Consider the following 144179-nt stretch of genomic DNA (forward strand, 5'->3'; position numbering starts at 1 on the left):
TCTGGAAGAAGTCCAGAATGGAGTTAGCTTGGCTGTCTTGTTCAGCAATGTAATTCAGACTGTGAAGGACAAATGTGTTAACCATTTTAAAAGTTTGGAAGTTTAGTCACCACAACAGATGCCCTTAATCTGTATTGAGCGTAGGGTTTTACTGCACTTTTAGTTTCAGTCTTTATCTGGCTGCCCTGTGGAAATCTCAGCAATATGATGACTAAATAATGAGAAAATTGCGAGCAGGTTTAGAGCTTTACATCAGTCTCCATGTCTGTATTTACAACTCCCGCAGGTGCTGTCACTCTGACCACACAGCCACTAGAGTACTTGATGTCATTTTAATGCAACGCAATCCAAATAAAATCTGGCCTCTTCCCAGACAATTTGGTACCCTGGCGATGGATCCCTATTACATGCACGCAGGTTGTTCTAGGTCTTCATTTTGGGATAACCTGCTTCAATGTGCGCTCACTGTCGTTTAAGGTGACACTTTCAAATGATCCGAATGGAGGCCACTATTTGTGGATGTGCAGTATTCGCTTGCCCGTTGCATCTATTTCAGAGACGCAAACTTGAAATATTCAAGTCATTTTAGGCCTAGCTCGCTTGATGAAGCCCTCTTTCAGCAACAAGATGACAAAACAATATGTTGCTGGTAGGAAGTGAGTGAGTGCTGTGTAGCCGGGGAGTATTGCATGTCATCTATAATGGTAACATTCCTTAAGTAGGTCAAGTAGAGAAGAGGTTCCCAGCCTTTTCTATAAAACTGCTGATGTAACGTCAACCCACAAAACAGCAGCAGCTGCTAGCATCAAGAGGCCCGGACCCTATAATGTCCCTGCCTTCCTCCTCTTGCTCCCCTCTCTTTGTATTCTCCTTTCCCACCCTTGTTCCTGGTCTCACTGTTATTCACCTCACAGTTAACCACTTGAATACGTAATTTCCTCCCAGTACACAAGTATCTGCACGATCACTCAATAAACCTTGATGTTTGACCTTTTCAGTTCTGCCTTTCCACTTTGTATTGTGTTTGTTTACTGAAGCTCTTCACTTTGTTTACATTTGGATTCCATTTCAGTGCCCTACAGAGGAGGTTTCCACCCTTCCGTGGGATTAATCGTTGAGTCACTGGTGTACCTGGTAACATCAATTTCTGAAATGAATTCATTCACAGAGAACAGCTTGGCAAAAGAAAATCACACTCCATTTCTCTTTTACACATCTTTAACTTGGATGTAACTCATAATTCAGGCTTTTCTTAACTCATTCACTGCTTGCCATTTCACGTTATCAGTTCCCTGTCCTGCCAGCTGTTTTTTGAATAATCTTTACAGACCCACAGAATATTGTGTTCGGAGACATTGGAAGCACCAAACCTGCAAACCCACGCAAGAAGCAATAGTTTTTCTCTTCTTTCATGAGAAAGAAACAGCCGTTCTTTTGGAATTGGGTTCAGGTTAGGTTAACCCCTAACCCTTTAGAAAGCTCAATTTCACAGAAAAGCTGAGTCGGACCTTCCTCCTCACCTACCCTATAAAAATTCTCGTGGCATTTAAATGGGTGGATTTCCATTTACGGATATAAATCTCCACAGCAGAGGATGAATTAATAGCTGAAAATTATATTTCACATTTTCCATTTTTGTTGGAAGAAAGCAGTGGACCACTCACTTTACAAAGTTAGAGACCCCAACAGAACTTGAGCTGAACCAGACTCTAAGTGGGCGGCCATCTGCCTTTAATGGTCAGAAAAAAAGGAAATAGGGATGGGTGATGGTTGCATTAGGGAAAGATGAGCATAAGAAGATTTAGTTTAAAGAATGTTGAAACGTCAATAAATGTAGCCGTGATTGAGTTGATTCTTGCTATCATTATACTTTCATAGCAATAACAATATGACGAAGGACATCATGTTCCACAAAAGCTGACAAAAAACACTTGTTTTTGATCTAAAGGTTTTCAACCAACATGAACATCGATCCATAAGTTCTCGAAGAAAACCTTGTGCAGCAAGAGAATATGCATTCAGATCATATAAAAGCACAGAATACGCTTTTACTAGTCCCAGTTTAGAGATTTCATGAATTTTATTCCAGTCTTTTCAGGGTAAACGTCAAGTACTAAATCTACAGTGCTGTACAGAACAGTACTGTATATTGTGTATAGACAACCACTCAATTGAATGTAGACTTCATAAAAGGCTAAAACAAATTGAGTAATTTTGCATTTGTCTATTTTTCCCTGCTTGTCCGTTCTCATTGCTCAGCCAGTTTGCTTGTCTGATAGTTACAGTGAGTCCATCGTGAACGAAACGGAAACAGTCACACCTTTTAACAGACCCTCACCCAAATTTAGTAGCTTCTTCCATTTTCCATGCGACAGGCTTATTTCTTCTTTGAATTTGACTGTCGCCATCCTGCTAACTGTTTCTGTTTTATTATTTTCTCAAGAGTGAAAAAGGTCAATAAAAAAAGATAATGGTGGATTTTTTTACATTGAACTATTTTTTTCAACACTTTCCTTAACAAACCTCCCACTGTCACGTCCCATCGTAACGGGAGTAGGACTCAAATGCAGGACTCGGACGATGCAAGGTAGTTCAGGGAGAAACGTTTATTATTTCGTGGTTGGGGATCGGGCAGGCAGTCAGGTGCAGCAGCGGTAGTTGGGACGTCGGGCAAAGAGAGCAGGTGAGCGGGCAGGCAGGACTCGGTACACAGGAGAACGATCAAAGCAGACAGAAGTGTCAAAGGAGTCAGGCTTACGGGGTTGGTCGGAGAACAGGCGAAGATCGGTACACACGGGTTGTCGATCAGGGATACGGGAGTACTCGAACGGGACATGAAGCTCAACGAACTGGCGGGGACCAGTCGTCATCGGGGTCATATAAATACACAGAATAATCAGCCCGCATGAGGCGCAGGTGTGCGCCTCCCAATCAGCGCAACCGCGCGGCCACCTGCACAGCCCGGCCTGGAGCGCCAGGATCATGACACCCACTTTATCGTGGTTGAGGGGTTTGTGTGTCCAGGTGATCCTCGGAGCTAAGTTATCTTGGGCTTTATGTCCCTGGCGGGGTCGCTTATGCCAAAGAGGTCCTAGGTGAGGGACCAGACAAAGCAGGGCTAAAACACTCCTAAGGTGGATAAAATAAATGGATATAGGTTTCCCTTCTACGGATGCAGGTCACTGGCCTTGAATATGAATGCCAGTTGGCCGGTCTGCACCCATGTGGCCCGGCTGGGCATAGCCCAAAAGGGTTACGTGAGGGTCAGGTGCAGTGTGAGCTGGGCGGTGGTTTACATTCACCCCGGTGGATGTAAAGGTAGCTTTCCTCCATCTTCAGGTGAGCAGATGGGTCCCAACTTTTGTTTCTGCCTGTGCACCAAACAGCAGTTCAGAGTATCCACCCTTCTTGGAGTCCATGGTTCTACTGGGGGACCTCAATGGTCATGTGGACAATGACAGCGAGACCTTGAAAGGCATGATTGGGAGAAACTTCCAGGAAACGAGTGGTGTTCTGTTATTGAACATCTGTGCTCATCATGGATTGTCCATTACGTAGACCATGTTCAGGCATAAGGGTCTCCATATGTGCATTGGCACCAGGGCACACAGTATTTTTTTCTAAATTTTACAAAATTCTACCAAACAGTTAGAACAAAATCAATGAGGAATACCTCATGGATTTTAAGTAATTACCATGTTAACACTTTACCAAAAATCAAAACATTATTTATGAAAAACCTATGAAGGGTGAATGCACCAGTCTGTCTCATGGCTGAACGATTGTTCAGTATTGTTGGGAGTGAATCATTAGGGCTAGATGTTTAGGTCTCCATGTTTTCCTTGCAGCAGGCCTGATTAGTGAAACTGAACAGATGAGCCTAGTAACCAAAACAAAGGAGGAGACGTGGAATCACACAACAAATCATACACACACACTAATCATGTGTACAAGCACGACATCTTTTCGTGTGTGTCAATGAGAGACAGTAAGTGTGAGCGGGAGTTCACTCAAAGTCCGTGACAAAAAAACACAACATAACAAAAAAACAAAAACAACGGGTGATGGTTTAAGTGCATGTTGTTCTGACTGCATGAATTCTTTTACAAACTGGAAGTTAACTCACTGAAAAGAGATCTGGATTGCATGTGGGTATGTCTTCATTGTTATATTTTGCAACAATGAGACTCAGATGCACAAAACACATCTGATAAACCTTATGACAGAGAACCAATGGGGAAGTGCACAGATCTGACGTTTTGCTCAGAATTAAAGCAACGGGAGTATATGGTAATACTGCAGCCTGGGCATCCAAATGAGAATCTGGTGTGCTGCAGTGTGAGACCCACCCATTATGACATATTGCTCGCCTGTGTTCTCATGGGATGTGCCAGATGCAGGCCTGCAAACTATTCAAAAGTTCTCATGACATTGTTGAACCAACAACATACTTGGATTTTATTATCATCACACAATACCTAAGTGGCGCTGCATTCTCCAGCTCCATCCCATATTCTGGTGACTTTTCCTACTTATGCATAATTGTGATTGGATAATTTGCATGTCTCCACAAGCACAGCAAAATGGGAGGCAGGGGGGTCAGCCATGAGTAAGTGTGGTCATAATATATCATGATTTTGGGTATTTGAGAATTGTGTCAACCATAAGGAATTTGAATCTAATTTTCATGTCAATGAGGCTATGCGGTGCATGTGCAGCTACTCCATCCAATAAAGGCTGAAAAGATTTCAATACTCACCAAGGGTGAAATAAATTAAGACCCATCTAGTTTGTTGCTTTAGCTCTTGCCATATAAATACACCACAAATGAGTGATAAGGGAAAGATTTAGAAAGACAAATATACAGTAGAGGTACAATCTTATGTCAAGTCATCAAAGTATGCGGTTCAGCAGAGTTGACAATGTATTTACTCCTCTGCGTTATTTTACATTCAAATCAGCTTGGTGTCAGTTGGTATCAGTCCAATGTAACTTATTGTAAATCATCAGATCTCAGGGTGTCAGCCCTTCTAGGAAATCAGATTTCTTGTCCTCTGTAACAGAAGTTTGACAGATAAGACAAGGATGATAATATATTCCTTTATCATGTACACATTGACAGGTAGGAAGTACATGGAGTCAGATTCCTCAACCTAAAATAGTGAGAACATACATAAACAGTTTTACTTCTGAATTGTTCAGACAAGGGGTTTGCCTCAAGTCAGCCGGAATAAGCTTATATAGGATAATCAGTAGAACAGAACAAGAGGTGCCCATTAAGTCGGCACACAAATACACACTAACAAACACTCTAAGGTTGACCCAGAGGGGAGGAAATTGAGTTAGTAGGGTGTAATACAGCTCCTTGTGTGTGTAATCAGAGCAGGCTTACAATATTCGATCATTGTGAGGTGGATCCCAGGGCACTAGGGACCTCTCGGGGAAGCTGCTACTATCACTAGATATGATTACTACTGGGGGGAATGTGTGTCTTCGCGGGTGGTGGCGAGTCTTGCGTGGGAGTTGTGGCTGACTGGTTGTGCCGGGAATGTATGTGCAAGTGAGCATGACAGCAATTTCTTATAAGTTTTAAAAAAGTTGTATTCACCTTCCACAATTATCGAAAGAGTCACTTGGATCAAATAGAGAGATGTCCCAGTTTTACAGTCATAATAACTTCCAAACTTCTGGGACATTGTACAAGATTTTGGAGTATCCAGGATTTTCTGCAAATTCACCAAGAACAACATTTGTGATATCTGAGGAACAAATATGATTCCCCCCACCCTCGCATTTGCGTGTGTGAGTGAATATGTGTGCGAGAGAGAAAGAGAGAGAGAGAGAGAGAGAGAGAGAGAGAGAGAGAGAGAGAGAGAGAGAGAGAGAGAGTTCACAAATCCTCTCTGAGGAGTTAATCTCATTCTCTCTTTCTCTCGCTCTACCTCAATTTCTCCCTCCCTCTATTTGGCTTTTGTTGCAGCCCCTCACTTTCTCAACATTTGGACAGGGAGAACTGATGCTGTGCATGTGTGTGCATAAATTGGGTTTGGGTGTCCCTTCCCACCACTGTGGAGCTGCCTGGACCAAACTGTACCAGAATATGAACAGATGGGACCATCATGTTGAATGACTGCACCGCACACTGGTAAGGCAACTGGATACTTGAGTCCGTTTAGGCAGTAGAACATTTAAATGTAACAGGTCATTTAGTGCAAAATACGTAGTGGCTTCCACTTGGCAGAGCTCAATTGACATCTTTGTTTTTGGTGAAAGGCGCCTGTGTACACGTTTGCCATCTTCCACCCATCTTCTGCCCCCCTGTTCCTGTCTTGCCTCTCACCCACAACCCCACCACTTCTTTCTCCCTCTCGTTCCCCACTCAAAGTTACTCAGGTTACCAGCTTCCTCCTGTTGTTTTGAGCCCTGTGGTTTCTCCTCGGCGCTCTGAGGACGCTCCCACGCTCTCCAAAAGAGAAAGAAAGGAAGGAAAAACAGTAACTATTTGAGAGCCTCAAAAGTAGTGGGAGAAAAATGCTAGGTTTCCTCCCGGGTCACCACATGCTCACGTTTCCCATTTAAAACTGCACGCCTGGTTTATCGTTTTTTTTTTTTTTATACACACTTCTTTTTTCTGATGCAGAGGTATTAAGCTGGCTGAGGTGGTGAGAAAATTGGAAACAGAGCCACCCACAGTGGAAGTGAGTCAGGTCGATATTTAGTGGTGTGTTTACTTTGGAAATAGCAGAAATTAGACGGGCAACGTTGGGGGAGGGGCGATGAGGTTAAAGGGGTCCTGAAAATTGTCAGAAGCAACGAGGCAAACAATTTGAATTTTGTTGGAAGCAATGAAAAAAAAATTGGGTTTTTTTTTTCGCTAGAAGTGTTGTTTACAGATGGTAATTAAAAACTGGGAAATTGTGGAAAAATGACAAGAAGCCAGAGGCTGTTTAAAAAGGGAGGGAGTGGATTGTGTCCATCTGGGACTATCCCAGCTGAAAGCTTCCCCACCCTGAGCCCAAAAATCCCCCCCAACCCCCACTTTCTCCCTCCATCCAACCCATTCTCTCTTCACCAGGTGCAGCAGGACACATTTGGATTCTAACCTGCAAACCTTCACGTCTCCCCCCAAATATCACTTCCTGAATCTTTCATTGCCTGCAGCTGTTGTCTGTTAGCCAACAAACAACATTAAGTTTTACAGTCACCAACAAACTGACTCTGTGTTTAGTTCATCCAAGCCCCTTTTCCGCTGCACAAAACTTAGTAGTAAGTAGGCTTCTCGTGGATTTGTTTAGTGTCGATATGTTTCCATTTACTAAAGCATGATCTAGCGGGTTCTGCATCATACAGGAACCTGGACCAGTAGTGGGCCATGGATTTGGTACTTGGGCCTTCAGTGGGGAGGAACCCAACTTCTTCAATCAGAAGACGGAAAAATGCTGACCTTATTGTGGGCCAGTATAGTATCGTTCAAAACTGATTGATTAAAGAAACCATTTCATTGGTAACATAGTTAAAGTCACATTGGCCAGCTCTACTGGTACAGCAGACCGTGCCAAATTAGAGTGACATGGCATCTTACGGAGGCTGAAATCTGATTGGACAAAAAAAAAAAAAAAAAAAAAATCCAACATCCATGTACATGCATGCAGTCAGATAAAAATTAATTGGGTGGCGGTCTAACAAATATGTCACGCACTGTATCTCTCAGATTTGTTAGGTTTATGCGAGATGACAAACTGCTTTTATTGCTGTCAAGCAGCGCAGCAAAGCAAAGCACGACAAAATGAAAGGAATCAACTCTTGTGGGGGGTGGGGACATGGTAAAATTATCCAAATTTATTTTGTAAACACCAGTGACCTCTATAAAGCAAACAACAAAATGAACACAAATGTTGCTGGCATACGTACCCTGCGCCTTATCTTTGGAGATTGAGTTATCAAAAACTGGAGTGCCCACTTGACTGAACTTGTATCAGTTTCTTGCTGTCCTCGGTCTCCTTACTGTGGCCAACATGTAGCTTTAGTAACCCTTGTCGTTGTTTTTGTCATATCTTACTCCAACTGATGCATTCAGTGCTGCGCGGTTTTCTTAGTTTCCCACTGTACTGTTTAGATGGGGAAAACTGACTGCCTCACAAGGTACATTTTTTTGGAAGTATATTCTTCATCCATTAAAATACTTGCCATAGTAAATGATTAGGGTTAGGGCGTATTATGTACATGATAATTTCTAAATCTTTTGGAAGTAATATGGTTTCTTACAGGCCAATAATGGCATATTTCCAAGTACCAAGCAAATATACAAGTGATATTGTTTGGATGTATGTTTCTTAATTGGTTTATTTGTAACAGAAATGACATAACTGATTGGAACTCTGTGGTTGGGTGATTTATCTGGAAAATAACGAGATTAAAGATTTTTTTCTTTTCGTCACTCAAGTCACAATGGAACTGTCCCCCGAGTTTGGATTGTAATTGCCAGAAACACATCTGTAATGTCTTCAACAACAAAGCAATGGACCAACTTTGGTGAGCAGCTCAATTTTGGCAGAGGTCTGTGCTCTGAGGGGCACTGTCATTTTCACATTGCCCCTGCACCACAACAACAACAACCCTTAGATTATCAGTTGGCATCTTATCATCCAGTAGTGGAGCGCCATGTGATCTCACTATTTGGCTAATTTTGCTTTATCTAGGCTGCTGGATTGACCTCCCTTCTCTTCTTCCTCCGTCCCTGTGTGTTGGCTCTGTACCCAGTGATAAGAGGACAGTAGTGGTAGCACTTCCTTTCGCTACAGGAAGCAGGAAGTGTAGATTTCAACCGCAGCCTATCTGAGCAAACTCTACGCCGGGTCCGCTGGGATCATTATCACTTGCACATATGTGTGGGCACTTAAATACCTACATCCACACGAACTGGGATACAGATGCGTGTGTTCTGGGGGTGTTTGTGTCACCTGTCTCCAGACAAGAACCCCACTGTATCACTTACTTTGCTAAGCTGCCGGATGGTAAGCCACTTGGGAAACGGTGAACCCCGTGTCCCTTTGACCTGGAGGTTGGCTATCAGGTCAGAGGACGATTGGCTAATTATTCCCTTAATCACGACAAACGTTTGGTTATCTACCGCTATAACCACGCAGGTCAGGCTTGGCGCTGTTGAGCTTAAAAAAAAAAAACACAAACAACCATTCATCACTTAATGAATTCCAGTAACACCCCATGGTCGGAGTGCTGGGTGGGAGAGCGGGACAGAGGCTGACAAGATGACGATGTGAGGGGAGACAAAGGGTGTCTGGGGCTTTTCTTTTATACAGTTCTTGCTCTGGACAGTTTTGAATATCGGGTGAGTCAAAAAGATCATTACTTTTGTTTCTGTTTCTGGGAAAATTCTACAAGTTGGACTAGATTTAAATGTAAAATTAAAAAAAAAAATTTAAAAGTCTGTTTATAATGGTCGTCACTTTAAACAGGGGGTTCCTCAAATGTAGATACATTGGTAAATTTTTTGTTGGTCGCCATTAACTGCTTCATTGATCATCAAGGAAACAGTTTCTTGGCAAAGAATATTTCGATTTGTTTTCGTAATCATGTGGTCTGTGGTGTTTATCATTATATTATATGCACTATGCAATGGTGATGTTATGATGATACATTTGAACAAATTTAGGTTTTGGGGAGGAACCACTGATCTAATTTGGCTCTTGAGCTGATAAGATTGAGGGGGAAACAAAACCCAGTTTTAAAACATTTATTTCTCAGCAAACTGTGCAATGCTTGACAAATGTAGTACACGACCTGATATGAAGAGACCATCCAGCATCATGAAATCCTCTTACATAGACTTTCCATTTCAGTGAGCTCTGAATGTTTCCCCATTTTGAACAGGAATTGGGTATTTCAACCAGAATTTACATTTAAAAAAAAAAAAAAGTGTGGCCTTGACTAAATTTTTTCTTGAACTGATGAATCTTGCAAAATGTCGTCTCCAATACCCAGAACAGTACAGTTGCAATCGATTCGATGCCCTGAGAAATAAACGAATGAATGAAAATTGAGATAGCAGACACATAAAAATTCATTGGGTGGCAGTCAAACAAATGTGTCACGCACTGTATCTCACAGATTTTTTCAGTTTGTGCGGGGTGAAAAACAGTTTTTATTGCTGTCAGATCTGAGCACAAACTTGCATTTTGTTGCTTGGGCTCCAGAAAAAAAATCCTGCATCTTTTTTACCTGTTCAGAGTTGTTCGTTTTTGGATTTCACAATTGACAGCAAGTCTCTGAGTGCTGTTTTTGTAGCCTTTGTATTTACACCCAATTGTGGGAAAAAGTGAAATAATAAATGCCGGTGTGAGTTTTAGATTACATGTTGCAGTAGATGTATTAAGACTCATGTATGTACTGTAACGTAATGAAATTACAAATTTGATTAACGAGCACGGTTTTCTGGACTTCCATTAACAAGTGAGTGTGGCTCATAACTTCATCTTATGAGCTATAATAGTAGCTTTGTTTAGAGTGAGCCGGAAATGGAAAAAAAAATAGTACTGGGGATCCAAGGAGATGGAACACTTGGACAAAGGCAAAGCGGAGAAACAAACTATGGAGTAAAATAAACTAAAATTATGGACTGGGTGAAACCACAAAGGGTTATTGCTGCATCTCAAGAAAATGAAGAGATTAGGAATGGTTAAAGATGCGAGCGTAAACTATGAGCAGGTCACGGGTCAAGAGGGGTGAGGAGGTCAGAGTGGGCCCAGCAGCTCTACTTAGAACAGGATATCCTGCAAGGAAAACCCATCTGTCTCCCTCTTACCCACTCTCTTTCTGCTTCTTAATGTCGCACAGAGGGCATGGCAGAGAGACGAGGTGTAACCTTTCACTGCCAACACCACAGAAAACACAAGCTGAGAAACTGCACTGTCATCAATCATCAGTGACACAGAGAGTGAGAGATGTGATGTGCGTTCCGTGTCCCTTTTATGCAGCGGGCTTAGATGGTCGTGCCATACGTCTATTGTGTCCTGCGCAGCAAATTGTTGTGGCAAATCGCTTCAGCGGCCAAGATAAATTTCCTTTCCGAGACAACAAAGTAACCCTATCTTATCTGAGGCAGGCAGACAGTGTGTGCTCAGTCTGCAACATCCCACTAGTGATGGAAAAATACAGTCATTCGATTGTGCGTTACAAATTCTCCAAAAAAAGTGTCCACTGTGTTACATAACAATATCAAACATATTCCTGTTTGAATTCGTTTTCTCATCATTTCATAATTTGGAACTATAAACTTTATCTGCTTTAAAATGCAATTTAGAGTAATGATTCAATGGTGTAAATGTGTAAAATTAAATATATATATATATATATATATATATCCGCTTGTTTTTGGTCTCTGCAGGGGCTCACCGTAAGCCCTGGGTTAATTATCCCTACAGTCTAGTGGGTTGTGGCTGATATACAATTTCTATACACTCATTCTTCTCATTGGTGTATGAGGCAGCAAGGACTAGGCCTGATGAATTCTGCCTTGCAACAAGTGGAAAGAGAAGTGAGATGAAAAAAGAATCTGAGTAATTTGGTCCGTTTATTTCTGTCTGCTAGATAGCAACATTTTACAGTTGATTTATAATGGATGCCAAATTAGTTGACTGCATGATTGAAAAAAAAAAAAAAAAAAAAAAAAATATATATATATATATATATATGTACCGATCCGGTATGGGATTCTTTAGATGAACGCTCATATTTGTTTGGCACAGTTTTTACGCCGAATGCCCTTCCTGATACAACCCTCTGCATTTATCCGGGCTTGGGACCGGCCTACAGATTGCACTGATTTGTGCCCCCATAGGGCTGCATTATATAACAAAACCATGTGAAGCAATAATATCTGTACTTGAGACACAAAAGCGTCTCGGTTGTTCTCCCATCCTAGTAAAAATACATGCAAAGCAAAGAGAACAATACATCGTAGCTTGTTCAATTTCCTTATAGTTAACCAAGAAATGAATTAGCACTTTCTGTACATGGACACATTAACGTCATTTTGAAAGTGGAATCTCCTTGTTCATGTGTAAAATAACAAATTAAATTAAAAAACCCTGGCAACCAATTCCGTAATCATGGTGGACATGGAGCATACACAAAGCGCCATTAACGTTATTTTCGCTATCATTCAATTCTATATTTCAACTTCTTGATTCCTTTTTGGGTGTTTGTTAATAAACAAATAAAAATCATTAACAATACAAATGCATCTCAATAAATTGTTTTAGAAGTTATGATGTGGTATTTTATATTACAAATGTAAGCGATTTCATTTTCTGAACTTTCCTCTGCTATGAACCATAAACATGAAATAAACAATCGAATTACTTGTTTGTCTTCCATAAGTAAGTCTCATGAGAACATATCTCTCATTTCCGGTGTGACTCGGTTTCATCAACCTTGTACATATGCTAGTTGCTATGCTATGATAGTTGCCGTATAGGAACGTTCCCTACTGTTTTTCTCCAGCCCCCCCCCCCCCCTGCCCCCAGCTGATTGTTTACAGCAATGCAGCGAGAGTGATGAACTGGCGCTGAGAGATGGCTAACGCGAGTATAGCGCTATATTTGGCCTGCAAGGGTTTTTCCTACACACAACGACAGATGGACTTTTAAGACTGAGGGTTGCTTTCTGAGACTTTGTTCTTTTGTATGTGTGTGTGTGTGTGTAATTGTGTGAGTGGTTAATATCCTTGGGGGTAGTCTTGTGGTTGATCTAGTTTGTGAACATTTCGCCACAACTCCAAACATCATGAGGTTGTTGTGGATGCTTTGCCCGTCATTACGCACTTCTTTTGCGTGCGGTGTCGCCGGGCTTGTCCTGATTTACTGTCAGATTAAAGTGTTATGTCCAGATGAGGTTGTAACGCATTGTCAATATCATCCTCGTATAGTTCTCCAGTACCCCTGTGTCCCCTGCTTCTTCTTCTGTGGAATCTGCATGTTCTGTCCAATGTTCTGTTCTGTATATGTTCACGTGTCCCCTTCCCACACCCCAATGTCTATTGTCTATGTCTGTGTGTGCAGCGGTTGTTGAATATTTAACACACTTAATCGACCTGAAACAGGAGCTGCTCCAGTATACTAGTCCTTTTCTGATTAGTTTTTCAAATGCACAGTTCTTCTGTTAATACCCGTTATTGTGATTGCTCCCCTCTTTGGAATATAAATCATGAAGAAAGAAGCAAATTATCTGTTAATACCCCCAAGATCTTGCAAAGTTAAACATATTTTTACCGAACTTTATGGTACAATTCCAAATTGTATGTCCGAAGGGGACTGTAATTTGAGCTGTTCCACTTTATTTCCTTAATATCTGTTTAAGGTTCATGAGAGATGACTAACAGAAGTATGGGCAACATGTTTTCGTTCATCTGCTCATCATGTGCATTCATGTGTCATCCAGCCATCTTCAGACTATCTTCTCAGTGTTTTCTCTGGAACGTTTCTCAAAGTACTGCATAATCATCAAATCAAGAGTATGAGAAGTTTTCCATGAAGAAGGGTGCATGTTAAGGTGTGGGGAGGAGATGAAGGAGTTTTTGTGGGGTATTGCAGGTGCATGTTTGTTTTCAGTGCACCAAAGAAGAAGCACGGTGAAAACTGTTGAGGCTGGTGCATGATTTTCTGACCACACCTTTGTACTCTCTCAGGCCTCACAAAAAGATACACAGATTTTCAGACATCTGATAGCCTTGTTATTTCTTATCTTCTCCATTAAAAAAAAAAAATCTTGGTCACGCCGCAAGTCCTCCTCATATAGCTTCCACCTTCCTCCTCTTTGTTTCTTTCATATCAACTTGCCTGTCCCCCCCCCCCCCTTTCCTCCATTCGGCCCACCACTTTTCTTCTCATGCAGCATTCTTTGAATTCCTGTTGGCTTCTTAAGGGGAAGGACCCCGCTGGCAGGCCAAGGCCAAACATTATTATAGCGCTCTCAACGTCCCTTTGTACCCACCCCCCTCTTCATTTCTTCCTTCGCAACGTACACCCCTCCACTCATCATTGCACGTCAAACGGTTTGACTGCCTTAGTCTCCGCTTTACAATCTTTCCATTATTCTTCTCATGCAACAGGCATTGTAATTTCATTTTGCAGAGAGAAAAAAATAGAGATAAGGGTCATTGACATATTTGGGGCTTAGAACTGTCATCTCATGTAATTCGACAATTGTAACATACATGTTTTTCATTTGCCTGCAGTTGTCGAAAGACGCTCTTCTTGTTCTATCAAATGGTTTATTGGAACAGGTGGGAGGCAACCACTTAGTGAACAGTTGTCCACATCCTGCCCCAAATCTGCTATTAGAATGACTATCACTCTTTACTGAGATCACATCATTTTAATTAAATGCACATGGATGACGAAGGAACAGCTTTTAGACTTCTGCTTATTTTGTGCGGTTTAGCCAGATTGTACCAAGTGAACTATTTAAAGTCTGTACAATAATATTTAGCTCACAGCACCATATGGAGACTGTACTTTTCTTGTTTCAATTTGCCAATAGCATGTGGATCAAACTTTTAATTAGGTGTTTCATCTGAAGGAAATTAATAAAACCAATGTTGTTTGTGGAAAATGAACTTACTTGCAGTGCACGTATGCGTCCATTTGTGTGTGTAAATCCCTTTCTCCCTATGGGCGGGTGCTTTCTGCGCTATTTTTCTGTCACCATGTAGTTTTGTTATTTTCAGCCTGAAACCGGATGTGATTCAGACTTCATGGCAGATTGTGTCATTGAATGAAGGGAGCATGTACACATGCACACATACGTGCATTACTGAGCACGTAGCTCCGCAAACCCACGCAGGAAAGTGTTTCGAGAAAGGTTTTTGGTTTCCCCCTCTGCAGAGACTTCTGACACTGAGGGAGCACACGGCAGGCCGCCATCGTGAGCTAGACAGACGCACACCGCTTGGTTTCAATATTGCTCGGATAGGATACATCACTCGGTGACCTGGCCTACGCTTATGTCGGAAAATAGGATGGAAAGCGTGCAAATGGTTGTGCTTTATGGAAACAAAGAAGAGTGGAGGTGAAACACTGAAAAGTGTGGATGAAAAAGAACGACAAATGATGACAGTACATCAAATTAATAAAATTAATAATTAATAAAGGCACATTTAAAATTTCTTTATATTTGGCTGTGAGAAGTACCACAATATATCACTAAAATTAGAATCGGGACACAATACTTGTGTATAGTGCTTATTGATATTAATGCAAATGGGATAGGAAGAACGCAAAAGGCGCCATTTTCCCAGACAAAACCTCTTCTTTTTGCAATAAACAGCCAAGAAGAAAGACCTCAGAATGTCTCCCATTGTTGTCATTTGTTTCCTCTGTGGCCTTCCTTTTCTTATTAAATATACTACCCGATTACATTGTGTCACGCTAATAGGATGTTACACCATTTACAAATGTAGCTGACACAGTTTTCAATAAGGGCCATTAAGAATGGGACTGAAAATATTGTAGACGCCAATTTACAACAATATTATAGCACATAGTGCATTCATTTAGGTTGTGGTGATAGTTCGACTCATTGATTGGAGACTCTAAATTGCCCCGATGTGTGATTGTGAGTGCGACTGTTGTCTGTCGCGATGTGCCCTGCGATAGGCTGGTAACGTCAGAATGTACCCCGCCTCCTGCTTGATGATATCTGAGATTGGCTCCAGCATTCCCCGCGACCCTTGTGAGGGTAAGCAGCTAAGAAAATGGATGGATGGATAGATTTAAAACATTTGAGTCAATGTAGAATCGAATCACAACCTAAAGAATCAAAATTGAATTGAACCGTGGATTTCTTAGCAATACCAAGCCCTAGCTTACAGTAAATGAATGCAGATGCTAATTTGGTAAGTAGTAAAGTAAATTTGATTCGCAAAACACATCTTGCAGTGATCTGCCACATCAATACATTGAATAATCAACATCTCTGGTGATGTGTGATGTTATCCAAATGTTTTGTTTTTGGCATTCATTCATTCATTTATCGAGCTGCTTAACTTCACGAGGGCAATTCCAGCCATCATTGGGCACACCCTGAACTGGTTGCCAGCCAATCGCATGGTACACGGAGATAGACAACAGCCTCTCTCACAATCACACTTAAGGGCAATTTAGAATCCCTAATTAATGCATCTTTTTGAGATGTGGGAGGAAACTGGAGTGCCTGGAGAAAATCCATGCAGGCACAGGGAGAACATGCAAACTCCACATATGCGTGGATGGGATTTGAACCCCAGTCCTCAGAAGTGTGAGGCCAATGCTTTAACCAGTTGCTCCACCGTCACCCCCGTTTTTGTCATGTTAACTGTTAATATATTACACACTTGCCTGCTGTTATATTGCGCTTTTGGTTTCTATGATTGCAAAGTGATGGCTGTGGCATCAAGAGGCTGATGAAGTTGGTAAACTGCACGGTACGACCCCTGATTCATACCTTGGGATTTGAGAGTTTGATGTTGTCAAGTGTCCCATCTAGATTGTTGTCTCGACCAGAGGCTCCGCTCTCAAGTTCAAATGTAAACCGGCCGGGTGGGGGGCCTTAGAGTCAAACGTAGCCTTGCCGCTCTAATCCGGCTCTGTTCCGAGTGCAGGACTGATGGGTGTGAATTTGACTGACAGTAGATGGAGCCACAGAGTAGGTTCCATGATTGAACTTTGACAGGGACTCACCTTGGCCTCAGTTCCGATCATTTTCTGCAAAGAGGGCACATGGAGATAGGCGCTGATTGGCTGTGGCCCGCATCCAATGGGAATGTGCCGTGAAGAAAACAATGAAACAGGTCGGTGTTAAAACGAGGCTATTTTTGGTGGGGCCCGCCTTGCTCGCTTGCTATTTCTGTCAGCAGGATAGCGGGGACGGCAGAGGGTAGGGTAGGGTGGGGTGGGGTGGGGGGGGTACTTGAGGGGGCCGGACTTTCTTTCTGCAACTTCCCCTCGACAACTCTTTTTCTTCTTCCTTCACCGTAAAGCCTGCTGACAACACCACCGCCATCTCCGGTTCAGGTTCTACGCGGCTCTCGGATGTACGAGCGATAGCTGGATAAATATATATATGTCTCCCGGAACGGGGTTTCGGCCTGAATGTTGTCTTTGAAGGTAAGGGGCCAATGTATGAACAGCTGGAAGTTAGTTGGCTTGCTTGGCGTCGTATTTTGGAGTTGCTCACAGTTTAAAAGCGAGGAAGTGCACAGGTGCTCGCAGTCACACCCGGTTCATTGACTTCGTGAGACGTTCACTGAAATATAAATGTGTAGGTCTTCATACAATAGTGCAGCGTTTTTCCAGTATAACCTACTTTACGTTGAAGTCACTCATCACTTATAAAAAATAGTCTTTTCTAAAATATAATAACGCTCAGAAGTGGCTCCGGTTGTTTTTGTTTTTAGCATCAGATTTCAGAGGCAACCTGAAATGTCCTCCACTTTTATTTCTTAATCAGTAGTGTTGTGTGTGCACGTAGTGCAGCTTTCCTTCTGTTGGCCTACACGGACATTGTGTAATTCATTCCCTCATATCCGCGGTTAAATATTAGACTTGCATATGCACCCACCAAGGTGCATAATGGGGAGTATTAACAACACCTCATAAAGATTAATTGCGTTTGCTGGATGACCGTCAGCATTGCAGCCACTTCTATTGAAACTTTTTACACCACAGGCGACAGGATTTCAGCGTTACTCACGTGCAACTCTGAAGAGAATACACAAATTTAATCTGACATTTCAACTGCAGCATTTGCATATGATTTGCGCTTCACCTTGCATTCTTTTTTTTTTTTGTCCCCACAGATGGAATCAGTGCCATTAAGGAGACCATAAAGAAATAAAAGGGGTCGGCCCAGCATTTTTTGTCCGGCGACAGGTAGGTTTATGACAGTAAAAGACCAATGACTTAGTCATGTTTCCCTGGATCTCATAAAAAGCGGGCCACAGCTGTCAATATTGAAACATTCATGTGGGAAAATGCCACCAGTCAACAGTAAACGCCCTCAGGATGACATCTTATCCTCTTTAGTTTTTTTTTCTTTTTCTTTTTTTCTTTCTTTTTTTTTTAAACGCGCACACATTGCTAACAGAGTCTGTACACGCCTAGGGTGACAGCACTTTTTCCACCATGCACAATGATCTAAGCATTCGGATTGTGAGGGAACAGCAGTAAAAGCACAGAACAGGTGTTGGCCGATTTGGAAAGACGGATGTTGCTTTGCTTTTTTTTTTCCCCGTTTGTGTGTGCATTCAGTGATCTTGACAGCTGTTTATTATGTGTGCAATAACGTGTCCATCTTAACCTCAGGGGTAATTTTTTTTACATAATGCGGATAATAAACCTGTGATACTGTGCAATGCTTGTTAACTGCCATTTTTAAAAATCTTTTTGTAACTAAGTATATGCAATGTTTTAAGTAACCATTTAACATTCCTGTCATGCAAGCGTAAGAAGTTAACGATTGTGTGATAAAAATAACCATTTTCAAAAATTAAATGTGTATGTTTGTTTGCTACATTTTGCCGGTTTCTGATGGTGGTTTGAACATCAAGTTTAGTTTGGTGATTTAAGACTTACAGTTTGTGATGGAAATTTTTTGTTACAATCCACTTTTGGGATATTCAACTGTGGAGTTTCCACTTTAGTTTGTAAATATTTTTTAATGTTAACTTACCAAGTATAACTACATTCAGGACGTTGAGGCCAGAACCTTCATATGACTAACTCTTGTATCACCAATTTCCATTCAGGATTAGTTAAATAACTCTGTTGACGACATCTTGCTGACTCGAGATCCCGCTGCATGTCTCAAATAAAAATATTTGTCCCCACCCATCGCAAACCATTTAGCTTGCTGTTTCTTTGTGTGTTCTGCTCCGAGAGGCACACGCATGCCGATGTGTAAGATTACAATAGACGTCTGCTTCAATAGAGGTTGGTTAGTTCTGTGCCAGCCTACGATGAGTGTATGCTAACTCTGCACTGTCTGTGTGTGCGTGGGAGCGTGCATGTGAGCTCCTGTGGAAAAAAAGTTGAAGTCATCGCCATGGCTTACAGCATCTGGTTACATGTGTGCAATCCACACACTGCAATTGACACTGGCTCTTTCACTATTGTCTCCTACTTGAATTAATTTTCCTTCCACAGCCCATTGTTTGAATAGTAAAAGTCATCAACTAGCAACAATCTAGTCATATGCAACATCTGTGAAACCTGAACATCACAGATCTTTTGATTGTGGATGGGCATTTCCTGGATTTTGTTTTACCTTATTTAAAAAAAAAAAAATAAAGACAAAATATATTTTAAAAGATTTTTTATACTAATCATAATCCCACAAGGGGGAAAAAATCTACACACACTGATTTACATTCATGATAGAAACCACACAGAAACTCTGACTACACATAGGCAATCATGCAAAGAGAGTGAGAGAGGTATGCAAACTCTTTTGCACCTATTAAAGCGGATATAGAGCCGATGTCTTGCTCAAGGGCACCTTGACGTTAGTCAGGCAGAACATTATCATCTGTTAGATTATCCTCAATAATGCTTAATCACAAGCATGAGAAGAATTGTTTTTAACTTTTACTTAAAAACATTCACACTTGGAGTTGGCTTCCCTTCTAGTGACAATACCATGTGTGTGCAGGAAAACTGCTAAATTGCAGTCATAACCCCAAATCCTAAAACATGAGCTACTGCTGCCCAGAAAAGTTATATTGTTGACGTATAGTCTTTAAATTTGAATATGTTTGCAGTGCTATTATTCCAGTTCTGCAAAGGCCAGTGATGCATTAAGTGATTACATCTACCATTTGCATATGCAAGAAGGAGATAACGGTATGTGTGGCCTTTTCCATAGATCACAGTATTCAGAGCTACACTCGGGCTATTACAAAATGTTAATGAAAAAACAAAAGTCTATGTGAGGTATGTTGTAATATTGGATTTGCACTGAACATTGATGGGACAACCACTAAAATACATTTCTTGTTAACTGGCTTTTACATAAAACTGTCCATCCAACCAGCCAGTTTCCTATTCTGCTATTACTCATTAGGTGCAAATCACATCTTAATGTAACGAATCTTCTATTTGGAACACATTCAGATTAGCTAACTTCTTCGTTTGCCATGCCACACCCTCATGCATGATTTTGTTTAAATCCGACAAGCTGTTTTTGCTAAATGTTGGTAACAAACATACCCATCATGCTTTCTGCTTGAAAGATGTAGGAAAAAAAAAATCAAATACACCACACTTGTATAATCATGACTAAGATAAAAAATTAAATGCCCGAATCACTCAAAGTATGATAGTTTTCCTGTGCACTTCTTTGGTTCATGTCCTGTACAAATGTATACACGGGCACATACAGTGAGATTTATGTAAGAACCAGTTGGTCCTGTCCCTTTTAATGCCCTCACAGACTTAAAATTCTTGCAACAATCTTGTAACAAAGGAAAATATGACATGGGCAAATGCATACACTCTTTTCACATCAATCTCTCCACTTGTGGATGCTTGCATTTTATTCAGGGGAAACTTAGGGCACAGATAACAACAGACACAGTTGGTATAAAGTTGCAGTGGTGCTCAAATTTCTGTCTTCTCCAGTCTTGGGTTTTCAAGCACTCTGGGTCAGCTGACCAGAGTGTTGTTCATGTCTTTGTGGTCATCTGATAAAGACTGCCACTCTGCCAAGTAGAGTAGGTTTTGTTCTGTCTATTAGTTGTTTTAGCCTAGTTAGTTAATTTTGGGCCTTTGAAGTAATCTAATCTGAGGCAGACTAATTCAACTGTTGGGTAATCACAGGGGTTTGATAACTTTGCTGATCATTTGGTGCCACAAACTCCCTTGGATCTTGCGTGCAACATTTTTGTGCAGGATTAGGTCTGGTGATGGCTGTAACAGTAGAAGGCTATTTTTGACCTGCCGAACAAACAGCTCAATTGTGCGACCTCAAGGTGCATGAAATCACTTGATATGCCAGGATTAATGTGTATTATACTCCCCAACAGCCTACCAATTCTTTGTGTGTGCCAGTCTTGCTTTTAAGTAGCATTTAGAGCCTGCACAGAATTGTTAATACTGTATATAAACAGCATATTTGGTATGAAAATATAAATAAATCCATTTATCTCTTATTATACCCTTTTGAGCTAAACCCTTCATGCTCTGGTCAGATGGGTAACCTGTTTAGTAGTCCCGATCTACACCCAAAATTAATCTGGTTGAAATTTGATGGAACTGTTTTTCCAGGGATTAATTGGTGCGGTGTTTGTAGTAAAATAACCATCGTGACCTCAATCCCAGCCTGTACTCCAAGAAAGTGACCACTTTGGTCTAAAATTTGGTAATGACTGTCTGAAAAACAAACAACCCCATTTGTATTAAGGCTCACATAGCAGGAGAATACTTACAAGGTTTAGATGACTATTTCAATGACCATTTTTTTCCACATTTCTCAAGTTTTATACTGGTAAGAAACTTGGACTGGAAATTATTTATTTTTCCATGATTTCTTCTTTCTAAACGAATCTAATCGACCAGTGTACTTGTGCGTGTGTGTGCATGTGTGTGCGTGTGTGTGTAAGATGACTGGTGTCCAATGATTACACTTGGACGCTAGTTTCACACACTTCACTTTTTGTGAAAAATATAGTCGTACATAAGTATAGTAGAAACATTGCAAAATTACACAATTTCTTCATTAACACTGGGAGGTTTCCCAGTTAAAACAGATGTTTGACTTCTAAAACCGTCATTGGCATGGAATGTATTAAGACAATGATAATGATAAACCGGAGAGTCACTGATTGTGTAGTGGTACACACACCTGACTTAGGTGGAGGCAGCATGGGATTGTTTCCCGCTCAGTGATGGTGTTGATATTGATGATGCCCTGTGACTGACTAACTGCCAACCAGTTCAGGGTGTAGTCTGTCTCTCCCCTGAAGCTAGCTGGGTTAAGCCCTGGCTCTCCCGTGACCCTTGTGAGGATAATGGATAGATGGATAATGATTAACCCAGTGAGGCATGCCAATTTGGGTTTAAAATGAATTTTAAAGTTAGAAATTCTCATTCCTGGTAAGTGTACAACATTTAAGATTCCACATTAATAACTAAATAACTATGCTGTGTAATATATTTGTCAACCACCAAACTACTGTGGATTTTCCAAAGTTGAGCGCCATCTGTTTTGTGACCCTGCTTGACTTCCAACTTATTTAAAATAAATAAATAAATAAATAAATAAATAACAATCATCATTTTTAAACAAAGTACAGTAAATAAAATATTGTCAGATGCACTGGTAAAACACTCATTGACAATAAAAACATGTTTTAATTCACATTTTAGTATTCTTATCTGCCTAATAAAAGGATAATCAAGTAAAACTACTCACCTCTAGAATAAGCCAAACAGATATAGAATAGAGAAGGAGCAGGAATTGTATGAAATTAGACTGTCCCCTCATGGCATTTTTTGTGTTGCTCAAACTGTTGAAGCCAGGTTGCTCAACACTATCAAAAGCAAAACACAATTTCTCTCAACTGTTTAGATGCTCAGTGAGCTGGAGTTTCACAAGATTTCCTAGTGTCTTAAGTGACTCATGCATGATGAATTAATGAATAAATCCAAATCAAGATAGTGCAATTACATGCTAGGGACTAACAGGGGATCTCTTTCTTTTAGCAGGTCATGCGGTAATTGGTGTCTGACCATTTATGTATGAGGTAAGGTTTGTACAAGCATTGCACACAGCTATGCATATAAAGCAGTCACTTAAGCTAGAATTGACAACATGAGTGATGTTATGGCTCATCCGTCTGTATTCTAGATCCTTAAATGTCTACTGACACTCCTATATATATTTTAAAATAGATATTGTTATGAACACTACATATATTATCCACTTCAATGTCTAGACAAAAAAAAAAGGTAGCGGAGCATGTGACATTCATGGGCAAAGTTGCGGAAGATTCACTCGACATCCCAGTGGCAGCCATATTGCCTGCTACGTCATTTACAGATGTCACACTGGGACAGTCGCCATTGAGAAGACCTTGTGCCACCTGCTATGGGAGACAAACAACAGAGATTTTCGGATTGTTCTGACGCCCCTTCTGACACGGAAGCTCTTTTTGAAGAAGAGAACATCTCACAATTGAGTGAAGTGACCGGGGCAATATTACGCTATCACTTCGAGCCATATTTAGATGATATGCAGCTCACTTCTAGCTAACAACAGACTCCTCGACAGTATATATGACCGTATGTAGCGTACTCAGGAGGACCCATGCCGGGCGAAGTAAGTACTTCAGGGGTGCCCAGACACCGGTGGCCAGTGGAGGGGGAGCTCTTTTCCCCTCCCGCACGCAGCCAAACTACCTCCCCGCCCGACCTAAATCCGTGGCGGCGGCGATGGACAACGTCGGCCCGTGCACGTTGACACATTTAGCACCCCTGACTTACGTACTTTAAGTTATGACGTAGATCTTTTGTTACGTTCTCAGAGAAGGATTATGTCGTCCCCCACAACTGTTATTTTTTTATACACACCTACCTGTCATTTAGAACCCACAAAGCTCTCGTCCTTTGCACCTGTGCAATCCATTTTTTCACGACGAACCGGGTCTTTTGGAAAAGTGTGAAGAGTGAATCCATCCTCCCGAGTGTTCGGGCAAAATCCAGCAATACAACAAGACAGGGTTTTGGCTAACACGCAAGGGAAAACAGCTACTTTCCCACGGTAAAACTGGTATAAACACACAAACCCGCCAGTGTCGGCGTCTATAAAAAAACATCACTTCCTCCTTCTTCTCTATAACAAATGCCTCGAGAGGATTATCATGGCGGGAAATGCAAAAGTCCATATACGACAACATCATGACGTGTGGTGGAAAAAAAAGATGGGTTCATTTCGGCTGCCTTGTTTTTCTTTAAAAACATACTAAAAATCACCCTTTATGTGTTAATAGACCTTTAATGTATGTGGTTATGTCAAGAAACAAAATAAAATGGTAAAAGTGGAATCATCAGGAACATAGCTTTAGTGCTCTTATCTCTAAAAGTCTCTGGAAATCTTTTGAGCAACCCATCTTCCAAAATTTGCTTCCCCTTTAGTGTTTCTGAGTGGATGTTGCTGTCAAACATCAAACAATACATATGCTTCAAAGCCCTGAGAATAAAGAATTTAAGACCAAACAGCCCTGAAAGAGAGGATGCCACCATCACTGGTAGAAAACAAACTGTTGATGTGGCAGCCTTTCGTGTAGTCCAAACCAAGATAAAGCTCACGGTCCTTGGACAGAAAAATATAACACCATTGATATTTATTGCACATCCTTTTTGAAGGGATCTGTGTAATCAAGCCATGTCTGTTGCTCTCAATGCAGGTTTTGTACCTGTTGACAAGGATTTTAGCCCAGTCCCCTTTCTGTATACTGCTTAAGTTCTCTGAAATTTGAAGAGTGTCTTTAGCCGCATTAACATCAAGTTACATGGGCATAACCATATACGATAATGTGCTTGTCTTTCATTTTTTTTCTTTTTTTTAAGAGAGCTTGATCCTTTGCTTTGTGTGGTCAATGTTCAGTGCACTTTCACACCATTATACCAAACAGGACAGTACATGTACTGTTCAACCTTTAAATGGAGAAACTGGCTGATTACAAGTTTGAAGAAACCTGTTATGCTTTTTACAGGGCAAATGCTTTTATTGGGGTATCATAATATTTGCCCAGAGCAGTTGAATTTGTAGCATGTTTTCTACACATGTTGGACCATAAAAGTCAAGTGATACCTGATTTTCATCTTTTCATTATGTGTTTCGTGATGGGTTTTTATGTCTTTACCAGATGTGAACAGAATTGTTGGTACCTGTCTGTGTTTCCTTGCCCCATCTTATTTGTGCAGACGACCAAGTGTGAGGAAGCACATTCATAAAGCTCTGCCTAGGGAGCATGTTTTTGATTTTGAGGAAGCCAGATAAAAGACAAGCTTGAAACTAATCAAGAGAATAGTGAGAAATGCTGGTAGATACAATAGCTATAGATAAAGGACAATGTTATGATTGTCTAGGTGGCCTAGAGACATCTTTCAATCCATAACCACACCACTTCATCAAATCAGAACTAATGTGTTAAAAATAGGGATGTTTATTGTGGCCAATTTCAAACAATAGGGCAATTAACTACAAACATTTCCTTGGTTTCCACTGTTTATTTACATTTGCGGTCCAACCAACAAGTTCAAAGCTTGTTCTCATTGTCATTTTCATAGTTGTTTTTGTCTAGCAAAAAGTACTTTCTATTGCTGAGAAAATGGTTCACAAGAACCGACTACTGTCCTTCAGAAGTTGTTCGAAGGTCAAACTGACACGGGTTTTAAAAGAACAACCTGGAAGCAATTAAGGTTACCTGTAAGTAATGCAAATCTACCCAGAGCAAAATTTACAAGATGTAGGTGAACAACACTGAGTTTAGATTAGTTTAGACATTTAACACTTAGACACAACGTCTAAGATTTTTTGCACTGACTGAGGCAAATACTGGGATTATTTCTAAAATGCCCTCCCACAGAGAGAGAGATTTTAATATTCATTGTGGCTTGTTCCAGTCAAACCCTATTTTTAAACTCTCTGGAACTATAAACCAAACCTCGGTAATCAAATGTTTTTACATGATTTGGGATTTGAATAATGTTCTTTTACACCTATGGTCACTGATGGTGTAATGGTACACACGCCTAACTTTGCTGCAGGCAGCGTAGGATCGATTCCCACTCTGCGATGGTGTCTATATGTGCCCTGTGACTGACTAGCGACCAGTCCAGGGTGTAGTTTCCCTTTTGCTAAAAGTTAGCTAGGCAAGGCTCCACCACTCCCACAACCCTTGTGAGGATGACCAGCTTGGAAAATGGATGAGTGTTTTGGAAATATGGCACAGCACTAAACCTAGCAGTGTACATTATAGTTTTTGTTGTTGAGGATTTTACATCAGGAAATAATTTCACACATTGTTAATCAGCAGCTCAAAACAAATTGTACCGTCAGTCTAATTGATCATATATCAATTAAACCCAAAACAAGTACTGTAAATCTAATGCATGAATTTAATCGTCACAAAGTGGGGCTTTTACATTGGACAGCGATGTTATCCTTTTTATTTAGAGAATTAGTCTTATGCTATTTTGTGTTCTGTTCCACTATCCAGTATTTAGGTGTGGACTCAGTTAAATGTAATTGGGCCAGACCTGCAGGGTAGCTGAGTATTTACCCGGATAAGCCAATTCACACCATTTACGCTTATCGGCTGAGAAGCCTTCACTGCCGTTAGGAATTCTTTTTAGCTACCAATCTCTTCACCACCACAAACCGTCAAAGCATCTGTCACCATGTCATCACGTTTCCATGACTCATTCGTCCTAAAGCTGATGACCATATCAATCATCTGTCTACCAGCCATCATCTCAAGTCTTCATCCTGTGGTTGATTAAGGGGTGATTGGAATCTATGCAAGATAACATTGGACACAAGGTTTGGTTACACCAAGGACAGATGATTTGAAATGAATAATTTTTGCTTCAACATTCCAATGATAAGTCTTTTCTAGGTAAGCAATTGAACTACAGTTATTAAACACATTTGTGTTTTTGATGTGTGTATTTTGGGTTGGGCGTGATAAAGGTTGACCATCTGTGTGTCGTCTGTGTCAACAAATAAAATGGGGTTATCCCTTAGAGTGAGCTGCTGTGTTGAGTGCCTTTATCGGTGTTGTGTAATGTGGAGAATGTGTTTGATGTGAAGGGGATCACTGGAACAAGAGAGAGTGATGAAGTCCATGAGAAAGATTTGTGACAAGATTAAGGCTATTTAGTTATGATTTTTATGATGTAGGATCTGAGATTAACTAGTCCAACAGAAGATGCATTTAAGATATTGTTGTTGATACAATAATGATTTCAAGTTAGACATAAATGAACAGGATGTTGCAGATGAGTTGGGGGCTTTAATATTAACTCACCCCCCCCCCCCCCCCAACAATCCACAGAAAACTGGACTGCAGCAGCTGGGAGAAACGTTTTGGCCAAAGGGCAATTCCACAATTCTGTCAGCATTCAACATGCAGTGATAATTATGTATAAATGAGAACAATTATTTTCTCGGGTTTTACGGATCAATATTTTTGTTGTTGATTTCTGATCTGTGGTGGAGCATTGAGTCCATTTAAATGATCTGTTCATTTATTTTATATCCATCCATCCATCCATTTTTTTGAGCCGCTTATCCCCACAAGGGCTATGGTTTTGCTGAAGCCTATTCCAGCTATTTTCAGGCAGGAAGCGGGGTACACCCTGAACTGGTTGCCAGCCAATCGCAAGGCACATGGGGACAATCACAACTAGGGGCAATTTAAAGTCTCTAATTAAGGCATGTTTTTGGGATGTGGGAGGAAACTGGAGTTCCTGGAGAAAACCCACACAGGCACGGGGAGAACATGCAAACGCAGAACTGTGAGGCCAACGATCTAACCAATGCCGTCACTTGTGTACTGAATTGTTAAAAAAAAAAAAAAAGGACCTCCATAGTGCCGCAAAGCATGCTGGGAGCATGTAAATAGCGTTTAAAGTGCATGTTTTGTGACAATTATTTTGAGAGTATTTGCTAGATATGCTACTCTGTTTGCTGTGGTGTGATAATTTTACTTTCAATGTGACTCTGTGAATGTCAGTCAATTTGGAGGGCAATACAGGGAGTCCTCGGTCTACGACTGAGATCCGTTCCTACAGTAGCGACTTAACTTGAATTTCGACTTAAGTCGGATTCTACCATTAAAGTCAGAATTTACATCAAAATACTTTATATAAAAAAAACAAATACATTGAAATAAACAAGATGATGTACTTAGCATTACTGCTGAGAGGTGGATGGAGAAGAAGTAGGGGAGGCCATGCATAGCTTTTGCGAAGGAACCTGCTCCTTAATCCTCTCCATCTCGACAAGTATCCAACAAACTTGTTTTGTGATCATTGTATCCGACATAGGAACGAAACACTTCACGTACTAAAATACAGGCTTTGTCTTTAATAATTGTCACCACGGTCGACCAACTGAAGCCTCGGTGGTGTTGGTGTCTCTCCTTTCTCCAATCTTTTCATGATCATGAGCTTCGTTTCCATGGTAATGGACTTTCTTTTGGCTGCACAAGCATTGCTAAAAGACAAAGGGGTGATAATGTCTAAAAAGGAGGGCGAAAAAAGCAAAAATACTCCTACGACACAAACACTGACAAGCATTTGCCTGACAAAATAACGGACACGCGTTGTAAAGTCGAAACATCTTAGGTCGAGACCGTCTTAACCCAAAAACTTCCTGTGTAAGATTCTTTTGCTTACAGATGTGAAATGCAATCGTTCCTCACTGCCTCATGAGCACAATCATCTGGTGTCTTATATACATACACTTGCTGCCATGCATGCAAACAGTGTAATCAGCGTGTCCAAGTGAACAGTTCTTTGGTGAACAAGTCAGACAACAACATTTGCAATTGGTTGAACTTAGTGTGCATATGAGGTGGACCGCATTGTAAGGAGCCATGTCTATTCTGGCACCTTACCAATTTACAAGAGAATTTAAGACCTTTACAATCGTGAAAATAAGTACGGTAAATTTGGAAAAAAAAAAAAAAAAAATTGTGACCAAATGCGGACCATGAACGGTGAACCGTGAAAGGGAAAGGACTCACTGTATCATCCACTTTTTGTGACATTGTTGTTTGTTGGTGTGCAGTAAGATTTCAATTGTAAAATATGTGCCTTGGCTCCATTGAGGTTGGAAATCACTGGTCTATAGCTTTAAATAATTTTGCTGACAAATCATAGCAGTATAAATGTCAAATGTCTTTTCCACTCGCTGGCGTTTTAAATGGACATTGGGTCGTCTGTGCACTGCAAACAGAACTGAAAATGTGAACATTGCTGTGAGTGTACCTCTTCAATGTATGTGATACCTTAACAGAAACTAGTGTCATTTGTCAATCAACATTCCACACCTGGTTTCTCTGACAGAAGAATGCAGTGCGTCGTTTGTTTTTGTGCGTGGTTGTATCTAACTTTAGGCAAATTGCACCACAGAGTCAGGTGAAAGATGACTGGGACCCATGGAATGCTTACAGAATGATTTATGTCTGTATGTAAAACATTTTGTATTGTAAGCATGCGGAAGTTCTACGTTATATTAGCAGTCAGGACTTATTGCTCCAGAGTCTAATATTTTTTTATGCTACTGCGGTATATGTAGCTTTTTTTAATTCTAATTTTTCGGATTAAGGTATGAAAGTGATCACGAAATTATTTGCTTAGTTGTACAAGCATTGGGCATTTTTTTGAACAGTAATTTTTAGCCCCAATTCTAGTGCTAACACGACACGTCTTCTTTTTCTTTCGGCTTGTCCCATTAGGGGTCACCACAGCGTGTAATCTTTTTCCATCCAAGCCTATCTCGTACATCCTCCTCTCTAACACCCACTGTCCTCATGTCTTCCCTCACAACATCTATCAACCTTTTCTTTGTTCTTCCTCTCGCTCTTTTGCCTGGCAGCTCCATCCTCAGGACCCTTCTACCAATATACTCACTCTCTCGCCTTTTAACATGTCGAAACCATCGAAGTCTGCTCTCTCTAACCTTGTCTCTAAAACATCCAACTTTGGCTGTTCCTCTAATGAGCTAATTTGTAATCCTATCCAACCTGTTCACACCATGCGAGAACCTCAGCATCTTCATTTCTGCTTCCTGTTGTTTCTGTACTGCCACCGTCTCTAATCCGTACTTCATGGCCGGCCTCACCATTGTTTTATAAACTTTGCCCTTCATCCTGGCAGATACGCTTCTGTCACATAGAACACCAGACACCTTCCGCCAACTGTTCTCCCCCACTTGGACCCATTTCTTCACTTCCTTACCACACTCTCCATTGCTCTGTATTGTTGACCCCAAGTATTTGAAGTCATCCACCTTCGCTATCTCTTCTCCCTGGAGCTTCACTCTTCCTCCTCCGCCCCTCTCATTCACGTACATATATTCTGTTTTACTTCGGCTAATCTTCATTCCTCTCCTTTCCAGTGCATACCTCCATCTTTCTAACTCTGACTAGTGCTAACACAACACGAGCACCAAAATTGTGCAGACAACGAAAGGAAATAACATTGGCTATTCCCCTTTTTTTTACAAGGTAATATAGAGTCCAACTAAACGTAAGTTCAAACAGGCTAACCCTTCAGATTTATCTGAATTTTAAGACAACTGAGAACATATTTTTAACATAGTTAATAATAGAAATACAAATAGTTCCTCTGTCAAACTTGCCAAACTACACTGATGCAAATCAGATTTTTGGCAACACTTTATTTTGTTCTTGGAAATTAGCCTCCCAATGTAAAGAAGAGTGAACATTACTTCCACTACTAGACTATTTTTAGAGATCCTGTTTTGCTCAAGAGTCATTAAGCAACTGTGTGTGTATGTGCGCGTGCTTCTGTGTGTGAGCACTTCTGCACTTACTTTTTCAGTAATCTTTTATTTGTCTTTCATCTTGGTAGACACGTGATGAAACTTGAGAGAACTTTTATTTTGTCAACCTGAACTTGTGCTATGGTTCGCAGACATCTTTGCTTTTTGATCAACAGGTGGTCTCTGTGAAACAATCGCCTGCAAATTCTAAAATGTGTGCGTGTAGCATTGCAAAACCAACAGCAGTCAGCTGAAATAACCCACAATGGGTATCTTATTTTACATGCTTACACGGGCTATTAGGAATGCGGCCAAGTTAAATGTTGAATTTTATTTAAGCTCAATTACACACTCAGTTTTCCCACGTTCAAGGTTCCAATTGCTTTTGGAATTCATGAAAATCTTTGTTCAGTTTTTTCTTTTTTTACATACTTTATCTGTAAACTGTTCATGCAAGTTAATAAAATTCTTTCACTTGGGTCGTGGGTGGACTGCAGACTATCCCAGCTGATTCTGGGCAAAAGGCTTGGTATTACCTGAACTGGTCAGCAAACAATGATTCACACTCACATTCACACATACAGGCAATTTAAAGTCTTTGGTCAACCGATAATGTATGTTTTTGGGATGTGTGAGGAAACTGGAGGACCTGGGGAATATCTACTCAGTCATGGGAGGACAGACAGGCAAGGCCGTATTTGAACACATATCCTCAGAATTGTGAGGCAGACAATGCTGATCAGTTGGCCAGAAGAAGACTAATAACATTTATATCAGGTATGCAGCCTTTGTGGGTTTTCTCTGGGTACTACGGTTTTCTACCACATCCCAAAAACGTGCGGTAGTTTGATTTAAAGACTCAAAACTTCCTGGAGATGTGAATGTGAAACATCTGTTTATATTTGCCCTCCAATTGGCTGGCGACCACTTCTGGATGGACCCTGCCTCTCGCCTGAACATAGCTAGGATAAGCTCCAGCAAGTCCGCAACCCTAATGAATATGACTAGTACAGAAAATGGATGGATGGATGGATGTATAGTACTGTATATAACATCCACCCATCCATCCATCATATTTCTTAGCCACTTATCCTCACAAGGGTCAAGGGAGAACTGTCAACGGGCTGGAGGCAGGGTGCACCCTGAAGTGGTTGCCAGCCAATCGCATGGCACATAGACACAAATAACTGCACTCACAATCACACCTACGGCAACTTCGAGTGTCCGTTTAATGTTGCATGTTTTTGGGATGTGGGAGGAAACCGGAGTGCCCGGAGAAAACCCACACTAGCACGGGGAGAACATGCAAACTCCACACAGGGAGGGCCTGGGATTAAGCCCGGGTCCCCAGAACTATGAGGCTAACGCTTTCCAGCTAATTCACCGTGCTGCCTACTGTACATAATATATTTGAGTATTTTTTTCTTGGGGGGTGGGGGGTTTGCTGTGGTGCAACAAATGGAATTCTCTTCACAATAAGCATCAGTTTGGCACATATTGAAATATTATTCATAAAAGAGGCTGGAAGCTTCAGTTGAAATTTAACGTTGAACACTGGATAAAAAAGGAGAATTACACATTTGAAATTTGAAACACCCACATCAGTTTATAAATGTCAGTTGGCTTAATGCTAGACAATGCAAAATGCCATAGACAGGCTAACAAAAAGGCAATCTGTGTGGCAGTGTTATAACATTTAATGTAACACATTTAAACACAAAAACTGCAATACTACATGTAGACATATAATGTGGGCCCTCTCACAAACATATTCTTTATCCTTTGCAAAAAAATTAACCAACACCACAGTAGCTTACCAAGTTAATTAGTGGTGAAACTCTGTCTGTATGACTAGATCAGATGTATTAGGTAGGACTAGATGTTAATATCTCTCTATTCATGCATATTTCAGCTCCGATGAGGCTCTGTGGCATGTTCAAAAAAGTGATGGTACTTTACCGGTTATCAAGCAGTCTTCCTTCCATCATCAGGTGTTTCGCTGATAGGCCCCCGACACTCTTGGGAGGGTTCAATGGTGAATCCCACCGTCCCAGGTTCACCCCCTAGATGCCATCAATTCTCCTGAAGGCCCAATTGGCGTCTTTCCTCTTTATCCACAGCCACTAGCTTGGCTTTTCCAGCGCCTTGGAGAGATCGCTGACTCCCTGCTGGTGGGCCTTCCCTCGGACTCTCAATTCTCTGAAAACCCTTTGCAGCCAACTTCCACCGGGTGTACCTCTGCTCTCCAGCCTTGCTGTTGCACTTCGCCCACAAGTCCTGCATGCCTCAGCCGCTTCCGCTCATACGCATCCTCGACTGTGCCCTCCCAGGGCACTGTGAGCTCGATGATGTAGACGAGCTTGAGAGAGACAGACCAAAGCACTAGATCTGGTCGTAGGGTGGTAGTTTCAATCTCAAATGGAAAGCAGAGCTTCCAGTCTCTTGCACTGGCCAGCTGTCTGTTGTCTGGTGGCTTGTTCATGTGGCCGGTTTGACTCACCTCCTCCAGAACAAAGAGCCTTGGTTGCCAGTTGGCCGACAAGGGTGGAAGGGCGTTCACCCTCATCCACTGGTTCTCCAGAACAGAACGAGACACTTCAGCACTTGGTTGTGCCACCAGGTGTAACAGCCTTGAGTAAGGCTGGTCTTGCAACCAACCAGGATGTGCTTCAGTGTTGCAAGACTGGGCATAACAGGCACTTGGGATCTTTGGAATACCACTGGTTTAGGTTCAGTTAGATTTAAGTCGCTATAATATACTGCCTCCAGTAGCCGACGTGCACAAACCAAAGAAGCACAAGGACTGCAATAGATTAACGGCGTTTCCATTGATTTCAATGGTGAAAGATGGTTTTATAGATTCATATTTTGAGTTATGGATGTGGTCATGGAATGAATTAAGCTCATACATAAAGCGTTGTACAAGCAATTGTAAGAGATCGATAACATTTTAAGTATTTGGAGTGTCACTTGTTTTTTTTTTTTTTTTTTTTTTTTAAGTGTTCAGGAAAATAAGGTGCTGTCTTCATAGTCCCTCTTAGTCACTCCTTTTGCATGTTAGTGGATACCATATCACCCGTCCATTCCAGAGGGAGAGGGAACACTTATGTGGATGAATGGCTGACGCCATATAGCTCGTTTCTCAGGTAGGAAATTGAGTGGATGGGGTCCAATTTGTGGATTAAGTGATAAAAGCTCAAGGGCACTGTGGCAGCCACGTGACAACAGGGGCAGAGACTGGAGGAAATGTGCGTCTAAACACAGCTCTCAAACAGGAAGTAGCCCTGGTGCTCTCATTGTTGTGTTTTTATAGACTTGACTTCCTGCCCGGCTCACCCCCCCACCCCCGTTACCATGGGCACCATGCGTGTTGTTACTGCGGTGGATTGTAAAGATTATGGAGCGTGCATAGCCTGATCTGTGTTTAGTGACCAAAGTATGACACGAGATTTTTAGCAAATCAATGTCCTGCTTCTCTGGATATTTACGGTAGTACGCTAGTTTTAATGGTCAAATGAATCTCTCGACTTCACTATTGAATGGCATTTGAAGGCAATACAAGATATAGGTATAGGTATACAAGATAATGCCACTGTATTTTTGATGAAACAGTTTTTGAATAAGAAGGAACAAAACGCGTTAAAAAAAGGATGTGGCAGTCTGTAAAAGATGACTAAAGGGGAGTGGAGTCTAATTTTAGAGCCATTTGTGAGTGCAACAGCAGTACTGCTGGCTGTTTACTAGACAAACACTGTGTTACTTTATTACAGGGTTCTCACGAGTCCTTGGACCTCTAGAAAATGTATGGATTTTAATGTCTGAAAAATACGGTGGAATCTCAAAAGTAATCGTTCCAAAATTGGGAAAACAACCACATTCTTGGGGAAAATATGCCTCTGAAATTGCACAAAAATATGACTTCTTTCTGAAGTGTATGTTTCCATATTTTAATAGTTTGCATTGGACTTTAAACACATATTTTTTTAGATGCAATATCCATATTAAATATTTTAATTTTGAACTTGAAAAACAATGTCAATAAAAATGAAAAATGACAACTAGAGAACTAAAAATGAACCCAAAATCCAAATGGGCAATTGTACATTTTTATGATTTGACTACTCATTGGAATATGGCAGACAATATTGAACGAAATCCATACAAGACGCCAAAGTGACTAAAGCCTTTTGCACACCAAGCGAAATGATTGACTCTCACATCAGCCAACAACAGCCAGGATCTAGAACACTCTGCAGGGGGGAAAAAAGGGAATGCTGGTGTTGTAATTGGAAATGTTTTGAAGTTCCTGCTGTATTATTTAATTGAACCCCAAACAACTTCATCAAGAAAAAGCAGAAAACCAGACTGAGATTACTCCATCAACTTATCCTCTGTTTGTTCCATTCAGTTTGCCATTATTTTTGTTGTGAAATATAGCTCCATTGTTGGTAAGCTATAGTAGTTGCACAACCACACTACTGAATAGCTCAGTTACGTTGGATTGCGTCGCCCTGTGGTCAGCTGATACAAAGGAAAGACCCTAATTAATTATTAGGCTTGAAGTCTTTCAGTGCAGCGACTCACATTTATCTTGGGTATAAGACATTTGTCTTGTTGGCTTTATTATGTTTTAATATTGGGAGTGGTTTTCTCTGTTTTTACAATGCATGGTTGGTAAGTGGGAAAAATATTGCCTTTGGTGTATGTATAAAAGTAATCTTTCAAAACAACTGAACATTTAAAGCCCTCCCTTCTCAAATTCTGAGAATTTTACAGTTTCTTAAGTTTTTTTAAGATTATCAAACAAATGTAAATATTAGACAAATACAACACATGACCTTAAAATTGTCTTTTTAAATTAATTTATTCCAGTAAGACGAAAAAAAAAAAACCTTTTCAAAATTGCCTGGCCCAATGTGAAGAATGAATGCCTCCCTTCTTTGTTAAGTCATGTATTGTGGTTATTCACAATTTTGGGGTCATTTTCAGTAATCACACTCAAGTCTGATTATCTCCAGACATCTTCCAATAACATATCACTTAAACACAATCTGTGTTGACAAAATCAATACAGACAAAAGATCCCAAAAAGATGCAACAAAATGACACGGACCAAGGAAATTGAACACAAATAAAGTAGTAGACCATCTACCATTCTGGATAAGAGTTACAAAAGCCATTTAAAGCTTTAGCATTCCAGCATAACATAGGGAGAGTCATTCATAAAACATGGAAGCATGGTAAACCTTCCCTGCAGTAGTTGGCCTACAAAGATTACCTCAAAAGTACAGCAATGACTCATCCAGGAGTACACAAAGATACTCTGAAAAAATTCCAAAGAACTGCAGACCTCACTTGCCACAGATAAGATCAGTGTTCATGAAACAGCACTAAGTAAGAGACTGGGCAAAAATGGCATCTATACCAGAGTTACCTGCCACCCAAAAAAAACTTACAAGGCTCATCTTACCTTTTTTTTGGGTGTGGCATCTGGATGATTCCTAATACTTTTGTGAGACTATTATACTGATTAGATGAAAGTTTAGATTTTTGAAAGCTGTGTGTCTCGTTACATCTGGTGTAGCAAAGCATTTCAGAAAAAGAACATCATACAAACAGTCAAACATGGTGATAATAGTGTCATGGTCTTTGGCTCCTTTTCTCCTTCAGTACCTCAACAACCCGCTCTGCTCTAATTAATGGAACCATTTATTTTTCTCTATCTCTCATAAAACCGTGAAGGAGAGAGTGTTTAAATGACAAGCTGACGCCCACATCGATTTTGCAGCAGGATCATGATCCCAAAAAAGCTGACTTTTTGTACCCTGGGAAAAAAAAAAAAAAAAAAAAAAGTTTTTGCTTGGCCCAGTCAAAGTCCAGACTTGAATCTGGTTGAAATGGAGAAGCATGACCTTAAAAAGACCGTTCCTGCTCAAAAACATTTTTGCAAAGGAAGGTTGGTCTAAAATAGTTCCACAGAGATGCCATTTTTGGCCAGTGTCTTTCTTATGGTAGCGCCATGAACACGGTTCTTAACTGAGGCCAGCGAGGCCTGCAGGTATTTAGATGTTGTTCGAGATTCTTTTGTGAGTTGTCGTTGCACTGTTGGAGTCATTTTAGTTGGTCATCCACTCCTGGGAAGGTTTTCTCCATTTGTGGATAATGACTTTGACGGTGGCTCACCGGAGCCCCAAAGACTTGGAAATGGCTCTGTAACCTTTTCAACAGTGATGAATTTTAACCACTTCTTTTTTCTCATTTCTTATTGAATTTTTTTGGCCCGGCCCATAATGCATTGGTTATTGAGAAATTGTAGCCAACTTCACTTTCTCTGACAGATTCTATTTAATTGATTTCTTGATTCAACAAGTATGGTGGTAATCAGGGTTGAGTACGACTTGTGAAATTGAGCTCACCATTGCCAAATTTGTGGTTATTCATAGTGACTTTGTAATTTAACAAGGGGGGAGGGGGCACAGTTATTGTTTCACAGAGGGTTAGAATGGCTTGGATTTTTTTTTTGTGCCTTAATAAATTGAACTGGCATTTGTAAACTGCCTTTTGTATTTTCTTGGGTTATCTCTGAGTGATATCAAAATTGGTTTGCTGATTTGAAACCTTTGTGTCTGATATGCAATAAAAAAAAACAGAAATCAGGAAGGGTGCAAATATGTTTTCATGGAACAATAGTTTGTTTTCTAATCTATTTTATTTACGTTTGTTTTGTGTTGTTGGCTTTACATTTTTGTCATTTTAATTGCTCAATTGCACCGCGATTGCATTATTCTGGTCTTACCTGTTGAACCAGTCCTACTACACACCACTACTTTAGAACAAAATGAAATAGATTGGGATGAAATGGAGCCAAATTGCTTGGTAGTCATCGCACTACAAGTGTGCATGCGCCTGCACAACACAATCACACACAATTCTTTGCTACTTTGTTATAGTCTCCTCAGTGAAGCTGGATCAAGCCACCCAGATAGACACTTTATCAGGCAAGAAATTTCAACAGTCATAATTTTAAAATGTATACTTGTTAAGTGTTAAAATATAGAATTTACAGGTGGATTATATTTATACGGTGCAACAGTGATTGACAGATTCACAGATCTCCCTCAGCTCTGAGAACCCGGGTTCAAATCCGGCGTTGTCTGTGTGGAGTTTGCGTGTTCTCCAACTGCTTACGTGGGTTGCCTCCGGGGACTCCGGTTTCCTCCCACATCCCAAAAACATGCATGACAGGTTAATTAAAGACTCTAAAAGGCCCGTAGGTGAGAATGTGGGTGTGAATGGTTGGTTGTGCCCTGCAAAAAAGCAACTAAGCACAAATTTTCACTGAACTCAAATAGACAGGTGATTATTTAACATTAGTGTGCTGTAATAAATCGTGAATGAATGTCATCTAAACGCTTCCAAGCCCAACACATGGTTGCAGATTCTTACTATAATTAACACCATTTGTCATTTAGTTGAGGTATTTTACAAAACAAATCCTGCTGCATTTGGACCGAATGTTGTGAATACTCGACGTGGGACGCCCCGGCAACGATTTCACTGGACCAAAATCATCTGTGTAATCTTAGTACCCAAATTGGAGCCGTATCGTTCGTGTTGAAGCTGCGCGGCCTAGCCTAGCCTAGCCTAGTTCGCTAACATCAAGACGCGTCTGTAATCAAATATTTGCTGAAGAGGTAAACATCAAACGCTAGTACTTACACGACCTGCAACCCCTTCGTATAGTTTACAACGAGGACTGTGAGTAATTATAGGAAGTTGGGCAAGTGGAAACGTCGACTTAAACTTGCCCATAGGCCTAAACCTTAGCTTAGCTGGCTAACAACGAGATGCGTTTGTGATCAAACTGTTGTTGATGAAGAAACATCAAACGTGAGTGATTTAAATTGTACGACGTAAATAACTTGTACATTGAGGGCAATGAGGACTGATAGGAAATTGTACAAGTAGACAACCTTCAACTACTGGAGTGAGAGCCATTGTGGTTCGAATCTCTTTCATCCCCATATCCTTTAAATCTACATATCCTTTATATTTTCATACTGGAACCTTCTTACCCTCATACCCTTTTAACTTTGACATAGAAATGGTAGTATGTGAATTGTGTACCTCATGCTCTGACTTTGTTTATTTGATTGCTTTTTTTTGACTATCTGGAGCCCGTTGGGGAGCACAATAGTGTGTAATCTGTAGACTGGTCCCAAGCCCGGATAAATGCAGAGGGTTGCGTCAGGAAGGGCATCATGAAACGAATTCCATAACGGATAGGTCGTGGCCTGGGCTAACCACGCCCGCCCCGGCACTGTTAATCTGCAAGGCGTAGGTAGAAATTCAGATAATGTAGGTCAAAGACAAAAAAGAGGAAGAAAGCGGCTTAGTCAGCAGAAGAAGAAGAGGAACGCACAATCTGCAGTGATAGCAGGGAGCAGGCGGAGGAACAATTAGAAAGATGGAGGTACGCACCGGAAAGGAGAGGAATGAAGATTAGCCGAAATAAAAAAGAATATATGTGCATGAATGTGAGGGGTGGAGGAGGAAGAGGGAAGCTCGAGAGTGAAGAGATAGCAAGGGTGGATGACTTCAAATACTTGGGATCAACATTACAGAGCAATGGTGAGTGTTAGCAGTCTTCGATGGTTTGGACATGTCCAGAGGCGAGAGAGTGAGTATGTTGGTAGAAGGGTCCTGAGGATGGAGCTGCCAGGCAAAAGAGCGAGAGGAAGACCAAAGAAAAGGTTGATGGATGTTGTGAGGTAGGACATGAGGATTGTGGGTGTTAGAGATGAAGATGCACAACATAGGCTTAGATGGAAAAAGATGACACGCTGTGGCGACCCCTAACGGGACAAGTCGAAAGGAGAAGAAGAAGTTGAGGTGTCTTACCTGGGGTAAATTCAAAGAAACATTTTTTCTTTTTTAAATCTGCAATACACATTTGGTGAAATGATGAGATATTTGCGTCATAACCATTTTTATGGGTGGAATAATGTTTCACACAGATATTCAAAGTTAATCACAAAGTACACAAATAGTTGAAGATTGGACGTTTTTCAACAATTCACCAATTCTCCAAACAAACTTTTTTTTTCCGCAAAATGATGATGCTATTTTGGCTGCATAACTTTTTCCAATGTGTAAATAAACGTACGATACTTGGGAAAGTGTAATACAGTAACTTAATTAAAACCCCTAAAAAATCCAAACGTAGATTTAAAAAAAACAAATCAACAAATGTAGGTAATAAGTTAACTGCTTACATGTTAGAAAAGGAGTTGAAGGAAGTATAAATGTATCTTTTCCTACCCTTATGTCTATATTTCGTTAAACGGCTTGGCTGAGGACTCAGTATCTGTTTGTGTGTTTGTGCTTTTATAGTTGTTTTGTTTTTCCTAAATTGTTAAAATTGGTATGATTCTTCATTTTTTTTTCCTTTTTTTCAGTTTACTTCTTATCTGTTTACATCAGTTTGTTTTGAGCTGTGGTTGTATTTAAAGTGCAATAAAGTTGAATTAAGAGAGTTGGGGGTATTTGTTCATTTTATTTTTTTGGTTCCCCTTCCAGACAGTTGAAGGCTGTCAGAACCAAATATGTCATACAGAGTACTTTCATGCTGACACGACACAAACCCGATCCATTGACGGGATAACGATGTTATTTAAAAGCAATCAAAACAGACCTTCCACGGCAGAATCAAAATATTTTCCTTGTCTGAGCATGATTCACAAGTGTAATGGACAGTAATCGAATATCATTCTTAAGATGATATACAAACATTTTAGCTTCAAATGACTGGTAGAGAAAATGACGGGGGAGAAAATAAATGTGGTTCCAGAGGGTCACTGACGGAACAATTATGGCGTTGTTTCTAGCCTTAAAGTACTGTTTCCTACATGGGAAGTGTGTGATTATCAGTTATTTCACAAGCCAAAGGACATTGTGTATCTACTCACTGGGAAGCCTGGCTACCAAGTGGTTAAAGAGACTATTTCTCCAATTGAATGTTCAGCCCATGTATTGACTGTGGTTTTTATACATAGAAATTGCAGGAGCTTCAATTACTGCAAAAGTAACAGTAGCAAGACCATAATGTACTTAATGTTATTCAAAAGCAGACTAAAAGGAGATACACTTTACTATTGAGCTTTAAATCAGTTCTCAGGTGTCTTAATAACATGGCTGTGACATATGGCAATGGTCAAGAATGTCACTTATTTTTTGCATTCCAGACAACAATTGGGCATTGTCATTAGGTTCATGTTTTTTTTTTTTTTTAATTCAAACCCCTAAATAATTTCCCGATAAGCAAGCTAGTCTAAACAAGATGATCAACCGAAGTTGAGTTTTGGTTGTGGTTGCTTCTTTGTCCCGAGTAAATACTGATATGAGAATTTATAAAGTAGTCACACTCCCAAAAAACACAGTGGTCGTGACTTACATCACAAGGTTTATCTGTTGTACTTGTTTGCATGCATGTTTAGGCATGTTATTTTCTTACCCGCCCCCCCCGTAGACACAAAAGATTACTCTGAGTCAATGTTAGACTAGTATATATTTATAACTACTGGGAGTCATGGAGAGATACTGGTATCCCTAACAAATCAAATGTCTTTGTTTTTTTTTTTTTATTCACTTTGTTAGAGCATTTTCTCCTCCTTTCCAATGATAAGGGCATTGCTTCTCGCTGTCATTAGCAGAAACAGTATGTGTGTTGACCGGGAGATTTCTGACATTCTAGTCATGGCTTGTGTACATTGGCACCTCCTCATATGAGCAACGCTCACGATGTCTCATTAACCCAAAGAGCTGCTTTGGATTCTGTTCTACTCAGCCCTGGCAACCTTCTCAATGAGTGGCATTTATACTTCACACTCTGCAGGTTGACATTTGACTACCAACTACAGCACACATTGATGATGTCACACCAAATTGCTTCGGGGCGTGTGTTTGTGTGTGTGTGTTTGTGTGTTGTGTGTGTGTGTGTGTGTGTGTGTGTGTGCGCGCGCACACCCCCAGCATTTTCCCGAGCCCTTCCTTTCCTGGATCGTGTTTTCAGTGCCAGATGAGGCAATAGGTCCCATTGACTCAACTCTGCAATGCAAATATTACCAACAGAATCCAAAGAGCGTGGAAATACGTCTAGGTGTACATCAGATCCAGGCGGGCATAGAGTGAAAAAGTGTTTCAAAATGTCCCCAGTGAGACTTTGCAATCTACTCAGCAGACACTTGAAATTACATACAGTACATCTACAGTTGAGCTCAACCTTGGGAAAAGTCGGTTCTTTGAAACCTAAGCCTCAAATGTTATTCCTGACTTTATGTGGCAGACATTTTGGGTCATTGAAGTTGTTTTTCAGGAAATTTTGAATGAATTTTATGGTTTCTCCAAATGACTACAGCTGTTGCTGTTTGTATATATCGAAACCTAGCTACTACTAAGAGATCTGATTATTTGTATATTAAACAGTGGTTTTACTATCATATTCTGAGTCATTACTTATTTAATTAACTTATTAAGTGTGGTGGTGGCATTTTCTTAGTCAATCCAATTTAAAGGTTTATGAGCTAACCTCATAAAATATGATTGGATAAAGTATGTGTAATGATGTTCTATTTTCACCCCCATCTGTTTTTTTCTTTTTTTATTTGTGTTTGAATTGAATTAATTTACAGGAAACTTACGTAGCATGTAATTTATATGATTACTGTTTTGGTCCATTTTATAAGATGGAGTAAATCAAGTATAAATATGTGATGAATAGTTTTGTCTCTTTCATTAGAGATTCCTGTGTGTTGTGCGTCACCTCGTTTCTCATGGACCTCAGGGTGGGAGAGCGGGGGATGCGCCCTGGCTCCGACACGGCTCTTCTCACACCCCTGCACCCGCCATTGCTTCTCAGCCCATTCTCCTCGCAGACCCGCACCTCCTTCTCTCAACAGCAGCTTCAACAGCACATACGGGTACAAAGGATACTTACTTTAATATGTGTAAAACTTTTCTTGAATTAATGCCGAATTTCCTCAAATAGTGTCCCCTCCGCCAATTGACCTACATGTCAGTGTTCACATTTAAATTTCTTGGATACAGCTCCTACTTAGGCATCCCAACGCATCTCTTAATGAAAACATTTTTGTGAATGAGTTAACTGCACCCTATTAATAAGGATGGTAAAATGCTGCAAATCTCGATGCATATTGTTATTCAAAAAAAGTTATTTCTAATGCGGTTTTTATTGTGTATTCGACTACTACCCTAATGTTTAAACCTTGAGGTCGATCACTCGTATTCAGCATCTCATCTTTCAATCGACCAACGAACATTAGACTCTTGACTCACCAGTTTGCTGCCATCACCGTACTTCTAATGCTCTGTAAAGCGGTCCTCATACGTCTGCCTAGATCCGTGATACGAAAAATCGGCTGGTTGTGGATGAACGTAATGGATAGTTTCGCTAGGTAGTCCAAGCGTCACTGATGCTGAACACTGAAAAGTATTCATAACAATGAGACTGGTGGCCTGAATGATGACAGCAGCATGAGGTGAATCTTTATTTTAAAATTATTCTTAATTCTTCTGACCCTGGCAACGATGTCCTGTTTTACAACACTTTATACTATGAAACAAGATGATATCGGCTGGCTCATTGAAGAGAAAAACACGCACAAAGCTTCCACTAATTGAAATGGCTACATTCAGGGTAGCAGTGAGATTGTTTTTGTTTGATCCTATACCGGTCTGTTGGAATATGTCTTTATGTGAAACTGGTCCTTGGTGCTTTAGTGTGCTGGACAATTTTAAACATCGGTTTATCGATTTTGACTGAGATTTCGTCATATCGTCGTCGATGACAAAAAAAAATCTTAGTTGTCAACCTTTGTTCTAGTTAAAAAAAAATATATAATTTTTTTAAATGTTGAAAAATTAACCATTTACCTGATGTTTAGTTTAATATGGAGCAGCGGCGACGTGAGCAGGAGCACAATGAGAAACAACAAGAATTGCAGCAGCTCAAAAACAAGGACAAGAGTCAACAAAGTAAGCGTGTTCACTGGCAGACATGCCATGTGTATTCCAATATTACATTTTGTAATAGTTTTCCCCATTCCAAAAATAGTATTCACGGATAAAAGGCTTTAAGTGTTTATCATAACCAAAGACTGCATCTTTATCAGTTATCTTTTATTGATCCAATTTCCTCTGTTTCCAAAGGCTGTTTGCATTGAGTTAAATATAACCTGACTCAATATTGACTTGAACACCTTCTGTCACCTCTTTTGTACACACATAGACTAATACTTGCACAAACGCACAAAACAAGTGCTATAATCATGCGTCACACTTTAGTGGAACATTCACTAAAAGTTGATGTAGAATTAGTATTTTTTTTTCACATATTTAACTGTTAACAACTTAAATGTGAAATATCTGAGCATTTTTTTTCTTTTTTTTTTTGCACAAACTTAATAACTGCACCTTGATCATGAAGATTCTGTCTGTATTTTTCTGATGAATTTTCGACTGGTTGACTGGATAGGTGCGGTGGCCAGTTCGCTAGTTAAACAGAAACTCCAGGAAGTCATCTTGAAGAAGCAGAAGCAGGCGGCACTGGAAAGAACAAGCGCCAACACTTTGACTCCTACGCCAGGGACATACAGGTGCTGCACAATGCATATACAAGTTTGCAGTACACTACCTGCATAACACATGTATCTACATGCAAATTGAAATTTCATCATTTTGTAAGATTGGCTGGAATTTTTCCAAATGTGCTCCCAGAAGCCTTTGCAGAGAATACACTCTGCATAAAAATATACATCTACGCACATCAAAGGTTTTGATGGGAGACATGCTAGAAATTGTACCTCTGTTAGATCTTCATCATCACATACTTTTTTTTTTTAAAAAAAAGAGTATCAGATGTCCTAAATTGTTAGAAGGAAGTCCATTACATCAAAATCACAACTTCCCCTGGATCCAGTGGTGCAAAATTATAGACTGATACTTTGTAAAATGTTGAGGCCTTTTCTCTTCCATGAAGTTAACTCAATTTAAGGTCAGATGGGTTCATTTGGACTGGTGCTATGTGCTCACAGAAAACTGGGCCCGGACCAGAGTATTTCCTCCCAACCTCTGGTCTCATCTGCCTCGCTGCCATCTTCTGAGGGTTCAGAAGGGACGCGTCTTCGTAGAGCAGGTAAAATACACAATAACTAGGAAATGATTGAACTTTCTCCATCTGAAGAAGGTCAGCATACTGCCCTAGTGGTTAGCACATCTGCTTCACGCTTGGTTTGAGGTTTAAGTCTTAGCTCAGCCCTTTTCGTGTGTAATCTTCTGCCTGTGCTTGCATATACTCTTATTTTTGCTGGGGTACACTGGCCTCCTCCCACACTCCAACGACATATATTTTAGATTAACCCAAGACTCTTATTTGTGCATTGAGGTGAACATGAGTGATAATGATTGATGGTCACATCCATCCATTTTCTTTTCTGAGCCCCTTATCCTCACAACGGTCACAGGAGTGCTGGAGCCTATCCCAGCTATCTTCTAGCAGGAGGCGGGCTAGACCCTGAACTGGTTGCCAGCCAATCACAGGGCACATCGAGACAAACAATCTGTCGTACTTAAAGAAGTCCAAGGTTTTGTGAATGATCACCTCAAGAAACTCTCATGTTTTCTTTATCAGCGTCTGAGCCCAATCTAAAAGTGAAGCACAAGCTGAAGAAACATCTCAACACCCGCCAGAGCCCGCTCACCCGCAAAGAGAGCGCCCCACCCACCATTAGACACAGAGTATCTGATGCACTGGGTAAGAAGATCATCGAAACGACACCAAAACAAACCTTTTCACTGTCTTCATTCCAATTGAGTCGGACTCATTTTGCCTCCTTGTCACCCAGCAGACTCGTCACCCAGTAGTAGCAGCACTCCAGTCTCGGGCTGTAGTTCCCCCAATGACAGTCTTCCCAGTGAAAATGGGCTAATGCCATCTGCTGGCGGCCTCTCACATGAGGTGAACAAACGTGCACAAACACGATGTGTGTGTGTGTGTGTGTGTGTGTGTGTGTGTATACTGTATATACAGTATACAGACACACGGTAAAGATTCAGGTGTTAGAATGGATAAATTCAAGTACTATTTAAAAATCAAAACAAGAACAAGCGACGTTAATTATTTTATTATACAGGTCATTCTTTCATTTTCCTACTCAAACATTTTACGAAAGTCTTGAAGACAAGCATCCCGCTTTAGCTTTATTGTGCCACAATTTGAAAGGGGTTTATCAATTAAACCTTAAAATATATTAGTTTACTTTTAATTAGTGCGTTGGTAAGGAAAAGGCAGCCTGCATACATATTTTCAAAAATGTTTGTGGTTATAGCATATTATTTGATCTTTTCATTGTGTTTTTCAAGTAAACCAAAAATGTATTCGTTTATTTCCAAATGCTCTGCTTTTTTTGTTCAAAATTACACCATTTTTTTAGAGTAGCCTCTGACAGTAGTTTTTCTCTTGATTTGATGACAAATATGGTTGGATAGATAAAGTGATCCCATTATTATTATTAATGTCATCTGAGACTCCAGTTGGTCTTTTGGAAAATTAAACTGGTTTCAAACAAGCAGATGTGTTATGAAAAGAGTAGCCTCTTGTGAATGGAGCATGGCCAGACACTGAGTAATGACATGTTTAATGCAGTGGCACACAAACCCGCTGGAGTGCTGAGTGTGTCAGATGCTTATGCATAATTGATTTAATCACAGAAAAGTAAAAAATCATAGTCACATCTGCTGTTTGTGTGATTCTTGACATTTGATGTGGCTGATTAGGTTAATGCCCTTACATGGGTATTGAGCTACATTTTATAAAGGGTTTATATTCCAGCTTACAAATTGTCTACGTTGATGATTGTTTTAGGAATCTGGTTGAAACGTTTACCTCTATTGCAATGCATATCTATTTTTTTTTTTTTTTTGTAAAAAAAATTGCACCGTATTTGCTATTTACTAGGCACAAAAGCTGCTGCTCAGAGATGGCACTCTGGCAAACTTCACCATCCAGAGTCCTTCCACTCTGCCTACCATCACACTGGGTCTACCGGCCAATGCCAGGGTAAGCGTTGCACGTAAAAAAAAAATGAAAAAATAAAAAAAAAAAAAAAAAAAGGATTTGTGAAAGGTGACCAAGGGGAGGACAGTGCCCACCCCCCCCCCCCAAAAAAAAAAAAAAAAAAACAGACCTTGGAGCACAGCAATTAGATCCTTTAGAAATCCTTTTGGGGAAATTCAGGAACAAGGTCGTGAGAAAAGCAAAATACATGCAAGATACATACAAATAAACACAAAGACCAACAAATCATATAAAACAGATATCCGGTAATATAATCCCAATAATAGACACAAATAAATATACCTACGTCTTAAGCTTCTTCCCCAAATGAGGCATTTTCACTGCAATTGGGACAAAATACCTCTTGAACCTTTCAGCCCATCAGTATTTTAAATGAAACTGCTATCTATATTTTATTGTCTGTCAACATGTATTGGTAAATTTTATACATGATTTATGTTTTTGGCACATCTGGTCTGTAAAATGTATTTAAAAAGATATCTACGCTACAGGCAACCCAATGAGCCAGCTGGGAAGCTCACAGTTCTGAGATCCTGGGTTAAATCCCAGCCATGCATGTGCCCGTGCCTGTGTGGGTTTTTGCCAGGCACGCTGGTTTCCTCCAACATTAATTGGACACTCTAAATTCCCCCTAGGTGTGATTGTGAGTGTGGCTGTTTGTCTCTTATGTGCCCTGCGATTGCCTGGCAACCAGTTCAGGATGTACCCTGCCTCCTGCCCGTTAACAGCTGGGGTAGGCTCCAGCACTCCCGTGACCCTTGTGAGGATTATCAGCCAAGAAAGTTGATGGATGGATCTACACTACATAAAATTATTGATTTTAAATTAATCCTTCCCTCCATTTTATAGCTCGCTTATCCTTAATTAGTGTTGCAGGTGTGCTGGAGTCTGTCAGCTGACTCTAATGAGAGTCGAGGTAAACCTGACAGGGTTTGGGTTAACCCTAACCGCACGCCTAAGGACAATTTGGAGTCTTCAGTTAACCTAACATACATGGTTTTGAAATGTGGCAAGATATCAGAGTACCCAGAGAAAACCTATGCAAGCACAGTACAGTAAGAACATGCCAACTCCATACAGGAAGGCTGAAGGCAATACATTCAACAGTTCTAGTAATAGACTCGTCAAAGGCCATGACTATATTTGTTGTTTTAGCAATTATTATCAGTATATGTATATCTAAAAACATTCAAAAAGAGGATTTGATTATGAAAGTAAAATGTGCCTCCTGTGCCTAGGGATGTAACTATGGCCTGATAATGGACATTATTAAAACCAAAAATACATTGCACACCATTTAAATGTGCTGGAACCTGCTTCTCAAATTAGAATGGAACCAACATTAATGCATTTCTACGTCGTACATGATTGCTGTGAAAAAAGGTCTAAATCTTTTAACCATAAAATAACATTCTACAACAAATCTGTTGGGCAGGTTGAAGGGGAGCTGTCCCCTCTGAAGCTTGGTCAAGGGGCCCTGGTCTCACCTGGAGGCCCACAGGTCTTGTTGCCCCTGAGCAGAGAGGATCAAGCAGGTCATCTCAGCTCACGCCTTCCTGTTATCATCCTGGAGCCATCAGGACTGGTACACGCTCCGCTACTCACTGGTAAGATGCACTTAAAATCCAGTATATTACCTAGGTACCTAGGTTCAGCCACCCATTCATTGATAATAAGGATGATTATTGATTATTGTTGCATGAAAAATCACTCAGAAGCATCTACAATTTTATGCACACATCAATTTGCGATTATACTGTATAAACATATCCGTAAATCAATTAAAAAAAATCCTCAAGGGAAATGAGACTTTTTTTTGGGGGGGTGTCAACACTTGGCCCATAATCCCAAAAACTATCTTTAATGTAAAAAAACAATCTGGTAAGATTTGAGTGAGAAAGGGGGAGACTAAATCACAGTTAATTTTACAAATATAAGAATGGGACGATACATGCAAACGTATCGTGAAATAACTCTGAATGTATATTATGTATCATGATTCTAATAAAATGACAATTCATTTAAAACTTTAATAGAAACAAAAGGAGCTCAGTTAGTGGTTAAATTGACCTGAAATCAACTGCATTGTGATCCTGCTCCCTCCAACCTCATCCAAATGAACTTCTCTTGTGGTTTAGTTATGTTCTATGTGTTTGATAATCTCTGTTTCTCCTCTAGTAATACATTGTGACACCAATTGCTGTCCGTCTGTCTGTCTCAAACAAGTTCCTAGACTCGACTCGGTCCCACTACAGTTTTCCCCTCATCTGGACCAACTGTCTCCAGGGGGCGCTCAAGCCCACAAGCCCCTTAGCAGAACCCGTTCAGAGCCCCTCCCGCAAAATCCGAGGACCCTTCACTCACACCTCCTCCAACAGCAGCACAACACGCAACTCCTGGAGCAGTTAAAACAGCAGACTCACCTTGGCAAGGTAGGCAGAATTGTTACTTTTTTGAAATGTCAACAAATAGTGTATCAACATTAAAGATAGTTTACATCAAATATTACAGTTCAGTTTAGTCAATAAACAAAGAACATGAAGTTGAGAAAGTAAATAATGCGGGGCATCCAAAATCCTGTGTGTGGTTATAATAAGAAAATGTCAGTTTGTTTTTTGTCTTTGGCAAATGGAGTGTTTAGCATCACCTTATGGCCGACAGTATATTGTAGGTATTCACCACTTAGGTTGAAATCCTGAAAAAAGGGTGCCAAATACAGTGAGTGGTACCTATACTTACCGTTCCGGAAGTTGTTTCGTCGCTTGAATTTTTTGTAAGTACAAGTGCTTTTTACATGCAAATAGCCTAATTCGTTCCACCCCCCCAACCCCCTAAAAATGCTTTCAAAGTACATAATGTAAAGAATAATAAAAATTATGGTCTTTTACCTTTGGCGTTGGGCAACTTTGCGAAGACAAGAGAGAGTGACAAGCATAAACGACTGTTGGGGACGGAGGAGGAGGCAAACGTTTGACAACTGAAAAAATTTATCTATAAATGGACAAAACACACAATGTAATTCCACTAACGTTTCTTGGGGTCCGTGGTGAATAAAACTGAATAAACTTGCAAAAAACAGAAACGAAACACTCACGAAAAAGTTGTACTGTACCAATATATGGTAGCGTGTGAAAGTGCTAGCGTGATTCAGTGACAGTTACGTGTCCAAGGGAATCAAAAAGGATCATGGGTAAAGCTTGACGTCCCTCCTTGCCAATGGTATGCCAGGAAGATGCTACGGCAATAGCCAATAGGAGAGCAGCTCTATCGCGCCACACAAACCAAAATATAGGATGTTTATGTTCGGTTGGGCAGCACGGTGGCTCAGTTGGAAAGCGTTGGCCTCACAGTTCTAAGGTCCCAGGCTCAATCCCGGACCCGCCTGTTGTGGAGTTTGCATTTTCTCCCCGTGCCTGCGTGGGTTTCCTCCGGGCACTCCGTTTTCCTCCCACATCCCAAAAACATGCAACATTAATTGGGCACTACAAATTGCTCCTTGGTATGATTGTGAGTGCGACTGTTGTCTGTCTCCATGTGCCCTGCGATTGGCTGGCAATCAGTTCAGGGTGTACCCTGCCTCATGCCCGTTGCGATAGACTCCAGGATGCCCTGCGACTCTTGTGAGGATAAGCGGCAAAGAAGATGGATGGATGTTTGGAATTTGGGTGCTGTGAGTCCAGTGCCTATATTTTCCTTTCATGTGCCTTTGTAACAGACAATATTTTTCCGAAGAGGCGGTTCATAACTTGAATTTGTTACTAGAAATGAGGTACCACTGTAATGGCAAACATACCACCATAAACAAAACTGAACCAAACTGTATCGCTTACGTCTGGCATACACACAAGGATTTTTCAAATCCAAAAAGATTATCTATGAGACCCCACACATGAATATTAAAAAACAAAAATAAATTCACACCGGAAAGGGTGTCTGGAGGAGGGGAACCCCCCCCCCCCCAACCCCAGTCTGGTGGCTATCCAGGCCACCAAACACAAGGCATCCGGGTGGACAGGTCAGGAGGACGACCCGGACGCCAAGCACCAGGGTCCCCAAGGGGCGATTCAGGCGGACGACCTCTGTGAGGAACCAAACGGCGAAGCAGGAACCAGAACGACGCAGGCCACTGCTCCGGACGAGAACCTCCCACGCCGTGTTTGCAAGACGACCAGGGATTGGTCGCTACCGCGGCCAGGTCATGAAGCGGCTGGGAGCCATCTGGAGCGAATAGGAAGATGGAGAGAAGGACCAGAGCCATGACCGCCATCCTGAAGTCTCTCCAGCTCCAGGGTGGCTCCACAAAACTCCCCAGCTCCTCCTGGACCTCAATGTGAGAATGCGGCGACACCATCGCCACCTCCTGGACAGCAACGTGAGAAGGCGGCGACAGCATCACCAACTCCACCTCCTCCTGGGCGGGAACGTGAGAAGGCGGAGGCAGCATCACCAACTCCACCTCCTCCTGGGCGGGAAACAGTCGCCACCTCCTGGACAGGAATGTGAGAAGGCAGCGTCAGTGTCACCATCGCCACTTCCTGGACGGGAACGTATGGGCGTGCCCGTCACCGACAGAGCAGGAACGGGCAGCGACCGCGGGCCGGTCGCCGACAGAGCAGGAGTGTGGAGCGTCCGCGGGCCGGTCGCCACTGGCACTCCAGAGCACGGACGAGAAGCGGCTGTGGAGACGTCGCCACCTCCTGGACAGCAACGTGAGGCGGCATCGGGTCGGTCCCCACTGCCACGTGAGCTTGTAGTGCAGCCGTTGAAACAGCAACATGGGCGTGGCGTGGTGGAGAATCCGTTTCCAGGGCAACGTGAACGAGAGTCAGTCGAAACTGACATGTGGGCGTGTCAGTTCCAACTGCCGCGTGAACTCTGCTCGAAACAGCCAAAACCTCGACCTGGGAATGGCGAGGAGGTGGGTCAGTTTCCACAGCTACGTGCGCTTGGCGAGGTGGCGAGTCCGTACCCACTGCGACGCGCACTTGACGAGGTGGCGAGTCCGTTCCCACTGCGACGTGAACGAGAGTAGGGTCAGTCGAAACTGACACGTGGGCGTGTCTCTGGAGCGGGTCTGTTCCAACTGCCACGTGAACCTGCGTCAGCAGCGAGTCCGTCGCCGTTGCGACGTCAGCACAGCTCGGCTGGTTCGCAAATCCATGCCGGACCTGGGATGTGAGAGCCGCCAATTTGGCGCTCTGCCGCTCTATCTCCGCCCGCATTTCACGGTAGAATGCATCGCGATTTGGCAGCTCCTCCTCCCTCTGGGCTGGAAACTTCGCCACCAGCTGGGGGTCCTCCGGTTTCGCGAGGAGTGGGAGGACGATGTCTTAGTTGCCGTGCAGCGGGAGGCCCCGGGGAGCGCCCGGCCGGGGCGTCTCCTCTGGCCGCCACGCGGAGGTCCCGGGTAGATGGCCAAGCGGGTTCCCTCAAACGGATTGGTGTATTTGTATCCACCGGGTGAAGACATTCGGGTGCTGGGAACACGGGGAGGTGGAGCAAACTGACTGGGATGAAAAGCCGGTCAAAGAGATTCAAAATCAAAGTCATCGGAGTCGTACTCAGGCAGCCGGTCATACAAATCACGGTCCTCCTCATATTCCGAAAAGTCAGAGTCCAGAAGAATATGAGGAGCCGGACGGGTCGTGTTCGGGACGTATTCATACCTCGCTGGCGGAGCGTAAGACAAGGAAGCTGAGGACGTCAGGGAGCCTACCCGGATTGGAGAGGCTTGGTCCTCCGGCAGACCTTGCGTTGGTCCCGGCGACGCCAGGTCTTTCCTGCTGGGTCCTGTGATGGCCAATTCGTTCTGTCACGACCCATCGGAACGAGAGTAGGACCCAAATGCAGGACTCAGAAGATGCAAGGTAGTTCAAGGAGACACGTTTATTATATGCAGAGGTAGGGGATCGAGCAGGCAGTCCGGTGCAGCAGCGGTAGTTGGGACGTCGGGCGAAGAGAGCAGGTGAGCGGACAGGCAGGAGTCGGTACACAGGGGAACAATCAAAGCAGGCAGAAGTAACGAAGGAGTCAGGCTTACAAGGTAGGTCGTAGAACGGACGAAGGTCGGTACACACAGGTTCAATCAGGGATACCGGAGCACACGAACGGGACATGAAGATCAACGAACTGGCGCTGGCCAGTTGTCATCGCGGTCATATAAATCCACAGCATAATCAGGCTGCATGAGGGGCAGGTGTGTACCTCCCAATCAGCGCACCTGCGCGGGCACCCGCACAGCTCGTGCTGGAGCGGCAGGATCATGACACTTGTTGGAAAGGGAACCCACTTACACGCATGAAAAAAAACAAAAAATTACACCTGCTTTTTTGTTCCTCAGTTAGGGTGCTTCTTTGATTGGTTTAATTCTGGCTACATTCTCTTTCATGTCACAGTTCTTGGTGTTGTGATTCAGAGAGTACTTGGCTTTCCCCGCACACACAACAAATTTTGGGTCGTTAGTATTGTAAACATTTAACAAAGATTGTTTGGACCAACTGGTTTCGTACCCTGTTATCGGGACAAGTCCATACTTAACACACCTGTGTCCAAAGGTTAATCGAATAAAGTAATTTCATAATACATATTCTGAGGCTGCACAGTTGTGCAGCTGCAAACCGTGGCCTCACAGTTCTGAGGTCCCGGGTTCAATACCCTGCCTCTTGCCTGTTGACAGCTGGCATAGGCTCCAGTACTCCCTGCGACCCTTGTAAGGATAAGCAGCTAAGAAAATGGATGGATGGATAATACATATACTGTATTTTGTTGCCCTTTGTCAGGAATAAACAAAATCAGGACATAAACATCCCGTTTTTTCTGTGTATAACAGGCCGTAGTGAACTATGGTACAGACACTATATTATATGTTGGGGCAACTTTTGCCATTACAAACACAATTACTTCAGCAGTATGTTAAACAAAATCGATCTGTACTGCATGGTAAAATGAATGCCAAAGAAGGTACGGTGTAAATATTATTTACAGTAAATGTAATGACTTTCATGCATGTATTGCAAAATGACCACCTTGGACTCAAAATGAATTCTGGTTCTACGAGAAACCTCGATTAACTGTTACAATCCTACTTAAGTACATCAAATTGAAATGAGATTTTCTAATTTGGAACAATATTAAAGATTAAGGACAATTCATTAAGGAGATGAACCAGTTGAATGGTATCTGCCAATTTCACATTATTAAATGTCATGTAAATCTCAATATTTGACAGTTTGTGGTTTGTACATGTGCAGTTTATGTCCAAATCCAGTGAAAAGCCCAGATTGCTTCAGATCCCTTCCGAGGACATGGACTCTGAGGACGGGGGGGTGACGTCGCCCTCAGAGAAGACTTTTCAGAGTAGAGTGAGGGGGGATTCTCTGAGGGAGGTGGATCCAAATACATCCAGTAGTCAAGAGCAAATCAACCTACAGCATGCACTCATACTCAACCAGGTTGGTAGTGCACTTAACACAATCTAAGAAATTAGAGCATATAAACTATACATAAAGTAGAGTAGGTCCTCTAAAGTTGTTATTCAGCCGTTTGTCCTCTAGATGGAGGACTATCCACGTCTTCACCACATTGGTTATTGAATAGAGTTTAAATTGTGTTCAGTTGGGAACCAATGTTCACAATAATCATTTTCAGGAATGATTGGTCCTCATTTAATGCAAAAATTGAAGTCACTTTAATTTGATTCAAAACAACAGTGTCTATCTTTTACTTTACATGATGCATACCTGAGTATGTTGTTTCTTTATTTTCTCTGTATTTTTTTACAACTTTATATTAGTAGTAGTCAGTGATTGCCTGGCGGGCAGTAGATACTGTTTGAAAAAGTAAAGAGAGAGAGAGTGAGTTTTGTTGTTGGTGTAATCATAACACATCTCTTATTAGAGGTCAAACTTCATTTTTAGCACAGTCTTCTTCTTTTCCTTTCGGCTTGTCCCGTTAGGGGTCGCCACAGCGTGTCATCTTTTGCCATCTTAGCCTATCTCCTGCATCTTCCTCTCTAACCCCAAATGCCCTCATGTCTTCCCTCACCACATCCATAAACCTCTTTTGTCTTCCTCTCGCTCTTTTGCCTGGCAGCTCCATCCTCAGCACCCTTTTACTAATATATTCACTCTCTCGCCTCTGAACATGTCCAAACCATCGAAGTCTGCTCTCTCTAATGTTGTCTCCAAAACACCCAAATTTTGCCGGCCCTCTAATGAACTCATTTCTAATCCTATCCAACCTGCTCACTCTGACCGAGCGAGAACCTTAACATCTTCATTTCTGCCACGTCCAGTTCTGCTTCCTGTTGTTTCTTCAGTGCCACGGTCTCTAATCCGTACATCATGGCCGGCCTCACCACTGTTTTGTAAACTTTGCCCTTCATCCTAGCAGAGACTCTTCTGTCACATAACACATCAGACACCTTCCGCCAGCTATTCCAACCTGCTTGGACCCGTTTCTTCACTTCCTTACCACACTCACCATTGCTCTGGATTGTTGACCCTAAATATTTGAAGTCGTCCACCCTCGCTATCTCTTTTCCCTGTAGCCTCACTCTTCCCCCTCCACCTTTCTCATTCACGCACATATATTGTGTGATTTTTAGCACAGTGAAGTTGAAAATGACTTATAATAGCAACAGTATAAAACTGAAAAAAACTGTAAAATTGTCACATGTTTCTTTGCATACCACTTCCAGTGATAAATTCCATTTTATTGCATTTTGGCAAATCCATTTTCGTTACCTCATTGTCATCACTATTTGTTTCGGGCTAATTGTCATGGATACGCTCGTGAAATTAAGAACACTCAACAACACAACAAATGAACAAAATTTGAGGCTGAGGAAATCAGCTCAGGCAAATTGCTTTGTGTCAACCAGGTTTTGTTTACTTTGTTGATTTTTGTTTTCTTGACCTGTAGACAGTTTTATTTTTTGAATTTCTAAAGGTGTTAAGTGTTCCAGCAGTCCCATTTTGTGATTCTCCTATGTGACATTATGTATGATGTACCTTCTGTCTCATCAGCATCTCTCAATGTTTTATAGTCCTTACTGTGGGAGCAGCAGAAGCAGCTGCAGCAGTTGCATCGACAGATGGAGACGCTGGCGGTACCGATGCTACGTACTGGTGGAGGCGGTGTAGTCTGTGGCGCGTTGGCTGTGCATCGGCCCTTGTCACGTACACAGTCCTCCCCGGCCTCCACATCTCTCACGCCACCTGAAAAACCTTTGAGCCTGACCGGGCAGGAGGCCAGCATCAAATCACGCTTCACAACTGGTGAGTGTCACGTAAGGGCCTTTCCTGGTGTAAGTTTGCATGCTCTTTAACCTTGTTTCACCGACACTGCGACCGTAGCCCGTGACGTTAAAACATTGAAGCCTAATAGGAGACGCTGTGATCACTTAGACTGTCTTTGTGAACGCTACATATGAGGTTATTTCGCCTGTGCAGGACTGGTGTATGATTCACAGATGCTGAAGCACCAGTGTACCTGTGGAGACAACAGCAGTCACCCAGAGCATGCTGGGAGGATACAAAGCATCTGGTCCCGACTACAGGAGAGAGGCCTAAGGGGGCAGTGTGAGGTACGTCACAAGACACGGGCCGACAAAGCACTAAGTTGTCTTGAAAATGAAATGGTTTCTCCCTAATGGCTATTTTGTTGAATTAAGACTTTTTTTTTAGGGACTGAATAAAGTTGATGTTCCAAGGGTGCGCCCTCGTAATCCACTACCAATTATGTGTCATTAACCAATGCCATGGCCACCCTCCTTGTGTTGTCACAGAGCATTCGTGGTCGTAAGGCAACTTTGGAAGAGTTGCAGTCCGTCCATACTGAGCGCCATGTTTTGCTCTATGGCACCAACCCGCTCAACAGGCTCAAACTGGACAACCGCAAATTGGCAGGTATGCTGACTTAGTGTTTTCTGTACCACTTCTCTTCATTTGGGTCTCCGGTGAGCTGGAGTCATCCTGACTGACTTTGGCCGAGAGGCAGGGTTCAGCCTGAACTAGTCAGCAGTCAGTTGCCGGGTACCCTTAGACAAAAAAAGCCACCCACACTCACATTTATGGATGAGTCGTCTTCAATTAGCATAAGAAACCTGTTTTTGGAATATGGAAGGAATCCGAAGTAGCCGCAGAAAACCCATGCAAGCTCCACATGGAATGACCCGAGCTCGTATTTGAACCCCTAACCTCAGAACCATGCCACTCAATTTAATGATTTAGCGATAAATGAGAAGTTCCTTGGCACTGCAAACGTGATCCAAAGTGGCAGTGTGAGCGTTACATCCAGTTGTGCTACACTTACATTATTCACTCGTACTGCATTTTGATAACCTCACTTTTAGGAGTTCTGTTCCTTACCACTTTTATAGCTTAAAAAATGGATTGTACTATTTGAGTGATGTCATGGTTTGTTTTTTCAGGTATCCTCTCTCAAAGGATGTTTGTCATGTTACCGTGCGGAGGTGTTGGGGTAAGTTTAAAATGCAGATCCACCTAGTCAGTACCCTAAATAATGACATTGTATGTTCTCTGCTTGGGTGTAATGAAAGATCTCACATGAAATGCAGTGCAAATGAAAAATAAAAAGACATCCACTTTTTTTTGGACTGCAGTTACACGCTCTCTTGACATTCTCTGACCATGACTAATAAAAGCAACATGTCGAGGACACGGGAATGAACCAATACAGATTGTTTCTGATGTTGAGTCAGGTGGCTAGTAATCCCATTTAGTTAAAAATTACACGATGGAACCAAAATGGATCTTGCAAAGAAATTCGGAAAACAAAATATTAAGTGTAATGGTTTCCTTTTAAGTGCTTGAAATCGTAACCTCCAAATTCAGAATGGCAGTGAGAATTAAAAACTTTTGTAAAGTAACCAACATTTTCAGGAAAGTTTCCACTCTGTAGTCAAAACATAATCTAGATTGTCGAGTGTCTTATATGTGTGTTTTCATCCATTTTGAAAGGGAAGAGTGTTTTATGGGTTTGTTATGTTAACTAGAACTAACTGGTTAACGTCTTTGTTCACTTGTGAGTTTATGTTCATATAGAATGAGATGCAAATTTGCAAGATATACAGAGTGCTATCCTGATTCAATTACAAAAATTGTTCTAGTGTTGATGATTCTTATGGCAATTCGAACTGTTGAAATGTTTGTTTAAAAAAAAAAAAAAGCTTCAACAGCTAATAATTGGTAGTTAGCAAGCGTTTTACTTTAATACTTTAATTTGCATTGTTTTCTTTGGCATGAATTATTTTGAGATCGGAACAAATTGGACAGTGACTCGTGTTTCAGATCAAATCGTGTTTGACCTCAGGAGTTCCATACCTATTTATTCTTCTGATTTTTTTTTTTTTTTTTGGGAGACAATTTGATAAATAAAATACAGTGCAGTTAAATGTGTTTGTAAAACAGTACTGGATGTATTTAAAGTTAATTTTCACTTTTTGTCCTATGAAACGAACTACTTCTATCACTATAACACAATATTTCATTTTTTATGTGATTCAATGAAATAATCCTCTTGAGCATCTGTTTACTACATGTATATTGAAACAAGAAAAATGTAGTTGACATCACAAAAAGTACTGCAAAAGCTTTGAAAACAGATGCATTTGAATCTACCCTTTGCAAAGGTGTAAGAAGCCTGATGGATGGTTGTGCCTGAAAATTGATTTGTCATGTCGCTGTCTTTCGTGTTGCAGGTTGACAACGACACCATCTGGAACGAGTCGCACACGTCCACAGCATCACGCATGGCCGCTGGCAGTGTTGTCGAGTTGGCTGTCAGAGTGGCCAAGGGTGAACTGAAGGTAAGAGTATTTTTTAATTTTTTTTTACTTTTGTTATTGATTTGGTCTCCCCAAAGGCAAGATTTCAGTCTATTTAATTTCTATTATGACATAAATGCAGTCAAGAGACACACAAGACAATACTTTAATGAAATCCTTTATAAAGAATGCATGCACTTGTAGTAGCCTTTTTTTTTTAAATGTGGCTCAACATGACAAGTCTAAAACACTTTCCTGTCAGAACAATGTTTGTGGCACATATTTCCTTACTTTCCCTTTCTTTTCCCTCATAACGATTAGCAGGCTTCACTGGTCTTTACATCAGGTACACCTGCACTTGCACCTATGCTGGTCTTCTAAATGTAAAGAACTCCATCATACTAATTTCCATTATATTTCATCGTATTGAAACCTATTATTAAATACGTATCGCTCTGTGTGTTTAAATGACAGCATGTAGGCGTATCTGGTACTTAAATAATGAATCTTCTGTTTCCCCAGAGAGTGGCAGCTAATATTGAACCGAATCAATTACTTTTGATTGATTTGATTGAATTAGTACCGTAATTCCCGGCCCACAGAGCGCACCTGGTTATAAGCCTCACCCAGTACATTTGTAAAGGAAATACCATTCGGTACATAAATACGCCACAGCTGTGTAAAAGTCGCAAGTGCCCACATTGAAACCCACATTGAAACACGAGATATTTACAAAGAAAGACGGTACACAGACAGTTTAATGCTAGCGCCGCCGTGCTAATGCTAGTTGCGCCACGCTAACGCTAAGGCTAACACTGCGCTAACATGGCCGGTTTAAAAAAACATACCGGTAAAAATCATTTGAGACACGGCGGTAACACGCTAGCGCAGCGCTAACAGGGCCGGACCGGTAAAAGTCACTTCCTCTGCACATATATTCCACCAGTCTCACTCTTACCTTTTCCGCTCGAGTGCCCCCTTGCGGCCGTTCGGAAAAATGCACAAATTAGCCGCACCTGTCATAAACCGCAGGGTTGAACGCGTGTGAAAAAAGTTGCGGCTTATCGGCTGGAAATTACAGTAACTCAACGGGTAACTCGGTCAGACACAAGTGTTGTTATTTTCAGTGGCAAATAATGCCACCCCCAAATTTTGTGAACCCATTTCCTGATATTAATGGATGTGTTTATTTTGAGTAACAAGCTGATCATGCCTTCTTTTCCGATCAGAATGGCTTTGCTGTGGTCAGACCACCAGGGCACCACGCAGACCCGTCCAACCCAATGTAAGTGTATGTGGGTTTGAGTCTCCTATTGTCAAGATAAACATCTTGAAGACACTTGGGTTTCTTAAAGAGACGCCGGTCAAACCACTGCAGTCTTCCATTGTATTATTCTCCTCTGAATTTATGCTGGCATTGTTTCTTCACAGGGGTTTCTGCTATTTTAATTCAGTGGCAATCGCAGCCAAACAGCTCCAACAGAAGCTCAGTGTCAGCAAAATTCTCATTGTTGATTGGGTAAGTGTGTCATCTTTGCTTTATTTTCTGCTGCTGGTGTCAATAGTGATGTGAAAAATACTTATATTCTATGATGCCAGGACGTGCACCATGGTAACGGGACCCAGGAAATCTTTTACAGTGACCCAAGCGTCCTCTATATGTCGGTTCATCGCTATGATCATGGCAACTTCTTTCCTGGCAGCGGCTCACCTGCCGAGGTGGGTGTGGGATCTGGGTCCAATGTACCGGGATGCAATCAATTCTGACGAAATCTTTTTCATTTTAGGTCGGCTCTGGCGCTGGTGAGGGCTTCAACGTGAATGTGGCGTGGACAGGTGGACTGGACCCTCCCATGGGGGATCCAGAGTACCTTTCCGCATTCAGGTGGGGAAAAGAAAAAAAAAAAAGTACAAAAACTGGTGCTTCTTCGGAGCAATGAAATACATTTGTACACAAGTACATGCTCAGAAAACCAGATCTAAAAGTTCAAATCAAGCCACTGAAAATCCAAGTGAGAACACTGACATAAAGCTGACAAACTCGAATACCTATTACAGTCTACTGCTTTATATTAGGATGTCATTAGGGCTGGGTATAAAAATTGAATAACTCTGCAAAGTCGACTTCTGGAATAAGGCGCCTTGAAGCGCTGCTGGGATCACAAAAGAAACAGGAAAGATTTCCGCTCGGAACCGTGTTTCCTCCACCAGAACCAATGTTCCAACCGGATGTTTATTGATGTGCAGTATTGGACCACTGATAAACTGACAAAAATGACAACGAAGCATCTGAAGGTGCAGTGTACATATGATGTATGAGTGAGCTGTATGGTATTTTTTTCTTTTCACCTAAAATAGTAATTGCTAGTGTGCTAATGCTAATCATGAATGCTAACTAACCATTTAGCAAAGGCTGCATGTCTTGTCCTAAGTTGTCAAATGTGCACTCAACACTCCGTACCCACAATATGCAGTTCAGGGAGTGACGTCGAAAGTGAGAATAAAGTGCAGGTCAGTAGCTAAAAAGTTTTTGTTATATTTAGGAGGGGAAGTCAAGTACTCCCAATGTTGCTACGATTATTGATTCTAAATAGATTGTACCATGACAGTCCTCCATGTAACTGTAGCCTCTCTGATTGGATGGAGATACACTGACTTGCCATCTTCACCAGCATGGGGAACTGCTGTGGCTTCATACTAAATTGCTGTATTTTCATGGGACATCTTTCTCTTCTTTTGATTTCGATAGCGTCCAATTAAGGCGAAAAACTAGTTGGGCCACATTTAATTGCAACATCTGCCAGTCGATTCCAGGTAGTAAGTCACAGTGACATTCGCACGTTGGCCTGTTCACAGGTTATGGTTGGAATCTGTCCTCTCTTATTTGCAAAAAAAACCAAAACCTCAGGTATACGCTGTTTACGGGCTCAGCGTCTCCGGTGACTTCAGAGTGCCAAAGAAACAATTTAAAGTGATTTGATGAGCTTCATTTTGACAAAAGTAGTATTTTGCCGCCATAAATATTGATCCTTTCGGCCGTAAATGTTTCCTAAGTCTTATGGGCCATTCCTTCCTGCTCGTCGGCCTGATAGTCATTGGTGCATGGTTGGCATCAATAGAATTTTTGGCTGTCTGATGCTCCTAGCCCCAAGAAGGAGTAGCAACAATGTGGTTACTGGAAAATGGGATAGAGTGGCCACATTATTGGGAGAGGCAGAAGTTATGTGTTTGTATAACGTGCTTCTCTACAAACTGGCTAAAGTAAACATTAAGCCTTCTTCTTTTTCTTGATCTTCTTGTTTTTCATATTACATATACTTCCTTCAAATTACTCTCTCTGGCCAATGAAAATGCTCCATCTTTTCCCTTTTGTTGGCCTGTTTTGTGCAAAGAAACAAAAATTATACGGTTTCAAAGCCCCTCCCTCAACAAATTTTGCAGATAAATACTTTTCACTTAACAGCAAGAGTCAAACATGGTTGTCTAAACTGTTCCAAATTCAGATTGGTAGAGGTTAAAATGTGATATTGCAGTTTCTTTCCTGCACCGTTCAGCCTGTCACCACCTTACAATAACATAATAATATAATAACGATCAATAATAACATTTAGAAATTTTACTGGAAAGCCTGTTAGCCATTTAGTGAAACACACATTTCACAGGCCAGTTTGGGTGTACTTTTCTCTGCACCTTTATTCTTTATTAACACCCAACCCCCTCCCCACCCCATCCGTTACAGCCAAGTCTGATTGATCTTTAATAACTGTCCTCTCCCTCCCATCTTTTCATGTGTTACTTCAGGAGCTGGGGGCTGGAGTGGGGTGGGAGCGCTATGTCTCTAACAGGGAGGAGTTGTTCATTGTTGTATGTAGGAGGAATTTGTTTGCGATTTGAATATGCACTGTGTGTCTGTGTATATGTGTATACGTATTTGTGTCAGTACAATGTTTTCTTGGGATGTCTCAATTGGTCTTTGTGTACTCTGCCTGGTTGTTGTTTTATTACTGTATGGGAATGCACAATTCACTTGTGCATGCTCTCACTTTTGTCAATGAGCTCATATCATCCATCTGCATGCAGTCATGGCAGCAGCATGTGTTTGTGTGTGTACAAAGAGCATGACGGTGGTGGGGGCGAGTGGGGGGAGTCTCCAAAGTCCCCAGGCAGAGTAATGAAGCTAAATGGTTCCCAGATGGACTGTTTCCCTCTTTTTCTCCATGTTGTCAATGACGTGAGAAGAGTGACAGGGCTCTAATAGGAAACAGACTGTCTCACGCTGCCTTTGAACTTTGCCGACTGCACTGAGCTCAGGTCGAGTTTTTGCCAGAAACCCTCCCCAATTGTTCAGTACAATGAAAATGTTCAACATTTTCTATAAGCACAGAGCACCGATCACACAACGGTGTTGATCTTAGATACTCTCAGACGCACTATGCAATCGATATAGTTTGAATCCCCGTGCACAGAACCAGTCATATGTCCCAAATGCCCTTTTCCACTGCTCGCTTTGATGCATTTGTTTTTCCAGTGTAAAAAAAAAAAAAGAGTATTGCGGAAAACATTGAAAACCTGACTATGTTATACAGATCGCTCCTAACAGTAGATGCTAACAAACAACAATATCAAAGAAGCAGAATAAGGGCATGCATGAAAAATCAAATCAAATATTTTTACACTGTGACACAGGTTTGCTGATGTGCACAGAGCTTACATTGGCATGGACACTTTTGCAAATGACGATGGAACCTAGTTCAGTTCAGCTCATGTAATATTTTAGCTTCCTGCTGAATGGTAGTATGGCCAACTGAGCCTTAATTGATGACGAGTGGGCTTTATGTGTTTTTGTGCAACTGCAGGACTGTGATGATGCCCATTGCCCAGGAGTTTTCCCCGGACGTCGTCCTGGTCTCTGCCGGGTTTGACGCTGCGGAGGGCAACCCCGCACCTCTTGGAGGGTACAAGGTCTCTGCCAAATGTAAGCAAGGCTCCTCACCATATGCTCAGCCCTCTGTAATAGTTTTTTTTTTCAAAGCAACACTATGTTCCGATCAACAAGGAACTTTCATTTCTTCCGTCGTCAGAGATGTATTAAAAGGTTTTTATAGCTCGTGTCAAGTTTAGCCTGAAAAGCAGGAGTTGTGTTTTCAAGCATGACTTATTGTAGCTCTGATGTGACCATAATTACAGTGACTGCTTTTTGGCGTATTGCAATGGGACGTCAAAATATATACTTGTCCTAAACAAATATTGGGAAGTGTAGTAAAGCTTACGTCAAGGCAGCAAAGCAAGCGTCACTTTGGTTTGGTCACTGTATCTCATCGTAACTTATGTGTGTTTTGTCTTCCAGGTTTCAGCTTTCTGACTCGCCAGCTGATGTCTCTAGCAGGGGGCCGTCTGGTTTTGTCCCTGGAGGGAGGTCACGACCTCACAGCCATTTGCGACGCATCTGAGGCCTGCGTCAGTGCGCTTCTTGGTGCACAGGTGACGCATACTGGATGATGGAATTCTTTTTAAAAATCTCCCCCTCCCACAACTTGATCCTTGTGGTAAAGTGTCGCAATAGTTTTCTGATGAGTTTAACAATCTTTTATGTCCTCTTTGTCCTGTAGGACCCACTGTCTGAAGAAGTCTTGCTTCAGGAACCAAATGCTAATGCTATCCGCTCCCTGCAGACGGTCATACAAATTCAAAGTGAGCAGCCCAATTAAATTCCATTGCTATACAAAAGTCTGTCCCACACTCTTGTCAAAGCTTGATTCTGTCATTTCTCTGTGTGTGTTTTGTGTGTACTAGGTCAGTACTGGCAGAGCGTGAAGGCTTACAGTGGCTCCGTGGGTTTGTCCTACCTGGCTGCTCAGAGACGAGATTGTGAGGAAACAGATGCAGTCAATGCTTTGGCCTCACTCTCTGTGGGAGTTCTTTCCAGCAAAAGGTACTGGACACACAACTCTCCAAATCCCAAAATCTCACACCCAGATATCAAGCAGTCCATTTTATTTATGTATGTATTTTACCCTTAATTATCCAGGGAAGGCAATTGAGAACAGATTCTAATGTGCAATGTCGATCTACCTGCATCTAGATGAGCAAACATTTACACAATGCACTGTACCTTATCTACTCTTCAGGCAAGATTAACATGGTACAAACAAATTCAATAAAATACATCCAGTTGAAAGAGCAGATGAAATTTGGTCAGTCCCGACAGTGATGTTGTATACAGTTACTGTACAACGATCTCTGTGTGTATACGTCACCACTCAGTTAAGAGAAACACATTGCTTTGTTATTAGCATTGTTTTTATTTTTAGCATTAGCATTCTTTGTCCACAGATTGCAGAAATGTCTTTCCATTTACTGAAAAGGCCTTTCTTCTTTTTCTTTCTGTTAGGGTGCTGACTCCAAAGGTGCACGTACCTCTTAACCGACCATATTTATTTATTTTATTTTTGTATTTTTTTTCTTAGGATAAACGTACTCAATCATCACACACAAATTCATTTCATATTTAAATTAGTGCGAAATTTGAAAAAAGAACTTTGGGCTGAACTGTACAATGCGGTAGCTCCATTTAGTTATCTTTATTCGCCTAATCTGGTCAAAATGGCGTTTGATTTGTTGAAGTCTTCTGAGGTAGCAGCTCTGTTCTTCCGCAGAAGCAAGCACAAAACCTTTTTTCCTGATATGCAGTTGCTCAATTCTGGAATTCCATAAAGCCATACCTTCCAAAACAAGTTCCACGGCTGATGATATGCTGCAAATACATTGTCGCCCACCTCCAGCGATTTCTGCAATAAATCTCCTTTTCGAGGCCCAGCAGCGTATCATGTGCCATTCTGGCAATTCTTGCGTTATAAAATTTTCTGCAGGAATCTTGCATTATTCATTGAGAAAGGGAGGGGAAAAAAAATTCCACAATTTAAAAGAAAAAAAATTATCAGAGTGAGGTCGCACCCCTTCATAAAGGTAAGGGAAAATGAATTTTTCCCAATATTGCAAAACATTCAGCGTAGTAAATGTAGACAGCGAGTGAAAATGGTATTTCCACGGATGAGCAAACTTCATTTGGATCAGCACCGCATTGTACAACATTCAGCGATACCCGCCGCCTCCAATTCCCAGAAACTTGTCACATAGCTCGTGGTTTTTTTTTTTTGTTTGTTTGTTTTTTAGAAAAATTTAAGTCTGTTGAAAACTGTACCAGGAAGTGGGTGACAAATCCAGGATCTACACCTTCCAACTGCATATCTGCCACCTTTGCGCTTGCTTCACATCCCCCACAAAGTCATGGGAAATGCCTCCCTGGCAGAGCTCGTCAGTCAGACGCTGACCTCCCGTTTTCTGTCTTTTCCTCGCAGCGTTCCTGATGAGCCAATGGAACATGACACTGACTCCATATGACCAAATGCTGGAATCAACTCCCATTCAGGAACTTGGCTGGCCCCACTTGTAGCACTGCCAGCACTGCTCACGAGCACGACAGTTTGGGGGGTTAGGGGTGGGGGCAACCTTCAATCCATCTGCCTTATCACCACACAGACATCTAAACGTAGTCGAAGCACCTCAACGCCGAGAACCACTCGGCGGTAAACCTTGTGAAACCTCACCAAAGAGCAATACAAGATGTTTTATGAACTTGACTGACAATGAATTGTGCCTTTTGTACAGTACAACAGCTCTGTGAAACACACACCCACACACACCATTCAAATGTTTCTCCGTCAAGCATTGTGTTGCAGATGGTGTCTTTCCTGCCTGAATATTTGGACCAAGAGCTGCATTCTGCCCCTAAATACCTTGTTGAAGCACATGGGAACCAAATTGCATCACTGACATCAGGTCAACACACGTGAACACACACATACACAAATGACAAAAAGAGCGACAGTGGGAAAAATGCAGAACATTTTGTGTTTTAATAATGTCTTGAATGCAATTTGACCACTATGAGAGAATGAAGAGACAGTAAAAAAAAGGGCAAAAAGTCCTTGATTGATTTGATTGATTGCACTGTTCATTCCTTAATGTGAAGTTTTTAGAAAATTCCAAAGCCTGGGGGCGCAAAAATTATTAAAAGATGTTTTTAACTGTCTTTAACGTGTAACTGAATGAATGGTTTTGCATTTAGCCCTAACTCGTTTAGGATCTCCTAACTGCGCCCGAAGACCGAAATACTGTACAACTTGACATTGCATAAAGTAAAGGAGAATTTGCTTTCACTGACGTAGCGCTTGTATTAAATCGTCTTTTTCATTCCCCACCCAAGCGGACCATTCAAATAAGTAATGGCAATTTTGATTCTCTTGAATACATCACCCAAGTACAACTGCCTGAAAATACCCTGGTTTTGGAAAGAAGGGCTTCCATAGGAACCGTAATATACACGAGAGACGGGCTTTTTTTTTTTTTACTTTTTTTTTTCCGACAATTCCCACATTGGTGAGAATAAAATCTTTATGAAATACTTTAATGAGATAAGAGCTTCTCTCTGTGGTTTGCATGGCAGTTGTATTCCGGGTCGATGATAGCTTAACAGTGCCTCTGCTGGTTGTGGTGTTACACTCCATTTTTGCCTCAGGCATCAACAACTTGAGTATTTCTCAATGGTAGAATTGTTAATGATCAAATAATGGCTTAATTTGAGCATCCAGAATGTATACTGTTCTTAGAAGCATTTAAACCTGTGGATTGGGCGAGCAACACATTCAAAGACTGATGTCCATTTACTTACTTTTGTCCTTAATTGAGTCTTAATTTAAGAAACTAACCCAAGTCTTGTTTTTTTTTCCAAATGTAGCTCAGCTCTGGCTCAGAAGAATTTAGTAATGTTTTATACAAAAGTAATGCACTGTAATTTGTAGAAATTGGATGGTTGTGTTTTTTTAATGCATGTATTGAAAATCCATGTCTTAATCCTCTAACAATTTTAATCACAAGGGTTTTTGTAGCGGTAAATTGGGGAAAAACCCCAGTCTTATTGTTTTACCTTATCACTCAAAAACAAAAAACTAATTGTAATACTGTATCACTCAATTGAAAATTGACATCTCTGTGGAGACAAAAAGAAAAAACAGGCTAGATACATGCACACTGGAAACTTAAAGGGATAATGGACATGACCCTTGATCTTGCCAGAAAATACAGCAGTTGCAGTTATGAATGTAATGTGCAGAGCAGCTTTTTGTGCAATTTCTTTCTAGATTCTCAGACAATGTTGATAATTACCATCAACTCTTAAAGAGTTATAGCAACAAACACCCCTCCCCCGCCCCCAAAGAAAAACGCATTGTACCGAATTGTTTCATTAATGGTGGGGGGCAAACACACAAGACACTCCAGAACCAATTAATTTAAATGCAAGGTATGCATCCATAATTGTTGGGTTTTTTTTGTAAGTTTATTGCTTATGATTTATGCCACCTCTGGAGATTTTTGGTTCAGATAGTCACAAAATGCTCCCCCCAGACCACCACCACCACAGTCTGCACAATCCATTTACTGCATCAAAGCACCAGCTGTTCAGAACCAAACCCTATGATTGATTTTTAATCAAATTCTAGTTCTTTATATGCATCATAAGCAACAAATCATTTGCATCATGTATGAGCTGAAGCATTTAGAGCTGGCTTCTCTGCAGGAAGGGCTGTCCAATTCGGATCTTTACTGGCTATCCAGTATCGGAATTTCATATTATTTCCATGTATACAAGCAAACAACAAAAATATCAAACTTGCATAGCGTTGAATTACAAGTAAAAAAGAAGTGACTTGAGTGATGCGGTGTAAGCCCATCTGATGAGCCTTTTTCCTATCAGGGTTCATTTCAGTCCTCTTTAAAGTTGTGGAAAAAAAAGATTATCATGCAATGCACAAACATGTTTATTATGACACAGTATGTTACGAGCATTTTTTGATTCCATTCCTCTGAAGTTGTATTTGCTTTTAAAATTCCACAGTGGGATGAAATACGTTCCCCGCCCCTGCTTTAAACCAATGACTGTGTTGTGTGGCTCTTTCACAGCATGTGCTGTCCATGATGTAAAATTCTACTTCTGTGTGTGTGTGTACTCGTACGGGATTTGCAGTACTGTCGTATTATCTGTTTTCAGCAAAAACCCCAGTAGACGTTTGTTGACTCATGTAGAGGCCAATATGGCCTCCCTTCTTCTTAACTGCCTCTAGTGCTGATGCCATGTGTACTCTGCTTTTAAGAAATACACTGTAAATAGAAACTCCAAAGACCAAAATACACGTTAGCCATGTGCCTTGTTGCATTCGGTCGGTATATGCGTATTGGTAACTCTTCTTAACTAACTGGACTTGCAGTAATACTGTTGAATTGGATGTTATGCTATTCTTTCTTAATGACCTATACTGTTTGTTATATTTTTGTCCAATTTCTTACCACGTGTATGTATAGAAAGATTTTCTATTTTGTACTTTGTCTTTTCCTCCTGATTAAAAAGAAATACTTTTTGAATACAAATGTTTTCTTTTTCACAGAATGTAAAACTACAAAAGGATTTACTGCTCGAAACAAAACTAAATACAAAAAATACTCAGTATTTGGACCGTTACAGCGACATTGTCTTGGTCTGTCATACTTGCAAAAAAACCAATGAGCTAGTGACCAATATTAATAGTTTGTCTGACACCATTTCTAGAAATAAAATTGCCGTCAATATAATATCAAATAAAGGAAATGGGAAATGATAGAACAATTGCAGTTAGCTTTCAAAAGATTTAGAAGATTTTCACATTTTGCCTTTTCTTGATTTCAAAAATGTCAGCACAAGTGGAGTCGTGAAGAAGAAGAATTACACTGGAATAAAAGTCTAGTGAGCAGATTGACACGCAGATGCATTTATCAAAGTTACGTCAGGGTTTGTCACGTTTTTACAGCGCAAGATTAAAAAATAAAACCCATAGTTCACATCTGCAATGCAAATAACCTTCATGTTATGTCATCATTTGGGATTTGAAGTTTGTGTTTTTCTGTTATGACTCCAATAGCGGTTCCGTCTGTATAAGTTAATCGTGGTTTTATGATGTTGATAGATTTAGACCATTTCCCATTTCTAATGATCCGCTTTTGAAATTGTTCATCAAAGAAGGAAATGATCACCACCCTTCTTCTAACCCTTCTTCCATTTATTGCTTTAGTTGGAAGGGAGAATAAAAGGACTCCATTAGGTCTTGTCTGTAGATTTATCTGTTTTTATGTGGGAGAAAAATAACACAAAGAAAACCCACACAACCAAGGGGAGACCACGCCAAAACCCCAGAGGTACTAAAACCTCAAAACTGTAAAGCAGGCTTGCTGACCACAAAGTCCACCTTGCTTTCCCTGATGGGAACATTCATCCATCCATTTTCTTAGCTGCATATCCTCACAAGGGTTGCGGGCAGTGCTGGAGCCTGTCAGCACGCAGGAGACAGGGTACACCCTGAACTGGTTGCCAGCCAATCGCAGGGCACATGGAGACAAACAGCCCCACTTACAATCACACCTATGGGTAATTTAGAGTGTCCAATTAATATTGCATGTTTTTGGGATGTGGGAGGAAACCGGAGTGCCCAGAGAAAACCCACGCAGGCACGGGGAGAACATGCAAACTCCACACAGGCGGGCCCGGGATTGAAGCTGAACTCAGATCTGTAAGGCCAACGCTTTCCAGCTGAGCCACCGTGCAATTGTTTTTGTCATTGTTTTTTCTACCTTTTGAAAATGAGCCTCAAATAAACCACAAAAATCAGTTCTGCTTACTTAGCCTGGCCGTGTAGCATCCAGGAATTAGTGGATTTTATTTTGTAGTCAAAACTGGAGTGCCTGTTTCTTTTAAGTCAGAACAACTTAAAAATGCTCCACAAGAGGCAATAAATATCCCTAACGCCTGTAATTGCACATTAAAGTGTGCTCTTTTGGGTGGTATTATGTGTTCCTGACTGACCAGGCGAAGGAAGGCGTGCAGACCTCATTAAAAGAAAAATGGGGGTGGGAGAATCTGAGACAGCGTTTAACAAGAGGCAGGAGTCAAAGATGGCGGGTTGCCTGGATTAACGCTAGTTGCAACATCATCATTTTACACTTGTAATAAAATAACCCACAGACATTTTGCAATGACATTTACTGTCAGGACACAAGGAATTAAAATGGCAAACGGTATGTGCTGATGTCTGTTTTTATGTTTCACAATCTGTTCATCATTTTTGTCCAAAATCTAGTTTTAGCTGCATGTTCTCCAGTTCCTTAGAGGTCCATGTTGTCAATAATATTCAGACAGACCATAATCCTTGAAACTGGCAATCCAAAATCCACAATAAAAGTTGGAGAAATGGCGGTGTGGCACAAACAATTCCTTTTCTGAACCGCTGGAGAGACAGAAAGACAAACAGGTTACTCCTTTAAAAATGTTTTTGTTTTTTTTCCCCATTGAAAAGCAGGCACGTTCCCCATTAATGTGTCGACGTTGACAGAAAAAATACAGGAATTTGGTTCCAATTGCTTAAGTTGTAAAAGTACATAAGAAATGATTGGTAAATTAACAAAACAAAGTCAAGCTGAAAATTAACAAAAGGAAAGGTTTTTAGTTTTAATTTGGACATCAAACTGAATTCATGCATATGTAATATTCATGCACCGTCAATTTAAGAAACAAACGTGTACACGTGAAAATATGGATTTGTTTTCCTCGCGTGCTCCTCTTACAGGTGTGAAGTGTAAATGCTCCGGCGTAAGGATTTAAATCTTGCGCTCCATTAACTCTTCACTTCTGAACGGTTCCTGGATTCTCGCAACGTGTGTGAGGTAATAGAAATGCAGAGACTGAACATTTGTGGATTTCAGTGGTTTATGTATGCAGCAAAAGATGTTTTTCATTATGTCAGGTGGATTTCTTCACAAGTTTCAGATCTGATCACAGATATTCTGCTGCGCAGGTTCCGGATCGACAATTGATAAATTGTGACACATTTTTCCATGCAGGAGTTTAAACAATCATGATACTGTAAGAGACAGGCTCAATAAATGTGCTAATGTCTGTAATGTGTTGTTTTAACATTGTAGGATAATTTATCTGACCCGGTGTTAACTTAAGTGCTGTGGCTGGCGCAAGACTTAAAAAAAAAAAAAAAAAAAAGACAACCGGGATCAAGAGCCAACATTACCTAAAATGGGCTTTGTATTGTTTTTGTGTGTTTTTGACTTTGACATTGGTACATGTGGGATTATGTGTGTTGAGGAAGGGTGTTGCACCTATGCATGTGTGCTACATAAATCAGCTCTCACGTCCTCCATCACTCCCCATGGTTCATAGAAACCCAGTAGGAGAGCCCCCACATGGGCCTTCCCCTTTGATGGCAACGCGCATGATACATCGCTTTTTCTAAAGCCGTTTGTTTTCATTAGTCCTCGTTGTCAGCCCGCCGAGACTCTATCGCGTTCGTTTCGTGCAACCCAAGCACATTTAGGTCCGGACGAGGGGAAAGAATTTGTGAGCGGTTGCGAGGGTTTCTTTGGCACAAGAACAAACAAAGGAGCTTGGTTTGAATGGAGACCGAAGACTGGCAGGCGGCAGCGTGTGCTTTTTCCACTTTTTTTGATAATGAGCAATAAGATCCTGAATACTGTCCTTCAAACTGACTTTTACATAATATTTTTACCTGTCTGACAGACAGGTAACCGGTCCAGGGTTTAGCTGGTTGGGATTGGCTTTTTCTTTCTGTGACTCTGAACATTTATAAAGCATAGACACAAAAGGACGCCCATTTAATTGTTAAAGAACAGTCAAAAATGCATACCTACGTCGATGTTGGTGTTTCTTTTGGTCCAGAAAATGATGCGAAAGGTAGAACGTGGGATGAAACTTCAGTTTCAGGACCCAAGCTTATTCCTGAAGAACGATCATTTATGAGGTGTGTCTGTACTGAAATTGCTGAAAAAGTGGTCAAATTGTCAGGAAGATTGGAACACGCATCTTGGTTTGGGGGCAAGAACACAAACAAAAGCCCCCTGGAGATGAATCAGAGACTTACAAATGAACAAATTATGATGTAGGCTTGAAAAACACATTTCGATAACTTTTTTTTCATGAAGAGTCACAGTATTTGCCTCACCAGTGAGCCAAACCGATGTTGAAACCTGAGACTTTTGAGTCAAAAAGCTGACCCATTTTAAAATCGAGCGAGAACACTATTTCGTCAAAGATGAGGCTAGTGGCTGGCAGACATGGTGGACCAGGCCCCCTCCATCCTCCAAACGGAGAAGGCATAGCTTAGTCTCTCGTGGGCCAGGTAGTTACAGCCACTCAGCTTTGAATCTGTCTCGTCGCTCTGTAGAACCTGGTACAGGAAGTCGATGTAGCGTGACGCCAACTTCAGCGTCTGAATCTTGCTGAGTTTGTCCGAAGGGAGTGTCGGGATTATTTTCCGCAACGAGGCGAAGGCTTCATTCAGGGATTGCGTCCGTTGACGCTCTCGGATGTTGGCGATCACGCGCTGGCCATGTGGGTCCTCGAGAGGTGACAAACCTCCAGGACTTGGACCAGGAATCGGAGAAAGGCACGGGCCTGCAGAGGAAGGCAGATGTGGAGGACTCCTTTTGAGTTTTTTTGGTCCAGTCGGAGTATCGATCCGGATGTCGTCTCCAGGCTTGTTATCAATTGATGTGGCTGCGGCGGCAGTGTCCGTGCCAGGTGAGCCATTGTGCCGTTTCCGCCTGCGGAATCCTGGTGTTGCCACAAGGACGGGGCAGGCATTTGACGGTGGTTTCCCAATGTTCTCCTCACTGGAAACCACCACTCCCACTGGATGATCTGCACCAGTCTGCTCCTCGTCCCTCATTCCTAAGTGGCCCTTCTTGTGTCCTTGAGGGATACTTCCAAGTCCTTTTGTTTTGTCTGTTCTTCAGGAACTGTTTTATTTTCTTCTTTGTCAAAATGGGTAAAAACTCAGCATTCAACTATGGTTTTCCACCACGCTTCTTCAGCCACATTACTGCAAGGCAGCCAGTAATCACCGCATTGGTCGTCATGTCCCGCTGCTCCCCGAGCTGCATGTGATCCAACAGAAACTTGAATCTGACTTTTAAAAAAAGGGAGGGGACCTTAAAGTGTTCAGCGGTCCGCCCATCTGATTCGGTGATTGGTGTGTAACTTTTTTTTTTTTTTTTTTTTTTAAGATCAGTAAAACAGGAACCTTAAACTATGGGGTACTGTGATCAAAGGAACAAGGTGTCTGGTACAGCCAACCAAATCAAACCTCAATGACGTTTGCTCCCCGCCATGGAAGCTTCCCAAGTATATTGGTTCCAGATTTCCTTCTAAACATGTCCTTGTCCCACCAACCCCCCTTTTGCTCACCCCACACACACACTCTCTGCTGCTTCTCCCTCCCGAGTGTCGACACCACCAAGTTCATTCTATTTTTCTAATAAATATACCCATACTATGTTTTTAACATGTAACATTCCAGGGGGATGGAGTAACTGTCTTAAATAAGTTTTGGAATAAGAAGTGTGTTGGTAGAAGCAACAAGGCAAACACAATGGCGTGTTTTATTCGAGTTGGCTCTCGTTTCTAATCATAGGCCTAGAGGGAGGAAGGAGCTGGCGTTGGCTCAGCACCGCACCACCGAGGTCCAATCAGAGACCTTAGAAAAGAAAGCGCAGAGTGGAACGAAACGAAGACCTGCGGGACATTAAGGTACTTTTATCCAGAACCAGCCTCGGAACCTTGTCCAGCATTGACTTTGCTGTCCAAAACTCTGAGGTGACTGGGTGCACAATTCACCTAACACACCTCCACAAGAGATAAGTTGATTGTTTTATTTCATGCACATCATCACCAGGAAAGATGCTTCCACGCAATGAAAACAGTTTTGGTTTTGGATGCGCAGGCTGCTCATGACTAAGTGGAAAAACTCCCAGTGAAGATCCCTCCTCAGTATGAGTCAACCCTAAGGTGGCGCAGGTCCACCACAAGTGAAGAAACCTCTTTTGTCAGACCACAGATGACATGCGCAAGCAGCCCAAAGCAATTGTCTTAAACCAAAGGGTTTTGCTTCTTAGTATAGATGAGTATATATCTTTTAGTTGTGTACATACGCATCTATTCTGGAAATGAATGATAAAGCTTTTTGGTCTGGCAGGCATAATTCTTCACCAGTCCTCTCCAAAAAAACACAAACAATTATCCTCTTTCATAAAAACAATTCTCCTGATTTTACATTTACATTGCATTTAAATTGTACTTATTAGCTACTTGGTAATTAAAGCATGAACAGTTATCATCGTGTTCAGTGGTTACACACTCGCAACTGACAAAAAGTGCCCAAAATCATTTGCGTTTGGCACCCAAAGATGAAAATGAAATAGAGACTTACAGCATTTTAGCTTTTATCTCCAGGTATTCACATCTGGAATAAAAAAAATATATATATATATATATATATATATATATATATATATGTATGTGTGTGTGTGTGTGTGTATATATTCTGAATTGCTTCATAACAGTTAGTGAATTTGTAAAATTGCTCACTTAAAATGAAATGTACAGTTTCTCTTGGTTTTTTTTTTATTTTTTATATAGATTTATGTTAATAAAGAGAATAGCAGTCAAATTTTTTTTTCTGTATTAGATTACACATCGGCTTGTGTAAAATTTAATAAAGCTAGTAAATTGCCCTAAGGTGTGATTGTAAGCGTGACTGTTGTTTTGTCTCCGTGTGCCCTGTGATTGTCTGACAACCAATTCAAGGTCGCCCCCACTCGCAAACGCCCAAAGATACCTGGGATAGGCTCCTGAACTCCCACAACCCTTGTGAGGATAAGCGGCTCAGATAATAGGTGGATGGATGGTGTGCCAACCACAGGGAAGTATCACAATCCACTGTTTGAAGAAGACTTTGAGAGAGGAAACATACAGGCAACACCACAAGATGCAAATCATTCATCAGCAAAAAGAATCGGAAGTCCATATCGGATTTTGTCAAGAAAAAAAAAGAGATGAGCCACAAATGACTGAGACCAAGATTAACCATAAATGAAATGCAAAATGAAACCAAAACGATAGTGGGCCAGAGTCTGGACAAAGAAAGGATCTGTTTATGATCCAAAAGACACAGCTCATAGTGAAGCATGGAAGAGATAATGTCATGGCTTGGACTTACTGGAACGGGCACACTAGTCTTTATTGATGATGTAACTCTTGATGCTAGCACCAGAAAGAATTCTCAAGTCTACAAAACCCTTTTGTCTGGCAATTTACAGAAAAAACTAATGGGCAGAAGCTGAAACCCAAATGATCTCAGTACACACCAAAAACAGGTGAATTGACATTGCAGTTCCAATACTTTTGGAGGGGCTGGTATCTTGGGGCTCAGGGGTCAACAACCTTTATCAGTTCATGATACGAGTAGTACTAGTATTTTTATTTATTTATTTTTACACATTATTTAAAAATGTTCATTAATATAAGAAAGTCAGATTAAAAATCTAAAGCACAGATAACAATTTGTGACCTGGGTTATTTTCAGCCTTGTGGGCACCTGAAGTGGTCATCACGACCACCCTTGCGCCCCCAGGCACCTCATTGGTAACCCTAGCTCTAGCTCAAAGCCATTTTGGTGCACAGATGATACAGAGGGAGCACAATTAGTCTTGAAAGAACCTTAATCTGTGCTGCATTATTTCTACCATGAATAGATCTCATGGGACAGCGTAATTCCCATAGCCAAGCAAAGGAATGTTTTTCTTCTTGGTGCACAAGTACATGCCTGTCAAATGACAAGGGCATGTAGGGTAAATCGCGTGTTCATTTCCACTTTTGACTTGCATGCAGCCTTGCCGGGACGTCTTACAACAAAGCCCGCTCTTGGAGGTGGAATACGAAGATTCCTCGGGGCTTGCAAAAGACAAAGAGGGCAACCCAGGACGAGATATAAGGATTCTTTCGTCAAAGAGCTTTTTCTGCACCTTCCATCATGACTTTTTCTATGCGAAATGAGCTCAGTTGTCCAATTTGCCTACAGTTCTACTTGGACCCCGTGGTCCTCCCGTGCGGCCACAACTTCTGTCAGGTCTGCATTTTACAGACCATGGACAGCACTGATGAGCCATTGATATGCCCCGACTGTCGTCAGGTGTTTCAGGGCGTTGGTTCCTTACAGAAGAGCTCCAAACTAGGTAGCATCATCAACAGCTACATGGCAGCTACATCAAAGTCCGCTGATCAGGCGGAGAACCAGTGGAAACCATATAACCATTCTGTGGTGGCACCATCACAGATGTGGAACGACTGTGACGTCCATCGTCGTCCCCTTGAGTACTTTTGCTCCACCGACATGAGCTTGTTGTGCTCCGTGTGTTTCACGAAGGACCAACACCAGGACCATGAAGTTCTCAGCTTCAGTCTTGCTGAGGGAGAGATGAAGCATGCCCTGGAGGTCCGCACCAAGGTAGAGCTCTTGGGTTTCGGTTTGTCATAATGTTACATTTCTTGATAATTTTATAAAAAATGAAAACATTTCTTATGAGTCAACATCGGAATCAAGATTTTTTTTTCATAATTACCTATTCGGCCGCTTAATTACTGATCTTCAGTTATAGATGCATTGTCAGTGAAAGCCACTTTAAAATCAGAATCAGATTCAATGGCCAAGTAAGTAACACACAAGGAATTTGTCTCTGACAGTCTGTGCTACCATGGTATGACATTCATGTGGAGTACGGAGAAGAAAAACAAACAAACTAACAATAACAAAGAACAATGGACATTCAATTCATAGGGAACTATTCATTATAGCAATCACAGTAGTTCAAAGATGCAGAGTCTTCAAGCTTATACAGAGTGCCCTTACCCGTTTGCAGTTCACTGTTGTAGACCAGTGCAATGGCACTTGAGAACCCATGGGATCACAAATGACCCATGTAATTAAGGGCTCACTGCAGAAACACAATGCACCACAGTTGCTCCTTTTACCCTTAAAGTGGGACTGTCATCCCTATAAACATTCTAAAATAGATATTGTAATAGAAAATACATATAACAGTGTTAATTTCAATGTCTATACGAAAACAAAAAAAGTGAGCGGAGAGTGCGTCATCCGTGCACAAAGTTGAGCAATTGAATGTCCCTCGACATCCAAGTGGTCGCCATATTAGTCACGTCCTCTGTCCTTGACGTCATCACTTCCGCCATTGAAAACGCGCAGTGCCTGCTACTATGGAAGCCGAACAACAGAGATATTCGGATTTTTCCGACGCCCCTTCTGACACCGAAGCTCTTTTCGAAAAGGACATCACACAACTAAGTGAAGTTACCGGGGCAGTATTACACTATTGTTTGGAGCCCTCAGAGCAATTTTACACTATTGTTTCGAGCCATATTCAGATGCTATGCGATCACGGCCAAACCGCATCTCCGTTCGATCATCGCGGCTCATCGCAGCCGGCTGGTGTGTCTTATGACAGAGCCGAGCGGTGCTGGTTTAGCGGGATGTTCACAGACGCCACAGTACTGAGCAACACAGTCGAGCCGGGGCGGTTTATGCACGCACGCGACTGAGTAACGCATTCTCGGCTGGGTTCTTCAGAGCCGCCCCGTCACAAAGTCCGACGCGCAGCCTTCGCAGAAGCTGTGACCGCCGAACGCGGCGCCTCAGCCAGCGAGGCTGATTTTCGGCACCGTGGTATATAAGGAGGAGGTGGAGCCGAGCCATGCTGGTTTTAGGAGTATGTTCAAAGCCGCCGCAGTACGTGATGAACACTATCGAGACGAGACTGAGTGAGATATTTTTGGCTGGGCGATGTGCACATCAACACATTTCATACGCGGTTCTTTTGCTACGTTATGAGAGAGACCGATTACGTGGTGCGCCCCAAACTATTATTTTTTTTTAGTAGCTGTATGTGCACATCAACACATTTCATACGCGGATCTTTTGCTACATTATGAGAGAGACCGATTACGTGGTTCGCCCCAAACTATTATTTTTTTTTTTGGAGCTGTACACACACCTACCTGTTATTTGGAACCCACGGAGCTCTCATCCTCTGCACCCGTGCGATCCATTTTTCACAACAAACAGGGTCTCTTTCAAACTTATGAAGGGTAATTCCATTCTCCAGAGTGTTCAAGCAATGTCCAGCAATGCAATGAGCCGGCATTTTGGCTAACACTAAGGAACAACGAGCTACCTTCCCGGAGGTAAAACTAATGGAAACAAACTAGTCCACGAGGGGGCGCCGCTGTCCTTTACGTCACTTCCTGCTTCTTCTCGAAAACAAATCCCCGAGAGGATTTTCATGGCGGGAGTTACAAAAAGCTGTATACGTCATGCTTTGTGGTGAAAAAACACATGGGACCATATTGGCTGTGGGTTTTTCATTAATAATATCTAATATCTTTATAATAAAAATCATCCATTTCATGACAGGCCCACTTTAAAGATCATAATTTCATGACTTAATTCCAAGAGGGAAAAAAAAACAGTTTGAGTGCCTGCTAGTTTTGATTTACATTGATCGGTAGCATCTTCCCGATGGAAGGAAATAGAAGTGCTGCTGGCCAGGATGTGGAGGGTCTGAAAGGATCCAGCCTGTTCTGGTCCTAGTTTGAGTGGGATCCAAGTCTTCAAGGCTGGGTAGGGTGGTGCCGACAATCCGTTCAGTGGTTTTGATTGTCATGTTGCAGTCGGAGATCGTCCTTTTTTGTGGCAGCCCCAAACCAGACTGTGATTGAGGTACACAGTATTGATTTGATGACTGTTTGTAGAACTGTCTCAGCAACTCTTGTGGCAGGCCATGCTTCCTCAAAAGCCTCAAGAAGTACATCCTTTGCTGGGCTTTTTTTTAGGATGAACATGATGTTCGTCTCCTACTTCTGATACTGTGAGACTGTAATTCCTAAGAACTTGAAGGTTTCGACGGTTGAGACAAGACAGTTGAACAGTGTGAGGGGCAGCTGTGGTGAAGGATGGCTCCTGAAGTCCACAATCGTTTCTACGGTCTGAGTTTAACGCCAGGTTGTGTTGGCCACATCAAAGCTCCTATTTCGATACTTCCTGTCAATACGCAGACTCATCACTGTCTTTGATGAGGCCAATGAGTGTGGTGTCATCAACCATCTTCAGGAATTTGATAGCCAAGTGCCTTTAGGTGCAGTCGTTTGTATTGTGCAAGAAGAGTAGAGGGGAGAGGACACAACCTTTGCGGTGCCTCTATGCTGATAGTGTGTGTACACGAATGTTTTACTGTATGTAATAATGTTTTGCAAGAATACAAATAGATCTTACCCCTTGAGAGACTCTTTTTGCAAACAATATTTTCATATATTTGAGGTCATGGAACAATAACCATTTACAGCAAATTTGCTGAAATTAATAAATAACAGGCAAACATGACATTAATGGTTGTCTAATCAAGACAGTCTACCCTGACTTTGTGGAATGTGACTGATACATAAGCAAAGCCAAATACATTAATTTGTATAGCGCATAGACAAGGTAATGCAATGTGCTTTACACATGGATTTAATGTGCATGTGCAGGTGGTTTCCAACAGATTGCAGATGACAGACTTCCTCATCGAGAAGATTAAGGCAAAGGAGGAGCTCTCAGATGCTCGTGGAGACAAAATGGTCAACAAGGACATCATAACAGCAGAAGTCATGACTGGACTGGTGAATGGGTAATGTGGCAGATGCACACACGCACACGCATACACACACATGCACACACTGAGGTTTCACTGTAGCCTAGGGAACAAAAACAACTTTTTGTTGGTAGTGTGTGACATCCTCTTCATCACTAAGTGATATGTTTTGTTTACATTAATGCTGTGGTAATTCTTGCCATCACTGTGTGCTATAAATTTTAAAATTTGGCAGTTTTAGAAATCCCCGCTGACGGGGGATGTCGATCATTTTGGCTTGTGCTTTATCATAACCAGTGGTGCGCCACGTCTTCTCTGCTGGCCTAAACACCATCAGAAGTGATGATCTACATTTACAACTTAAACAAAATTATATAAATATATTTTCTATAGTCTGGCTGTGAAATTTCAGTCTTCTATTACCTGCCCAGTTTCTAGTAGTGTGTACTTCAGATTTCACCCCACCCCCAAACAATCAAATTTCAGATTCACCAGTCTTGCCTTTTGTGGAGACTTAATGGCCTCTGCCTTTTTCATCTTCTGGTTGGTTGAGCTAAAGGAAGTTGAATCTCAGACTCTGGAGGAGCTGTGTGGTTTTCGTTCTGGCTGTGGAGCAGTGGCCCAGCTCTACACCATCAGCAATGTCCTCAAGTTTACATAGGAATGCAGAAAACCTTAGATTATCACAGTTTGGGATTTTCCATTTTTGTTGATTTTTGTTTCGTTGTGACTTTTTTTTGGTCAAATTTAGTTAATTTACAAGTTCAGTGATAGATAGATAGATAGATAGATAGATAGATAGATAGATAGATAGATATAGATAGATAGATATAGATAGATAGATGTGTGTCTACATATGTATATACTGTATATGTCATGTAATTTCAGTTAAAAAAAAAGGTATGTGAAGTTCATTGGGACATGGATTTATTGAAGCCCGGATCAAAATATTTGGAATTTATCAGATGAAGAAATCATGTAAGTGACTCGCAGTGATGACGCCACCCTGACAGGGAAAAGTTAAAAGTCACATTTTTGGTGAAATGATCAAGCTAATTTGATGCACGCTAATTGTTGGAGGCAGGTGGCCAATTGCTTGTGCTGACTAATACTAACTTCATATACAGTAGATTCTTTGTTTGTGTTTTTATGGCAAGCAACTGGGTGACTATTACACAAGCAGCTAATTTAGGTTTTTATTGTGCAATTTATGTATGTCCATAATAGAAACACCTAATACATAAACTGACTTTTACTTTCTCAATGTGCCTGTGTAACTATGCGAGGCTAAAGGACAATTGCACTTTCATTTTTAAAAATTCTCACTTTCCTTTGTAAATTGTCAATTGGAAAAAGAAAGAAAGAAAAAAAAAACAATATCAAGAATTAAGAACATCCAATGAATGGATAGATGGGGACAATTTGATTCTAGATTGAATAATGTAATCAAGCGATGGTTGTTAGATTTCTTGATCCACCGAAAATGAATGTGCAAATGCTTGGCCCAAAGGCAAATCCTTCGCTCAGTTTTGTGGGGATTTGATTGCTGGTTTTGACAAGTGAACTTAACTGCAACTTACAAGTCACCTCGAACTCTAACAATTGGCTGATGTGGTAACAAACCTGTAAAACTACCAGACAAGTACAACGTTGTTGTTATTGTAGCAAGTTCCTTGGCTGGCACACAATTTCTCCTTGTGTTCAGGTACTGTGAGAGATTGCACAAGCTGCCGGAGGAGGAGCAAAGTAAGTGTAGAACCAAGTGGCAGTTGGGAATTGGCACACTGGTGGAACAACAGCGGATGCTAGTGGACAGCCTGCAAAGTGCAACCGAGGCTCTCAACTCGACAGACTCACGAAGCTTCGTTAACCGGTATAGTGCATTAACTGTTTTTTTTTTATGATAATGCATACCCATAGTTAATGCATATTTAAAGATACAGTCACCCAACTTTGATGAAAATAGTGTGGGCTTAATTGTCACTCAGTGATAGTAAGAATGTGAGTACGTGTAGTGGTCTGTGCAGTGTGACTGACTGGAAACCAGGTGAGCATTTAACTTGGAAAGTATTTGGAAAAGAAAATGTCCAAAATTTGTGATTTGTGAATTCACACTTAAATAAAAGAAGATGAAGTCCAATGTGTCTTATGCAAAGTGTCATGATCCTGCCGCTCCAGCCCGGGCTGTGCGGGTACCCGCGCGGTTGCGCTGATTGGGAGGCGCACACCTGCGCCTCATGCGGGCTGATTATCCTGTGTATTTATATGACCCCCGATGACGACTGGTCCGGCCAAGATCGTTGAGCTTCATGTCCCGTTCGAGTACTTCCGTATCCCTGATCGTCAACCCGTGTGTACCGACCTCCGCCTGTTCTCCGATCGACCCTGTAAGCCTGACTCCCTTGACACTTCTTCCTTCCTTGATCGATCTCCCGTGTACCGACTCATGCCTGCCCGCTCACCTGCTCTCTTCGCCCGACGTCCCAACTACCGCTGCTGCACCTGACTGTCATGCTCCTGGTTTCCTGCCCAGGCTGGCGTGGCCAGCCAATCAGTCAGAGCACACCTGCACCGTGTTACAGTTGATGACGCCCAGTATAGATAGGATGTGGGGGACGACTTGTCCTTCGCTAGATCGTCGTCCTTGATGCCTCGTTCCCGCACTCCTGTTTGCCTGACTTCTGCTCGCCGTGCACCGACCCACGCCTGTCCACTGACCACCCTCGTAAGCCTGCCGTACTATTACTTCTGATTGTTGGGACTGTCTGCCTGATCTCAGACCTTGGACCGAATAAAGGTTTCCTCTGTAGTGTCTGCTTTCTCTGGAGTCGTGCATTTGGGTCCACCCTCGAGCCCCGTTTCGTGACAGAACGATCTAGCCATAACATGGACCCAGCCGACTCCGAAGCCATCCGCTGTGCGCTGCAAGTGCAGGGCAAACGCCTGGGCGAGCAAGAGGCTGCTCTCCAGGGTACTAATCAACGGATCCATGAGCTCTGCGCCCAGCTGGAACCGTGGCTAGCTTCTCAAGCTAGCGCGGCTGCTACTGAGCCTCCCCGTGCCGGCATAACTCCGCTCTCACGACCAGAGCGGATCTCAGGCGACTCCGGCAACGTCAAGCCCTTCCTGGCGCAGTGCGATCTCCACTTTGAGCTGCAAGCGTCCGTTTTTCCCACGGACCGCTCCCGGATCACCTTCGTCATTTCCCACATGACGGGGAGGGCGGAGGGGTGGGCCACCACTGAGTGGAGTCGTAACTCTGAGATCTGCCGCTCATGGGCGAGCTTCGTCTGCGCGCTCACCCAGGTTTTCCAGTACACGGCTCCGGAACGCCAGGCGGCGTCCTCGCTCATGACAATTCGCCAGGGACGTCGCCGCGTGTCCGACTACGCCTTTGAATTCTGGATCCGGGCTGCCGAGAGCCGTTGGAATGAGGAGGCCCTCCATGACGCGTTTTACCAGGGACTGTCCCCACAAATGCGTGGCCACCTCGTTGCCATGGATCTTCCGCCTTCGCTAAACTCCCTCATCGCATTGGCCCTCAAGGTGGACCAGCGCCTGACCGTGCAGAGGCAGATGGAAGGCCTGAGGGAGGAGGAGACAGAGAGGCTCAGCCCGGTCGCTTCTCGGCCACCCGCGTTGTCTGCTACATCGGAACCCATGCAAGTGGAGGGGCTTGGCAGCCCAGCGGAGGAGAGCTTACGTCGGCGACGAGTAGGGCGCTGTTTCTACTGTGGTCGTTTGGGACACGTAATCGCCCGCTGTCCGACTCTGCCGAAGCGCCCCGACCGTGGGATCTCGACGCCGGTGAGTGTGCGGTATACTGGCGCTAAGTTGGAGCGGTCGCTGTTGCACCTCACAGTCGGGACAGACGCTCATTCATGCATAGTGACCGTGTTCATTGACTCTGGTTCGGATGCGAACCTCATACATCCGCGGATAGTCGAAGCGTTGCGGGCGGCAACCTTTCCCACACAGCGTCCTCGTGTTGCTTACGCCGCCAACGGCAAGTTCCTCTGCCGCGTAACTCACCGCACGCAAACTATACGTATGGACTTTCCGGAGGGGCACACAGAGCGTATTAGTTTCCACATTTTCAATTCTAGTAACAGTGACATAATCCTGGGGAGCCCGTGGCTCAAGAGACACAACCCACACATTGATTGGGTCACGGGTTGGATTAGGGCATGGAGTGAGGACTGTTGCAAGCAGTGTGGCGTCGCCGGGGACGACGGGGGGATCCAAGTTGCCGAGCTTAGCACCGCCGCCGAATTAGTCACAGTACCGTCTTGCTACCATGATTTGAGGGAGGTTTTTTCGGAGTCCAAAGCAGGAGCTCTGCCGCCGCATCGGCCGTATGACTGTGCCATTGAACTCCTGCCGGGTACCTCACCCCCCAGAGGGAAACTGTTCTCTTTGACAGGACCGGAGCACCAGGCAATGAGGGAGTACATTGAGAAGTCCCTGGCAACCGGACTTATTCGACCGTCTATTCGACCGTCATCCTCACCAGCCGGCGCGGGTTTTTTTTTCATTAAGAAGAAGGATTCCACCTTGCGACCCTGCATCGACTACAGAGGATTGAATGACATCACGGTCAAGAACAGGTATCCCTTGCCCCTGATAGCTACAGCCTTTGAACTCCTCCAAGGAGCCCGGATCTTCACCAAGTTGGATTTGCGCAAAGTTTACAAAACAGTGGTGAGGCCGGCCATGATGTATGGATTAGAGACGGTGGCACTGAAGAAACAACAGGAAGCAGAACTGGAGGTAGCAGAAATGAAGTTCTCGCTCAGAGTGAGCAGGTTGGATAGGATTAGAAATGAGCTCATTAGAGGGACAGCCAAAGTTGGATGTTTTGGAGACAAGATTCGAGAGAGCAGACTTTGATGGTTTGGACATGTTCAGAGGCGAGAGAGTAAGTATATTGGTGGAAGGGTGCTGAGGATGGAGCTGCCAGGCAAAAGAGCGAGAGGAAGACCAAAGAGAAGGTTTATGGATGTGGTGAGGGAAGACATGAGGGCAGTTGGGGTTAGAGAGGAAGATGCAGAAGATAGGCTAAGATGGCAAAAGATGACACGCTGTGGCGACCCCTAACGGGACAAGCCGAAAGGAAAAGAAGAATACCAAAGTATCTTAGGTTGGATTTGGGGAGGAAAAGAAAAATTAATTCATACGGTTCAAAATAAAACTGCAAACTAAAAAAATTCAATACAGTTCATGTGTCATCTGGACGAAAAAAAAAAAAAAGCTTTACCTGCAATGTGAACAGAGCCAAAAAGCCTATAATACTTTCGAAGGTCTTTTGCAGACCATTTCCCCACGTGAAACTGTTATCACCTTTAGGGTATTCATTCGTTCCAGGATTAACTATGTGTGTGTGTGTGTGTGTGTGTGTGTGTGTGTGTGTGGTGTGTGTGTGTGTGTGTGTGTGTGTCTTTGTCCATGTAGACCAAGCTGTTGGCGGGATCAATTTATTTTGCATTATTGTGGAGCACTTTTAGTTGCATCCCCCCATCCAGTTGACAAAATTCATTGAAGCACACTGGTAGCAGGTAACTCTTTATTGGCACTTCAACATCACTTCCAGTCTGTAGCTGGTAATGATTTTGCCCAAAATGGCTCTCCATTTACATCTATTAATTATTCTATTCCTTTCTAATGATGGGAACACAACATAAATCAGTGTTCCATGTTTTGACTTGTGGTGGGACATAGTCTTACCTTTCTTTAAAGATTTTGGGGGTCTGGTTCCCCTTGGTGGCACCCTGGCTCAGCTGGTAAAGTGTTGGCCTCACAGTTCTGAGGTTCCAGGTTCAATCCCGGACCCGCCTGTGTGGAATTTGCATGTTCTTTTTGTACCTGTGTGGGTTTTCTCTGGGCACTCCGGTTTCTTCCCACATCCCAAAAACATGCAATATTAATTGGACACTCTAAATTGCCCCTAGGTGTGATTGTGAGTGTGGCTGTTTGTTTTGATGTGCCCTGCGATTGCAACCAGTTCAGGGTGTACCCCACCTACTGCCTGTTGACAGCTGGGATGAGCTCCAGCACTCCCCGCGACCCTTGTGAGGATAAACAGCAAAGAAAATGGATGGATGGATGGATAGTTCCTCTTAGAATTGCCAAACTCTACCAAGGTTGTACTGACCAGACAGTACAGAGGTGTATTTATCACAAATAGGACAATAACTTCACTTATGGTCATTATGGATTAGCTTGATTTACAGTACAAGGCTCCTTTCATATTTCACTTTGTTGAAGGTCTTGAGAGACGTTTGCATGATAAACTGCTGCTTTTTCCCAACTTTGGTGGCATACCTTTCTTTAAAATATTTGGGTGATACATGCTTGACAAAGGCTCTTATAAAGGCTTTAAGATCCATCAGATAATTTTTTTCTGTCGCAATTTTCATAAATAAAAAAAAAATGCAACCCAAAAACGTTTACAGAGAAGAACAGCCACCCACCCCATCCCTGATAAAAGAGAAACAAGAAGATATCTGATGCTCATGTTTTTCACTATCCACTTCTTCTCGGTTTAAGTTAATCGAAGAGAAGCTGAAGAAGGCTGCCACTATCACCATACCCTGAAACATCACAATAAAGGCTTCCCTCAACACCAAGGAACTGCAGGAAGGCCTCGGGCCACCTTCAACCCGTGGACGGCCCACCCCAATCTGCAACTGAGCAGCGACCTGCGCACGGCCAAGTACAGCAGCAACAAGGAGCCGTGCGCTAAGCACCCGGAACGCTTCACCAGTGCCCCACAGGTCATGTGCAAACAGTGGTTTTCTTATGGCAAGCACGTGTGGGTGGTGGGGGTTGGTCCCGAAACCATGTGGTTGCTGGGGCTGTGTTACAAGAGCATCTCCCGCCGCGGCAACCGCAGCCGGCTGGGTCACAATTCGGTGTCCTGGCGGCTGCAATAGAAAAGCAGCAAACTGACAGTGTGGAAGGCCTCGTCCAATGTGGCCCTTCACCAAATGATCGCACAGTTAGTGAAGATTGAGCTGGTTTTGGATTATGAAGGCGGCAAGTTAACGTTCCACAGTATTAACGGCCAAAGGGAGCATCTCTACACAATCACAACTGAGTTTGAAAAGATAGTTTACCCAGCTTTCAGCATCCACTCCAGCACAGCAGACTCATGGATCAAACTCCACCATGGCCTGTGAGGATCTGCTTGTGTCGAATAAGCCCTCATACTAAATTTATCTGGGTATCGATTTCTTAAAATTCAAATACAAATTCAAAGTGAAAAATGCTTGGCGTTTATTTTTATCCTCAGGAGTTTGCCCAAATACTCATACTCCCGAATATATTTTGAGATATGAGTATTGTCATTATACTCTAGTGCGGCTACTGTATGTCACAACAGTGAAGGAAATACCATTTTGATTAAATCGCGGCATTCGTATAGCATCACTTATCTTGAACATTCTTATCAGATGGGAGTTTATGTACAAAGGTACTCATCATTTATATTCAACTTCAGTAATGTTTTATTATGCTGATTAATACAGACGGCAAACATGCAACTTTTCTTTTATTGTCAAAAATGTAAATTGTCGATTGACATCACAAGAAAATCAGTGCTTTGTCAGTTTTTTTCTCTATTCTAATGTGAACATGAATTGTGGTGTTTGTATACCAGAGTGCAAATATTTGTGTTTAAAAATTATAAATAGAACAATGACAAAATAAATCAAGTTAATACCATCCATCCAATTTCTGAGCTGCTTATCCTCTCAAGGGTTGCGGGAGTGCTTGAGCCTATCCCATCTGTCAACGGGCACGAGGCGGGGTACACCATGAACTGGTTGCACGCCAATCGCAGGGCACATAGAGACAAACAGCCGCACACACAGTCAAACCTAAGGCCAATTTAGAGTGTCCAATTAATGTTGCGTGTTTTTGGGATGTGGAATGAAACCGTAGTGCCCGGAGAAAACTCACGCAGGCACGGGGAGAACATGCAAACTCCACACAGTGATGGCTGGGATTAAACCTGGATCCTCAGAACTGTGAATCCATCGTTTGAATTTAATATCCTCACTTCAAATTATTACACAGCTGAATGAATGTGTGGCATCTCCCATTGGCATTTTAATTTTGTCTTTCATAGGATGTTTCCTGGTAAAGTCCTTGCTGCCATGTTGAAGTGTAATAGTGCCAGATTTCCGACACTCGCATTTACAGGAGGGCCAACAATATCGTCTTTTTTCATTGTGTCATACAGGATTAAACTTATTCCCTTATCTCTTTATCACACCATCTCACACTTGACGCATTCACCATTACCCTGAAGTGAACGGCAACGCACCAGAGAACTCAAAGAGTCTCGGTCAACTCGCTTGGTGTGCAGCAGGTTGAAAATGTTTGCATTCACACTTAATCACAATGAGCAATCAGAATACACAAGAATTCTGACAGTTGAGATCTTTTTCAAAATCATCTCCTTGATCTGGTAGCCATTTAGTCACAATCGTCGCATAAAATGAAAATGTTCTCTATTTTTGTTGGTAACTTTTTGTGCTGAAGATGACTGCTGACAGGCTTTCATGCAAATCCACAATGAAAAAAAGAAGGGTTTCTGCCTGCTGTTTACACTCAACATGAGTCATTCGGTACACGTGATTCAATTGTGTGTACTCAAGCATGTTCCCTCATTTACTGTGAGGCCAATTCTGAGCAACACATAAACATTTGGAAGAGTTGTCCTATAAAAGCATTTCACTCATATGATTGAAGCCCCAAGTGTGAATGTTTTTAAATCCAGGTTGAAAATTCTTTTGTTTTCTCATGCTTTTTAGAGTATTTTTACTTTTAATATTTCTTGCACTGGACACTGTTTTTAATTGTAGTTTTCATTTTTTAAATCTACATATTTTGTTGTCATTTTTATTTTTTTATTCAAATCCTTTTAATCATCAAAGCACATTGTGTATACAATGTGCTATATAAATACATTTGCTTTGCTTTCCTTTGATATCAACTCACATTTGAGGAATAACTTTCTCGCTCAGCAATATTCAAACATGTGAAACACATACCACAACCCAATCAGCAATCAAGATTTCTCTATGTAATGTATGACTTTCCTCCAGGTTATTTTAGTGCACATAGAAACTGTCTGTGTTGCATATTTTTACCACAAACAGCCCTCATGGTGCAGTGTATTTCCCGTAACTCAACAAAAGGAATGTTGTTCTTCTTGGTGCGCATGTGCACGTATTGCCTATCAAATGAAAAAGCAGGGCTACTGGTATTTCCATTTTCTTGTTGGACTTAGATACAGCCTCTACGTCTTAGAGCAAAGGAGAGTCCTCGTGGGTTTTGACCAAAGGGCCAGCTCGGATACGAAATCAGCAATTATTTGGCTAAGACCTGGTGCTGCACCTTCCATCATGAGTTATTCTATGCGAGAAGAGCTCACTTGTCCTATCTGCCTTCAGCTCTACTTGGACCCTGTGGTTCTCCCCTGCGGCCACAACTACTGTCAGGTCTGCATCTTGCAGACCATGCACAGGACCGATCAGGTTCTGCAATGCCCGGAGTGTCGCAAGGAATTTCAGGGAATTGATTCTCTACAGAAGAACTTCAAACTTGGGAGCATAATCAATGGCTATATCGCAACTTCCTCAGAGCATGACGATCAGCTGGAGAAACGTCAGAATTCACAGGACAAGTCTGCGGACGAGGCATCGCAGTCAGGGAATCTGTGTGAAAGCCACTGTTCTCCCTTTGTGTACTTTTGCTCCACCGACATGAGCTTGCTGTGCTCCAAGTGTTTCATGGAGGGCCAACACCAGAACCATGAGGTTCTCACCTTCACCGTTGCTGAGGGGGAGATGAGACATGCCCTGGAGGTCCGCAACAAGGTAGGGCCTTTGGATTCCCGTCCAAATTGTTTCATTTCTGAATGCATTTATCAAAAATAATAAAAAATTTTTTTTCATTGAGCTAAAGTTTTTTTTTTTTAAGATGCACATCAAAAACAAATGTTACAACTTAAAAGGTTTTGTCACCAGATAAGTAACAATGACTCTGACAACAAATAAAAATCCAGGAGACCTGTCACAGTAATTGTTAGTTCATTAGTATGTTAATTCATTAATAGTAATAGTTATCATATGAGTTTTCTCCGGGTCCTCAGGCTTTCTCCTACATTCCACAAGTGCATGATTGATAGATAGACAGATAAACACTACACTTGGGTAACGTAGCAGGTATTGTAATAACAATGTTATTTTGTAATTTCTGTGTGATACAATAGAACTATAAGTACATTATTTGTAAACGGGCAAATATAGAGCTAGGTAACTAAGGAGATAAACAGATAATACTTTTGAATTACAAACACAATCTCTAACATTAGAAGGGATTTGTATGTTTGGAAAACTTCAGAGTCACTTGTGAATTTGAGTGAATACTGGTACTTTTCTGGGACTGTTACGTGACCAGTACAACAATGGAAGGAATGCATGAGGGACGAGTGACGTGACATTTGTTTTTGGCCTCTCTCTGTGAAATGTGACTTGACATGGATTAAATGTGCACGCACAGGTGGTTTCCAACAGGCTGCAGATGACTGACTTCCTGGTAGAGAAGGTAAAGGAGCAGCAGGGACTCTCTGAAGCTATTGGCGACAAACTGGTTAACAAGGCCATCACGACAGTGGAAGTCATGGCTGGACTGGTGGACGGGTAATGTAGTGGACAAAAACCAAAAAGAAACACACAGACATTGAGGTTTTGTTGTACCGAGGGAACAAAAACGAGCCGTACACACTTGGAACAAAGTCACATTATTTATAGGAAATTACATCCATCCATTTTCTTTGCCGTCTATCTTCACGAGGGTCACGGGAGTGCTGGAGCCTATCCCAGCTGTCAACGGGCAGGAGCCAGGGTACACCCTGAACAGGATGCCAGCCAATCCCAGGGCACATCGAGACAAACAGCCGCACTCACAGTCAAACCTAGGGGCAATTTAGAGCGTCCAATTAATGTTGCATGTTTTTGAGATGTGGGAGGAAATCGGAGTGCCTGGAGAAAACCCACGCAGGGACAGGGAGAACATGCAAACTCTACAAAGGCGGGGCCGGGATCGAACCGGGGAACTCAGAACTGTGAGGCCAATGCTTTACCCGCTTTTCACCGTGCCGCCTCGGAAATTACAATAAAACAAAAAACTGTTGAGTCTGATGGGGTCATTAGGCACAACGCACCTGATGATCATCTCACGGCACGCAATAACGTGCAGCAGGACAGATGTTGCTGCGTTACAAGCAAGATTGTCATGCCACCGACTCAAACTGTCACAGGTATCTGTCAAATAGTTTTTAGGTTTGTTGTAGTAAATAGTGTGATATGTTTATTATTCATCACCAAGTCATATGACCATGAACATTGATGCTTTTGTAATTTATTTAATGTGTTTAAAATAATAACGATCGGTTTTGACTCATGCTTTACAAAAACTCACCATAACTAACCCTAACTTAATACTGTATAGGAAAGTCTGTGACCTTGTCAAATGAATGTAACCAGACTACTGATTAACTCAAGTACATTTGTCGATGTCCATAAACTTATTTGTAAACTTGAAGCACTTTTATTAAACTGCGCTTGACACTTGTGGATTATTGCAAAATATCACAATGATATTAATTACAAATCAGGGTTGTATGGTTTCCTTTTAAACCTATAACATTTTGAAGTTTAAGTTAATAAGCCTTTCTTGCTTAAAAAAATAAGAAACGCAAATGGCCGACACATGAAACAATAGATGAAAAAAATAAGATACAAGACATGAATGCAAAATCTTGCCAAATTAATACATCTTATTTCAAGTGAATAAAATCATACTCTACTTTTTTTTCAAGACACTACTTTTTCTGTCCAGATTTCTTTGCAACTTTCAAGACTTGTTTCAAGACCACACAAAATCTCATTTTGAGAATCTTAGAAAAGTCAATCCATGCTTGTTCCATCTGCATTTTTTTCCTCACTTAGTTTACGGACAGATGTGTTGTTTTGATATTTGTTTTTGCATGTTTTGAGAAAGTAATCCCTTTGCCTCGACCCCTCCATTGTAAAACCAATTTTTTTTAGCTTGAGTTGAATTTTTCTTATGACGATGACATTTACAAAGCGTCATGTGTTATCAGAATAATAATTTTCACAAAGAAAGACCATAATTATTTTCACATTGTGCCTTCAAACTTGAAGAGCAAGACTAACAGGTGACTGTTACAGATAAAAATGTGGGCTTATCAGTCTGTTGTTGTCACATGTCGCTCATCCGGATTTTATTCTGCTAATACAATGTTTTTCAACTGTGACTCTTGTCAGCATTCAAGAAGTCCCTGCCACCAAGTCACAATGACATTATTTTATTCTGATGAATTATTATTATTATTAATCAACATAGAGACAAACAGTCACACTCACAATCACACCTATGGGCAATTTAGAGTTTCCAATTAATGTTGCATGATTTTGGGATGTGGGAAGAAACTGCACGGAGAAAACGCAAGCAGGCACGGGGGAGAACATGCGAACTCTACACAGGCGGGGCCGGGATTGAACCCGGGTCCTCATAACTGTGAGGCCAATGCTTTATCAACTGATCCTCCAGGGATGTGAGGGTGCTGGAGCCTATCCCAGCTGACTCTGGGCGAGAGGCTGAGTACCACCTGAACTAGTCGCAGGGCACATATCAACAGCCATTCCCACTCACATGCACACCTACTCAAAATTTAGAGACAATTAACCTACAATCCACATTTTTGGGAGGTCTGAGGAGACCCGAGTACCTGGAGAAATTCCACACAGCCACGGGGAGAACAGCCCTCATACTTGGTTGATGTGTTTGCAATCCTGTCAAATGACTGTACTATTCAGGTATTCAGTCACCTTTTCCTTGGTTGGCACTCAATTTCTCCTTATCTGGGTGTTGTGTTCAGGTACCGTGAGAGATTGCATAAGCTCCTGGAAGAGGAGCAAAGCCACCGTAGAAACAGCTGGCAGTTGGGTGTAGGCGCACTAGAGGAGCAACAGCAGCTGCTAGTGGAGGCCCAGCAAAGTGCAACCGAGGCCCTAAACTTGACAGACTCATGCAGCTTCATAAACCGGTAGGCTATTATTTTGAAATGTTTGTAACTGTGCGTATTCATTGCTACATTCACCAAAACAAGTCTTGCCAGATGTCTGCATGACGAACACGGGGTTTAGGCACAACAGCATATTTGTTTTGGAAAAAATACATTTGGTTGTTAAATGCTCAACAGAGGATTTGATGAAACAAAAAATAAGTAATGAGCATTTTTTTCCCCACCCATTGTCTGCAGGTTTAAGTTGATCGAAGAGAAGGTGAGGAAGGCTGCCACAGTCACCATTCCCTGCAACATTCCCGCAACAGCTCCCCTCAACACCAAGCAACTGCAGGAAGGCCTCAGATCCGAGGCCTTCCGAGCCGAAATGAACCGCCTCGCTGAGTTCCTCTGCATCCTCTTCAATCCCCTGGAGCTCACCTTCAACTCATGCACAGCCCACCCCAACCTGCAACTCAGCACCGACCTGCGCACTGCCAAGTACAGCGCTAGCAAGCAGCCGTACGTCGATCACAGGGACCGCTTCACCAGTGCCCCGCAGGTCATGTGCAGCCAGGGCTTTTCCAATGGCGAGCATGTGTGGGTGGTGGAAGTGGGCCCCGATAGCATGTGGTCGCTGGGGGTGTGTTACAAAAGCATCCCCCGCCGTGGCGACCACAGCCGACTGGGTCACAATTCAGTGTCCTGGCGACTCCAGTGGAAAAGCGGCAAACTGACAGTGTGTAAGGCTTCGTCCAACGTGGTCCTGCGTGAAATGAGCCAGCAACCGCTGAAGATCGAGGTGGCCCTGGACTATGAGGGCGGCACCTTGATGTTCCACAGCATTAAAGGCCAAAGGGAGCATCTTTACACATTCAAGACTGAGTTTAAAGAGATGGTTTACCCAGCTTTCAGCATCCACTCCAACACGCCAGACTCATGGATCACACTCCAGTGTGGCTTGTGAGCATATTGGATTTGGCATTGATAAGCCCTTGGACAGAACAAATGTACTTGGTCCATTTAGTGAAATTACACCCATATAAACAATACAGTACTTGGATTGTGAATTATATATTAGCTAATTTGACTCTATACTGCAGCAACTGTATGTTGCACAGCAGTGAAAGAAATAAAATGATTTTCAACCTTAGTATAACACCATCACTCAAACCAAACATTCTAATCAGATAGTAGTTTGTTTACATAGGCATTATTCAGTAACATTAGTGACTGTTTAGTTATTTTGATTAATGCCGATGCATATTTTTTTATGTAGTGTAAGTTGTTGATTGATACCACACGGGAAATCAGTGAGCAGTTAATTTCCTTTATTTTTTTTCTTTTACATTGAAGTGTGAATGTGAATTGTGATTTCTTTTGTATAGAAATAAATTATTGTGATGATATTTGCACGTTTAGTATCATTACTACTGACAACAAAACAAGGGCATGTACTCTCCTACAATAATTACATCACAATTAATTACTGTGGTTATGTGAGTGTGATTTGTCATGGCATTTTCATGGTTGTTACTATGACTTTAAGAGGAGCTTTAAGGTGGAGCCAAGGCTGCCATGTTGGATTGTACAAATGATTGGCTACATATTTTTATTTCTTTTTAGCTACACTAAAACTGAAATTCAGTTACATTTGAATACGTATTCATACATATTTTTCTCTATTCTATCGTTATACGTCTTACTTTTTCGTGCGTGTATAAACTTGTAAAACGGGTAGGAAAGGGGGATCTGGCAACCCGATCCCATCTGTCATTGGGCAGTACGAGTTCATGAGATTCGAGTTTGAAAGGAAAGAAGCTGTAACTGTACATAATAAATATAGAGTACGTACAAACGCAATTTGCGACATGGGCTCGGGGGAAAGTAGGACGAGGAAAGTGTCTTTTGGTGTGGACGACGAGGACAGAGTCAGGATTCTTCGCGGAGTCAAGGTAATGCTAATTAAGCTAGTGTTTGTTTGTTGCTAGGCTATGCTAGCAATATATACGAGTCGACCAGTTGATAGAGTACACTTGATTACTCGTGCAATCGCGCAAATGGACAGTTGCTGAAGTGGAATGGAATGAAATGAAATCCAACTAACGATGGTGTTGATGTCTGGAGGATGCTATGTGGACGTTAGACAAGTCGCATCTTTACGTACCCCATCAGAAGCGAGAGCTCCCTTGGAAAAAGTAGCAAGTTAAAAGTATTGCCATTTCTTTCATTTTATTTAAAAAAAATTAGATCATACCGTTATTAACAGGTGAGACGTTTATTTCATTGTAGAGTGTATATGCTCTCCTGATTAATTCATCTTAGTTTTCGCCCACGATGCCCCTCCAGAACGTTGCAACATATTTTTGTACTTGAGTTTTACTTTGAAATTAAACACCCATTCCATTTTGGTACAGGTGCTCATAAACACGCACGGACAAAGTAGTACTTCGGTGAGACACTGAAGAACATTTGCTCTTGGAACATTTTCTTTGTAGCATTTACAAAAGGACAGTGTTCATTGTACAATGGAACCTCTAAATCTGGAAAAACATTTATTCAGTTCAAACTGATTTGTTGTGATAGAAATTAATTTGAGAATGAAACTGTGATCATCGATAAACACTGTACAGGTAGTGTTTTAAATTGTTACACCAATTAACTGTCCTATCTGCCAAAAATAAGTGAAATATTTATAAATGCATGTTGCTAATTGCAAAAATCATTTTGCTCTTTGAGCTGAGCGATTTATTTATTTTTTTAAATTTTTTAAATCAAACTTGTTTTCCACTGGTCTAGCTTTCAGAAGATGTTCTCCAGAGGATGAGGGGTGTGGCCAACATTCCTCCACAGTGTACACAGAGAGAGACAGGTAATCTAGGACTTCACTGTGGCCCTGGGTGTTGTGTAAACAAACATTTTCACCGTTTGATAATTTAAAAATGAGTGGTTTCATTGCATGGCTCTCCCGGTCCATACATCTGCTGTAAGATAATGCTGCACCACCGCTCTCACCGTCTTTCCCCGTGTTGAGTTGAACAGGTGAGGCAAGGTCACCACGGAAAAATATTTGCAGCTTGGGAGGTACATACATCGGGTGAAAAGTTTCCAACTTATCCGTAATAACTGTTTTATATTACTGGTGTATCTTTGAAAAGTGTGATTGACCTTGACCGTGTGATTGCCTTCCACACTGACTGTCCTTTTGTAAATTAGTACCTCTTTGGCTATAGCCATATTGTTTAGTGCAAGTAGGATGTGTCAGCAGGGGGCATGCTTTGAATTACGGAAACCACACACAAAAAAAATCAATAAGATATGCTCTAGTGAAGGTGATGCTGATCTGTGGATCCTGTCAATAACAAGATTGTTGTGCTGAAAGAGTAATACAAATACAGGGATGATAATTTTCTGTGGATTTGCGGAATTCTGAGTTTTTTCAGCTGAAAATGTCATAGTCGTGAAACGTGTAGATTCGTTGTGAATATTTTTTTACGGCTTGACGCAGGGCGAGGCTGTTATCAAGACCGGGTGCTAGCATCTGTTGGAAACGTTCATCGTGAAATTAGTCACAGCCGTGATGGCGGAAAATGGCATTGGTACCTGTGTACGGCATTGCTATCTGTTTGCATTAAATTTGGTGTTTTTAATAACAACATTCCGCAGTATTTTCACTCTGATTTTAATATTTTTTGGAGAAGCGTTCTGTTTGCTACGGCATAAATCTAATTTACATAAATACGGATATGTTATCGAGCGGTCTGCACGTTTTCCAGTATGGCAAAAGGTAAGTTGGACGTAAATTTCCCAAATATTATATAATGGACAACTGTTAATACAATTAGGCCTATCTGTAGCACTGGCCCTGTAGATCACGCATTTTATTACTCACTTTTCTCTTTCTCTCTCTCTCTCTCTCTCAACAAATTACTTAATTACTTGTGTACTTATTTTCTTAAGTATAACTAAGTGCAGTAGCCTATTTGATATAAATTTCACTCAGTCTACATTTTTATGTCTGAATTTTGGCAAAATTATTTTGTTTGGACTCATATTTTAAGTTTTCAAAATATTATGATTGCCTTGTATTTACACTGTTAGAAGTTACCAGAGGTCACCATTTAATAGTGTTTTTTATAAAAAAAATATTTTTGAACCCTCCCAAGGCAGACGTTTTCAGTGTTTTTCCAAATTGGTCATTCTCATGCCTGCAAATAGAAGGTAGCAATTATTTCTCATTGTGATTTCATAAAATTTTTCACTGTAATTTTTAATTATTAGAAATTGGGCTAATGGAAATCATGCAAGTGTACAATATGCATTCATTTGTTGTCAGAGAATGTTATGAAAGTTATGTTTCACCTTCAATAGTGGCAAATAATTTAAATGAGTAGGAAACTGCAACCACAAAATAATGGAGGAACACAGTATGCTATTGAAAAATCATATTCCTTTGTTTGCATTTTTTTTATAACATTGTGTATTCTGAATGATGCCATTAGTAAATAATTTATTTCACAAAAAGTTTTTTCAGCCATCAACCTTTGATTTGCTATCAACTTGTCTCTTTCTTCAGGTGCCTTTTTAAGTGCCAACTCCAGCAGCCGACCCCAACAGAACCCACAGCACCAGACCCAGTCAAGCACCCAGCTCAACAGGAACAAAACAACTACTAAAGTTACGGAAGATGCGCAGAAGTTGGTGTCAATTCTAATCCTTTATTTTGTACAGTTGTTTTTGTCAGCTCCTAATTTCAGGTTGATGCCATTTTGTGGCTGGCGTATCTGTTTTTCCACATCACATCATCACATTTATTTTACTTTAAGAGGAAGGAACCAATTTTGTGACTGTAAAAAGAAAAGCACTATATGCATTCCAATTACTAATGGGTCTCAGCTCACTCATCACAAAAAGCCATAAATTAGTATATTTTGTTTTTGCTTCTTGAAAATTCTAGTTATGTTCTTAAATCAAGAGAGCTAAATAAAAGTCTCTTGTATATTAGAAGAATCACTCCTTGACATCACCATGGAAAAAAACGAATTGTTGCTATTTTAATTTTCTCCTGATGCACTAGGGTGGCTCTGTTTGGAGAAAAAAAACGTTATCTTTACTTGGTGATAAAAGTACATAATTTTTCATATTTTTTTTTTTGAGGGGGGGTCTTTAAAATACTGTCACATACACAATCTGCCATGTGATCTATGCTGCCCTCTTGAGGAAGCTAATGTTGGAGGCATTGTATTTTGCACTCAGACCTTATAAGGGGCCTGTAGGCAACGAAAGGATGATTATGCATGTGTGTGTTTTCGAGGACTGGTGATTGCCAGCACAGCATACTGAGGGAGGAGTTGGACCAGGAAAGAGAGGCAGAGAAAGGGAAGGAGGAGATGATTAAGGCATTGAGTCGGGACAGACAACAGGCACGCCAGAAGGCTGAGGAGGCCAAACAGTTGGTATGTAAGCATGCACACATGCACAGTTATTTTATGATTGCAGCCCAAACCGAAGTCATTAAAATGTAACCCTTATTGGAATTGAGGCAAAAAATGTGTTGCATTATTTTTGGTCCACGTAAAACCACCAAGGCTCGCTATAGACCAAAGAATAGTCACCTGTTTAGAAATAAGTCTGATGTTGAAAAAAAAAAGGGGGGGGAGGGGGAGTCATTGATGGTGTAGGTCTACATTGCAATTCAGCGCTTTGATTTTGGACAAAACAGCTTGGCCATTAAAAAAAAAAAAAAAAAAAAAAAAAAAAAAAGTCAATCCAAGCAACCACAAGGGCTATTCTGACAACTCTATCATCATCATCAAGATTCATGGTAAACTAAATTTCTCTTGGTAATTGAACTAAAGAAGTGAAACTCCTCTATTACTGTTGAGCCACACCATACAGACTGAGATACTTCAAAATTCTTTCATATAATCTTAACTGTCGCTTCAAATTCACCATGTCAAGAAATTAGAACATTCTTCCAGAAGAAACGACTTCATACATTGTTTCATTATGATTTTATTTAAAAGAAATGTTCTATGTTAAAAGTGTGTTACTAAAATTGCTGATGTAAATACTATGGTGACTGTGGAGTCTTTGATGCCCTCAGTCCAATAAAATTATGGAAATTGAGTTTTGGTTTTGGAAAGCTACAGCCATCTTTGCAATTTCCTATGAGGTTCTGATTAACACCTTGAAATTATGTTCATGCAGTTTAGTTTGTATTTATTGATTACTGGTAGATGTGTATAAATTTGTATTTTCCAATATTCTATTTATTCATCTTGATGCCATGTAGCTCTGATGTGGTCCTTTCTTTCGAATACCATTTTTGGGAGCTTTTTACACTCTCCCAAGGTGAGGCTCTGGATTACATTTGTAATTCCGTTTAAATCCCTTTTCTACCTCCTCTTACACTCTTTTCATCATTTCCACGCATCTTGTCTCCTTCCTCGGCAACCTCCTTCAGAGTTTCCGCTCATTCCTTGAATTTTGCTATAGTTGACTCCCACCTTACCCTTTTACTATATCGCTTCCAGTCTTTTAACCCTTTCAATCCCTCCTGCCCCCGAGCCTGCATTATCAGTGCTAGTGCAAGTGGTAAATTGCACCTCAAGAGTTTCCCGGAGTTAGAGGTAGTACTGGTTGGCGGTGGATTGGTTGAAAGGAGAAACGAGAGCTTGTTTTACACGCCAGCTGTGGCCCATTTCATGTGTCTCGTCTCTTGCACCTGCTTCCCTGACTTTGATAAGGCATGCTGTAGTGGCTGCCTTATCTTCACTCCAGCATTCTCCCGTTGTTAATAGAAAGTCACTAGAGGGACATAGTAAGCACAACAACTGCCGCAACAAGACTGGACATGCTAATGCCAAAGGCGCCTTGTAATTACTCTCTCCTGTGCTATGAATACTTATATGCACATGCAATTCAAGTGCATGCCAGGTTTGCGCTCATTCACTTGGAACTCAAATTAGATTATTTTCCTATTATCGCGTCAAGAGAACATAGTGGCTCAGCATTCACACGCTGTGAATGCTCAAGCAGGTAAAGGTGCATTGCTTTTACCTATTTAATTGCTTTTTTTTTTTTTTTGCTTATTTTGACGTAATGGTCAGTTATGAACACAGCGACAAGCATATTTGTTCAATAATATTTAGGACAGGAGTATATATCTTGTGTTTCAAAAATGCTTTTTAGTTCATCACAAGATTGGCTGTCAGGTGATGGAATTAAAGATTAATTCCAGTTCTTTCATGTCCTGGCGATTGTTTTAAATTTGTTTTTTTTTTATATATTCATATCAAAACTATGTAATGAGCTAGTATATTTTGGTTTCAATTCTGAAGTAATAATTGATGAATGAGCAATTGATATTTGAAGGTCAACTGACATGTAAAGCATAATTTTTAGTATGGTTTTTAATAAAAAAAAAAGGCAGCCGCAATGGACTCATCCATTTTTTCATGATGTCGTATATGGATTTTTGCATCTCCCACCATGCAAATCCTCTTGAGGCATTTGTGTTGGAGAAGAACCAGGAAGTGACGTTTTATTGCAGTAGCAAGGTCGAGTGTTCATATTGGTTTATAGGTATTGTACCGGCGAAAAATTACTTGTTTTTTTTCATCATGTAATCCAAAATGCCGGCTCGTCGTCTTGCTGGATTTTCCTCGAACACTCGGGAGGATGGATTCACTCTTAACACTTTTCCAAAACACCCACTATGTCGTGAAAAATGGATTTCACAGGTGCAAAGGACGAGAGCTTTGTGGGTTGTAGATGACAGGTAGGTGTGTATAGAGCTGTTAAAAAAATAATAGTTGGGGGATACTAATTTGTTTCACAGTTTATAGCATATGTTACGTGTGAATTTACAATAAATCCGCTTGGTCAAACTGGCAAAATATAACAAAGCCCTTGTATTGCGTTTAAGACAATTTAATCACACACAATACAATATAATACAACACAAAACAATAAGATAGAACTACAAAGACAGTTTAGTAGCATGTAACGCGAGCTAACTAGACGTATATTCACCTAACTCAAACAACTTCTCCTAAAGGAGCAATAATAATAAGCTCAGTCTACGTCCGACAACGTGATCCTTCTCTCAAGAGTTAGGAAATTGAACAATTATAGGCCCGTCATTTTTCCGTCTGTCGGGGAGTCTCTTGTTAGTTAGAAGTGATCCGCATATCATCTAAATAGGGCTCGAAAGGATAGAGTAATATTGCCCCAGTCACTTCACTCGATTGTGAGATGTTTTCCTCTTCAAAATGAGCTTCAGTCTCAGAAGGGGCATCAGAAAAATCTGAAAATCACTCTTGTTCATCTGCCATAGCAGGTGGCAGAGCGTCTTCTCAATGGCGTCTGTCCCAGTGTGACATCTGCAAATGACGTTGCAGGCAAAATGGCCGCCACTGGGATGTTGGGTGAGACTTGCGCAACTTTGCAAATTAATGACATACTCTCCGCTCATTTTTTTCCGTTTAGACATTGAAGTGAATAATATGTAGTTTTCATAACAATATCTATTTTGAAATATATTATTGGCTGTCAGTTGACCTTTAAGAATTCTATCAATTCTGTGGGGTTCATTGTAGATTGTCATTACATTGTCAAACCTATCCCTGCATTTCGCTGGAATTGGGTTGAAGCCTCTCATTGCTTCACTTTACAGGAAACTACAAAAACACCACGTTTGTTGAGCCGTTAATATTACATTGTCAAAAAGATCATTGTCCCGTTTTCAACACTTTACAAATTGACACATGGGCACTGACCAATAGTATTGATTTGTGAATAAAAGATTAAAATTACCAAATTTTGTCATTGGAGGCTTTGGTCGATGCCAGCTGTTAAAAATTCATGCAATTATGCTGACAAATTTAAGTACGCAAAATTCCTGCCTCACCAAAATGAAATAGGCTCCTACGTTTTCCATGCCCCACTTAGAATTTCTGCTCACCTTGAAGAAAAAAAAAATATGTTGGCATATGTCACTCCTGCATCTTTTTGTTCTGATTTACAAAGAAGAAATGAGAAGCAACACTTTTTAGAAAAATACATTTTAAACAAGTCACACGATGACTAACTTTTTGTTCACAATGGTATTTTAGGTAGGGAAATTATTAAATTATTAAATATTAAATTATTTGTTCTTAAGCACTATGACATGTCTCTTGTAATTTATCATGAACAGAATTCAAAATTGCAGGGATACTATTTGATTGCAAGTCCCAATGCCTGAAACTGTCAGCCACCTTGACAATAATATTTACAGCATTTGATTGGAAGTGTAGAGTTATTGTACCGCAGAATTTTAGTTCAACAGTTTCCTGTCTTAACGCTCAACACTTGTCGATTGTTATCCAGAAGAAAATATTTGCAAATGTTATACATTCATTTGCAGGATTTTAGCTGAAGCACATGCTTATTTGAACTGCATAGTTCGTCAATGTTTGCAATGCATCACCTTTTATGAATGTTTTTACTTTGAATATAAAATTCCATTAAAAAAAGAACAACAGTTGCATTACAATTAACGCGATGGAAGTACAGTTCAAATAATGAATATGGGGTTTCTCGATCTGAACCTTGAGATTGGAAATTGGTTCAGTGTCAGCAAGAAAAAGGGATGGGCTCGGACTGGATCCAAGGTATCCGATTTTACTGCTGTTATACAAACAGTCCATTCCACTTTTATCCAGCAGCGGAGGGTTGGCGTTTGGAGTGCACATGATCACAAAACCAGATTCTAATATAGTAGCAATGAGTAAGAGTGAATGTTGCTTGCTTAAAGCCGTTTATTGACAAACCAGTTGATGTTTCAATAGACAAGACATAACAAAATTACACTTTTGGAATGTTCCAATACTTGAAAGACTATTTCTTTCTTTGTTTTTTTTATCACAAAAATCGCTATCTCAAAGCTAACACAATGAATAAAAAAAGGCATTGATGAGCTACCTAAAATTAGCAATGAACTTGGGCCACTTACAGATCTTAATGTGTTGGTACACGAATGCTGAATAAACGCATACAAACGGGTAATATAACAGTACTCTGTTGTATATTCTTGAAGCTCTGTGAAAAATGAGCTATACTAACCAGAAATGGGTCGAGCAGCCAAATAGTGCACTCAAGTAAGAATACAGTTACTTTAGAAAAATTGGACTTGAGTAAATGTAAAAAGTAGGCCTCTAAATATTTACTGAAATCTCTGTATTGGCAGTCTCAATTTAAGACTATGCCGCATGAGAAAACATTTTTTTGGCGTATGTAAACATTCGCGTGCCTCTCTTTATTTTCCCCCAAAATCTGTCACTATGATTTTTGCACAAAGGGTTAAATTGGAGACAAATGGCACTAGTGATCATGTTGGATTGGCCGCATTGGCGGCCTATTTTGTATTCTAAAATTTGATTGGCCACACAATAATGGATAAATAAAAGTAGCAAGCAGCATTTCCATTATTAATAAAAGTACTAATTCTTATTCCCATACTCAAGTAAAACTAAAAAGTATTGTTCATTGAAACTACTCTCATAAGCACAATCAGTCCAAAAAGTTACTTGAGTAAATGTAATGCAAAACATTACTACCCACCTCTGATAATGTTTAATTGTGACTTGTTCTACTTTCTTTTTTTTTATTGGAAGTTTCTATCTCATTGCGTGAACCACATTGCCCCCAGAGGTGAAGATGTGCACAGCAGTTACTTAAAGTAATCCCCTGGCTAATAATAAATGGGTTAGGTTTTCCTCAGCCAACTTTTGCCGGTTCTTGGTCTCCTTTTGAATAATATCTTTTTTTTTTTTTTAAACAATCCATGCTACATAATTAATAAAATATATCTGATTATTGCTGAAATCAGATCCAACCGATATTGGTGTCTGCCAAAATCCAAAGCCCCAATATTTGGATCAGATCATAAGTGACAAAGTTGGATCGGGATTTATGCTGTGTCTCACCTTCGGAATGGAAAACAAAGCGACCAAAATTGAAGTAATTATTTTAGAATATGAATGATTATCAACTCCACCTAACATTGTTCTTTGACAGCAGGCTAGATGCATGCATGTTTTAGGATGAGATCATATTTGTTGTTAAACTGGTCAACAAAATTAATCACTGTTTTTGATGGTGAACTGTTGGACTTGCCACTTCCTTGTAGATGACACCAGATGGCAACAAAACCATCCTGGACAGATTAAAAGTCTTGCAGCGAAAGCTTTACTTAAGGTTCCACAGTAGTTCATAATGTTGCTTCATGGTAAAAAAGGTTCATGGTGTTGAGTTTGTATTTTCACATTAGGCTTATGTGGGCTCTCTCTAGATATTTCTCCCACAGTTAAAAAAAAAAAACAAAAAAAAACTTGCATGTTTACTTTATTTGTCTGTCGGACTGAATGGTTAATAGTTTATATGCCAGCCCTTCGACTGTCTTCAACCATCTGACAATAATTCTTGCACATTGTCAATGGGGAGAGACCCCCCCACACACAAATGACCCTGAGCAGGATGAGCCAAATGGATTTATGCATGGGTGTATGAATGGATGTCTTCTGCTCCTGCTTCATCTTGTTTGACATGCAGAATATTAAATCAAATTGCCAAGTGTGAAATTCTCTTTTGGACAGCCACGGACAAATGTTTTCTTATCCCTGTTATAATCCAATCTACCTAATCTCTCTAACGACAATGACCCTGGTTATAATTTTTGCTTTCGTGCAAGGTTCAGAGTGACACAATGACGTTGAACACTCGCTTCTAATGTACTAATCAATGCAATCATCACTGAAATAACTCATAACTGATAATAGTTGTATATAGATCTTCAGATTGTCTAATCTTATTCCAGTTACTATTTTTGTTCACTGGAGAAATGTTGAGTAGTGTTCGCCCTGGGATGCTCCTTGCTGTATAAAATACCACTACCACAGTTAACTTCAGCTCTACAGATGCCACCTCTGGTGTGCAGGCAATGTTTGTTGAGATAGTTACTTCTAACATCTCACAGCACATGTCAAACCAGAAACAGGAGCCATCTATTTTATTGAAGCGGCTGCATCTGGTGATGAATTGGAAGATGGTATCTCTTAGATCGATGTTTTAACGAATACGAAAGCTTAACTGTCTCTTGTCCATCAATCTGTTAGTGGAGCTGCACTAGTAAATTGATCCAGATGTTTTCTTTGATTGGACTCACCTACCTACCTTGTTTACACTTAATGACATGCCGTTAGCTGGAGATCCGGCAGCAGTGTCACATCTATCCGACTCGGGGAGTACATTCAGACTTTGGTAATGGGTGTGAAAGAAACAGCTGTGTACACGCTCTGAGAAAAGCGAGCGGATGCAGATGGGGGCGAGCTTCATTACCGTGGTACACATTAGCTGGTGAATGGCCCCATGTTTTATCATGTACTCCTCCGACTGCTTATTTACTCAGACATATTGCATCTCTATGATATTAGGCATTTGAAATGAGTGAAAACAACTTCAATGTGCATGTTCTTTTGCATTTCAATTGATTTTCCAATCTTCACGGAAGGGTTATCGGTGAATGAGTATATTTGTTCATGGTTTAAATTTAACATTTTATTTGGCACCTGAAGTATACGTTTTAATTCCATTTAGGTACAATCATCAAGGAAATAAAGTAGCTGGAAAGAGCAGATGGAAAGTTGGGAAAAACTGGTAAATGTGAGAGAAATTGGTAAAGTCTGAAGCACTGGGAAAAAATGAGAGTGCAGGGGAGATAACAGAGGCTATAGTGTAGGGGGAAACTGTGAACAAAGAAGCAGACAGGAGAGGAAGAGGCTGAGGTGCTGATAAGACAACACCTGTATCGGTAATTGTAATCTGCAGGAACTGTTATGGTTCTACATGTTAAGATATTAAGCTTGCAGTGTTTGTGTGTATTCAGATTGCAGTTCTATAACATGCATCATGCGTACACCATATAAGTGAAGCTCTTACTAGGTTAGCGTTTGTCTTGTTACACTAATTGATCAATGCTGCTTACAAAGAGAGCAAACTCTGAATTTTAAGACTTCTGTTTGATATCCACATGTTATAGTTATTGTCTTTCACAAGATATCCACAGTCATAGAAAGTTTTAATTAAATTTTCTCCCCAAATTAAAGACCTACTGTAATTTCTCATAAATAATGCATCAATTTTTCCCTAAATATTTTCAGAGTTAATAGAACACATGATATTTAGGTATGAATGAAACATTATATATATAAATATATATATATATATATATATATATAGCTTGCATTTTCCATCGTTAGCGTAGCATGTTTGTTGCTACTTTTCCAAAGATCAGAAACTTCTCCCCGTGAGTTTGTTTTAACTTAAACTAAGACCAAAAAAAAAAAAATGTTGACTACAACGGCTAGCTGTGCAGCTGCTTTTAAAAGAAATGTCATTACTCGTGCCGATGATGCTGCCAACCCGGACGTGGCGTGGCAGTCCGAAACAACAATAGGTCAATGACTTCAGGTTGGTATCAAAACAGCGTGAGCTCAAACTACGTAGTATGAGCATCATGGGCACATAAAAAAGAAAACGGGAGAGCGCACACAATTGAAATGCTTGCCTATTTTTAAATGTAATGCAGCCCTATGGGAGGGTTGCGTCAGGAAGGGCATCCGGCGTAAAAACTGTGCCAAACAAATATGAGCGTTCATCTAAAGAATCCTATACCGGATCGGTCGTGGCCGGGGTTAACAACGCCCGCCCCCGGCACTGCTAACCTGCAGGGCGTCGGTGGAAATTTAGCTACTGTGGGTCGAAGACAAAGAAGAGGAGGAAACCCGATCCAGCGTCAGAAGAAAAAGAGGAATACACAGAGCCTACAACTGAGTGTAGGGACTTTGAATGTTGGGACTATGACAGGAAAAGCTCAGGAGTTGGTTGACATGATGATTAGGAGAAAGGTTGATATTCTGTGCATCCAAGAGAGCAGGTGGAAAGGTAGTAAGGCTAGAAGTTTGGGAGCAGGGTTTAAATTATTCTACCACGGAGTAGATGGAAAGAGAAATGGAGTAGGGGTTATTTTAAAGGAAGAGCTGGCTAAGGATGTCTTGGAGGTGAAAAGAGTATCAGATCGAATGATGAGACTAAAATTTGAAATTGATGGTGTTATGTATAATGTGGTTAGCGGCTATGCCCCACAGGTAGGATGTGACCTAGAGTTGAAAGAGAAATTCTGGAAGGAACTAGATGAAGTAGTTCTGAGCATCCCAGACAGCGAGAGAGTTGTGATTGGTGCAGATTGTAATGGACATATTGGTAAAGGAAACAGGGGCGATGAAGAAGTGATGGGTAAGTACAGCATCCAGGAAAGGAACTTTGAGGGACAGATGGTGGTGGACTTTGCAAAAAGGATGGAGATGGCTGTAGTGAACACTTATTTCCAGAAGAGGGAGGAACATATAGTGATCTACAAGAGCGGAGGTAGAACCACGCAGGTAGATTATATTTTGTGCAGACGATGTAATCTGAAGGAGGTTACTGACTGTAAAGTAGTGGTAGGGGAGAGTGTAGCTCGACAGCATAGGATGGTAGTATGTAGGTTGACTCTGGTGGTGGGTAGGAACATTAAGAAGACAAAGGTAGAGCAGAGAACCATGTGGTGGAAGCTGAGAAAGGAAGAATGTTGCGCGGCCTTCCGGAAAGAGGTGAGACAGGCTCTCGATGGACAACCGAAGCTCCCGGAAGACTGGACGACGACAGCCAAGGTGATCAGAGGGACAGGCAGGAGAGTACTTGGTGTGTCATCTGGTAGGAAAGGGGAGAAGGAGACTTGGTGGTGGAACCCCAAAATACAGGGAGTCATACAAGGAAAGATATTAGCGAAAAAGAAGTGGGATACTGAGAGGACTGAGGAGAGGCGAAAGGAGTACGTCGAGATGCGACGTAGGGCAAAGGTATGTGGCAAAGGCTAAACAAGAGGCATATGAAGACATGCACACCAGGTTGGACACGAAAGAAGGAGAAAAGGATCTCTACAGGTTGGCCAGACAGAGGGATAGTGATGGGAAGGATGTGCGGCAGGTTAGGGTGATTAAGGATAGAGATGGTAATGTGTTGACTGGTGCCAGTAGTGTGCTAAATAGATGGAAAGAATACTATGTTATGATGTTGTATTACCAACAGTTACCTTGGAAACGGTGGTCCCACCTCTTTAAGGTCATTGACCAAGTCCTGTCGTGTCGTCCTGAGCTGATTCCTCACCTTTGTAAGGATCATTGAGACCCCACGAGGTGATATCTTGCAAGAGGCTCCACTCCGATTGAGATTGACCGTCATGTTTAGCTTCTCCATTTTCCAATGATTTCTCCAATGGTGGACTTTTTTTTTTTTTTTTTTTTTAAACAAAGCTGCTCGGCAATTTATTCTTAGCCCTTTCCAGCCGTGTGGAGTTGTTCAATTTTGTCTCTGTCTTTGTCTTAGGTGCCTTTGGTCTTGGCCATGTTACAGGTTTGAGTCTTACTGATTGTATGGCCTGGACAGGTGTCTTTATGCAGCTAACGACCTCACATAGGTGATTCTGATTCAGGATAATACATGGAGTGGAAGTGGACTTTTAATGGCGGACTCAGAGGTCTTTGAGGGTCAGAATTCTAGTTGATATACTGGTGTTCAAATACTTCTTTGCAGCTGTAACACACAACTAAATCGTTAAAAAAAAATCATACATTGTGATTTCTGGATTTATCTTTTTAGATTCTCTCTCACAGTGGACATGCACCTGCAATGAAAATTTCAGACCTCTCCATGATTTCTCAGTGGGAGAACTTGCAATATAGCAGGGTGTTGCTCCTCTCAATGCGGTGGAGCAGCGGCTCGACACTGAGCCCCTCCCAGATGACCGAGCTTCTCACCCTATCTCCACCCAGCAGACGAGACTCATTTCGGGCGCTTCTATCCGGAATCTTGTTCTTTCAGTCAGGACCCAGAGCTCGTGCCCATAGGTGAGGGTGGGAACGTAGATCGACTGGTAAATTGAGAGCTTTGCCTTTCGACTTAGCTCCTTCTTTACCACAACGGACCGATACAAAGTCCGCATCACTGCAGACGCTCATCTACCCCATACTCCTAAAGAACCCCCCACAGGACTCCCCGAGGGACACGGTCGAACGCCTTCTCCAAGTCCACAAAACACATGTAGACTGGTTGGGTGAACTTCCATGCACCCTTGAGGATCCTGCCAAGGGTGTAGAGCTAGACCACTGTTCCACGTCCAAGACGAAAACCGCATTTCACGTCCTGAATCTGAGATCAAATTTTCCGATGGAACACACCCTCCGGTCACCCTTCTTAAAAATTGGGACCACCACCCCAGTCTGTCAATCCAGAGGCACTGCCCCCGATGTCCACAAATCTTGCAGAGGCGTGTCAACCAGGACAGTCTAACAACATCCACCGCCTTTAGGAACTCCGGGTGAATCTCATCCACCCCCGGGGCCCTGCCACCGAGGAGCTTTTTAACCACCTCGGTTAACTCACCCCCAGAGATAGAAGAGCCTGCCTCAGACAACCCAGACTCAGCTTCCTCATGGGAAGGCATTTTGGGGGAATTGAGGAGGTCTTCGAAGTATTCTCCCCACCAACTCACAACATCCCGAGTTGAGGTCAGCAGCGCCCCATCCCCACTATACACAGTGTTGACGGTGCACTGCTTCCCCCTCCTGAGACGCCAGATGGTGGACCAGAATTTCCTCGAAGCTGTCCTGAAGTCGTTCTCCATGGCCTCACCGAACTTCTCCCATGCCTGGACTTTTGCCTCAGTGACCACCGAAGCTGCATTCCCCATGGCCAGCCGGTACCTCTCAGCTGCATCGGGAGTCCCATAGGCTAAAAATGCCTGATAGGACTCCTTCTTCAACTTGACAGCATCTGCAGCACTGTTGGTGTCCACCAACGTCTTCCTGGGTTGCCGCCATGATAGGCTCCGGTTGGCCGCCTCAGCAAAAGAGGCGTGGAACATCGTCTTCTCGGACTCAATGTCCCCAGCCTGCTCATGGATGTGAGCAAAGTTCTTTCGAAGGTGGGATGTATCATGTCTTCTAAAGTCAAAAGTCAAAGTCAAAAATTGTAACTTCTTTCAACAAACCTTGTGGAATTTCAGTGATCACCATTTGTCTTCTTCAGAGACGTTTGACAGCACTTGACATGTAAGGAGGCAGATTTGACAGCAAGGATGCGCAGAAAGCCCAGCGACAACAAAACTGCACAATATCTGAACAATGACTGATTTTTGTGTTTCTTTGTTTGTTTAATTATAGTTGTAAATTGTAAGATTATTTTGATCTCAAAATATTAAGATAATATATGTACTGTTTTTCATCACTCAAAATGAGTCACACTCTCCAAAACGCTGACACGCCTCACAGACGGCAGTTTAGTCCTGCGTAGAAATGAAAGTGAGTTCATACAACCCTGATTTGCAGACACTGTGTGTGTGTGGTGTGTGTGTGTGTGTGTGTGTGTGTGTTGTGTGTGTGTGTGTGTGTGTGTATGGAGATTCAGCAACAGGCAGAAGTCCCATTAACCAGGTAAAATAATTATTCAGGCAGTTATTTTGCAAATATTTTCATTGTTCAGTGAAATAGTACTCACCCCATTCTATTATAATACCCTTGGCAATAAGGATAAGGTGTCACTGCTGAGTTTTTAGTTGGTTTTTTAATTAACACTCCGGCATCACAGCAAACCCTCCAAAACAACCACAACGGGCTGCCTGGTTACAGTCACTCTCCCGCCTAGTCTACCTTAGAACACTCCCCCTGTGCTCTTAAAGGGGTACACTCATAGTTACAGATATTACAATATTTGTTAATTCACATCAAAGCTCCACTACATACTATGAAAGCAGAGAGGATGATGGCTCACGGCATTTTTTCTTTGCTGGATTGATAATTTAAGTTCATCTTTTTAATTCATCTGAAAGAGACCGATATATTATTTTGTAAGAGTTGAAAATGTGTTCATTTAATGAATAAAATGTAATTTTCTGAAACATAGATGGACTCAATTGATGTAATTAGTAATACATTATCCCCTAACGGGACAAATCAAATAGCCAAGATCTCAACAAAGTCGAGTGAAGCAATGCAATAGTTTAAAAGTCACATAAGAATATCCATTTATGGGGTACAAGAGCAAGTTTGCAAGTCTCAGAGTACAGGAAAAGCCAGTGACGGTCTCATGGACCATCCACACAACGCATGAACAATGAATACAGAATTTGTATTGTGATTTTAGTCAACAGAAATCTGAATATCCACTTCCTAATTGCCAATGGGTAGTGTGTATACCCTGTATGGCATTACCATCTGATAAAAGCAGCAGTCTGTCTGGCTGTTTCCCCGTTCTCCCCTACTCATTACTTACTCCGCTGGGTTTATTTACCACATAGCTTGCAGCAAGACAATAAATTAGCATTCAATAATAATTGGACTGTTAATTACGACCAGGCAGCTACAAAGAGAAGGAAGAAGGACAATCTGGGCCGATCATTTTTTTTTAACCATTATTTACAGTTCTTCTTTTTGCCATTCATAGTTTGACCCATTATAAAATGACTGTCCTCCCAGTTCCGTAATGCATTTTAAATATGAGTGCAAATGTTCTCAATAAAAAATCTGCGTAAAGCTTTCCTTCTCTTTATCACGGTTAGTACTCAGAACATCTGCGGTGCCTTAATAATTGTAAATTATTACCAAGAGTTAAATAATGGCGCCATAATCTCATTTTGCTTGTTTAAGTTTTAATGACAAAAATGGAGTGCTCTGGTAGCATGATGTAAAGGATCTGTATTTTAGCGCAAACTAAATGTGGCTAAAGATACTGTACAGCATTAACTTTGACATCGACAGATGACCCACAGTGTATAATAAAAAATAATAGTTAAAGATCCAAGCAGTGACAATTTTTGGCTTTTTCAGAAGTCCTCAAAATAATAGTGTCAGGGGAAAAACATCAACATTTTCAGGGGGCACTGTGGAGTGAGTGTTGGGGGATGATATTTGGGACCCTCAAAATAAGCAATTTTTACCAGTACATCTTTAACTCACAAAAATGGTAACTTTGGGACTGGTTATGATGTCAGAAAACAGGTTAAATTGGTGATACCGGTATTTTTTTTTCAAATTAAAAATATGGCTGAAATTGTTTTATTTTGATAAAACACAGTTCTTTATTACAATGACAACAATGACTGATAATTACTTTTGCAAGGTTGAAATTCCAATGATTTGGACAATTTTAAGTTAAATCAACTATCAGTTGATTAATTTGAGTTTCAATTAGTTGTTGATTAAACAATATAATTTGACATTAGGCGTCTCTTTTTCAAAACAAATGTAGAAATAGCATTTTCTTTCTGTGACACTTTGAAGCTGTTACAACGTTCTCGTCACTGTAAACTGCTCCCTTTGCACAATTGTCATTGCACTGGTCTAGAAGGGGAAACGTGAACGGGTAAAGGCACTCTGTACAAGCTTGACACTGTGTGGGACGTTGACACACTCTTATCTACTAACTGTTCTAAATGAAGAAGACTTTACATCTTGCACATCTGTGACTCACATAAGGAATAGTTGCTATAAACACAAATGACTCTTGCTCTTTGTTCTGAATGTTGTACCAGGTCAGCACCGACTGCTGGAGAAAAAGACGTTTTTACACACATGGCCAATAAACCCGATTCACATTTTAAGAGTTAGTGAGATTTTTAAGGATGATTAAGGGCTGCATTTTTACAGCTAATGAAGGTCTTGATTTTAGAAGTAATTGCAGTTTACAGGTAACAACATTAACAGAATCTCCAGCACCTGCCCCAAACTCAAAGGAAATACAGTAGAGCAATAGCATAGCATTCCATCTGTGATATATATATATATATTTTTGTCAGGACAATGTAAGCCCGGATTTTAAAAGTTTGTAGCCGCACTAGCGAAAGCTACCATTTCTAAATTCAAAAAATAAAATAAAATTAAACTATTTACCACTACCCTTTCTATCTTTCTGGATAAATATAGAAGTGTATGTCTGTCTATGACTTTTTTTAAGACCTTTGAATTCCGCATGTAAGCATTAGTGTTAATTTTAAAGATAACTACCGGTATTTTAAAAGAGCGCCGTGCGTCTCCACAGCTGCAGGTTACCAACCCCTGGTCTTGATGCTTTTCATTGCATCCTTTTCTTTTCCTTAAACCACAATGGGTCACTATTTGTGTTTTTTGACTTGTGTGCGATGTGATGTGGTGTGTTACGTCTTGCCGGGTATCCTCTTATCTCTCATAGACTCTCATACCCCTGGAAAGACAACAGGGGAGTTGTATGATTCGTTGTCATTTTCCTCTGGTTGCAAATTAAATCTGGACAAACACTGTCTGCATACAAATAGGAAGAGCAAGTGTGCTTTCTTTTATTTGAAGGCACCCTCTTTTAACTCGAACTTTCCAAGCGCAAACTCCATCTTTAATGTTGAACAGACACACAAACTCATTTAATCCCCATTTTCATGTATACTCGCGGCAGCTTGATTCTGAAGCATAAACTACATTTGAATCTCCCTCCCCCAGCCTTGGTTTGTTTTTCCTACACATATCTGATTTGATTTGGTGTTCAGCAGCGCTGATAATTATGATGAATCTTCCCGCGAGTGTGTGTCTTTCTGGAGCCTGATACTTACATAGTGCTGTTAGTCTTACCTTGAAAAATCTGAGCTTTCATATGGACATTGTGATGTAGTATAGAAAGGTCGAAGCAAATGGCACTGTTCTTTCTTGGGGTAGAAGTAAATTTTTTTTTTTTTGCGCAAACATTACATGTGTAGTCTGTTGCTTAATTGGTACCTTGAAAACTTTCCGTTTTCAGTGTGACACCTAAATTTTAATTCATTTTTTTTCATTGGTTTGTACACTAAATAATTCATTTAGCTTAATAAATTAATGTGTTGTTTTTATATGTACATCATAAAATGTTATGTAATGTAGTGAACAAGAGAACTCCTCATATAAGTGGCTGAAGTTTTTTACTGACATTTGCAGTTGGGGAATACATATACAAAAAAAGCACCTAAAAATATACAGTCTGATTTACTAACAGTTTGCCTGTGCAAATCCTGATGCAAACTTGATTGCTCTCGCAAGCAGATTTGAAGGCAGCTCTAGAAACCGGGCGCACTCATAATTGTTCATTTCTCGCTTTCTGGGAGGAGTTTCCAATGTGATTTATCAACCTTGCGATGAATTGTGACTGCTTATTTTGCATCTTTAAATACTGTGTCTGAAATGCACGTGTGAATGGCATTGCCTTGACTAACCCATTATGAGGAGGCAAAGACAAAATTAGAGGCAAAAAGGAGAATGGATCTTGCCCGTTGATGTAAAGATTTTTAAAATGCCACAAACAAAAATAAATGTTTATATAGCAAGATATGTTGCCTATTGAGGATTGGAGTTTTTCTTAAGCTTCTGAACAATCTCAAGGTAGCTTTGGCGGAGTCACCTGTGACAAAATTTTGATTCTACATTTCTTTGCATCTTGGTCATTTCAGCACAATGTGACAATGGTCTGCTTTTGCCCACCACCGTAGTCGTTTTTGGGTTGTGCTAACCCTAACCCTGAGTTTTAAACACAATATTATGGTGGATTTGCACTCCAGATGAGTTAAATCAAACAAAACAGCATTTTTTTTAAGATGCAGCTGGCTTCACAAAGATTATCAGAGACAGAATTCTCTTTTTTGTAACTCTGTAATGTTTCTTCATCTTCCAGTACCACAATTCCATCACTTCAAATGTAAATTTGCATTTGAGGTGCTCTCCCAAATATCCCATTGTGAACATGCAATTTAGTCCCTGCTAATTGGGAATCTTAGCTCATCAGGCCCTTCTTCATGTCAAAAAGAAATCTAACAATACAAAGTGTGACAGTCAGCACTAATTGTATTTTTACCCATTGAAAGCATGATGGCTGCCTCGCAATAATCAGAGCAATGAATTAGATGCACAATAAAAAAATCATTTCACTCAAACAGTATTTCAATATACTTTTTCAGTTCTCACAGTTTCATATTTTTTATCAAGCTGTTAAAACTGAAGAAGAGCATTATCCATATTGAGACTTTGCGTTTTGTTTGAACTTGATCAAAACTACTGTAGACCTAAAAAATTCACCTTGTACTGCCATGTTTTTAATAAAATTTTGTGTGTTTGTGTGTCTGTGTGCACTCTTGCAGACTCAAGAGCTTCAAAAGAAAGACTTGAGACTGAAAGCGCTGGATGCTTTCTATAAGGAGCAGGTGGCACTACTGGAGAAGAGGGTAAATAAACGCATTAAGAAAGATTCAGAGGTGTCACTTTTATAACCTCTGTAGCAGCAGAGACTAAATTGTGAACTGGTATATTCAGTAAAAAAACGAAACAAAACAAAAAAACAAACGTTAAACACATTTCTGCGTGTGAAGTGTGAAAGATCAGAGATTTTAGTAACAGTCACCCTCTGCAGGGAGTCTTTTTATACGTGTTCATTTCCTTTCATCTGTCTGACATTTGATGGACAGAAAAAAGGTATATTCTCATTGAAGTCTCAGCCTCACCAGGTGCCAACCAATAAGAACCTTTGTATGGCCTTTCCTGGGCAAGTAATTCCTCCAGGTCCTACGTGGAAAAGTCCTTTCAAAACACATTCAGTCGTCTGCATGCCTGTGTTTAAATGCCAGGTTTTGTGATGTAAAAAAGGAGACCTAGATGAATGAGTTAAGAACTTTTTTCACAATATATGTGACCTATAACTGGAAGAACTCAATTGAAAAACAAAAATTCGGAGGGGAAAATAAAATACAAAATAACCTTAGTCTTTCCTGCTTATTTCAGCAAGACGGTTTAGTTTCATAACTACATTCTGCACTTCGTACAACAGCATTTCTTCGTAGTACAAGAGTATGGGTACAAGACTAGATTGCCTGCAGGGCAGACCTGCCTCTGTTTAAAATCTTTGACACATTATGAAGTGTAAAATATGAGCCACCCTGGACTGCTGAACACTAGAAACTGTACATCAAGCAGGAATGGGAAAGAATTCCATCTGCAAAGCTTCAAAAATTAGTGTCCTCAAATCCCAAACTTTAATTGAATATTGTTAAAAGAAAAGGTAATGTAATACGGTGGTAAACATGATCTTGTCCCAGCTTTTTTTGAACATGTTCCAGCCATTACATTCCAAGTTAATTATTTGCAAAAAAAACTAAATACATCAGTTTGAACATTAAATATCTTATATTTATAGTTTGTTCAATTTAAAACAGGTTGAACATGATTTGCAATCCATTGTATTCTGTTTTTATTTGTTTAAGACAACATCCCAACTTTATTGGAATTGGTTTTGTAAGAGGAAGCTTTCATCCTGCTACACTACCCCATTGCCGAGACATGTAAAAAGACAGGATATTGTCTTTACTAAACAGAACTGTTTAACTGGCTATTTAGTACATAACAGAACATTGCTGTCCTGTTTTGGAGAGATGAACAGAACTGTTTGGTAAAGACAGGACAACAATGTCCTGTTATGTACTAAATAGCCAGTACTTGCCATAAACTCATCAATTTTGGAGAGATGTCCAGCTCTTGGTAATGTCCCAGTTGTTGAATAGCGTCTCCACATGGCGATGACTATTTTCATCGCATTGCATGGTATATTTATTCAGATGTGAATTATTTTTACCCTTTTCATGAGCGATACCTATGAACATTGAGATCCCCACTGATGCTGTGAAAGTGCGGCGAACAACTTAAATTGTAACTTGAAAAATGTCAGGAAAAGCCTACTGGAACAGCAAATGTTCGTTGATGTTTTTCAGAGATGCATTAAATCATGGGATATGTGTGCTTACTCCCATTTATTTGACTTTGAATGCAACCGATGTATTCTTAACACAGCCACTTCCCAAGTTATTGGAGATGTGCACACTTGTCCAACAACTTGATTTCAGCTATTTATTTTTCTTTCTACTTTAACCTTATTACGACACAAAAACCTGGCATTTGACCGGGGGTGTGTAAACTTTATATTCATTATATAGTATTTCACTCTCCTGTCCAGCCATTATTAAGGTTACAATTATTTCATTTCATCCCTTTTCCATTACGCCTTCAAACATCTGAAACCCTTTTTTACTTATTTATAGAAATTACATTTGGGCCTTTTTTTTCTCTCCAGCAGATATTCATTATCTTTTATGGTCATGTAAGATGAGGGCATTAATACTAATACAAAAGAGAATGATAGTTACTTAAAATTAAAATGATGTACATAATGTACGGTAGTCTGCGCTCAGGGAGTTGCATTCTATACCACGTGACTTAGGTAGAATGGTATGGTCCACCCAAGACTTGCACAAATTCAGACAACCATGAAAATTCTATGAGCACACCATGATATGTGTCTGAATTTGACTGAACTGGACAGTTGCGGACAAATTATAATAAGTGACTGACACAGGCTTTTTTGATGCGTTGACCCATGAACTAAAGAATTTACAGGCAAACATTGGTTTAGTACATTTAGTAGTTGTAGTACTTTTTCAGTAGTAATTTTTTTCTTTTTCTTTTATTTTACTAGTTTTCTTTTCTAGATAGGAACTGCCCATCCATTTTCCAAACCACTTATCTTTACAAGGGTCACAGGAGTGCTGGATCCTATGCCAGCTAACTTTGGGTGAAAGGTGGACTACACCCTGAACTTTTCACCAGTCAATCGCATGGCACATATGGACACCATCACTGAGTGGGAATCGATCCCATGCTGCCCGCTCCAAAGTCAGGCATGTGTGCCACTACACCATCAGTGACTCTCGAGATTGGAACTACCAAGATCAAATGCGATCCATTTTTTTTTTTAATACTCCGGTTGGCCCCAAAAAAAAAAAAAAAAAAAAAAAAGAAACAGACTTGTGTGTGCATATTTTGTCATGGTTCTCAAGATACGTTGAAATGAACTTGTTTTTGTGCTGTATTACAATCATCAATCTGGAAATCTGAGAAAAAGTACAATTTTCAAGTCTCGCACGATATGAGAAGGCCTTATGTGATGTCAGTGAACCGTAGAGGCGCATTTTTCATGAAAATGTTGAATTCTGATTTCTACGATACCAGAGACTGTTGACTTTAGAAGTTGTATTGTATTTGGTTAATTATGAAGTTGGCATGCACTATCGCATTCCCAAGGAAAAGGAAATCTTTGGCATGTGAGCTTGGTGTCAGATGCGCGACTATTTATGAAAGTCTCATTAGCAACAGGTTTGGTATACAGAAATCCTAGAAGACTGGCAGGCTGGCATATGGGCGCTCCAAGCTGTGTTTGCTGTCAGGCCTCGGATGTTTATTGATAGACCTCTCAGCGGGCGCAGCTATGAAGGACAGAAAGACGTAGAGTGCGAGCACGTCTGCATTTTTCCATGCATTGTATAATCAGGTGTGCCATGTGCACACTGTACAAATGTGTGAAATTCTGTTTCTGTGTGCAGGGCTCAGTATGCGTGCTTTACTGCACCCACATAACGGTTTGGTTTAGTCTGTTTGACTATGCGAAATGTTCTCATTACAGGAGTTCAGCTGTACTGAATCAAAAATGACCTCAGCCTACTCCAGCTGTGCTTATATTGGTATTATATGACTAGTTTTATTCATGTACTACATCGTTTAGAATGCCAGACACATTTTTGAATATTAAAATTCTGGGGGGTTTTTGTATGTTGCGTGGGTGTGGGTGTGTGTGCATGGGTTTGTGTCTGTGTCGGTGGCTATACATCTTGCATATACTTTCAAAAGATCTCTAATATTTTGCCTTCTCAGCTGCTATAGTTTATTGATTAAATATTTGGAGAGGATGCTGGGTGTGTGGAGGCTTAAGCGAGGAAGCTCAGCAGAGAGGCTGCAGTTGTTGTGGATTAGCGCAGTTTTTTTTTAGATTTTTTTTTTTTTTTCCCAACTCCGCACTCCCCAATTCTCCATTATTTAGTAAGTGACAAAAAGCAAAAAAAATCCCAATAGCATTCATCACATACTGTACATCTATCTTAACGTGCCAAAAACATGATTATTTTATTGTGCTGCAAAGTTTATATCAGCACTCTTCACAAACTGACTACTAATGCTTGAACAGAATCTACTGCTAACACAAAATATAGTAAAATATATGGTCCATCAATATTACAGACCACCAGAACTTTTACTAACAATTTAGTCTGCCTGATCTTGTTTTTTTTTTTTTTTCTCTGTAGAATTTTGAACTGTATGAACAGAGCAAGGAAAAATTCCACCAAGCTGCATCCAATACAGAATCAAACGTGAGGTAAGAAAGACTCGTGCGGAGACACACACACACATACACACACAATTTCACTTTCCGTATTAACCCCTCAGGGCTCTGACACACACAGACACGTATGTATACCACACACGGCAGTCGAATAATAAATAAGAATCTGTTCTTTTCCTCATTTTGTAGCCACTTAAATGCCCACATTCTCCTGAGCAAACCTGACTAATATGATAAGTTTTTTTAATTGGCAACTTTAATTAAGCTGAGTTAAAACAATACACTCACTCCCTGTGGTCAATATGTCTCAAAGTGGACCTTTAATGAGCCACGAGCAACAACTTGCAGTTACAGTTTCGACCAGGCTTATCCTCACAGTTAAAGTTTGTGTCAAAATGCCAGTATTGCTTTCTAATGACAAATCACTGTTACTACCAAAGAAGTAACAAAAACAAATTTGACCAATTGAAAGAAGCCCCTTCAAACTGAGGATCTGTCCTGGTCAAAATGGAACTTCTACGGTTTAACACATTCTGTTCTATAAGGTTGTCTGACCTTTTGATTCATACACTCTTCCATTTTCTATCCAACTTGTCCTCACTGGTGTCAGGATACTCTCTGGACTTGTTGCAATATACTCTGTCGAGTGGTGTGAAAGTGTTTTCCCCTTACTGATTTCTTTATTTTAAAAGTTTATTCAAACATCAAAGACAAAATGCAATTTTAAAATGGTTTTTTATTGAGAAAAAAAATCCAAACCTACAGGGTGCTCTGTGAAAACATGTTTGGCGCCTAAACCTAATACGTTGTTGGGCCACCCTTAGCAGCAATACAGTAACTCCAATCAGCCAATTTTGATAACTTCGAATGCGTCTCGTGTGCTGTGGAGGAATTTCGGTGTACTGATCTTTGTACAATCATTATAATTCAGGCACATTGGAGGGTTTTTGAGCATGAACTGTCTTTTAAAGCAATAGTCCGCTGAACAATGAAAAGCCTTAATCCGATAGGTCATGTCATATGTACTGTACTTTGATAATTTGAGGTTAATCCGATATCTTGAAATGGTATTTTTATTGGCAATTAGGAATTTTCATGGGCGCCACCATTTTGGCGAGTCTCATGACTTTAAAAAACAAGAAGTGACGTCTCCTGTGTGCAAACACAATCACGGACAGCGCTGAATTCTCTGATTTATCCTCATATGCTGAAGAAATAGCAGCATCGGTTGATCGGGAAGACAGAGGAATACGTCCAAACAGATTTCAACCTGTGGCTGTAAAAAATGGTGAATATTTGGATGGATTTTCGGATGGGAATGACCTGGAGACTGACTCACTAACTAACCACAGGCGGGCAACGGTCGAACGCCAGTTGTGTGGAAAAATAATTATGGAAACTTTTGACAAAGGTCGTTCAAAGAATAAAATATGAGGAGTACTTGAAGTTTTCAACAAAATGAACAGCCTTTGTGGAGAGGGAGGATTCTGCTGTGTGTTTAAATTAACAGATGGAGAGTATGCCAAAGCTCAACAGAGCCATTGTGGTTTTGAAACTCATCCATCCCCATATCCTTTAAATCGCCACATCCTTTATATTTTCACGCAGGTAGTATGTGATTTGTGTACCTTATGTGCTGACTGTGTTTATGTGATGGCTTTTATTTGACCTTAACTTTAAAGGGCTCCTGTCATGAAATAGATGATTTTTAGTATCTTATTAATGAAAAAACGTCAGCCAATATGGGCCGATGTGTTTTTTTTTTTCACCACAAAACACGATTTTGACGTATACAGCTTTTTGTAACTCCCGCCATGAAAATCCTCTCAGGGATTTGTTTTCGAGAAGAACCAGGAAGTGACGTAGAGGACAGAGGCGCCCCCTAGTGGACTCATTTGTTTCCATTAGTTTTACCTCCGGGAAGGTAGCTCGTTGTTCCTTCGCGTTATCCAAAATGCTGGCTCATTGCATTGCTGGACATTGCTTGAACACTCAGGAGAATGGATTTAGCCTTCATAAGTTTGGAAGAGACCCGGTTCATTGTGATTGCACAGGTGCAGGGGACAAGAGCTTTGTGGGTTCCAAATAACAGGTAGGCAGTAATGCGCCCCGGTTCGACGGTGTTCAACAAGTACTGCGGAGGCTTTGAACATACCCCTAAAAGCAGCACGGCTCGGCGCCATTATATGCCACCACGGCGCAGAAAATCAGTCACACTGGCTGAGACGCTGCGTTCGGTGGTCACTGCTTCTGCGAAGGCTGCGCTTTGGGGACGGGGGCGGCTCTGAAGAACCCAGCCGAGAATGCGTCACTCAGCCGCGTGCACGCGCGCATAAAGCGCCCCGGCTCGACTGTGTTGCTCAGTACTGCGGCATCTGTGAACACCCCCCTACAGCAGGACGGCTTGGCTGTCTCATAAGCCACACCGGCCGGCTCATTCGCAATAGCTCATGTCCGCCGCGGAAGTGTATCGGACGGGGATGCGGTTTGACCGTGATCGCATATCACAGGCATGAGGATTTCGGCAAGTATGGTAACCGATCTTTCGGTTCCGTTGATTTTTGTCCTGGGAAATGGTGGGAAACGATTTTTCGGTTCCCATTTGATAATGCTCATGGGAACCGGTTTTTACATGTACTTCAGAATAAAGCCTTAGCCATATAACAAAGTTTCCTGTTGTGTTTGCAATCTTTCTTTTCTGGTGATTAGCTGCATGTACATGCAACTGCCAAGTGCAGATTGAGCACAAAACTTTATAGATTATAGATTACCGAAAACATAAATTTCAATGCCAACTTTTCAGAAATTTTGTCTGGCTTTAACATTTCAATTTGTGTTATTGAAACACTTAGAGAAAAAGCTTGTTTGTTTCTTTGTTTGCTTGGTGTTTATGACCATACTGAAGAAGCTTTCACTCCAGTTTTACGGGTGAAGGAAGCCAGAGAGAACACCCAACCTCTGGTGAGTGCTGGCCATTCTTTCACACATGACAAACATCCTCTTACCCATTTTGCGCAACCCAATCAGGAACGCACCAGTGTTGAAAGGCCACAAATTTACAGCAAAAGTTTTAGTGCAATTGTGGATCCACAAGCGCTGTTTCACTAAGACACTTACTGAGAGTGAGAGAATCATGACAATTGAATTCCCTGACCAAGGCTGGGTTTTGAACCGGAGCCTCGAAGGTCTGCACAAGTACAAGGCATGCGCCTTTACTACTGATGCAGCCACGACTCATTCCAACTGAAACAGCAAGATGAATATGACCGCATGCATTATGGTTTTGGAATTCTAATAAGTTGCGGAAGTTTCAAGAATCCGGTAGCCTTTCCCATATGAACAACACTGTTATAAATTTACAAACGTGCATGAAACTGGTTTTAGAACATTTATTTATACAGAACTCTGTCTGTGAAAACTTAGCAAATAAATGAAAAACAAACTTAAAATCCTTGATTAAAAACAATCAGTCAAGAGGTGCATTACATGGACCTGGCACCCGGACTAGAATACATGTACGAATAGTGACTACAAGAGATCAACAAAAAATCCAAATAAAATTAGGAACTTCCTATGAGATCATTATGTATTGCTTGGTCAACTTGCTGAACTGTGAACAAAAAATGAGCAGGATTAACATTGTCTCACTCTGTGCCGCGTGTTGAGTCAGACTAAGAAAAACAGAGCACTGTCTGTGTAAAATAGAATCAAATCAAACTTAAAATCCTTGAATCAAAGCTCAGCTGTGATCACGGTCATTGAGATTGATTGATAAATTGCTTGGTGTTAGCTGTACTCTAGATTTTTCCACTTATATGACGGCTTGCCAACTTTATGGGGGGAGGACGCCGGACTACCTGGACAGAACCCCCAACTTTTTGCGAGTTACTGGCAACTCTCTCACACATGACATACACCAAAATTTCCACACCGAGCGCGATCCACATGTATGCCACATTGGTGAAAGGCCAGATATTTCCAGTGACAGCAGCACTGCCACAATCAATGCCACCAGCGCCTTCACTCACTTAGTCACCAAGGCCCCAGTAACAGTGAGGGCAAGAGAATCGTGAAGACCCTGTGACCGAGGCTGGATTTGAACCAGACTCATGTGATCACGGTTATTAAGGACAAAAGGTGCATTTGCCTGCCAGGCTAGAATGAGATACATGCAATTGTACAGTATGTGTAAACAGAACATGGATGCATTTACATTTATGTTAATAACATGTGTAATATATGAGATCAATGAAAAATTAGGAACGTCCTTGGACTAGTTGAACTGGAACTATATAACACGCTTCAGTCATTCGTTAATAACGAATAACAATAACAACAACGGTTATTGTCAATGTCTGATTCGTCTGAAGAGTCACACTCTGACTGTGTGTCAGTGTCCGAGTCAGTGTCACACAGATCAACTAGCAGGTCATTCTCTGCATCACCCTTGCCGGAGATCACTGCTGAGGCCGAGCGTGGTATGAACAGGTCAGGCGATCCTATTTCTGCTGGTAATATTGTCGTAGACTTTTGTGTGACTGTATGTCTGTATCTGCCTCGACTGAGGTCCGGTGACTCTAAGTACAGGCTGACAGTTTTATGCACAAGTTTGGCTTCATAGGTGGGGTCCAGATTTTTTAGGGCTGGGACGTTGATTCTGACCATGAGCAAAGCATTCAGCTTGTTGTTCGACATCCGTAGTCTGCTGTCTGAGAGATGACGTTTAAGTGTGGAGAAACCGCGTTCCACTGTTGAGCTTGAGAAAGACATCACAAGACAGATCTCTATGATCAGCAAGAAATGTGGAAATTTGTCATGATACTGTGAGAAGATTTTCTCCCAGAAAGAGATTTTTCCATTGTAATTGAAGAACTTTTTTACAGCAGTCAGTTCCTTCAACGCCATCTCCATGTTAAACTTGTAAGTGCTGAGAGGCACTTCAAGACATTCCGACAGAATAGGCAAGGTATCTTTTCCGTAGCTTGGATCCTGGCAGTCCCATGTTGTGTTGTCAGCAATTCGCATTGCTTGCAACGCAGGATCCTGGAATGACGTGCAATTAATTATTGCTGGGACAAGATGATTAATGCTGTGTATTATTATTAGCCGGCTTCTCTGTTTTTAACTGTGTGCATGCCCCATTCAATCTACCCATGTTGACGGCTGCCCCATCAGCACACACACTGATCAATTGATCTTTGTACTTCTCAGAAGGTAGGTTTAAATCCGTCAGAAAAGCTGCATCGAATGCTTTCTTTGTACAATCCGCATCTACGCCGCCAAAATCTGTCATCTTCTGACACTTTAAAAACAACTCCGTGGGCTGTCCTCTAATCATGACTTTGCAATATACCAGCTCCTTCTCTTCGTCAGTTTTGCGAGCCTCAGAACCATCCATTTCCCCAGTGAAAACATTAGCAGACAACAAAATATGATGGATGTCATCTTTGACAGCTTTAGCCAAAAAATTGACAAACTTGACACAAGAAAAACGGTCATCTTTCCCTGGCAAAAATGTTAGTCCATTTCGCTTTTGTAGTTCCACTGCAAAAGGGTAGTCACTATATGGTTTTTCACCCATCACCAATGAAAAAGCTGTATTGAAGAGCCGGGTATAGTTTTTCTCATTGCCTTGCCTGATAAAACCTAAGGTTGGATTTGTTGAACCTGCTGTTGCGGCATTAGACACACCACTCGTACTTTGACCACTTTGACTGCATTCGCTTTCAGTTTCATTCGTTTCTCCACAAAACTTTTTTTTTTTGCCCAGTCGTGGAGTGAGCCGCTCTTCACGTGTTTATCTGCATTACCTGTACGTAAGACACCCCGTCAATATAGTTGAGAATTGACTGTAGCGGTGGTCCCGATATGCCTCGCTGCTTTGCTTCGTTCCGTATTGCTGCATGGTGTTCCGAACATATTCTGCACCTCAACTTTATCACCTCACCTTCTTCATTGGTTTCGGCAATAAATTCTTCAGATATAGTCCACTTTTTGAACGTCTTTAGGGACACAGTCTCTTGTCTTTTACGTTTAGCAACCGACATGTTTGACTAGCGTTTGAGTGACCCGGATATGAATAACTCGACCTTGCGCATGCGTAGCGCAGAAGCGGAAACCGGTGCTGTTTGTAAACCACACTGACAAAGCTGGGCGTTTTAATCATTAAAAATAATAAAGGGGTTCATGTAGGTTCGTTTTATACAGATTGTTGTATGTCGTTGAGAACTTGTTTTACATTCCACACATAGGCGAATTTTATCAAAAGTAAGCCCTGAGATCTGGGAAACGGACTTTCTGTTCCGTGTTTTCTCAGGCTGGGTAACGACACGGTAACGGAATGATCCTTTCCGTGAAATGCTCATGCCTGTATTATCTGAATATGGCTCGGTACAATAGTGTAATATTGACCCAATGGCTCGAAACAATAGTGTAATATTGCCCGGGTAACTTCACTCGGTTGTGTGGTGTTCTCCTTTTCGAAAAGAGCTTCCGTGTCAGAAGGGGCGCGTTTGTCTACCATAGTCAGGGTGCACCGCGGGTTTTCATTGGTGAATGTCCGGGTGACGTCACGGACGGAGAATGCAGCCAATATGGTGACCACCTGGCTATCGTAGAATGACACTTCTGCAAATTATTAAATGCAGCCCTTAATATAAATTATTTTATCATGGAGTAGATGGGAAGAAAAATGGCATAGGGGTTATTTTAAAGGAAGAGCTGGCTAAGAATGTCTTGGAGGTGAAAATAGTATCAGATCGAATAATGAGGCTGGAAATTGAGGGTATTATGTATCATGTGATTACCGGCTATGCCCCACAGGTCGGATGTGACCTCGAGTTGAAAGAGAAATTCTGGAAGGACGTGACGAAGTAGTTCTGAGCATCTCAGATAGAGAGTTGTGATTGGTGCAGATTTCAATGGACATGTTGGCGAACATGTAAAACGGGGGCGATGAAGAAGTGATGGGTAAGTATGGCATTCAGCAAAGGAACTTTGAGGGGCAGATGGTGGTGGACTTTGCAAAAAGGATGGAATTGGCAGTGGCAAACACTTATCTCCACTACTTTAGAGTCAGTAATCTCCTTCAGATTACATCGTCTGCACAAAATATAATCCACCTGTGTGCTTCTACCTCCGCTGTTGTAGGTCACTATATGTTCCTCCCTCTTCTGGAAATAAGTGTTCTCTACAACCATCTCCATCCTTTTTGCAAAGTCCACCACCATCTGTCCCTCAAAGTTCCTTTTCTAGATGCCGTACTTACCCATTACTTCTTCATCGCCCCTGTTTCCTTTACCAATATGTCCATTGCAATCTCCACCAATCACAACTCTCTCGTTGTCTGGGATGCTCAGAACTACTTCATCTAGTTCCTTCCAGAATTTCTCTTTCAACTCTAGGTCACATCCTACTTGTGGGGCGTAGCCACTAACCACATTATACATAACACCCTCAATTTCAAATTTTTGTCTCATCACTTGATCTGATACTCTTTTCACCTCCAAGACATTCTTAGCCAGCTCTTCCTTTTAAAATAACCCCTACTCCATTTCTCTTCCCATCTACTCTGTGGTCGAATAATTTAAACCCTGCTCCTAAACATCTAGCCTTACTACCTTTCCACCTGCTCTCTTCGATGCACAGAACATCAACCTTTCTCCTAATCATCATGTCAACCAACTCCTGAGCTTTTCCTGTCATAGTCCCAACATTCAAAGTCCCTACACTCGGTTGTAGGCTCAGTGCATTCCTCTTTTTCTTCTGACGATGGATCCGGTTTCCTCCTCTGTCTCACTGTCTGAAGTCAAATTAGACTAACCCTCTCCTGTTTCAGGTCAGTCAAGATCACGATATGATTTCATTTTTGTTAAATGGCACAATAATGGGAGAGAACTTCTCACAGGATTTTACATTTCCATCGATGTGAAATGTTTACATACATTCCTTACCATCGATTAGCATTACCTGTGAACTGCATGAATTGGGTCTAACGTTTTGGGTAACCTTCCTCAAGCTTCTGAAAGTACTCGACTGGAATTATGGCCCACTCCTCCTGGTAGAACTGGTGTGAATTTGTGAGGTTTGTCGGTTGCCTTGCTCGTGCACGCCTGTTCGGATCTGCCCACAAGTTTTCGGTGGGATTCAGACCAGGGCATTGTCATGGCCACTCCAAGACATGAAATTGTTAAACCCTTTTAACCATTTTGGCAGTATGCTTAGGGTCATTGCCCATTTGCAAGACCCATATGCACCCAAGCTTAAGGCTCCCTTACTGATATCTTGAGATTTTGCTAGAATATCTGCATTTAATGTTCTTCATTCATAATGCAATCTATTTTACGAAGAGCTCCAGTTCCTGCTGCAGCAAAACAGTCGCACAACATGATGCTGCCACCTCCATGCTTCACAGTTGGTATGATATTCTCAGGTCTACAAGCTTACTCCTTGTTTTGGTTTCATGATGTTTATACTTGCGTATAATTATTTGTACAGATCTACATGGCACCTTCAAGTATCTGGTTGCACCCGAGGATGAGCCAGATATGTGGAGCTCCACGATTCATTCTCTGACTTACTGTCCGATCGCTTTTGATTTTCCCATGATTTCAAACAAGGAAGCAGAGTGTTTGAGGTTTGGCCTTAAATACATCCCCAGGTTTGCTGTCAATGGACCTTTCCGACTGGCAACCTTAGGCTCCACCCCCCCTTACCTACAGTTGCCATTTCCCACAATCTTCCAAAAAGACGACTTAATAGAACGGGTTTGAAGTGGATTCTCTTATCGCCCATTCCCGGTAACATTGCGGTATGTTTTTTGCCAAATGCTTCAGACTTGTCCAAGAGGGTTCTACAGAGAGGTCTCAACTATTTCACGCAAGGATATTTACATGGAGTTAAGATTTTGGATGGAGCAGGATGCAATGTCAGAGTTAGTGAAACGTTGGTGATCGATGCAAAAAACATTTGACGCCTCACAAACTTCATATTGAAATCCAACAGGATAAAATAGTGGAATCGTACTGCGTATGTGAAGCAGGGTGAGTACTTTTTACTTGGAAAGATTACAAGTAATATCATTGCACTCTTTATAAGTGAGTGGGTGTATCCATTTGACTTGGCTCGTAATTCAACCCAGTGCTCTGTCTTAAAAGTCCAGTGGGATACAAATAGGCAAATAGACATTTCTCTTGCATGACATCGCATATTTACGTATCACTAACCAGACTCTTCAGCATAAAACATTACACACTTCACTCAGCAGGTCAGTGATACACTAACAAAGTGAAAGTTGTTCTCCAATGAATAAAGCACTGATAATAATGAAATCAAACTCAGAAGTTACTTCTTCCTGACCTTCGAACAAACAGCCTTGTGTTTGTTGATATTGTCCAGGGTTAGTTGTATGTGCGCTCGTCCGCGAGCCTTAATCCATCGTAGACACTTCGTCAACTGTGTTTTAGGCTTCGGAAAATGAATCAACCGGGCCCCTTGTAACCTCGCCGGATATCTTTCATCAGAATTGCACGTTCCCCAAGCGCATCTGAGGACCATTCTGTTTGTAACATTAACTTTTTAAAGCGCACTTGACTGATAACCAGCATTGCTTGTGGGACATGACGACAAGAGGGGCATGTCAAGCCAGGGGTTAAAACAATGCGGCTATTGATTGGCTCTTATTATACAAGTGATTGACAGGTCGGAACAGTCCATTACCACGTCAGTTAATCTATCAGGCACTTCAAAAACCATGACCTTCCCCATATTATTTAAAGACAGTGCTTTTTGTGTATGGAACCTTTTGTCCTTGAAGAAAATAATAAAAATTCTCTTTTTCATAATTGCGGAATTTAATAAAATCAAATAATTTTGATGGGACATAGCATTTATTATGACTTTTTCCATTTTCCCCTTTGCACTAAGAACTACACTAGCCCCTCTTGGATTGGAGGAGTTTTCTGACATCACCGCATCGCCACTCCACAATAGAAAATTTTGCTCTGTGAGTGTGCGTCACACCCTATACCCTAGCAGCGCCAAGACATTCCGTGGTCACACCCGCTCAGCACATAGATAATGAATAGGAAAGCTGCTGCCGGCTTCTGCGTTGTCAAGTCAACTATGAAAACACCTCTGTTTACTTTTTTCTAGCCTGTATTATTTCGAGATTTGCCTGAAACACAGGCGAGGTAGGAGCATGTCGCCAATGAGTGGCTCGAACAAAAACCAAATAATGTGTTTACTGTATAGTCAAAAGTAATCAAGTTAAATGCGGTTTGGAGCTGATAAGAGTATTTAATCAGTCACATAACTGTTCAAAACAGCCTTTATGTAGATGTGATGTGTTTTGTGTCATTCACAATTTTTTTAATTTGGAACTCTTTTCATTTCTCCTCATCTCCCTAAGCTCTTCTATATGGTCCCCAAGTCTGAGGCCTCTGTGTTCTGTCCGCCTCCACCATTACTGCCAGAGATTAAAAATAACAGGGCAGCCCTGTTAATTATGTTTCTAATCTTATTGTTTATATTTTTGGCAGATCAATCACAGGGAACATACAATACATAGAGCAAGAACTACCACTTTTATAGCTTGACAGGCTGTCAGTGAATGTGCTTCACATGTCGTTCCAACTAAAAGTCCCTTCTTTCAAGGCACCAGGACAAATCTTCCAAAGTGTATGATGCACGAGATTAGTCCTTGTATCTATTTAATTCAAATTTGTTTCACGTTGGAGTTATTGATGATAGATTGACATTATGCTGCCTGACTTCAGTGCAGGGAGTGTGGTTTCCCACTCAGTGACATTGTGAATATAAGTGAAAATGGAGAATGTGCCCTGTGAGTGACTCGTGACAAGTCTAGCGTGAAATCTGCCTTTCGCCTGAAGTCAGCTTGGATGGGCTTCACTTCCCCATAAGCCTTAACAGAGTAGTTACTACAGGTATAGAAAATGAATGGATAACATAACATTTATTAAAAAGTCACAAGTGTATGGTAAGGTGCACAAGTTGGTAACATGAATTTAACCAATTTTGATACTAACCAATATCCAATACAATACATGTCGTCACTTTTTTTGGCATCTTATTCCATTTGTGTACCCCAAAATAGCGAAACCTCGCTTCACCATGTTTGCTTTTGTCGCTCTGCACCATTACTGTATTTGACGAGATTCTGTCGATCGCAAGAGTCCTACTGGTTTTATTTTCCATTAGTGTTTTTTCATGAATTCAGGACCGAAACCCTTTCGTGATTTATTGACGAGTTGCAGAACATTGAACTCTATTCTAAAGCTAATTGGAAGCCAGTGTAAAGACCTTAGAAGTGGACAGATATACTCTGACCTCTTTGTTCTGGTCAGAGTTTGAGCTCCATCATTCTGACCTGCAGCTGTTTAATTCATCTTTTTGGGGAGTCCAGTCAGATTAGCATTACAATCGCAAGATTTACTTTACTTGACAGCATGGATGAGCTTCTTTTGGTCTGCTTGACACATACTTGCCTTCAATCTGGATTTGTTCTTCAGATGGTAAAAGGCAGTTTTATTAATTCATTTGTATGACTGTTAAAAGTCAGGTCAGAATCTATCAGAACATCAAGGTTTTGGACTTGGTCTTTGGTTTTTAAAGATAATGAGTCCAGGTACTTACCAACACCAATCCTCTCTTCTTTGTTACACCTATCTGTTTTGTTGTGGTGCTTATCCAGTTATGTTTTAGTGACACAACTCTTCTATTGAACTGTAATCATCTGGAGATACTGCTATCAAAAGCCCCAGAGAGATCCAACAAGACCAGAATTGACACCTTTCCTGAGTCAGTATTCAACCTTATATACAGTAATTTAGCATTTGATAAGAGCAGATTCTGTACTGTGAGGAGTTTGGAAACCTGATTAAAATTAGTCAAAAAGTCAATTTAAGTTCAAGAAATTTCTGAGTTGAGAGATTTGAGATGTCTGTAGCTTGCTAACCTTGAAGCATTCCAGCGTTTTAATTTCTTAGAAGAGGCTACTTTAAAAACTTGAAGAAACTCGCCTGTTTGAAATGAGTAGTTGATTATTTGCTGTAAATCAGCTAGCACAACTTTGCAATAGCTTTAAAAAGGTCAGATGGTATTGAGTCAAGATAGCTTGTTGATGGTTTAAGCTGCTGAGGCATGTTCTCTCGTGTTTTGGTCAACGATATCAAATAGTTTCCTGGGTGGCTTCAGAGGTAGTTTCATTTGATAATTTTCCTGATTTGTGCTGGTATTTGACCTGATGGATTGTATTTTTTTCACTGAAATAACAAGAAAATGCAATGCATTTCTCAGTTGTTAGAAGTTCTGGAGCTATCTGATTTGGGGAGTTGTGAGCTTCTCGACCACAGCAAAAAGAGTGTGAGTACTGTTGAAGTTCTTACTGATGAGTTCAGAAAAGAGCTTGCACTAACTGTTGGTTAAAATTCCAAAGACTTTGTCTGTAGAGGCCATAGTTAATTTGGAGTTTAGTTTTTCTCCACTTCTGCCTTCCTCCACTTTGATTGAGACGTCTTTACCATCATTTTGCTCCTCCATTGTGTTCTTGGTGACCTCAAGATTGACTTAGTTTTTATAGGCGCGACAGCATTCATGACATCTGAGATTTCCCAGGTGAAATTGTACAACAGTTCATCAAATTTTACAGCATTTACAGTTTCTGGCACATCTCTGGTTTCCATAAACTTGTTGCGTATTCTGTATGTACGGTAGTATAGCCTTCCGTATTTGACAAACAGGCCAAAGCACTTCCTTCTTGCTCGGGTGAAAGGCAATGGGGACCATGACATGGCTCATGGGAACTTTAGACATCAAAAGTCTTTTTTTTTTGTTTTTTCAACACAAGATTACAATACAGACCCAACACAAATGAAGAATTTTGGTAAATGTGTGTTTAATAAATGTTTAAATTATTTACCTTTTTTCCCTGAAAATAGGAGTCATAAAGAGAACATAATTTTATCAAGTTTGGCTACAAATAATCACGTCCTCAAACTGCAGTCCTCCCATATTGGTTACGTGACATTCCCCATATAGCGGATGAGAATGCCATACTCAGTGATCAGGGAATAATATTAATACAATAATTGTTGTTTTACGTTTTATTTTCTTCTATTCATGTTCCTGTGAATGCGCAACACAATGTTGTTGTGTGTTCACAGCAACACAAGAAATCCTCATTCTCAAAAGTAAGCCCAAATTGCAAGCCAAGCCCCATCAATCAAATGACGTCAGCACATCAGTGTGCTGTCTTGAGATTTGTGCAACATTTAGATCTAATGTGATTCCAGGTGAAATCTAATTTAGATTTGTGCTATCGTTTTACAAAAATTTGCCGATTAAGATCAAAATAAAATCAGGTGGAATGATTTGAGAGTGTGTGTTGACAAAGCACCTACCAAATGTTTGTGATTGACAATTGAAATAAAATGTAGCGTCATTGATGAAGCTTGTTGACAGCACTGGCTGCAATTTTTTTTTTTTAAATAATCAACACAGTCATAAATATATTTACAAGTAAAAATAATAAAAGCAGAAGCTGACTTGAAAAGCCCATCAATGCCAGAAGGAAATGATCAGTAAAAATCTGCTTCATGCCACATGTGAAATGGGGCCCTTGGACAGCCTTCCGGTTACTCAAACTTGTAGACACAGCTTTACCATCTCTGTAGCTGGAGCCATTTTATCTTCAGGCACCATTATTAATAAGATCCCTTTCCTATCAGGAGGCTTTCGCTTCACTGATGAAGGCCATTTATTTCAAATTAAAGGACAGCTACTTATCTTTGGCAGCTTCGTCCCTTGCAAGAGATAAAGATGGTGCTTTAGTGTCTTCCTTTTTGTTGCAAATTTGATGTGAAAAGTGAGAGGAAAGTAAGAAAACAGGGAACAAAAAAAAGTCACAGGATTAAAAAGAACAAAGATAGGCCATCATCTTTAAAAAATATGTGGGGGGGGGGGCAAACTTATGCTTCCTTTGACTCATCTTTTATCTCACTTCCTTCTGGTTTGACTTAATTTTCCTCTCAGCAATATCGCTAGTGAACAGTGCTGCCAGTTAACATGAAAGAGTAACTTACTTTACTGATTGTTCGAGCCGAACAGTAATTTACTGTATCGATTACTTCAAAGCTAAATAGATTAGAGTACAAGTAACCTTTTATTTACTTTCAACAGCTGCCAAATGGCAGGAATGTCACTTATCCACAATACCAAAAGAGCAATAGCTTAACCGCACCCATTATTTGGTCGTATATGCTTCACAGGTTACTGAATGTCACCAACATGAACCAATAATTTAAATATTAGTGTACACAGTTGAAGCCACATGGCTTCTGCACACACAATACTTAGTCCATGTAATACAGTACTTAAACCAAACACACCATTTTCAAGTACACTTCTCTAAATACTCTTAACTGTTACATAGACAGACAGACTGTAGCCACATTCCATACAGTTTTGTTGGATTTGTGGTTTAAGATTTTGTGGGGTACTTAAATTTGAGAGCGAAGCAGTTAGATTTTTTGGTTGGGGGAAACCAATAGGACCACACTTAATGTTTTATAACCATGATTTCGTCCGACAGTACTCATTTTATTTGCAATACAGAGTTGTTGGTCACCTTTCTTGATTCCATCCCCTAACAACATGTACACACACAGATTGGCTCAACAGTAATGCTTGCTGGTTTGATGAAGTAAGTGTAATCTGATTACTAACCTGGATACGGTGACACATTACATTGCTCATTACTCAAAATGGCAGCCATTTGGAGTAACACATTACAAAGTTCTGGCATCATTGCTAGTGGATTGATGAACTTAACTGTTGTGTGGCTGATGATAACATCCATTGCAGACATGGATGTGGGGTCATTAAAATGCTTGGGCGAGCCCTCCTTTGAATATTAAACCAAAGTAACCTTCAATTTGTATTCCAATTGAGTTTGGAGTCTTGACTATTTTTTTTGTATGTTTGAACTAATTGGATGTTGTCATGTCGCGTGTGTGTGTGGGTTTGTGTATTTTTGTACTACTCATTTACATTAACTGTACAGTATGCACATGTGCTTTGTGGCTACTGTGGGTGTGCACAACAGTGCATAACTGGTTTTCTGTTTCAATCAGTCAGTTTCCATTTGAAAGACGCACCCAGGCAGTCAGCCTGTCATAGTTAACAATCACACAGATAGATGGCCTAAAACCAGTTATCATAGAACCCACATGGCTAATTAAGCATGGCTAATTCAATCTCTCAAAGCAGTTTTTATGCTGTATTTGATCAGAACGATCCTTTCCTCTCAATTAAATGTGATTTAGCACTAATTGCATGATTTGCAGTGGAGCACATACCGTCCACACCATCAGTTTGAAAAAATGAGTTGCCGTGGGCATAAGCAATATTTTCTTTTCATCTTTGTTCAACCTCGATTTATAAAGTACTTGCTTCAACACAAATGATTTTCTTTTCTTTTTATCCGAAACAAGACAAGAAAGAATCACAAAATGTAATCAATGAGCGTGAAATGAAATGTTGAAATTCATGTCATGTGAAGACAAAGGCTTAGCTCAAATGTACTCTAAAAAGGTGTATAATACATAATGACCATTAAAATATGAAATATTTAAAATATAAATAAATGTAATACAATACATAATTGTACAACCAAATTTCCATCAAATGTTTAACTTGTCAAAATAGAGTTTGAGAATGCTAACCATGATCAAGGTTGAAATTTTGGTACACTGTATTTGGGACAGTGTTTACAGCTTCTGCGACACAAATAGTGTGATGTGACATTTCAGCAAACAGCATCTAATTTGGCAATCAGTTAAATAATAATGTTAGATGGTACAGTAAAGAATATAATGGTGTCTATGAACGAAAAACCTATAATGGAGCCCTATGGAGGCACAAACCAGTGCAATCTGTAGGCCGGTCCCAAGCCCGGATAAATGCTGAGGGTTGTGTCAGAAAGGGCATCCGACGTAAAAACTGTGCCAAATAAATATGAGCATTCATCTAAAGAATCCCATACCGGATCGGTCGTGGCCCGGGTTAACAATGCCAGCCCCCGGCACTGCTAACCTGCAGGGCGTCAGTGGAAATTCAGCTACTGTGGGTCGAAGTCAAAGAAGAGGAGGAAACCAGATCCATCGTCAGTAGAAAAAGAGGAATGCACAGAGCCTACAACTGAGTGTAGGGACATTGAATGTTGGGACTATGACAGGAAAAGCTCAGGATTTGGTTGACATGATGATTAGGAGAAAGGTTGATATTCTGTGCATCCAAGAGAGCAGGTGGAAAGGTTGTAAGGCTAGAAGTTTAGGAGCAGGGTTTAAATTATTCTACCACAGAGTAGATGGGAAGAGAAATGGAGTAGGGGTTATTTTAAAGGAAGAGCTGGCTAAGAATGTCTTGGTGAAAAGAGTATCAGATCGAGTGATGATACTAAAATTTGAAATTGATGGTGTTATGTATGATGTGGTTAGTGGCTATGCCCCACAGGTAGGATGTGACCTAGAGTTGAAAGAGAAATTCTGGAAGGAACTAGATGAAGTAGTTCTGAGCATCCTAGACAGCGAGAGAGTTGTGATTGATGCAGATTGTAATGGACATATTGGTGAAGGAAACAGGGGAGATGAAGAAGTGATGGCTAAGTATGGCATCCAGGAAAGGACCTTTGAGCGACAGATGGTGATGGACTCTGCAAAAAGGATAGAAATGGCACTAGTGAACACTTTTTTTTCCAGAAGAGGCAGGAACATAGGGTGACCTACAAGGGTGGAGATAGAAACACACAGGTGGATTATATTTTGTGCAGATGTCATCTGAAGGAGGTGACTGGCTGTAAGGTAGTGGTAGGGTAGAGTGTAGCTCAACAGCGTAAGATGGTGGTGTGTAGGATGACTCTTGTGGTGGGTAGGAATATTAAGAAGACAAAGGTAGAGCAGAGAACCATGTGGTGGAAGCTGTGAAAGGAAGAATGTTGTGCGGCCTTTCGGAAAGAGGTGAGACAGGGTCTCGATGGACAGCAGAAGCTCCCGGAAGACTGGACTACGACAGCCAAGGTAATCAGAAAGACAGGCAGGAGAGTACTTGGTATGTCCTTTGGTTGGAAAGGGGAGAAGAAGACTTGGTGGTGGAACCCCAAAATACAGGGAGTCATACAAGGAAAGATATTAGCGAAGAAGAAGTGGGACACTGAGAGGACTGAGGAGAGGCGAAAGGAGTACATCGAGATGCGACGTTGGGCAAAGGTAGAGGTGGCAAAGGCTAATCAAGAGGCATATGAAGACATGTACACCAGGTTGGACACGAAAGAAGGAGAAAAATGGAAGGGCACTTGGTCCTGATGACATACCAGTGGAGGTATGGAAGCAATTTGGAGAGATGGCTGTGGAGTTTTTCACCAACTTATTCAACAGAATTCTAGCGAGCGAAAAGATGCCTGAAGAATGGAGGAAAAGTGTTCTAGTTCCCATTTTTAAGAACAAAGGAAATGTTCAGAGCTGTGGCAATTATAGAGGAATAAAGTTGATGAGCCACACAATGTAGTTATGGGAAAGAGTAATGGAGGCTAGACTCAGGACAGAAGTAAGTATCTGCGAGCAACAGTATGGTTTTATACCTAGAAAGAGTACCACAGATACATTATTTGGCTTGAGGATGCTAGTGGAAAAGTACAGAGATGGTCAGAAGGAGCTACATTGTGTCTTTGTAGATCTAGAGAAAGCCTATGACAGCATACCAAGAGAGGAACTGTGGTACTGGATGTGCAAGTCTGGTGTGGCGGAGAAATATGTTAGTCGTTCAGGACATGTATGAGGGCAGCAGAACAGCGGTGAGATGTCCGATAGGTGTGTCAGAACAATTTAAAGTGGAGGTGGGACTGCATCAGGGATCAGCTTTGAGCCACTTCCTGTTTGCAGTGCTAATGGATAGGCTGACAGATGAGGTTAGACTGGAATCCCCTTGGGCTATGATGTTTGCAAATGATATTGTGATCTGCAGTGAAAGCAGGGAGCATGAAGAGGAACAATTAGAAAGATGGAGACATGCACTGGAAAGGAGAGGAATGAAGATTAGCCGAAGTAAAACATATGTGCGTGAAAGAGAGAGGTGGAGGGGGAAGAGACTTCAGGGAGAAGAGATAGCGAGGGTGGAGGACTTCAAATATTTAGGGTCAACAATCCAGAGCAACGGTGAGTGTGGTAAGGAAGTGAAGAAACGGGTCCAAGCAGGTTGGAACAGCTGGCGGAAGGTGTCTGGTGTGTTATGTGACAGAGTCTCTGCTAGGATGAAGGACAAAGTTTACAAAACAGTGATGAGGCCGGCCATGATGTACGGATTAGAGACGGTGGCACTGAAGAAACAACAGGAAGAAGAGCTGTAGGTAGCAGAAATGAAGATGCTGAGGTTCTCGCTTGGAGTGAGCAGGTTGGATAGGATTAGAAATGAGCTCATTAGAGGGACAGCCAAAGTTGGATGTTTTGGAGACAAGATTCGAGAGAGCAGACTTTGATGGTTTGGACATGTTCAGAGGCGAGAGAGTGAGTATATTGGTGGAAGGGTGCTGAGGATGGAGCTGCCAGGCAAAAGAGCGAGAGGAAGACCAAAGAGAAGGTTTATGGATGTGGTGAGGGAAGACATGAGGGCAGTTGGGTTTCGAGAGGAAGATGCAGAAGATAGGCTAAAATGGAAAAAGATGACACGCTGTGGCGACCCCTAACGGGACAAGCCGAAAGGAAAAGAAGAAGATGAACGAGAAACTTATCCTTGAACCCTCATGTTGTAATCATTTTAATCTCTTAACATTCAATTTGTTTATTTTAACACAAAGAGGAAAGTTTTCTTTTGACCAATAAACAGACAACTGTATGTTGAGCTCCACTCTACACAAATTTTACCCACAACTGTACTCCAACCCGCGACACTCTAAATTGCCCCGAGGTGTGCTTGTGAGTCTGGCTGTTTGTCTTGATGTGCCCTGTGATTTGCTAGCAACCAGTTCAGGGTGTACCCTGCCTCCTGTCCGTTGACAGCTGTGATAGGCTCCAGCAATCCCCGTGACACTCGTGCCGTTAAGTGGTAAAGAAGATGGATGGATGGATGGATGGATGGATGCTTAGATGCATGGATGGATGGATGGATCCACTGCAACCAAAATGTAACAATTCAAATCAGCTGTTTTAGGATCCGATGATGGAAACACAAAAAATGGTAGTACCAAGTGAAATTGATGGTGAATATATGACTATAAAGGTGTTTGGTATGTATAAGTAATGGCCTCACACATGCCACGGAATCATTTACAGAAATAGGTTAGCAATCATTCCTGATTCTTTTGAATTGTAACAATATGTTTCTCGTTATTTGTGTGTCTGTTGCAGGTCTCGGAGTACCAGTGCCGTATGTCCTGGCCTGCAGGCGCAGATTTTAGCATGCTACAAGGTGAATGGGCAGCAGACCTTAAGATGTTCAGACCTGGCCAAAGAATACATGCAATGCATCAATGCGGCAAAGAGGGTAAGCAGCACATCATTAAATTTAGCTTTTGAGATGAATATCCTCAATTATGTGATTTAAATATTTGGTCAATCTATGGACATTCCAAATATTAGGATGTATTAATTTTCTCCTCTAAAGATAAATGTGCCTCATTATTTCAGTAAATGATTGGATTTTTTTTTTTTTTTTTTTGCAATTTAGCAATGTAAATTCAACTTCCATGTTTCCAAGTTTCCTAAAATTATATTTTTACGGAGGATCTTTTTGTAGGTATACACTAAAAATAAAGGGCTACAAATGAAGATAAAGGTTACATTTGAAAATAAGCAATTTAATGTAGCATTAATACATAATTCCAATACAACATACATGTGCCTTTCCGTGACTCTTCCAGTCTCTCAATTGCAACCTACGGATTACACTCATCATAACTTTAAACTCACTCTGAGAATAGCGTGTTTGAAGCCTTCCAAAAATGAGGTACCATTGACAAATTTTTTAGTGTTGCCTTGGTCTTAATGACAAAATAGGAACAGCGTGATGAAGAGAACTTTTAAATACAAATTCTACTCATGCCACTAAATTTACCGATCAAATGATGGGTTAAACATCCATTGTGGATTTTGCCAATAAAGTCATTGTTACAAACAGTAAATTGTGTTCACCAATTAAAGTTCAAGAAAGTCAATTTAAGCTCAGTTTATAGAGCAGTTTCGGGCCATCCTGAATTTTCACTGAAAACTGACTTTTTTAAATTTTGTGAGTAGTCTATACTGCATGTCCTAAAACAAAATGGTTTGTTATATATTTAGTCATGTTTTACTTTAAGCGCGCTAAGTTAAATATACCCTTTGTATGTGTCTCAGCTTTTCTCATTACTCATTTGGAGCAAGTATACAAAGGAGCAGCTAGATACACGCATCACTGCCTCTGAATAAGAATAAGACCGAATATTTGAGAGTTACTTTTTCAAAATGTATATAATGTATAATGTATAGTCGAAGTATTGGAATTTGAATGTGCCTAAAAATAGCTTCGTTCTTCTCAGAGACACGAACATATCCCCTCCATACACTGTATTCTCCCAAAGTATTTGCCCATCTAATCACCTGTAGGTATTGTCCCCTTTGCATCATTCTATGTAGCGCCACCTTTCGCTGCAGCTGCAAGTCTTTTGTGGTACGTCTCAACCATCATAGCACATCTAGACACTGAAATATCTGCCTATTCTATTCTAAGATCAAGCTCAACCAGATTGGATGCACAGGATCTTTGAACAGCAAATTTCAAGTCTGGCCACAGATTTGCAATGGGATTTTGGGTTGGACTTTGACTGAGTGGATCTATCACATTAATATCCTTTGATCCAGACCGTTGCATTTTAGCTTTGGCTTTATGAATATAGCCATATTCTTACTGGTAGATGAACCTCCTTCCCTGTCTCAAGTATTGTGTAGACCCGTTGGTTTTCTTCCAAGATTGCGCTGGATTGTATTTAGCTCCATCCATCTTCCCTACAACTCTGCTGAAAAAGCATGTCCGCACAGCACCCACCACTGTGTTTTAAAGGGTAAATTTTCCGCTTTGCATTTCGGTTAAAAAAAAAAAATCAACATTGATCTTAACTGGCCAAAACACCTTCTTCCCTCATGTTTGGGGTCTCCCCTGGATGTCTTGTGGCAAACTGCAAACAGGGCATTTTATGCCTTTCTTTCAATAATGACTTTCTTCTTGTCACTCATCCATAAAGATCCCTTTTGTGGGACAGATTCCGCCGCCGGACCTGTGGATTTCTGCAGCTCATCCAGAGTAACCATATGCCTCTTGGCTGCTTCTCCAACTAGTGCACTCCTTGATTGCTCTGTCAGTTTCTGTGAAAGGCCATGTCTTGGTTGGTTTGCAGTTGTGCCATACCTTTTTCCATTTAGGGGTGATGGATCGAATGGTGTTCCTTGAGATGTTCATATCTTTAAATTGTTTTTTTATTCATTTTTTTTATAACCCAACCCTGCTTTAATCCTCGTGATAACTTTATCCCTGACCTGTCTGATAACTTCCTTGGTCTTTATGTTGCTGTTGTTCAATTGTGGTCTCTAACGAACCACTGAGGCTCTCACAAAACATTGTACAAATGTATCTAAACTGTGAATACATTTTCCACAGGTGGACACTAATTTGATGACTCTGAAGGCATCAGATTGCATTGGATTGTATTTAAGGGTATCAGAGTCCAGGGTCTGAATACGAATGGACACCACATTTTTCAGTCATATTCACTTAAAATTTTGAGAACCTGATATCTTTTTTTCCCCCCCACTTCATAATTGTGTGCTCCTTTGTGTTAGGGTCCATCACATAAAATAAAATACATTCAGGTTCGTGATTGTAAGTTCACAAATTGGTAAAATGTTTAAGGGTTTTGAATACTTTATCAAGACACCGTACTTTCTTCTTCGCGAGTTTTAAACACTCACGCAAGCATAGTTTTTATTAACTTCACAGCAGGGTAGGTTACAAGTCTTCACATTAAGGTGCTCTTTCTTTAAAGTGACCCTACAACCAATGTTACCTCTAAGATGCGCAACTGCGCATTTGCGCACTTGTCGCACACACTGTGCAGAGGAAAACAGATCCAGCGCAGTGCACTACAGGCTGACATCTTTTTTTTTTTTTTTTTTTTTAAACACAGTCAGGACACTGCCTCTCACAAAGAGCTGCTGCTCGGCCATACCGAGCCACACACTCTACTTCCTAGTTGACACCACCCCCCTCCATTTTAAAGGGGTACACTCACACTTACAAACACCGGGGGTATGTGAATAATAGAAGAAAAAGTGGTGAAACTGGATTAGAGTTTCTCTTTTTATGAGTAAAAAAAGATCTGGTCTGAAGCCAAAGTAGAAAGGACAGGATGAGATGGTGTAGAATGTTAAAATTCCACCTTGGCACAGCCTGATTGAGGATGAAAGCACAGATGATACATTGCCCAAAAAGCTAATTCTGTATTTTAAATATAGGAGGTAATATAACATTAACCCAATAACTGTTTGGGAGCATCATTCAGCGTTCAACATGCATTACGAAAGATATTCCGCAAGCAATAATTCAGTTTTACACCAAGAAAAACAGATGGGGATATCATTGTGGGTTGAAAAAAAAAATGAAACAAAGTTGGAAGCGACATTTCAAATTTATAGTTAATAGTTTGCTTGGTATGTAATTGTATTGTAATGTATTTTTTGGTTGTTGACATTTTCAGTGTAAGTTTGCAGAAACACAAACTTGTTCTTCAAAATGTTCTGATGGGAATGTAATCTGAACGTTTAATGAGCCATGTAACTTCAATGGATTGACCACAGTGCTTACGTCTGATGTTGCTCACAGTGGTCAAAAGGAGCCCTCATGGCCTTAGTGTGTTTCAGGGATGAGAATTTTCCGCCGATCGGCGGATTTCCGACTTTTTCAGATCAAAATGACCATTCTCGAGATAAGCGCAAATCCGTTGAGAAAATTTCAGGGGAGGTATCGTGCGCCTGTCTCTCGGTGGTGGGCTCCAAGCTGCAAGTTCAGCTTAGTGGTAGCACAAGCACGACTATCATATGCCGTTCTAACTTGCTCGGTAGTGTAAATATTTGCATTTTGCGACATAAACATCAAAACTTGTTTGCGGCACATTACTCGATTGGACAACAGAGTTAATCGTGTTTCACCATTGCCATGTACATGTGTTCTTGGTTCTCAGAAATCGCAGTGTAACTTCTTAGTTAGCCAAGTAATGGTGCGTGGGACTTGGCGCGAACTGAGCGACGGTGTGCTCAAAGTTTTACGATGGTGAAAGTGTTAGATAAAATGGATGAAGATCGAGCGAGGGCAATTGACAAGGATGCTGGAATCAAAAACTGTTTCAGACGGGCATGGCTTGAAAAAAGTGTAACCGTGCAGATAGGACCGAAAACGGTATCAACATGTCTAACCGAACAGATACAAAAAGTGGACATTTTCGGCAAAGTGCTGTGGATTCTGTGTTCCGATAGGAGCAAAAAATATCCAGGAGGAAACTCAACCCGACCATCGACAGACATTTTCAATGTTTTTCCAAATTGGTCATTCTCATCCCTGGTGTTTGCTCAGACACGTAAAAAATTAGAGGGAACATTTCCTACAACCTGCACAAAATTGTGATTATCTGTATGTAGTGTATACTAAATCACACGGTCCCTGTAGAGGTGGATGACATAGACAAGCTCTTCTTGTCATCATCCTCAGGGAGGCTGAGTTTGCCATTTGGTGGTGTCTAACTCAAACAAACCATACAGGCACTCAGTGGGGTTCTCCTGGCAGTCTCTGCATGCTTACATGCAAACGAATCGACCATGCTTTCATCTGCAAAGTCTGTTGGTGTTCTCGTGTCATTTCAGGCCAAATTCATCAGATGAGTTGTAGATCAGTGTCAGTTGCTTGGCTCACATTGAAGATGGAGGGAGGAAAGAACAAACAGATTCCGCAATGTAACAGAAGCACAGATGAGATGAAAAAAAAAAGTATTTTGAAATGCACTAATTCAAACAAAATCAAGAAAATACCTACCTGGTGTACAAAAATGTGATTATTTGAATACAAAATTATGAACAAATACATCTTCTATGTGTACACAAAAATAATAAAACAGACTTAAATTGGCAAATAAATTATCAACATTTCTGGTTGCTGTTCTACATTACTTTTTTGCTGCTTACTAAATTAATTTGTTGGGGAGTTACCCAGAATATGTAAAAGGGTTAGGTTAGGGTTAGGTTAGTTTGAGTCTTATCCTTATCTATATGGGGTGGACAGGTGTCTTTATGCAGCTAACGACCTCACACATGTGCATCTGATTCAGGATAATATATGGAGTGGAGGTGGACTTTTAAAGGCGGAGTAACAGGTCTTTGAGGATCAGAATTCTAGCTGATAGGTGTTCAAATACTTATTTGCAGCTGTATCACACAAATTAATTGTTAAAAAAAATCATACATTGTGATTTCTGGATTTTTCTT

General features: G+C 41.2%; 4 protein-coding genes and 1 pseudogene across 12 annotated transcripts in view; 4 read left to right on the forward strand and 1 right to left on the reverse strand.

The window, feature by feature from the left end:
• The first annotated feature begins 5932 nt into the window (after positions 1–5932).
• hdac7a (histone deacetylase 7a) lies at positions 5933–67813 on the forward strand. Of its 8 annotated transcripts, none has more exons than XM_061801294.1 (27): positions 5933–6145; positions 17855–17927; positions 22755–22795; positions 42368–42548; positions 43533–43623; positions 44123–44243; positions 44682–44782; positions 45278–45400; positions 45492–45604; positions 46604–46705; positions 48159–48330; positions 48950–49155; positions 53974–54174; positions 55770–56001; positions 56176–56309; positions 56511–56631; positions 57156–57205; positions 58446–58553; positions 59741–59796; positions 59943–60030; positions 60111–60230; positions 60299–60396; positions 63368–63486; positions 63859–63992; positions 64121–64202; positions 64305–64443; positions 65870–67813. In XM_061801294.1, the coding sequence occupies exons 3-27, from the start codon at positions 22791–22793 to the stop codon at positions 65910–65912; spliced, it is 2940 nt and encodes a 979-aa protein (XP_061657278.1). In that variant the 5' UTR covers positions 5933–6145; positions 17855–17927; positions 22755–22790; the 3' UTR covers positions 65913–67813. The 8 variants fall into 8 exon arrangements, with proteins under 8 accessions (XP_061657278.1, XP_061657314.1, XP_061657296.1 ...); XM_061801330.1 differs by having other exon boundaries at positions 45495–45604; XM_061801312.1 differs by having other exon boundaries at positions 22758–22795.
• A 4908-nt stretch (positions 67814–72721) lies between these two features.
• LOC133490849 (twist-related protein 2-like) lies at positions 72722–73376 on the reverse strand. Its single transcript, XM_061801421.1, has one exon. The coding sequence runs from the start codon at positions 73349–73351 to the stop codon at positions 72722–72724; it is 630 nt and encodes a 209-aa protein (XP_061657405.1). The 5' UTR covers positions 73352–73376.
• A 3116-nt stretch (positions 73377–76492) lies between these two features.
• LOC133495833 (E3 ubiquitin/ISG15 ligase TRIM25-like) lies at positions 76493–87684 on the forward strand (annotated as a pseudogene).
• A 1847-nt stretch (positions 87685–89531) lies between these two features.
• Positions 89532–94577, forward strand: LOC133490824 (E3 ubiquitin-protein ligase TRIM39-like). Its single transcript, XM_061801371.1, has 4 exons — positions 89532–90046; positions 90732–90871; positions 93136–93303; positions 93520–94577. Exons 1-4 carry the CDS (start codon positions 89573–89575, stop codon positions 94226–94228), a joined length of 1491 nt encoding a protein of 496 aa, XP_061657355.1. The 5' UTR covers positions 89532–89572; the 3' UTR covers positions 94229–94577.
• Positions 94578–94817: 240 nt separating this feature from the next.
• Positions 94818–144179, forward strand: part of chchd6a (coiled-coil-helix-coiled-coil-helix domain containing 6a) — a 57679-nt gene continuing 8317 nt past the window's right edge. Inside the window, exons 1-7 of one of the 2 annotated variants that reach the window (XM_061810380.1) lie at positions 94818–95216; positions 96061–96133; positions 97838–97958; positions 98576–98717; positions 115532–115615; positions 119573–119643; positions 139026–139161. In XM_061810380.1, the coding sequence (XP_061666364.1) occupies positions 95055–95216; positions 96061–96133; positions 97838–97958; positions 98576–98717; positions 115532–115615; positions 119573–119643; positions 139026–139161 (789 nt within the window). In that variant the 5' untranslated portion in view covers positions 94818–95054. The remainder of the gene's footprint in view (positions 95217–96060; positions 96134–97837; positions 97959–98575; positions 98718–115531; positions 115616–119572; positions 119644–139025; positions 139162–144179) is intronic. The other variant, XM_061810389.1, reaches the window with a different exon arrangement.

This window comes from Syngnathoides biaculeatus, chromosome 2 (genome assembly GCF_019802595.1).
Source record: "Syngnathoides biaculeatus isolate LvHL_M chromosome 2, ASM1980259v1, whole genome shotgun sequence".
NCBI classification, from domain to species: Eukaryota; Metazoa; Chordata; class Actinopteri; order Syngnathiformes; family Syngnathidae; genus Syngnathoides; species Syngnathoides biaculeatus.

Bases quoted from the DNA above. Each gene is read 5' to 3' on its own strand.
- hdac7a (XM_061801294.1), top strand. The intron at 54,175-55,769 runs GTTGGTAGTGCA...AATGTTTTATAG, and splicing joins ATGCACTCATACTCAACCAG to TCCTTACTGTGGGAGCAGCA. The intron at 59,797-59,942 runs GTAAGTGTATGT...GTTTCTTCACAG, and splicing joins GCAGACCCGTCCAACCCAAT to GGGTTTCTGCTATTTTAATT.
- LOC133490849 (XM_061801421.1), bottom strand. From the start codon at position 73,351: ATGAGGGACGAGGAGCAGACTGGTGCAGATCATCCAGTGGGAGTGGTG.
- LOC133490824 (XM_061801371.1), top strand. From the start codon at position 89,573: ATGAGTTATTCTATGCGAGAAGAGCTCACTTGTCCTATCTGCCTTCAG. The intron at 90,872-93,135 runs GTAATGTAGTGG...TGTTGTGTTCAG, and splicing joins ATGGCTGGACTGGTGGACGG to GTACCGTGAGAGATTGCATA. The intron at 93,304-93,519 runs GTAGGCTATTAT...CATTGTCTGCAG, and splicing joins TCATGCAGCTTCATAAACCG to GTTTAAGTTGATCGAAGAGA.